This window comes from Agelaius phoeniceus, chromosome Z (genome assembly GCF_051311805.1).
Source record: "Agelaius phoeniceus isolate bAgePho1 chromosome Z, bAgePho1.hap1, whole genome shotgun sequence".
NCBI classification, from domain to species: domain Eukaryota; kingdom Metazoa; phylum Chordata; class Aves; order Passeriformes; family Icteridae; genus Agelaius; species Agelaius phoeniceus.
In genome coordinates, this window is record NC_135303.1 from 79,416,650 (window position 1) to 79,560,828 (window position 144,179).

Genomic DNA, 144,179 nt, shown 5'->3' on the forward strand with positions numbered 1-144,179 from the left:
CAAGTTTTAACTTATGTTAAAATACAAGATTGACCTGATAGACATGATAGTTACTCCTAGCTCTAGTATATATGAAAAAAAAACGAAACTTCAGCAATAAGGGATGTAAATTTGTTACTATGTTTTAAAGAAAGCCTACCATGTACAAAGCTACAGAGCTACAAGGCTGGTAGTGATTCAAAAAAAAGACATATTTGAGAAATAGAGAAGAAAAATCAATGGTTTATTTCTTAAAATTTTAAATTACATCAGTTAAACAAAAGAGAAAAGTAATAAATACACAGATGAGCAAGATTGTATTTTGTCAGATATTTTACAATTCCAAGTGGACACTATATGAGAAGAAAGAATGTGTTGTACAGATGAAGCAGCAGACTTAGATTCTGGAGGTTTTGCTCTTGTTTCTGTTACTGACCTTCCAAGTTGCCTCAGCAAGCACAGCTTGTAGTTTAATCTCATAAATTTAATAGATCACCTCTGAGAAGCATCACATTTAGTGATGTCTTGATAATCTGTCATAAATTGCAATTTTTATATCTTTTAATGTGATCTTACCCTTTTTAAAGACAAAATATAATTAGGGCAAATGGGAGACAAATAGACACAGGGCAAATTTATCCCCACAATGCTACCCTTGGGCAAATAATGTTAAACCAGGGTTATTTGTAGAATTCAAAATAGGATTTAAGGCAGATTTACATGTCTAATCAGTTGAAAACCTTGCTCAAAAATTGGTTAATGCTCCTAGGACCATCAGGCTTCAACAAAGGTGCAATTGGCACCTACAGCTCAACTTCTACCATGTTAAAATGTACCTGAGTACCTAAAACTGTCAAACCAAGGAACTCAGCACACTAGTACATACATGTCATACATACATATATGTCATGGTGTCAGCAGATGTCCTGCTGGAGCTCTGAAATTAAACCTCCTCATTTCCATGAGGGATTCAATCCATTGAGTGTCAACAATCAAACAAATTGATTGAAAATTAAGACAGACTTGATTATCAATGCCTGTTTGAACCGCCATTGATTCATTTTTCAGACAGTCAGACAGTCATAAAATGCCTAAACATACCATCAGCAATAACTGGGATCCAAATCTTCTAGAAGAGAGGTTTAGGCCACAGCTGGTGTTTTTCTGGACACAGGCACACAAAGTAGGAAAATTACATTAGAATTGATTAAGAAGATAAAGAGATTTCACCTAATGTGGCTTAAGCCCATTTTTTGTACTGTAGATAAGACCGAAATCTGCTTCAGGAAGAATTTGAAACGAGAGGTCTTATCACATTAGGAAGAACTGTGGGTGAAAAGCGATCACCACTTCTGCTTTCAGATCTGTTTCAAATTATTGGTTCCTACTTCATTTGAGCAAAGATTTACTTGAAATGCTTATAAATTCAAATGAGAAGAAGGGATCTTGTCCCTGTACGGAAGCAGCACCTCAGCTGGTGTTTAGGTAGCTAGGTAGAAGTCATCCTCTTAGCTATACAGACAGCAAAATAGATACATCAAGCTGTAGCTTCTTCTAGGGGAGCTGAGCATCATACTTAGGGACTGTGATGATGAACATCACAAGTGCTGAAACCCTTTATTGTGAACAGATTCTCATAGTACCTGTGTTGCACAGAAACAGAGCTCACTCTTGACATTAAGATGCCTCCAGATACCCAGTAATTTTTGGCAGTTTCTTGCAGTGTTTCAGCTCAGGTTCCACCATGGTAGTTCATACATTTTCTCATAAAAATGAATGTTTAGGTATCTTACATCATACAGTAAGAAATGACATTCTGACAGTCAAGTAATAACCCACAACAAATCTGAGACAAACATGGTATATGTTGGGTTCAGGTCCTTAGTATCTTAACCTGCTGTCGCATTTATTACAGCTAATTCCTAGAAAGTTGCAAAAAGCAACTGGTAGGAGGGATCAGGAGTGGGGGTGTGTGTATGCACAAACACTTCTGAAGAGCTTGATTTGGTATAAATTACAGCTTCCTGAGTTTTTATTATTGCATTATTTGTTTAAATGCTGTATATCTGACGACCCGATTCTTGGCGCAATTCCCTGTTTCTCGTATCCATTATCTTTATAGAAAATAGCACAAAATCTGGCTCAATACCATGAGCACAGTTAAATTTCTGACACAATTCAAAGCAGCAGAGGTTCTATGAGTAAACAGGCTTCAGGAGCTGGTCTTGGACGACTGACAGGCCCTGGATTGGTAACATAGCCTTAAGAAAGAGTGGCAAATAAACAGCATCATGGCAGAAGAAGCCTGCTCTGAGTAAGATACCATCTTATGACTAACTATCCCCTTTCTATGAAGGCTGATAATATCACCAGCAAGAGATTCCTCCCCTATCTCAGTACTAGAGGAGAAAAAGGAACTCAGAATGCCTGTTATTATCTGGTATCACCATTCCCAGCTAAATACCTTGGTGCATCACACACAGTTCCTACCTATGCTGTCATAGCAGACCCATGCCCAAGACAGCAGAACAAGGGTCTGGTGAGGTCCTCTTTTTCTCAGCTCTAAGGATGCATTCTTCAGACTAATTGGTTACAAATGTTCACTTAACAAGCAAAGTTATTCACATGATGCAGTAATGCAATAGTGAGTCTTGAAGACTTTAAATGTTGTTGACTTGTCTTTCTAAATCAAAATCAGACAGAAATTATTATGGAAAAAAATCAGTACTTAAAGAAAATGTCATTTTTAATCTAGGGGAAATTCATATCCCAGAATTTAATGGATTGTTAGCATTCTTTTTTTTTTTTTTAACCAAAGAACAAACCCTTACTTAGCTAGGAAAAAACCACCAAGAATTAGAAATGAAAGTAGGAGTCTTTTCTTGTTACAGTATTGATCTTTTTCAGTAAGATCTGATCAAACACTCATACTGTCTCACAGGTATTTAGTGCACTGTGTAGAACAAAATGCTAAATCAAATTCTTAATGGATGTGGACACAGGACAATTACAAACACTGGCAAAAATTTCAGGCCAATGGAAAAGAAATCAGCATACATTGAATGAGCAATAATTACTGTGTTCCTTAGTTAAAGCTGGGAATTTCCAGGGAATTTCTAGAATTGCCACACACTGATGCATCCTCTGCAGCTTGGTCAGTGCAGGAAAACCACACAGAATCTGTTGAAGTCATCCACCCAGAATCAACTGAAATTTGAGTCCTGTTTATTCTCCAAGTTTAGCAGAATTAGAGTTTTAGAGAGAATCCTTATAAAAAGAAATGGAAAATAAATTACTGTGAAATGATGAGAAAGCTTGTTCTGTTCTTGCTTGGGCTGTAGTTTTGCAGAAGCTGTCACTTAGTAATGCAAGTATTGTGTCAAGCTTTTAAAAATAATTTTCTAAGCTTACATTTTGGACAATTTTTGCTATTTTAAGTTTTTATCATCTCACTCCTGATACTATTCTATAAAAAGAATTCAACATCTGATAAACTTTTTACAGGTGAAAGTATGACTAGGAAATGGTGAATAAATCTGCCCTAAGAGAACTTAACTGCACCTGCAGCTTTGAACATAGGTGCTGTCATGTTGAAATTTATTGGTATATGCAGCTGCTTAAGCACAGGCATTAGAACCACAAAGAATTACAAAATTAGTAAGGCTGGAAGGGACCACAGTGAATCACCTGGTCCAACCTGCACCTAGAACATGCCACTCACAATTTTGTCCAGAGGGTCTTGAATATCTCCACTGATGGAGACTAGAGAACCTCTCCAGGCAACCTATTCCAGTGTGTGGTCACCTGCCCAGTAAAGATTTTTTTCTTCATGTTCAGGTGGAACTTCCTGTACATCAGTTCCTGACTGTTGTCCCTTGTGTCCTCAGACTCCACAAAGCAGAGCCTGGTCCCTCTTCTGACCCCTCCCTGCAGTGGAGGGGGTCTATGCAGACACTGATAGACATCGATGAGGTCCCTTCTCAGACACCTCAAGGCTTAACAGAACCAGCTCCCTCAGCCTTTCCATATAAGAGAGGTGTTACAGACTCTTAATTGTCTTTGCAGGTCTCCCCTGGACTCCCTCCTGGAGTTCCATATCTCTCTAGTCCTGAGCAGCCCAGAGCTGGACACAACAGTCCTGGCATGGCCTCACAAGGGCTGAGCAGAGGAGCAGGATCACCTTTTTTGAGCTGCTGGCACTGTTCCTCCTAATTCAGCCCAGGATACCATTGGCCTTCCTGGCCACAAGGGCACACTGCTGGCTCAGGTGCCGCTCGTTGTCCACCAGGACCCCCAAGCCCTTCTCTGAGGACCTTTGCAGCAGGCCAGCCCCTAGCCTGTACTGAGGCATGGGGTGCAGGACCCTGCATTTGCTGCTATTGAACTTCAGACAGTTCTCTGCCCCTGTCTTCAACTTGTTAAGGTCCCTCTGAAGGGCTGCACAGCTCTCCAGGGCAGCAGCCACTCCTCCCAGCTTTGTATTGTCTAAGAATTTTTCTAGAAGGCTGGCAAAGGGCTCAAAGTGCTGTAGAGTCATGCCCAGTTTTGCCTGAAGATTTCTAACAGATTAGAGGAACTTATTTATGGACAGTGTTTTCTATGTCATGATTTCATGAGTTGACTTGTATTTATTTCTCTGACATCAGTCTCAGTAGCGACCTCTCCATAGATACAACTTGTATATTTACTTCTCTTGTAGAGGATAATACATTTTCTATTAGATGATGTTGATTGGTTTGCTTTCATCAGGAGTCCAGTCTGGATGTGGTCATTTTTGGTAGCAGGCCTCTCCCTGCTCCCAGTTCTATTCAGTTGAGAAATGACATCTATATATGTGACTCATCAATCAAAATGCTGGGAGTCAACATCATAGCCTCCATTTCTCTGCCAACGTTTAATGTCAGGAATAGGATAGGCTGGTTTAAGGGTCCACAGTAGTTTCTGAACAAATTTTCAAGGACAGGTTTATATTTTGGAGGATGTATGGCTACTCCCTAGCTCCCATCTGATGATACTAAACAATCGCAAGACATTTTTTCTGAAGGCCACCAGGGAATAACCAGAGCTATTAACCAGAAAACAAGACCTGCAGCAGTATTGTTATAAGGTATTTTAGCAGTTATTGGCATGCAAAAGAAAAAAAAAAAGTGTTTCATTTTCAAAGTTCCTTGCTTTGAACTACAGATAGGATACATGAAATGCAACCTAAATTTTACCAAATCTGGCATTTAGGAGCTAATCATTATCATCAGTAACTGGCAACATGGTAAGGTCTGCAAAGGCTTGGATCTGTGTGGCCAGTTGTTAGCCATATGCCGTAAAGAAAAATAATCTCCTTAAGCCTTGCAGAATGGATGACTGCTCTTCAGAGGCCTGCTTAAATCTTTAACATGCTGCAAACATTTTAAATAATGCTGGAAAGAAGATACCGTATTGTTATCCTTTTTCTCTGTGTTTGATCTTAATAAAAAGTTAAACAATCTGCTAATAAATATAGAACTAATTAAGCTGCATTTTCAAAACCATAATCCGCAGCTGGAGAGTACCATATAACAGACAAAAATCATCTTTTAGAAGATCACAATTCAGCAATAAGCTGACTTTGGGGGACTCATTCTTTGATACAGAGACTAGAAAACAGCAGTTTGGTTATTTTTTGAAACCCAGGCCTAAACAATAAGAGTGTATCTAGCTGCACAATTATATCTGAGTCATCATGTTCTTACATATAGTATTAAGTGTATAAGTATGTTCTGAGCTGCAAAGCATTTAGGGAAAAAATACTCTGTGTTCAAGCTGACTCCACTTTTGGTTCTTGCCTTCATGGCATCTTTGGTGAGACACATTTGCCATATATAAGTGAAAAGGTACAGTCTTCAGAAGGGTGGTGTCCAACCCTGCACAGCAATTATATGGAAATGCAGGTGGAATGTCCCCTATGAGAGACACTCTGCTGCACATCCCCTGGGTGATGCCACACTGGAGAAGGCTGACACCTGCCCAGCCTGACTTATCAGCAGCTCCAGTCCTGTCTGCAGCAGGAGACATGGGGAGCTGTCCCTTCCTTCTCGGCCGTGCCTCAGGCTTCTCTGCCAGCCAAGGGCTCACTTCCATCGCCCTTCCTCACGCTGAGAGGTGCTTACTCACAGAAGTTATCCCAGTGACTGCTACAAATTAGCTGACAAAGAAGAGGCAATGTGTGAGCTCCCCCTGCAATGTGTGAGCTATTAACCAACTCAGAGGGAGCCCAGCTGGCTACCCTGGTCGCCTGTGGTGAGGCAAGCGTGTTCAGCTGCTGGGCTGATGTTCCTAGCTGTCAGCTCTGTTTCAAATAGCTCCACGAGCAAAGCCTGGAAGTGACTTATTCACTCCTTTTCAGTAGAACTCAAGAAGGATGGAGCTCTGGAGTTTTAGTATGGCTTTGCTGCCTTTCTGAAAGGGATTGTGATCGGATCCAGGTAGAGTACAGGATACTTAGCACCTTTTAGGATGTACACCCCTGTGTGTGAAAAAGCAGGTATAACTTTTAACTTTTTTATCTGTTACACCACCCCCCCAGCCAAAAAAAAACCCAAACAAAAACAAAACAAACAAAAACAAAAACAAAAACAAAAAACCAAACAAACAAACAAACAAACCCCCCCCCAAAAATAAATACCACAACCAACTTTTTCTATTAAACAGAAACCATTCAGAGACCCAAAGATGACATTTGGGTACCATATTATCTGTTTCTGGAAAGTTTCTTCCAGGGAATGGAAGCTCCAGTGTCACCAACGAGATGACACCTTGCTCCAGCTGAAGATGGAACCAGCTGTTTGGGTCCTGGACTAGTGAAAATATTTACAGTGAATCTTGAGAAAAAGTGGTATAAATAGATAAAACAGCAGCAGCGGAAGGGGAAGAGTGGAATAATTACTGTTGCCATTACACATTACATAGAATACTCACAGGTGTATATGCTCATATGGATTGTATGTCAGAATGCCCAAAATATTTCTTCAAAGCTTAGTAGGATTCTCCACGGAAAATACAGGCTTAGATGACATTGAGTGGGAGGAGAAAATAATTTGCAGAGATCTAATGGATCTATTGCCTCTTCTTGGCTATTTCTGGCTGGTTTGTTCTCAATTGCTCATATTTATAGGAGAATCTAAGTGGTCCTCATTTACAGTATGAAAAAAGAAAAACAAATCCTCTAAGATTAAAGTACCTCCTTGAAAATACTGCCTTTTTGATTGCATTTGTGCCACAGAGTAAGCAAAACTGGCTGCCAGCAGACCATTACTAAACATGGTCATTGTCCAACCCACACACGTAACTACTTATGGCACTACAGCTCAGTGTCTGTGGGTCTGTAATTTCCTCTTGCTGACCTTCACAGAATGAATTTTTTACTTATTTCTTATTCTTCTCTTAATAGCTGTATTTACCAAACAAAAGTTATCCACATATTTCAAAATGTCATACATCTCTTTGTAATTTTTTTTTTTGTCAGACACAACGTAACCATGAATGTATTTTGAGGGAATAATTGTTTGCTTGAAGCACAGCATTCAGACAGTTTTGCCAATGCATCCATAACAGAGACACTATTAATAGTAATTAATACTATTAATCTAAGTAATGCAGCAAAATCCTCCTGGACCCACAATTTACATGTCTATTCGCAAGATGATGACCTGTGCAGTTCTGAGGGCTTTTACCTTTTGTTTGTGTTTCTCAAAAGAAAAACATGGGACGGGGTATGTTCCAGTTCATCGTTACCCGTCACCTGTGGCAGTGCTAGCCCGGCCAACGCTGCTCTTCCACCAGATGTCAGAGAGTGAGTGGCATATCACTCATCTCTGGAGCACTCAGCCTGCCTCAGGAGCATTTGGCCTTTCTCACCACTGACTCTAGGCTGGTGGAACCAGCTCTGGCTGAGCTTCATTTTGGTTATCTCAGACGCATTTTCCATGTCTCTGTTATGTCTGATCTAGAAACACAAGGGGTTTTAAAATAAAAAAAGAAATGGTAAAACGTGCATTTTATTAACCTTTGCTAAACTCTGCTTGAGCTCTTCTCCATTTTTGGATAATTGATTGGAAAGGAGTTTACACAGAAGAGCAAGGAGTATGCTGTTACTACCAAGTCCCATTACAGGGAGCTAAAATAGTGTTCTGGCTTTATATGTCTTATTCCAGCTACAAACATACTGATGAGTTACACCACCTGTGGGCTTGATCTTTGACAACTTAAGAGTTTATATATCTAATTCTATATATAATATTGGAATTATATTAGTATTCTGACACTTTTTCTGTGTCACGGAGGTATATGAAATGGTAACAAATAGAGATTAAATTGTGATTTGGCAGATTTTTCAGAAGAAAAAAACCTGAAATACTATTTTTTCTCAAGCTTTAAGACGTATTTTATTAGATAAAATGCAATGTCCTTCAGTCCCTGTTGTTAGGGGACATGAACTACACAGTGTAAATATTTCAGCAAGCAGCACTGTGTCTCAAATCAAACAACCTGTCTCATTGATGTCTGTTGCTATGTGCCACTGCCTTTTCTTTGTAATTCAGAGATTCAGTGCCACAGGCTGGGACAGAGTGGAAAGTGTCCCAGCAGAAAACAACTTGGGTATGCTGGTGAGAGCAGCTGAACATGAGCCAGGCTGTGCCCAGGTGGCCAAGAAGGCCGATGGCATCCTGGCCTGGATCAGCAATGCTGTGGCCAGCAGGGCCAGGGCAGGGATTGTCCCCCTGTGCTGGGCACTGCTGAGGCCACACCTCCAGTGCTGGGTCCAGCTCTGGGCCCTCACTGCAGGAAAGGCACTGAGGGGCTGGAGAGAGTCCAGAGAAGGGCAATGGAGCTGGGGCAGGGGCTGGGGCACAAGTGCTGTGAGGAGCAGCTGAGGGAGCTGGGGGTGTTTATCCTGGAGAAAAGGAGGCTCAATCTCTACAGCTGCCTGAACAGGGGCTCTGGGCAGGGGGGTTGGTCTCTTCTCCCAGGAAACCAGTGACAGAAAGAGAAGACATGGCCTCAAGCTGCACCAGGGGAGATTTAGCTTGGATTTTAGGAAGAATTTATTCACAGAAAGGGTGATTAAACATTGGAATGGGCTGCCCAGGGATGTGACTCCTGTGAGTCACCAGGAGCTGTTTAAGGAAAGACTCATCGCACTCAGTGCCATGGTCTGGTTGACAAGGTGGTGTTCAATCACAGGTTGGACTTGATGATCTCAGAATTCACAAAATCGGCGATTCCATGATTCAGTGTTTTACAATAATACCAGTTCTGCAGTTTGGAATTGATGTACAGAGGGAGGCATCTGAGCCATTGATGTGTTTGGCACTCCACACCTTGTTTCTGGCAGAGCTGCCTCTCTGGCAGTGACAATCCTGGCTGAAATCCCTCTCAATGAAATCACTGGCAAATTTCCCAATACCTTGAGTAGGAACAGAATTGGGTGCCATGACCAGAAGATGCATGTGCATCTCTCATCATACTGCAAGCAGCAAATGTTCATGATGGCAATCTAGCAATCTAAACTGAGGGGCTAGTGACATCTGGAAGTAAGTTGATCATATTTATACCCAAAGACATAAACAGAACTTATTTACATCATCAGAAAAAATAAGATGTTGACTAAGCGAAATCATGCAAGGCAAAATTTATTCCAACTACATTAAATAATCTTTGTCTTATCCAAGTCACCTACTTAACCAGGAAAAAAAAAAAAAACAACAAAACCAACAACAAAACCCAACCCAAAAACCCACATATATGCCTCCTTGCTGATGAAAAGACAAAGACATGACATAAGCTATTGCTGTAAGTATTTAAAAAATAATTTTAGCCTTTTTATCATTAAAATTCACCTGTACAACTCATTTCCCTACATATACTTTGGAGAGAAAACATCTCAAAAAGAAAATTCTTAAAATATATTTTCTACTTTTTTACAAATTTTTTGGAAAGTGTTTTCTTTATTTCATTCTGGATGGGTCAATGTAATTAATCATTTCTAAAACTGCAGTGCGGGAGATATTTTGCAGAATTTTGCAGTGGTAAAAGGCAAAACAGAATTACTGGTTTTGAGCAGCAGGTACCATTTCTAGTCTAGGACTTGTACTGAAGGTAGCTGCTTTTCAAGCTTAGCAATGGAACAATTAATAAAGAAACCCATTAAGGTCTGATTGTTGCTGCTAAAAAGGAAGGTTGAATTTCAGGCCTTTGAAGTAACTTAGAATGATTCAGGCCTCATTACAGAGATATAATCTACATTCATACATTTATGTTAGTGATTCAAATCTATTGGGACAGATTGAATTCCGTTAAATAGTGGATCTTTCCTGTGGAACTTTTCTCAGGCTTTCTCAGGCTAACCTAAGAGGTGACCTGACAATACAAAGTAGTGGGGTATTTAGGGATTCAGCTGTGCTATAAAAGAAAGGCTATACAGAAGGTAGAAAAAAGAATGAGATATAATCTAAAAAGCTATGTCAGCTTTTCATTTGGACTCTGTTTTGTAAATGCCCTCCTTGTCATCACACAGGATAGAAAAGGACTCTATGCGTTGCAGTAGTTTAAAGTACTGCCCTGAATATTGCACCTGCCAGAAGCAGATCTTATGTGAAATTCTGTGCGTGTTGAATTTTCTGTTCTTAAGCACAAAATCTTGCAACCAATATATAGATAGTCATGAGCTAGAAATAGGTTTAAGCACAACTCTTCTTGAGTAAGTTCAAGACAGTACCTATTTTTTCAGGGTTAATTATGGCTGTTTAACCCCCAAATTATTTCTAACTCCCACCAGAGATCCTAAAATGCCAATTTGCTTTATTTTCCAACATTTGACAGGAAAAAGAGAAAAACAAAAAAGAAAGACATACTCAAATCTAAAAGTTTAAGATATTATGGAAATTGTTTATAATTTAAGCTGTTGGAATCCAAATTACTTCAATTTTAGAAATAATGTCTTGTATCTTTCATGACCCAGGCAGCGCTCAAACATTGACATAAGCTTTGTAGACACACATGTAAGCTGTCAGACATTCACAGAAAGGAGTGGTTTGCTTTACATTTTTTCTTGTTTCTCTGCTTTTTTAAAATTAATTACCAAAAGGAAAAGCCTTTGGCAAAAGGAAAGCCTAAATCAGATTTGCAAAAAGAAAGATTTCTGAAATGCTTTGCACTCAAAGCAAATACATGCAGAATAAATAATCTGAAGTACCATAAACAACATCGTAAAACATATTGATTCTAACATTAAATGGTTTCATTTTTAAGGCTGTTTAAATGTCACCCCCAGCAGCTGAACACATAAATTTAGGAACCAACTCTCTCCAGAATAAACACCACAATTGGAGAAAATAATTTCTAATTTCTGTTGTGAAGTTAACAATATATTTAACATCCTAATCTAATGAATCTGTCTAATTTTAGAACTGTTTGTTCTGCCTGCATTTTCTGTTGTTTAAACTAAGATTTACTCCAAATGCCAAATGGAATCAAATAGGAGGTTTTCCATTGCATTCCACTGATCTGCATTATTTGACTGCCTATATTTCAAAAAAGTTTTGGGTTTGCTTATTGAGTTACTCACTATTTCCCTGATATTCCATTCTGCTAGCAAATGTTCCATCCACTCGTGTTCCAAAACAGGTATTTAACATGGCTAAATACTGGCTAAAATATAATATCTTGCATGTCGCCCATACCCTGTCAGTTCCTGATGCTTTATTCTGGTGTTAAAAGATAGTACATCATATGGAAGATGCTTGTTGATTGCGGGGAAAGCTGACACTTCAGTGATGGGCTAGAAATATGAAACTGTCATATTACTCAGTAGGTCAAATGATAAATCCACTAGAAGAGATGGAATCATAGGAAAAACCAACAACATATGCTGCTCCAGGAAAATAATAGCTTGAAAAATCGCTTAAAATAGCCTTGAAAATGGAAAAATTGTTTCTTTCTGGCAAGGGAAACTGCATTAGTTTAAAAAAAATTAAAAAGACAGCAAAGTATTCAGACAGATTTTATGGGGAAACCTTTGCAATGCCAATAAAATCCCTTTTGCTTTGAAGTCAGACGCGTGATTCAGTAAACGACTCATGTTAGCAATTAGAAAATGGTCATTTAGGGCCCTGATTTCTTTTGAGACAAGGAGAGTGAGGGTGGGGAAAGGGACACAGTAAATCTTGAGAGGCTTAAAAGGAAGAGCAGGCTAAAGTGTGAACTTTTTATTTCAGCAACGGAAGCGAGAAATCAGTGATTCATTGAAGGAGGGAGAAAGACCTCCATGCAAGCTGGCAGAGAAGAAGGAAAAGGAGCTAATTATGTCTCTTCCCTTTTTACTCTCTCTGACCAGCATATAATCTGCTTTTCCAGGGTCTGCCTGTAGTATATACTCCTTTCCAACCCCTCCACCCAACCCCTCCTCCAGCGGGGGGGAGGGGGAGATCTAGCAGGCAACAAGCTCCAGGTGGCTTTCTCAATCACTTCACTGCCAAAAAAAATAAAATAAAGCCCTCCACTAGAAAACAAGTTGGGGTTTTGGGGGTTGGTTTTTGTTAGTTTGGGGAGGTTTTTTAGGGGAGGAGGTTGGTTGGTTGAGATTTTTTTTTTTTTTTGGGTGGGGGGAGAGAGAGAGAGAGAGAGAGTGGGGGAAGAGTGAAGGGGGAGGGAAGCCTCCCTGGAGGGGATTGGTTCAACTTGGAAGACAGGGAAATTAGTAAAGCATGAGTCTCTAAGCCATGCTGGTGGCCGGCGCTCCGAGGAGAAGGACGCTTTAGGAGCAATTAGCAGCGAGCCGAAGGCGGCGGCTGCCGCGGCTGCCGCAGCCCGGGAGGAAGCGAGGGCAGCTCCCGGGGCTGCCTCCGCAGCAGGCACTGCTCGCTCCAGCTGCAAAAAGGTTTCAGATGTCCCACCACTGCCTGACCCCCTGCAAATAAGGGCTGACCACCAGAGGCACATCCCACCTCTGACTTGTAATCGCTGACATTTAGGCTACAGCTTCCAACCTGTTTACAACCAAAGGGGGAGGGAAAGGAAAGGAAAGGAAGGGCGGGGGGACAAGTTGGGATTTCTCCTTCTCTCTTTCTCTCGGGGTTTTTTTTTTTTTTAATACTGTTCTGGAGAATTCAAAGCAAAACAAAGAAACTTCCTCCTCTGGGGTTGTCAGTGAGAAAAGGACGAGTTGTGCAACTGGTTTGGGATTTGCAAAAAGGCAAGAGGGTGGAGATCAGAAGAAGGTGCAAAGCCACAAAGTGTGAGTGCGCGTGTGTGTAAAGGTGTATGTGTGAAAAATCCATTCCGGCACCCCTTTCCGCTGGTTATTATTTATCTTACTCGTTGTTTTTGTTGTTGTCATTGACTTTGCTGTCATCTATTTTTCAGACCTTTCTGCATCTAAGATGGTGAAGAAAGGAGTGAGGAAGAGAACAAAATAACTACTGGAAAGTCTCAAACCAGGTTGGGGAGTGTGTGTGCATGTGGGGGAGTGGGGAAGGGAAAAAGAAAAGAGGATTAACCACACCAACCCCCCCACCCAAAAAAAAAAACCAAAAAACCAAACCAACAACCAACAGCTCTTTTTTCTGAGGGAGGACTCGAAGGATTAAAAGGCAGCAACTTCTGAGGCGATTTGTCCCCTGAGTTATGGATGTTGGTGCACTTACTTCAGGCCAGATCAGAGCTCAGAGGAATCTAACCAGAAGCAGCAACCACCGTCTCTCCACTTGCCTTTTACCAGGTTTTACCCTTCCAGTATGTTTCATTTGATAAGACATTTTCCAGCGCCCAGAGTTTCAGTACAATGTGCAAATGGATACTGACAAATGGTGCCTCAGCCTTTTCCCACCTGCCTTGTTGCTGCTTGCTGCTGCTCTTCTTGGTGTCTTCTGTGCCTGTCACCTGCCATGACCTCGGCCAGGACATGCTGTCCCCGGAGGCCACCAACTCCTCTTCTTCATCATCCTCCTCCTTCCCCTCGTCCTTCTCCTCTCCTTCCAGTGCGGGGAGACACGTGCGGAGCTACAATCACCTCCAAGGAGACGTGCGCAAGAGGAAGCTCTATTCTTACAACAAGTACTTTCTCAAGATCGAGAAGAACGGCAAGGTCAGCGGCACCAAGAAGGAGAACTGCCCGTTCAGTAAGTACGGCTCTGCCGCCGCGCTGCCGGGCAGGGGCCGCTGCTCCCCGGGCCGAGCGCCCGAGCCCGGGCGGGCAGGGAAGGGACGGGAAAGGGAGAGGTGGCGCCGCGGAGGGGAGGGGGCGCACGGCAGGGCTGGGTGGGCTCGGCTCGGCTCCTCAGGGACGCCGCTCCCGGCCAGCCCGTATCTGCGAATCTCTCCGGTTACATTTGTTTTGCAAATGGCCTCGCTGAGCACCGTTTGTTTCTTCGCCAGGCAGAAGAGCAAATTAGAAAGATTTGCAAGGAAGTGGCGGGGAGTGTGTGGGGGACATTGTCTCCTGAATCTGAAAATCATTATCCCCTGTCATTAGAGTGCCTTGACGAGAGCGCTGCATTGGAACAATTAATCGATTGCCCGCACGCTCCTCTCCCCGAGCCGCCCGCTCCGCGCTGCCTGCGGCCCGCTCCCGGAGCAGGGCTGCTCATCCCGGGGCCGGGCTCCTGCCGGGTGCGCTCTCTCCGCAGCGGGGGTGCCCGCGGAGCCGGAGCCGGTGCGCGCCCGCGCTGCCGCCCGCGGTGCGGCGGAGGCGGTGCCGCGCTGCGCCCCGCCGGTCCCGGGCTGCAGCGCCGCTATACCGCTACTCGCTCCATTGTAAACATCTGGGGCTGCCTTCCCACAGACCTCACACGCGTTTCATTGTCCTTTTCTTTCTTTCTTTTTTTTTTCCTTTCTTTTTTTTTTTTTAAGTAAATTATTTCGGAGCAAAAGTCATATGGCAGTCTCCATAGCTGAAGTTTCGAGCTTTTCTCTAGAACTAATTAGATGCTTAGTAATAGCGTGCTTCTGGTAATGTAATTTTTTGGCTGTTAGTGCTAGAAATGTACCCTTTACTTGGTTTTCCTGCCTATGCAGTCTCAAATTGAACTGTACTAAATCACAATGTATTGCTTTCTCTTACAAATCTTAACTGACTATGTCCCGCTATAGGAACATGCTGAGAAAGTAAGCTCTGTTAGGCAACTCGAGGAGACGCTAAGGCTTTCTTCAACTGGTAAAGAACCACATTTTGGCTCTTGTGTTGTTTTACATAAATCCAGATAAACCCGGGAATAAATCTGCTGTTAAATTAAAACAACTGAAAACGAATTAAGTAGATCCCTTGCTAGCTAATTTGTAAAATACGGCGTTCTTCAGCAGGTTGCCTTGCTATATGACAGACGCTGCTGTCAATTCAGCTGTATTTCTAGTAAATACCATAATATAACCTTAGAAACAGTGAGAAAAGGGTTGGAGTATCATGTGTTGCTGCTTCACTTGCTCCACCTTACAACTTCATGCTTTATCACACATTCTAATATTTGCTTTAGATGTCAAAGCAGCTGAATCTTACCACCTCCTTTTCTGTATTACATAGAAAGGCAAATTCTTTAAAAACAGAGCTGTGAGGGAGGCTTAACTTTGATGAATTTGTATGGATGAGGTCCTAAAACTGTGTTTCTTAGATTCCCTTTGGATTTGGAGGAGAACAGCACCCCTAAAATGGGATTTTGAAGGCTTTGCATGCATCTCTGAGAACATCAAACCATTCTGTATAGCACATTGCTGCCAAAAAGGGTTGTAAGGTGCCCAGTCTGTCAGCAGTGTACTTAGGGAAGTAGCTACACATCTGAGCAGTCCCACTTAGCCAGCAGAACTGCTCAGTGTGTAAACTTACCCACATGCTTGAACTTTTGCAAAATCCTGCCAAGAAGAGGTAGAATAGACTGAAATGTACAAATACATCTTCCTACCTTTTCAGGCTACATGCAAGAACATCCCCCCACAACTGTGGGAGGGGATGTGCACGGTGTGTCCTGGTTTCCAGTCAGTGCATCAGAAAGAGAATTGCCTTCTCAGTGATGTCATGGTTACTGCCACATCTGCACAGTATCTGCTGAAAGAGAGGAGAATGTAATTTTTTTCATACAAAAGCAAAGCAATGCCTTTATTATACATAACTGCATCCTATCACTGAAGATTACATTCAGTGAAGAAAGGACTGCAGTCATCTTAAAACTTGCAGCTCCCCCACTGTACTTCATCACAACGGCAGACCTAGTGCACATCCTTCAGCTCAAAACTATTACTATCCTGTTGACAGAAGTCGAGTTCTATGTTGCTGATTAATAGTCATTATAATATGCAGTGTGACATTGTCTTTTCTGTAAAAACATAGTCTGAGATCATTTAAAAATATATTTATTGTGCCTTCATTCAAGGCTGTTTGTGTAGCAAAATGTTGCAAGTGAATTCACTAAATCTATGTTTTTCACAGCATCATGTGTAGCAGTGCTATCATAATACTGCTATAATCCCCAGCTGGACTGATTCCATGCAAAGATATGGTATCTCTCACATGGTCTGAAATAAGTAATTACATGTGAATAGATTTCTGCCCTGCATAGAGCTAGCCAGAGAGGCCACCAAATTGTAGCCTGTTTAACATTACAAGCTATTTAATCTCTAAAATTAGTTTCTCCCTCCAAAACCATGTTTTCCTAAACAAATAAGAGTGACTATTGACACACAGAGTGAAATATTCTAATTTGGAGGCTACTTTTTTCATATGTTAATGTTTAAAATCCGTTTATGCTGCAGTAAAGCCTTATCAGTAGGTCTGTAAGATCGTGATATGTTGTGTAATTAGACAACAGCCTTCATGGCTCTCTGCCAATTAAGCACTGTCACGTAAGAAGAACAGTTGGAGAAATTCAGAATAAACATTCAGAAAGCAGAATTTAGTCTCCAGCCTTTAAACGGCTCAAGCAGCGTTCATGGATTAGCTCTATAAATATTGTGTAGAGTGCACTAAATTAAAGTTTATCTGGCAGCTGTATTCCGATATGATTGCTTGGAACTATTCCATCATCCTTTCTCTACCTGCGGAGTACCAGGTGGTTCCTGACTGTTCTGTCAAAAAACTGGCAGAACTTGCAGCACTTGGCATGGCTGGAAGTGTCTGTCACTAGATAGATGTAGGACACTTTATTTTTCCTTACATCTGGAAGTTGGTCCTCAGAATACAACTACTACCTTGTCCTGCAGCACCACAGCTGTGAAGTTCCTTGCCCCTGTTCTTGACAGAGCCCTTCACAAGCACACATAGAGAGAGCTGTAGTGTGTTCTGGAGGCTTACACACTAGATGAGGGACCAACAAATCCAACAATCCTCCAAAGAGCAATAACAAAAGCTTTCACTGTACCTTGAGCTCTGGGATCACCAAAAGAATCTTAAGACAAATATTAAAATTGAGAGGGAACTGCATGTGTGCAGATTCTGACTTGACTTCCACACTGACAGTTCTCTTGATTAAGACGGAGAAACTCTCTGGGATTAATGGTTGACATGCATTAAAGCTACATGATATATGATGAGCAGGTTCAAGAAAACTTGAATGTATGTCTCAGTGCTGTACAATTTTCAATTGTCTTCTAAGGTAACCATTCACAGTACTATAAGGCACACAAACTTCAAATTTGCAGGACAGACCTTATTAGTTGGAGAACAATAACAAAATACACAGTACTTCGTTAGCAGCAGCTGACCTGCAGTCTGTGGAGGGGGTTCTGCCTTAGCAAAGATGGCAGGACCAGGCTCTTACTTAGGTACACGTTCAGGGAGTTCAGTCTGCGTCACTGAGCCTGGAGAGGAGGAGTGGGAAGGATTGCTGGAGGGATCCCTGCGGGCTTTGGACCAAGCAGTGCTATGCAAAACCCACAGTAGATGGCGGCACAGCCACTGCCTGGTGTCACCTCCGCTCAAAGAGGTGGACAACGAGGGTCTGCATCCTCAACTGTGTAAGCTAATTTAGTCCAAGCAAAGCCGTTCCAAGCAAAGATATTCTACTAATTTGTCTTCTGACCAACCCAAGTGGACTATTTCAAGAAAAAGGCACCGTGCTGCAGAATGAAAATGTATGTCAGGGGAGCTAGCAAGAAATAATTAGCTACTTCCCACAAGCTAACCTATTCCCGGCTTTTCTTCTGAGTATTCAATTATCTTTTGTACTAAGCTTTAGGAACTCCTGAATTCCCTGATAGTCTTTGCTTTTGCTTTGGTTAGCGTGGGATAAGCTTAACAACATAGTGAGTGAAAGAAGAAAGTTTTGACCCTCATTCTTTAGCCCAAAAGATTGTAAAGAACCACTTAACTACTAGAAGTGCTGAACATTACTAATGAGGATTTTAATTGTGTGCATATATACATGACATATAAATAGGTATTTGTATTCTAGATTGGTTTATATGCCGAAAAATAGCATTAAGTGTGTTTTGATTAGGTATACTTCATTTGATACTCATTTTTTTCACCATACCTCTGGTGCAGGAAAAACAATAAAGTGCCATAGGTACCTTAACATCAGTTATGAAACTCCAAGCAGATTAGAATAATTGATAAAATAGACTCTTTTCCTACCAAACATTTTGTAAACTAACTGTTTGGGATTATTGACTCCTTATCATATGTGTTTGTAAATTAATGTGAGAACTTTCCACTGTTTTTCTAAAGACTGACTAGTGTTTTGCTCGTTTACTGTCCAAAGAGTTCTGTTTTATGACTTTACCAATCAAAATACTTAAAATAGGAAATAATAATGAGTGAAGTAACTTGAAAAGTTGGTTCCTTACAGTGAAATGTATATGTTCTTAAGGACATGATTTCTCATTTTTGGATAGATTTTTTGTTGTTGTTGTTGTTTTTGGTTTTGGGGTTTTTTTGGGTTTTTTTTGTTTGGTTTGGTTTTTGTTTTTTGTCTGTAGAACTCAGTTATATAATTTATAACCAGCAGTATAAAACCGTAGGCACTTAGGATTTATGAATGTGGAAAGAATTGTACTATTTAATGTCTACATGACACTCTCCTGTTACCCTTACTGCATTCCTGCCTTGTGGACCCTCCATGCTGATACTGTAGCCCTGTCATAAATCTTTTCAAAACACACAGTTGTAAGAAGTCTTTTTGTCTCCATAAATCTAACTTATAGCCACTTGGGAAAAAAAATCCCAAGAGTTAGGAGCAACTGAAAGTTTGTTCCCAAACCCCAGAAGAAAGAAAACAAGGGACATGGACGTATAGGTTTATAGATGCCATGTCTATTTTAATGGGAGGGTTCACAGGTAGTGACTCAGTCAAAACTTCCCTGAAGATGGCATTAGCTGAGTGAGCAGTATAGAATGTGCTTACACTTCTGAAACATCTTGGATGCATTCACTCATAGGATAAGATCCTCTGTTTTGAAATAAGGCATTTTAAGATGACTTTCAGATGTCTTTGAACTGTGTGTGTGAATAGGGGCCTTTTCACTTCAAATGAGAGTCAGATCAGATCCTGCAATAGGGGAGTTTTCATTTATTGCAGAGCCTTTCATGTAAAAAAAAAGAAAACTTTTCTATGCACATATCTTGTTAAACTGTGTCTTAAGTTAAAAATCACAGGTACCTGTATGAACATAGAGCAACAACTCATGTGAGGTGGATTGCTGTTTTTTCCTATGAGAAAGTAATCTAATTCCACAAGAAATATTCTACATAGAAAAAAAAAAGTATATGTAAATAACATTGTGCTTCTATTTCTAGGCTTAGTATTTGGGATGATAGTGTCAACAAAGCAGAGAAATTACTTGGTCGGTTTGGGATTTCTTATATACTCCCTTCTTGACATTGATATGCCATGACCAAACATTGTTTTCTATTTGGTGGAGAGCTTTTTGAATCAAGGTCTTGCAGTCTCTTTTTCCACACACTAGCACCAGGCTGAAATTTCAGCTTCCTCATTTAAACACTTGCTACTACTGCTTGCAGTTGTATACATCACTGAACTACTTTATCCTAATATTCTGGGGTATATCATCTAATGACCTCTTTGTCACTTGGAACATCACAAATATTTTGTTTATCAGCATTGCCAACCAGTGTCAGCTTGATGAGGCTGCATGAAAAAGTAACCCTTGCTCGTTTTGGGCTGTGTATACCAAACTACCAGGTAAGAAAAGGAGGACCAGTTTAGTTAATCTTAGCACATGTTAGTTTCTCAGTTGGTAAGTATGATCAAAGATTTGCCACTAGTGCCACTAGTTTAACTGTGTGTACCTGTCAAACAAGCTTTCCTTCTTTGACAATTTATTTGTATGTGATATTTTGCTATCTTGCATCCTTTCATTGCTCAGATGCTTTAACAGGGAAAAGTAGTTAATGGTGCTTCCAACATTAGTTCTGTTAACTAGAGGGATCCTTCCCTAGCTCCCCTAATTGCTTCTGGTTTTTGTGCCAATTTGTTGTAAAACATCTCTGTTGGTTACAACATAGTAAAAAGGAGACAGGAAACAGTGTTTCATGAAGTTTTGAAAAGTCAGCCTGGGAAAGCTCTCTGTGTTTATGAAAAGAATTAAAATCTTCAAGGGTAGGAGTCAGGAGGAAGTGGCTAAATCTTTGCTCATTGAATGAATATTAAAAATGAATTCATTAATTGGGCAGATTATTAAAATTGATTTTTGGTGCTTCATGAGTACAGTGCAACAAATAGAAGTTGCAGGGGAAAGAAATGGTTACAAGTAAGCCAAGTCTCATACTAAGTAGTGGCTTTAAAGGCACTGTTTTTAAATTAGGTCACTTGTGCTCTTTCTTTGAACATTCAGTTCTAATTGCAACAGTAAATCAAAGAATTCGCTCATAGTAGATTCCCATGTAAGGTGGACAACTGGACAGTGCCTTTTTACTGCTACTAACACGTGCATCCAATTACTGGGTTGATATACTCACAATGTCAGCTGTAAAGCATTCCCCTATTTTATAGTTAGCCTAAAGAATTATTAGCCTGTCCCTTTTCACATTTACCTCTAAATAATCTGTCAGAGTGTATATCTTCTACAGTTAAAGAGGAATTTTCACACACATTGAAGCTGACTTTCAAGAAAAAAGGAAATGTTGAAACTACACCAAACAGTTTTATTCCTTTTCTTTTTCCCTCTTCCATAATTTTTAGTGTTGTCAAAGAGAGGAAAAGGTTATGGATAGTAGGAATATGAATGATCATGAATGTTATATAAAAATAAAGAAGAAGATCAGATCTTTCATAAATCTTGATTTAGGAAAGCAATATACTGCCTACTCCTTTCATGGTGGAAAACATATGTGAAGGACATAGTTGTTTTTTGCCATTCCTGACTCGTCTTCCTATGTGGTGAGCAGAAGTGAAAATGAGGGGGTTGAGGGGGATGGGGGAATTGTGAGGAGTCTCTTTGCTCTTCTTTCTTCTGCCACTGATATTAGAGGTTCAAACATTTCATAGAAATAAATGAAATGTAAGTTTTCTTTTAGGTTCCTGACACACAGCTGTGCAGCTGTAGTCAGTATGTGTGGGAGTTGGGGATGGAATGCTGAAGTATTTTGGAATCATTCAGGATGTTATTTAATTGGAATTAAGGCACAGTGCTAAGTGGAGACTGGGTATAAATCAATGATATTGTGCCCGCACTAGAGGAAGTGGGTGGGATGTGTGACAAGTACCAGATCAGTACTAGAAAGGATGACAAGAAAGAAATGGGGGCAGCATGTGTCATGAGTGGGAGAGAAGTGGGGAGAGGGGGAGCATGTCTTACTCCTTTTGGCAGCTGTGAACTGCCAGTGATGTTGAGTTGTCCTGTCTGATCTCACTGTAACATCTGTTTGTCACAGACTGAAACTATGAAGACATTGAGGTGCCTTTTGAATTTGTATAAAAGTGTGTGCTTGGTGTTAGGATATGAACGTTCCACTCCCAATTTAATTGTGTCTTCTCTGACCCTGTTCTGTAGATATTAGGTACTATTTGCTGGCTGCTCTAGGGTTTTCTTCTTCATTTTATCCTCTTTGAGAAGATTAATAACCTGCTTTATTCCTAATATCAAATTCAGTATCAACTACTTGCAAGCAGAAGGGTAGGTGAATTGGCCCTTGAAAGTAATAAACCATTTGAAAGAGCTACACGCTCTGCATTAAAGAAAAAAATGTGGGGTTTTATTTGGTCAGTTTTTCTTAATTTTTTCAGTTTGCTAATACTATAAGCTATATTTGTTAAGAGAAACGCATACCTCAAGGACATTGAGGTACCCTAGAATTCCAAGTGGTTTGACTTTTGGAGCAAGGAGTAGGGTGGAGTAGAGTGTTTTGGCTGCTGGTGTGTTATCAATGATGTCATATTTTGCAAGCTTATCATTAAGATTTGAAGCAGATACACAGTTACAAGTTTGTTGCTGCAGTGAGCAAGGGAAAATTTGTGCTCTAGAATGGAATAGGAGATGGCTGCATTTAACACAATTAATATTTTATAAGACTGCTGTTTAGTGTCTTCTTTTCACAATTTTATTTTGACATTTTAGGAGATGCTAAAGCTTCCAGTGTTCTCTGAGGTGGTCTTTTAACTTCAACACAACAAATTTTTTTCTCATTTATTACCCAGATACTTATTTTTTCTCTGTTTTTTCCTGAATGTAAACAACAAAAATATAAACCATGTCATAAAGCTGTAGAGCTGTATAATATCCCAAGTCAGAAGTGTCTCACAATGGCTGTTGTGTCCAACTTCTGATCCTCCTTAGGGCAATCGGGAAGTTGATCTGGAAGTACCTCTCTTATCCTCATGAATTATCTTAGTACCTGTGGCACATTCCCTTGGAGACAAGCTAATGAAAACCTTCCCCTGAACTGTAACCTGGGCTCATGACTCTGCCCCTCTGCCCTGTCTCAGAGGAAGCAGAGTGGTGCATGTGGTTCACATTCTGATGACAGGACACCTTTCCCTTGTCAAAACACTAGTGCTAATAACTACAACACAGAAATTCTGTGCTCACTGAGGATCTGTAACTGCAAAACTAATGGCAACATGAAAAGACACAGAAGAAGAGTCTAGAGCTAACCTCATCAGCAAAGGTGGGGTTGCTTTCTGTTTGTCTGCTTCTCTGTCTAGGCCTGGTTACTCTGTCTCTTCAGATGCTGAAAATACAACCTCCCATTTAAGATTCATGTGTAGTTTTGGTGCTACTGTTTTAGTAGCTGGGTCAACAGTTCATACTTTGGCTGAAGAGCTGAGTTAAGGCACCACCATAGGTAAACTGGAGCAGAAAATTATTACAAACCTAGTTTCACTGGGCATTCTGACCTACAAACCATTGCAAGCTCTTTAAATTTTCACTTCATGTGGTTCTGACACAAACAGCTTAGAAAGTGAGTAGAATGTAAGAAATGGGATGAAAGTATGATTGTTTCAGCTTCCTAGAAGTGAAGATGCTGATGAAATCACATGTGCAAATCCAGTTATTATGAACATTTAAAGTCATGTATGATAGCTTTTATTCATAAAGCAGTATGACCTCTGCTTCCAAACAGCCATGAGCACACATAAGCAATGACTCACTTCTTGGTCCAAGGGGTTGTTTATACCAGTTAAGCAGCTAATAGAAAATTCAGTAAGACAAGTAATGGGAGGTACAGTTTATGCCCTTTCTGAGGCTTAAAGGTAGATAAGAAGTTTTGCTTTTTTTCTTGGATTTTGCTTTGTCAGGAACCCTACTCTTGGGGAAAGAATGATGGAAAGAGATGTTGAGATCATGCAGACTGGTAATTCCATCTACCCTGGGAATAATGATGTTTCCTATTGATGACATACTGTGGGAAATACTGCTGGACAGGGAAAGGGGAACAAGGCTAAAAATAAAATAGTGTTTCAGGTGCTATGAAGAGACCATTTCATTCACATCTTTCTGTGCCTGAATAACCTGAGGAGTGGCAATTGGAACCCAGCCTGTACCTGCCATGGCATTTAAACTATGTAGCAGCTCTATATTAGTTTTTCCTGGGTACTTCCTTTTCTCATATGACATAAACCAGTCAAGAACAGCGACTGCTGATTGTTTAAAAGCTGGTGATTACTGTCTATTAAGAAACTACAAGACTGAATGCACTGGCATACTAAAACCATTTTAAGAACTCTCTATGGACAGAAAGATTACTGTCAGTAAATGCAGGGTATAAAATACCTTGCTATAGGGCAGTGGATGAGAAAATACTTTTCATCTGAATGAAATACCTCACAGAGCAGCTATTCAGTTGTCTGAAAGGAAAGAAAAGGTCCAATACCAGCTTTCTTTCTAGAAGAGCTTGCAGGTTATTTGGACTTTAGAAAGATTCTTAATGACTACAGTGGATTTTTGTCTCAATACAAGACTGAAGCACATACAGACTGGAGTAATGATGTAGGATTGTGGGAATGATTGTCCTTCACCATATGCTGTGGAAATACTGAGGGGATAAAGGAAGATGAGGGAATCCTAATGGTCCTCCTCATGGGGATTGTCAAGTAGCACAGAGTAGGAATCTGCTGAAAGAGAGAGGGTAGAAGACTGGAAAATTTGGCATGAGTCTGCAGGAATTAAGATTTGAGTATAAGAAATTCCATAAAGTATTGGGGAATATTAGGTCTTATATGCTGGTTATCCATTGTACCTCAAAATTTCTGAGAATATTTGAGTCTAATTTCTCCTTGGCTCTTTGCTACTTAAAAAATGAAGTTAGCAATACTTCCTACACAAGCAAGGGTGTTATGAAAAGCAATTATCTGTGAAATACACCAGTAACACCATGACAAGTGCCAGGAAAAAAAACCAAAACCCAAAAACTGAGGATGATTACCAGAGGGTAATGTCATCTGATAGAGCAGGGAAGAATAGGCTACTTCTTAATTCTTTTAAGAATTAACAGAATTGTCTGTTAATTCTGTTAACTATCTGTGTACCTTAATTAAGGTATTTTTGTCTTTCAACAGAAAAAACTCTGAAGTTAAAAAAAAATTTACAATATTACCCCTCTTGCAAGCATTATGTCAAGATTACCCACAGATTTCTTGCACAGCATAAAACAAAAATCAATGTCAAAAAGATCCCCTAACCAAATAGCATGAGTGGAGGCACATATTGGATCTGTCCTATAAAACTGGATCTGGTTATGCTGGTTGTGGATCTGGTATGAACATTGCGATCACAAGCAATGTTAAAATTTCTTTTGCTTTGAAGATATGAACCCTAGGGTGTTTCAGCTCAAGGATCTGTATAATTTCCATGTTAAAATATAATTGTTATTTCACTCTCTTTACTGTCAGGCCTATCAGCAAATGAAATTTGAGCATGGCATCCTCCTAATATTTATTATATTAATGTATTATGTACTTTTGGAAGTGCCTTAATTTTCCTGAAATGCTGTCAATCTATTGGAGTTAAGCAACTGGAATTATTTGTTTGGGTTTTATTTATTTTATACTATTTTTTAAATTATTGATACTTCCCCTTTAGTGTCACAGACATTATTCTTCCAGTTTAATTTATTACAATTACTTCTACATGTCACAACTTTGCTTTGAAATGACAGCCATCCAAGTTAAAGTCTTTTCAACTTTAGTGAAAACACTTATAATGAGGCTGACACTTGGCTCATGTGGAATTAATCTGGTCTCTTGGTCATTTCTTCAGTTTCTCCTGCTGCAGTCAGCTCTCAAAAAGACATATCTGCAGCTGGGGAGTACATAAGATTAACTTCCGCCTCTCTGTGGCTTCTTGCCTCAGACCACACACCAAATAATTCCTCAAAGCATTATCCAGATTTGCTCAAAATTCACCATGCTTGCTTTATTCCTTTAGTTCTGCCACACATGCATTTGTGGACTCTGCTTCCAGCCGATTCTCCTTATGAAACAGGAAATATTTTGCAAAGATGAGTATTTGGAGACAAACATTCTTGTAAAATATCTATATTAATTTTTCTGTAGAACTCTTCCTTTCTCTGGTTTTGTTAATTTTATGCATGTACACAGTAGACCATAAAGATCAGCAATACAAAACCTTTTTGTTTCCAACTATACTAAGGACATAATAAAGACTGATGCAGCTTTTCAATACCAACTGAATTACAGTAACTCTTTCACCCAAAATGAATTTTTTTTAAAAAAGAAAAACACAATGCTTGTATTCATTAAGAACTTTAGTGCTGTCTGAACTATTAAGTTCAATAATGCTATAAAAAAGTTGCCACTGGGGGAAGTGGAGTCAGGTCTCTTATCCAGGGATCTCCAAACCTTAATCACAGTTCAAAATTTTTTAAGCAGGAGTCACATATGTGAGGTATGCGTACATGTATTCACACAGCAATGCAGACTCAAAAAGTATCCTTAGATAAGACAAAACACCAGTAGAGAAAAATATGAATTCTATTACCTTGTACTTTATACTAGAAGTTATAGATGAGATTTCATTAAACACATAATGGGGAAGGGAATATAATTTTGGTGTTTGAGTCAACTCAGTCTGGCATTTTCTAGTACTCTTAATGTTGGGTTTTCAACTAAATATTTTTTCATGAGGGTTTCAGAATGTTTCTGCTTTCCAAAGAGGCAGTATGTATATATAAGCTCTTCATTTATAGATGTGTTTTGTGTGCTGAACTACAGAAGTTCTAGGTGCAAAATTCCCTTTTCAGGTATACTGATAATGCAAGGGTAGATTGCAGGACAGTGCAGATAACATAGCACATAAGATGAAGCTTCCAAGGAATCTGTAGAGGCCTAACTGAAGAGCACACTTATACTTTGTCCCAGCTTGAGAAAAGTATTTAGCTCTTGGAATGAGTCCAGAGAAGAGCCTCTAAGCTGATCCCAGGCCCAAAACACCTCTTGAGAAGTAAAAATATGTGCCATTGTTGCAATATTTGAACACATGAATACCTTCAGAAGGACTGTAACATATTTTTTACCTAGAAAAGGATGACAAATGTTAGAGATTTCTAGACATCCAAAAGTAATTTCAGAGTTTAGTCAGTTAAAGAACTTATCTGTTCTTCAGCTCTCTTTTTCCACTGGTAATGAGTCCTAGTCAGCATGACCTTGTAGCAGAGTTTGTTGCTGTTGCCTTTTTTTTTTTTTTTTTGCATTCCTTATCCAAATGGTAGATTTGTTTTCTGATTCTGAAGGAGAGCTAATACTCACAAGTCATTTGTCACAAGCCACTAAAAGTGTCAAAGTCTTACAGCAGGTCCTTGGTGGCTTGTTAATCTCTCCTTTTTTACCCCCCTCCTTTTTTTTAAAGGAAACAGACTAATTCACTTAAGCATAATGAGAGCCATGCTTGCTATAGCTGACTATGTCCTACTAGCAAAAGTAAAATCTGTCTTGTTTCTTCACCTCCTTTTCTTGGCTCCAACAATTAAACACAAAGCTGAAAAGCACAGGCTTTTATGGCAGAGCTATTTCATATGTCAAATGAAAAATGGAGGCTGCCGTTTTCATAACAGAAAAATATACAAATGTGCTTTTCCTTTGGGCCCCCCTCCCTTCTAAATTATCATCAGCAACATGCAAAAGATAAACCTCTATGTTAAATAGGGAGACCAGATGTATGTTTAACCTCTCACCCTCATTTTTCTAACTGGCTTCCATTAGGAACAAAAAGTTAATATATTCTAAACAAAAATAACTGATATGGTAAGGTGAACTTTTCAACTGGGTAAGAGTTCTTTAGAAAGAGACAGTATTACAGAGTCCTGTGTTGGGCTTACAGACTGTTTTACTGAAGTGATATTCAGAACAATAACTCCATGGTTACTTTTGGTAAGTAGTAGCTGAAAGTTTGTTGAGTTGCAGCAAAAACAATTTTTACAAGCACTTAAACTCTCATGTGTTACAGAAAATCTAGTAATATGTTCTAGATCCACTATCCAATGTTAGAATTTTTCATCTGTACAGTCGTTCCCTAATCCAAACTTAAAATACGGCTCTGATATTTCCGTCTTCTTTGGAGACAAGGACTGATGCAGAGAGTTTAAAAATCAGGATTTTCACTCTTTTGTCTTTACTCAAGCTTATTCCACTGTAAAGCCATAAACTGATGATTCTACTCTGTTCATTATTCTGTGTTCACAATACAAGGGTGATGTTCTCATTCTTAATAGATGGGGGAATGGGAGGATAAAGAGTAATACTGTTCAATTTTTATAGCAGAATGTCTCTCCTACATAGATGTGTATGTATGACAGTCTAGATGACAAATTTAAAGATAGTTTATCTTATTAAAGATATAGAAAACAGAGGAAAAGTCTACAAAAGTGATTAACAAGAGACAATAGACAATTCTGTCAAAATACGGTAGTTTTGGAAGGTGTTGTCTCTTGGTAAAAGTGCCCATCAGACAGTGGAGTAAAGAAAGTTGTCAATGTTTGATAATATGTTTGATAATGAGGTGTTCTTAATGAGTAAAGTTTGGAGCTGCATGTAACCCATAAGGCATCCCTTGGAAGAGTTTGGGAGCTGAGTTTGTTTTATCAGGAAAGATAAATGTTTAAAGTGCTGTTAATGTATTCACTACAGATACCATCTGTAGAGAGTCTGTCTTTTTGAAATTACACAGTCCGAAAACCAGAAGATTTTGCATACAGAATCTAGGTTCATAGTTTTAATTGCCTCATTTTCATACTGTTAAGCTTGTATGGATAAGTTAATGTTTAGGAGAAATTTCATAGAAGTAAAGATATTCACCCAGGAATCAAGGAGAACTGATTACAGAAAGGCAGGAGAAACAAGTCTGAAAAGAAACTATTGCAATCAGGGAATCGTTACCAGAAGTGAGTAGAGGAGAAGCCCTCTAGCAACTTGTTCTGACTCCTCAGCTGGAGGTTACTAAATCTCACCAGCTCATGTTAGCATTTCAAATCTTCCCCCAAGCAAAATCACACATCTTAGCTTTACTGGCATAAATACAAGATTTCAGCCATTCTGAATTTTGTTCCATAAAGCAAGAATATATTGGAGAGTTTGGAGAGCAGCTAAGCTCCATCTGGGGAAATAGCATAAGAGTGGCTGGTATAGTTTTTTTTTCCTTTAGGCATTCAAAATGGGATGTGAGATGTTTTAAAAGGGGAAAAAAAAAGTAAAGGGAGTGTTAAAAATTGAGTGACATTTGAAATAAAATTACCAAAATCATTTACTCTCTGGAGAGAGAGGATGGTGTTTTGACTCAGTCCAGAGTCTCAGGATTTCAGTTATGTATTTCTAGTATATCTCTGAAATTGGCAATGTAAAGTAGTCAATTTATTCCCACTGTGATTTCAATTTCTATCAAGAGTATCCTTTCAACACCTTAAAATACCACCTTAGAACCTAGTCCAGGAGTAAATACTAGTTGATTTCATGAGCTGTGCCAGTCCTGGAAGAGGTTGCAGATGTCAGCTTTGCAGAAGGCTGAAATAGCCAAAGGAAAAGGTCAGTTGTAGGATAAAAAGGAAAAGGAAATTAAAAAATAATTTATTGTGCTGCAAGATGCAATGAGGAGGTAGGAGCACTCTGAATTCCTACAATAAACTCCTCATTTTTTTGTTCCTTCCAACTACTGTAGAAACTCTGTCTTCTCATTATCTCCGTAAGTTTCAAAGGCAAAACCATATTGGAACCATTCTTACAGGATAGTTCCAGCAGGCAGGTTCTGTGGAACAACAGCCTATGCCTGGCAGCAATGATATCTTTACCATATTTCCAGAACGTGTCACCCACAAACTGGGCACTCCCAGATGGCCTCTCCCACTGACAAACATGTGCCTGTGGCAGTCTGGGAGCTGTGAGTAGGTGGGAAGTGGTTTGTGGCTCTTGGTCTGGAATAGGGAAGTTCTGTAAAGCCATGTAATAGGTAGCCAGTGAACTTACCATATGAAAAACCACTGTCTGCTTATCTTTCCCTGACTTCTTGTAACATCAGCCTTTGGTGGATCACCCCAAAGTAGCCAGGCTGGCCTTGTGTCCCAGGATCAGGAAGGAAACAGCATTGCTCTGTGATTTATGATGATTGCGGAGCTCTGTTCCAGGAACAGCCTTGGCACAGGCATTTGTTATACTTAATAAGTGTGTGTCTGTTAATTAAAAATCTGTCAAATTACAGAAAAGGAGGACCAAAGAAAACCTCCTGGAAATCTTAACAACAGCTCCTGTTATCACCAGTGTTCATTATGTAAGTCTGTTCAGAACTTTAACAAATTCAGTCAACTCCAAATAGGTTTGCTCACCATATTCTTTGGCTGTTCCACAGTAGAAGGGCTACAAATAGTTCTGACTTTCAACCAAAATACTGTTAACAGGACAAGAGGAAATGGCCTCAACCTACACTGGGGGGGAGTTCAGGTAGGATATCAGGAAGAATTTCTTTGAAATATTGGTTAAACATTAGAATGGGCTGCCCAAGGAGGAGGTGGATTCACCATTCCTGGGAGTGTTCAAGAAAGGATTGGACATAGCACTTAGTGCTACAGTTTAGTTGACAAGGTGTTCAGTCAAATGTTGGACTCAGTGACCTTGGAGATCTTTCCCAATCTTAATGATTCTATGATATCACTGCTCTTTAAGCTATTTCAGCCAAGTAATATCCTTAACTGACCCGAGAATTTTATTTTGTACAGTTTACTACGCAATGTACATGTAGGAGGCAGTTGTATTCTCTCCTTTTTCTTTTCTTCTGCTAAATTTAATGTGCTAAGTTCATTGAGAAGAGAACAGCCCTAAGACACAGCCCACTATCTTGCCCCTGAGAGTAACTATGTGGGTCAGAGCATGGTGCTAATAACACTAAGTTTGGGTTCAATTCCTGTATAGGTCGTTCACTTAACAGTTAGACTTGATGATCCCTGTGGGTCCCTTCCAGCTCAGAATATTCTGTTATTCTGTGATCTTCCATTAGCTCTGAATGCAAAGCAAGGTAGCTACATTCACATAGGTTAATGAGATATGTGTCTTGTTGGGGATTTTAATTACTATATCACACCCTAAAAACATAGATTTCTTGTTTTCCAGTCCCAGGCTTAATGCCTTTTCTGGGGGGCAGTTTAATTTGAAGTATTTCTTGATGATCTTCTGCTTGGATCTGTTTGGACATGTTCTTTTCTTGTGAAGTAATGCTTTCATTTCCTGTCTTTCAAGAACTGCTTCTAGGCGCCTGGCCTTGAACTAGATTTGTGCACCATGTCCAAGACCCAAAAGAAGAATACCCAGGTTACCAAAACTAGTAAGCCTTGAAACAGACCTCATTTCTGGGACTTGGCAATGGCTGCTTTCTCTCCCATTAGTAAACAAAGTGTGGCCAAGGCCTGGTTCAGAGTGTATTTGACAGTGCAAAGTGTTGAAAAGGTTGAAGTACCCTGTCAAGAGTGATGGTTAGAATGCAGTGATGCAGACAAATGAGTGATGTAGACAAAAGTGAATTTAAGATATTGATTGTGTAATGTCAGAAATGTAAATCTCATTGATTTGCATGTAAGGCCACATGAAATTTGAAAGGATAACGTTAGTTAATGTGTGTTTTGGGGGAAAAACTGTTTTTCCCTACTTTCTTAAATATGTTGAAATGCCAAAGCTTTTTCCAAATAGAGTGAATAAGAAATATTGAGAAAGATTTTCTTACAAAATCAAAGTACAAAATAATGTCAGCTTAGATGAAGCATGACATTTTCTGGGAATTAGTTAGAAATATATCATGAAAACTGTCCAATTTAATTTTCTTTTTCACTATCATAAGTTTGACAAAATGTTTCTCTGTTTCTTTTACAAGTATAAAAAACTGATTTTATCATAATATTTAGAAAGTTGAACTGCAAATTTGTTTGAAGCCCATTACTTCTATGGGGAAATGAAATTAATTTAGTGATATTTTCAAATGAAATAATGTTTGGTTATAAAAATTCCATGTACAGCTTACTAATTCAAAAAAGGAAAAGAATTGAAGAAAAAAATAAATGCTCAGAAGACAGTTGTAGTATTCTTTGCCAAAATAATCAGGCTCTTTGCTGACATGATGCTAAAGGCAGAGAATGACTATGTTGTGTTTTGCACAGGCCTGTGTCCAAGTTCTTGGTTCAGGCAAGAAGTTTCACAGTTTATGAAGTGTCTAAGTCAGTACTTGAGGCTCAAGGCACTGATGCCTCTATGGCTGAAGTCAGAGACATTTCCAGCCAGTGCTTGGTAGCTTCTGTCACTGGGGCCTGTTGAATTAGAAATACTAAAGAATTCCAGCACATACCCATTATGGCTTAACACTGCACACAGAACTGCTGATTTTCTTGCAGAAATCTCCCCATGGGTCATTCCTTCTCTGTCCCACATGTGGAAGGGAACAGGCAGAGCTCCACCTTTACTTCATTCCTCCTGCTAAGTGAGTGGATTTAGTATAAACATTAGGAAATACGCTTGTTTTCTCCTCCCCAAGCAAAGCATTGCTTTCCCTGACATTTTTTCAGGAGAAGCAAGACAACTACATTTTGTTCTGGATTTAAGTGCGAGCTGATCTGCCAGGATAATTTTTCCTGAATTTGTATACTTTTTATGGTAAAAACACATTTGTATTTATGAAAGTGTGCTTTGTGGGGTTGTGTGTTTGCATATGACATAATACAGGTCTCTTGCTTCTGTGTTGATGAGGGGACAGAAGAAAACCTTGACAATTGTGATTTTTTCCATATTGTGGAAAAAATAAGACAAAAAGCTGTATTTCCTGAAGCCTTTGGGTATAATTTCACCTGTTCCTGTCATTCTAAGATGGATATATCAGCCAAAGCTATTCTTAGTCCTCCCCTGATGCATCAGGATGTCACAGAAGAAGTGTGGACTGTTGCAGCTGATAAATGGAGATAATGGGCACCACATGACTTTCTTTTTTTTTTCCCTCTTTTTTTTTACTTCTTTTTCTTTTTTTTTTTTCTGTTTTCCTTTTCTTTCGCTGTCTGTATGTCTGGCTTTAATCAGTCACTTCTCTGTGAAATGTTTCAATTGGGCCTGAACAAACTCTTTGCTCTTCTCTGATATGGACCTGTGGATTATAGGTGAAACTACATTAAGAGGCTGCAGAGGTTAATTATGCCTGAAAGTTTCCAGTACTCTCCACATCAGTTGACACTCTCAGCACACTACATAAACAACCTGGGAGAAGCTATCATTAGCAAAGCAAGAGTGCTGCACTTGCCCAGCCTCTGCACTTGCATTTTGAAGCTTTCATACATGCTTGTGCATCTTGCATGACCCATTTATGCATAGAAATAAATTTGTAAGTCAGCTGCATAGCCTCTGTGTGATATTTCTTTCATATATATAAGCAAAAAGATTCCTACCTGTCCTACAAACATTTAACAGCCAAACAGTCCTTTTCCAATCCTTCATTTTTATTTTAAAGTACTTAATCTTTCTTTTTTAAATAAAACCTTGTAGTAAATTTGGTAGAAGACCTGCGTATATTGTACTTGTCAAGAACTTTTGAGGTTCTGTAGGCATATTTTTCAAGTTTAAGAATTTTTTTTTCTCTCTTGAGCTGAATGCTAAGTTTTTGGGGAAAATACTAAAACTGTTTAAACAGAGGTGTTGTCAAGAGTGCAGTGCAAACATCCTGATAAATTATTCCTCTCTTTTTAGTGGAATCCATGTAGGTGTTAGGTTAAAAACCAGAAAGCATAAGGTTTTCAAACAAATGCAGTCCTCAGGACAATCATGTCTCATTTAAGATTATTTCAGACCAAACTCCAGTTAAATCAGTTATCTCCTATGCAAAACAAAGAAATGAAAGAGCAAGTAGCTGCTTCCCTTTATCTCTTGGTATAATGTTTTCTTACATTCCAACACCATTTTCTTTACTGTTTTTGAAGAGAGAGGAGGCAGTTTTATGCTTTGGAGTGTGCAGGAACAAGTTGAGGAAGGGTTGGAAGGTCAGCCAGTGAGCTCAAAGTGTGGCAATTCACTTCTGTCTCACCTCATTCCTGCTTCTTCAGAGCAGCAGCACAATAATCTTTTAAATCTGTTTGATATGGCTCGTATGCTTGAAGCAACTTGGACACTGCTTACATAGGAGCTGTCTTGAATTTGCCTATATGAGATCACAGAAAAAAAAATCCTAGGACACTCAAGGAATTCTCCAGGTTGCTAGATTTAATTACCAGAATTTCTAAGGAATTCTTTTGTACCAAAAATAATTGGATCATCATTTTTCTAAGTGGATTAGATACAAAAATATAATGTAAAACAGCCATTATGGTGAGGTATGATGTGGGACATTTTTAGCTGTCAAAATGTGCTTAGAAATGTATAACAAATGCCAACATGATACTGTGAATTGTGAAAAGAAAAAGACGTGAGTTCGGCTGTTTGCTGTTGCCAGTAAATGTCTACTTTTGTTTGGACACTATTACTACAAAAGCCAAGATAAGACTGTGATTTGCCAATTGTAGCATTGTTCTGTCCAACTCTGGTTTTGAACTAAAATACACATATGCCAAAAATTATGTTTATATAATTTAGTATGTTGTGTAATGAAAGAGTGTTAGGTAGTCCAGTTAATGAAATTATTAAATTTTGGCAGAGTGCTGTAAAATTTTTATATTTAATTTTTTTAGGACATTGGGTGGAAGGAAAGTTGAATTCTATTTCATATTAATTGAAACCAACTAGGTTGTTGATATAATAATGCCTGTAAATAGCAATTAACTGCATTGTGACAGAAGTTTTTTCTAAGAGGACAACTCAGAAAGTGCTTGCTTTGAAATAAAACAGTCTAAAGTGGAGCTTTTATTCTGCATAAGAGTGTGTGTAGATAACATCTATTTTGGACATGTTAGATGTTGCTAGTTCCACAACCACATACTGGAGGAAACATCTTGTAACTCATAATGCAAGCCAAAAAAAGGAGAATTAAATATTCAGTTCTAGAAGATGGGCCATGGGATATTGCACACCTTCTTATCTTATGTCAGATGAGGTCTTGATTCTCAAAGTGAGTACAGAATTTTCCATTTTTTTGAGTACATGTACAATTTTAAGGGTCTCATTCTTTATCTCAAAACCCTGTTGCTGTCAGTTGGATAATTTTCTTGAGTTTGAATATCACGTGGATGAGGGAGTTTGCAGGATCAGCCTTGTTTTCTTTGTGAGCTGCCCAAGCACTTTCAGTTGAACAAAATCTGCACACCCCAACTTTTTTGAGTTGTTTGTTGTTTATTTTTCCATTATCAAGATGACCAGTTATATGTTTCATAAGTAGGCTTAAGAGTGTGGCAAACAGGCTCCGGTCGTCCCTTGTTTGGTTTGACACACTTCATGGACGCTAACACCTAATTAGTCATTGTCTGATCCAAAGAATTTGAGTAGCTTGTTGGTTTTGTTTGTTTATTCCATTCCATTCCATCAGCAAGTAGAGAAGTGTAAAACATATCTGGAAACAGAAAATTATGTGAAATGTCCATGTTGAAAAATTTCTCATCATAGGTAACAGAAGTTTGACCATTGCACCATTCTTAAATTCATGTTCATTGTGCAGTGAGAGACGACACTCTTGTAAAATACACATCAGGAAAAACTAGGAAAAGATTGAAATTGTAGTTAACAATATAACAGAAAACTGAAAGTGAATTTAGACACTTTCTGAGGCAAAAAGAAAGTCAGTCAAAATTTGAAAATGTAATCTACTTAAGCTAGATTGAAATAAAGTTGTCTGGAAATCAACATTGGCACTTTCAAAGGGTTTGTGCTGTCAGTCAAGACATATACTACTCCTTCTTCTGGGCATTTGTTTTCTAGTTTGGGATTTACTGAATAAAAATGTTAAAAAGATTTCCATGCAGACAAAAATTCCAGCCCTGTTCCTTTTTGAATGACTTATATAAACACTTGCAACAACTCAGTCCCAGAATGTTCATTAAAGTCAACGTCTGCTAAGCCTCAAAATTTCTGGCTTTACTGTGAATATTTCCAGTTGTTGTGAACCAGGTAATTAGGTTTTTCCCCCTTAACACAGCATATTTTGCTACAACAATAAGCAAAGGGGTTGGTAAAGAAGTTTTAAAATATCATTTTTTGGTCAATCCCAGCCAAACCTTGACAGTTTATATTTGTATGAAACCTTTTCCTTCATATTTATTTTAAATTGAAAGAAGTTTAAAATCTTTGATGCTAGAAACTAACCCTTAGGGTATCTACTGATAATGTCATGTCCAACTGACATGACATTATCAGAGTCAGTGTCAATTATCAGTGACATTGTCATTATCAGTGTTAATGTGCATACCCTAATACCTTAAACAAAAATATCATCGCTGCCATATAGATCATGAACTTCTGCTTAGCAGAAGTATTCATAAAGATGACCAGGTCTTACTGCCCAGCTGTAGGAGGGCATTAGGTGCCTTGTAGTGTTACCAGTATACAGAAACCAAGAGAATTGAGAAGGGTAGAGGGGGGTGTAAGATACTTTACACAAGGTGGTTTACTGCAAAACAAGGGGTTTTTCTTATTTTTCTGGGTTGGGTGAGGGTTTTTTTTGGTTGGTTTGATTTTCATTTCAGTTTGGTTTTGTTTTGATTTGGTTTCCTTTTTATGTAATTTGTGTTATCTAGCTGCCTGGTTTTGTTCTCCTGGCTGCAGTTGTTTTGCCCAGATACACATATGCAGGAACATATATTGCAGGGAATTTGGAGGAAGGATTTACAGTAATTTACAGAAGTTAGCCACATGAAATAAAAGCAGGGACATTTCTGTTAGAAACCTGGCTTCAGCTAGTGTCTGCATAACCACTGTTGAGTCTAATGAATAGCAATGGAGCCTGGTATTACAAAGTGCAGGGAATCATCAAAGGTAATAAAACTGAGATCAGACCAAAGCAGCATCTGGGAGTGAAGTTTTAAGTAGCAGACAGGAATGTGTACTAATTATTGCATTGTTAATATGTTGCATGTGTTGGTTGGATAGAGATGGTGTGAGTAAGGGCAGTCAGTAGCACAGCCAGTAGCCCTGGATTTTATCCATCACAGATTCTGTATTAAATCTCCAGCTGCTTTATAACTTTCCTAATGCGACATATTCCCATGCAAAACCAGTCTGTCCAACTGAGCACACCACTTCTTTCAGATGTCACCAAATTTATGTAGCAGCCTAGGACCACTTGGCTTCCTGCTAAACTGGATTGAAAGCTTAGAAGAGACAGCTGGACAATGTTTCACTGCTACTAAAATATTTGCATTGTATGCAACAGACACTCAAGTTCATCAAAGTGCTTTGATAGCTCTTTTTCCTATACATATATAGGAGGAAGATTTAGTTGAGATGATACTGCAGCACTGGATTCAAACACAGTTTTCCAAAATGTCTTTTATCCTTAGAGAAGACTGTTCTTTCTCTATATAAATCATGAGGCTTTGGAAAAAGTATTGTTTTTCTCCTGGTATAAGGTGTGCCAAAAAAGTACAAAACAGGCACGCTACACCAGTCAAAAACCCTTTTTATCCTGAATTTTACATGTCTATTACTTGAAATATCAAAACTGTGAAATTAAATTTAATACTCATTAACCTGTTGAAGAGAGTAATATATAGTAATTGTACTTCAAATTTGCAAAGCCAGAGCAGTGTAAGCTCATTAATGTTCTGGAAGCACAGGAAGCAATAAAAATCCTGCAGTGCTTTGATTATGATGCAGCAGGATAACGTAATCAGCTTTCTCATGTCTGCATGAGAAATAGTCTTGAATACTAGCTGCAGTAATAGTGGTAAGTGTGGTCATCATTTACCACCATTTAGCCTTCCAAATTTCATCCTTTTACCATCTTTACTGTTTAAAATGCAGAAAATTCACCTGTTTATAGGTAATATGAAATGGAGTTTGTTTATCCTTTGTAAAATGAGGTATTGAATACTCCACTGGCAGTCTACTGATGTAGTTGGTAATCTATGATGAAAACTTTTGGTTAGTGAAAAGTAGAGAGGCACTGGAGGAGCTCACATCACCATTCATTTGACCTGGGAATGGAATTTCTTCTGTGATTTGATCAAGAGCATCCATCAGAACAGTTAGTTTTTCTTGGGGCTCTAGTCACAGAGTCATCAGGAAAGAAGGCAGCAGGGCATAGGCCACCAGCTAGAATTATGGTGGTCTGGATTTGTTCAGTAATGTTCAGTCTCAAACAATCCAATGACCAGATCCTAAAAACCATAAAGAACTTGTATTTGAAAAGAGAAAGGGGAAAAAGGGGAAGTGTGCTATAGTTCTTCTGGCTTTGTTCATCCTCCTGTATGCTATTTTTGCCAGTCAGTCAGGACTGCAATAAGATGTTCCCTATTCAAGTTTTGCTCTCTGACTCTAGGGATCAGAAAGTTTGATATTTAATTGTTTTCTCCACAACTCTCTAGATTTTGAAACCTATCTTTTTACTATGTATTTTGCTCTGTGATGTATTTTACTTTGGACACAAATGCCCACCTATTTCAGTGCTAGCAGTAGCTTGGTGAGCCACCATGGTGCAGAATGGGAACGTTTTTGAAATCTGGAAATGTTTCCTGGGCTAGAGAAATGGTTTCCCACCCAGCTCTAACTAGCAGTCACATATTTATCCATGGAATCCCCATATGGCTTTGTGGGTGGTAATGTGTAGAGGGCAGATTTCCCACCACAGCAGTTTCCCTCAATACAGATTTATTTCTTTTTAGCTCTGCAGAGTTTTCAGTCCTAATCACTGCTAAACTTAGGTCTGGTGTTTGTATTAACTGTATGATGAAATAGTCTATATTGAACCTTACAGCTCTTTGGATACCCATTTGTTACTTTTGTCTTTAAAATTGGATAATTACTTTGAAAGTTTCCTCATCCTGACTAGAGGCAGAATAGAATGTACAAAATCCTGGCACCAAGACTTTAATTACAAGCTCCAGCCTGGAGGCAAATTGGTGATTCTGAGGGTTGAAAACCTCAGCCATGCAGAAAGCAAAGAACCAACAAAAACAGTCCTCTGGCTGACTCCTGCAGATGAGAGCCCTGCACTGCTCTGTGTACGTAGTGGGGGGCAGAGAGCAGTCAGCTTTTGGCATCTTTGTCAGCTCTGAAGTCAGCACTCCTCAGAAATTCATGGCAAGGAAATATTAGCAAAGGGGTCATCCTGAAATTGATAAATACCAGTTTGAAAATGTCTCACGTTGTACAATGATTGGCCAGAGCCAGCCTGAGTGGGACATATTGTGCGGTGTTAACTTGTGAGCTGAATCCAGGAATTTTAGACATGTACCTGACTTTTGCTATTAATGTGCTGCAAGGGGCTGAGAAGTTTTTTTGGCTCCAGTCCAGTACAAACAGATCTTAGCTCAGTTAGATGATAACTTTCTGGCAAATGTTTCTCATTCTCTTATTTTGAGGAAATACTTTTTTAAATCATGGTAGAAAAGCAAAAGAATAAGGAAGGCATGGTTCAGTTGAGACCTGGGATGCAAGAGGCCTTTTTAATACACACTGTGGCTTTTCACTGTGGCTTGGTCCAAAGGCAGATGCCCTGGCTGGAGATAGCAGGCGACCATCTCCTCTTCCCTTGCAGGGTGCATGCCCTACTATTATTCCACTCCTACCACACTCATGGGGCCCAATTCTAAGTGTTGCTTTGCTAAGAGTTTTTCTTCATTTCATGGAGTTTGTTGGAGGTTTCATACCCAAAATGTTTCTTAAACCAGTTGCTTTTAAAAATATTGTATGAGGATTTAATATAAAAACTGTTAGAGTCTGGTGTCCATGCAGAAACCTCATAATGGTATACACCAATGCTGATCATCTGGCTCAAGTCAGATGACTTGAGCCAGACTTTTAAGACTGCTTTCAAAGAATTCTTCTCTTCTAAATGCTTAAAATTGCATGGACATCATCATCACCTCAGTGTGTTTTATTCATTCACAAGTGCTACTGCAAAGCAAAAATCTTGTTGAGTGCCTCATCCATTCGTAGCAGTTTTCAGCACTGTTCACCAGAGGGGGTTACACCTTCTTTCACCTCCCTTTTGTGAGTCACATACCTGTAGAAGCCCTGCTACTCCTTGCATCTCTTGCTGGGTTCAGTTCCAGCCTGTCCTTGGCTTTTCTCACACCATCCCTCTGTAATCAAACTTTGTGTCCATATTCTCCCTAGCATTTCACCTGTCTATGCATTTGCTTCTTTCTCTAGTCTGACCACCAGTTCCCTACTCAGCCACGTCAATCTCCTGCCTTCCTTGCCTGATTCCTTGCCCCTGGGGCTGTTAATTCTTATGCTCTATAGGAGGTCCTTTCACCTGCGACATGGCAGGAGACCAACCCTCCTCTGGCCACAACCACTTTTCAGGCCCTTGTAGAGAGAGATGAGGTCCCCTCAGAGCCTCTTACTTCTCCAAACTAAACTGCCTCAATTCCATCAGCTGCTCCTCACAGGACGTTTTCTAAACTCTTCACCAAGTCTATTGCCCTCTTTGGACATTCTGCAGCACTTGAGTGCCCTTCACTCTAATGAAGACCCCAAAACTGGATTCAAGGTGTGGCCTCAGCCGTGCCCAGCACAGGGGGACAATCCCTGCCCTGGCCCTGCTGGCCACAGCATTGCTGATCCAGGCCAGGATGCCATTGGCCTTCTTGGCCACCTGGGTTCACCCCCAAGTCCCTTTCTGCTGGGTAAGTGGACTCAGCCACTCTGTCCCAGCCTGTGGCACTCCCCAGGGCTGTTGTGACCCAAGGACAGGACTCAGCACCTCCCCTTGTTGAACCTCACACCACTGTCCTTTGTCCATCGAAGCAGCCTGTCCAGATCCCCTGCAGAGCCTTCCTGTCCTCCCACCTAATATGTAATTAAACACCTAGGCATGCAACTTCCTCTGCCTAAGAAAAATAACTTATAAAAGAATCTGATTTTGTGCTTCTGCAATTAATTGAATTTTGTGTGGTTTGTCATTTAAAGACATGAGGTATGTTCTGCTTTATAGTAGCATTGCCCTGATTCAGTCTCCTATTAAAATAAATACTGAATATTTTTTAAAGTATACTGACCTTTAAAAGAGGTCAGGCTGCTTTTTCATGGTTTTCAGTTGCTTAGTGATTTGAGGCAATTTCCTTTGTCTGAAGAAGCTGGATTATGGGACCACAGGGGTTGGTTTTTGAGGTGCTGTACCAGCACTAAGAAAGTTAATTGTACTAATTTTCAGTACAAGTGAAGTCTTTCACCTGTGTCTTTAGAAACAGCAATGACAACAAAAGCCAGAACAGGACATGTCATGAGCTCTTATCAGACTGGGGATTTCAGGATTTCTTGTCATAATTGTTAGGACCTTAACCTTACAAAATGAAGCATTTGCTTCTGCTTTAGGAACAAAAGGTTTCCTTCCCTAGTTGCACGTTTAGTGTAAGAGAAGATTAAGTAGAACAACTGCAACATGCTCTGGAGTAAGCTGAGCCCCAAACACATTTACTAAATTTGTTGAAAGGTGAACCAGAGGAGGCTGGAATACTCAGAGAATTAGATTGAACAAAGGGAGCTGTGCACTGAAAAGCCATAAAAAGGGTGGGCCCTTGACCCTGTGCTTGCTTGAGTAACTTAGTGGCAGTGTATTAAATATTGCAACTGACTGCAAGGGAAGCAGAAAGTTCAACAGTTCATTCATTATAGTGCCTTTTATTTGGAAAAAAAATTTAAGAATAAACCTTAAAAGAGGAAGCAATAAACGTAATTCTGAGTGTTTCTTTGGTGGAAAGCACTAGAGAACTCTTTCTTAAACCCAAGACAAATGTTTTCTTTGTAATGTAAATCATAGGTATCTTTCCCTGACACATTGATGCAATGTCTTATCTTTGATAGAGTAACAAAATATTCTCTTTTCATTTTCTTTCCTAAGTTGGCAGAAGTTAGTTTTTTGACAGAGATAAAGACACTATCATGTCCTCAGTGAATTTTATGCATCTGTTTGCTGTATTACACCACAGTAAGAAAGTAGCAGCTGGAATTGCAGGACCTGATAATGTTCTCTTTAAAAGAAGTTGTCCTTTTTCCATTGACTTCATTGGGATAGAGGCCAGTTAACACTTCACTAGTGTAAACCACTGATTTCTGAAGAAGAATGGCACTTCTAAAGCAACACTTGAACTACTTTTCACAACCTTCAAGTCTTAAGAGTGTCACGCAGATTTTATCTCATACAAAATAATCAATTGAGAAGATAGTGCTCTTGGTAGTCACTGACAGTGGCATTCCGAGGGTGGTCTTTGTGCATAGCAGATCTCAGTAGAGATTACTTTGTAAGCAGCAAGGAAAACCTTCACTTTTTCTTCTTACAGTGACATTTTATTTTAAGCAGCTACTGCAATAATGTAGCAATGTGCAAACTGACAAATATGAGACTGGTTATGCATGTGTTGGTTTCTGGCTTATTTATCTCTGTTGAAATTGCTGAGGCCATTTGGGTGTGTGTGTTTTTAACTAGCCTCTAAATATGGTGTCACAGAAATAAACAAGAAAAACATTTTCTGGACATTAGTTCTTGGTGGATTACTAGCAATATTCAAAAAGTGACAGAAGCTCTGATCATCCCCGTTTGAAAGTCACTAAATCACTGAAATTCTAGAAATCAAATATTTCATTAGGCTGTTACATCCACCAATGCATTTACACATCATCACGTCACAAAGTCCAAACAACTTCATATTCAATAAACCTTTTACACTACCTGTAGAACATTAATAAATGGTGAAGTACCTCATAGTGATATAAAAGAGGATGTCCACTGATTCCAAGGGAGCAGCTTTGATATCAAGTAAATGAGGGTTTGGTGCCTTTCTTTTACTGAGTTACCTCAGTTTTTGCTTGTCTTTGTGAGTGGCAAGTATTTTGGTGTTTTGTTTTTGGTATTCAAATATTTCCCTTCTAGAGGTCAAATAGGAAATGTCCCCTCATATATGTTTGCTAAGAGCAGTTGATAGAGTGATGATAATTTTTTTCTTTGAAGAAAAATATGTCCTTCACTGTAGATTGACTAAAAACAACTGTTGGTTGTATTTGGCACAGACATAGTTGATCATCAACATACATTAATACATAATTTTGCTATGTTTTATCTTACAGACATTTTCTGTTGTGTGTATATTTCAGATTGTGATAAAGTAATATATATCTAATAGAAAGTTGAGTTTGAGTTGCAAGGAAATGGACTTCACTGAGATATGTGCCACTAAAGGATGCAGACTGAAGTTCATGGAAACTTTTCCACTGGCCCCCATGAACTTTAAATCTGATTCCTAATGAATTTCTAATTAAAGTTGCCTTCTTTTCTTAGATTATTCAGAAATACTGCCCTGTAGTTTTGGTTCACAATTGGACAAGAACAACATTTAGCTTAAACTCTTGAATTCCAATTCTCCTGTGTAAAACAATATTTTATATGAGAGCAGTTTGTTCCTACATTGATAATGTGATATTAGAAAGCAGGTACTTCTTTGTGAGGTGAGGAGATGGAAACATATTTCATACAGCTGACTTCCATTTTGTTTGATATTAGAGCCTTTTGTCTGCAAGAGCAACTCTTTACTTTAACTTTTAAATGGGATCTTTAAAATTCTGTTTAAATGCAGCTCCAGAAAAATCAACTTCTAGCATGGTTGTCTTGGCAAAATACCTGTTTTAAGTGCAGTTTCTTAGAGCACACCAGATGTGTAAATGTGTATCCTCTTTAAATGATTGAATTACATTCCACCTCTCCACTCACCAGTCTCATAAAATCCTTCTTATATACTACAACTGCTTTATATGTCTGAGACTTTGCAATGTCTCACGAGCAATTTAATTTGCCTTGCTGTCCAAGTTACCAGTGAAAACACAGAAAATGTATCAATTTTCCTGAAGTCCAGCCAGATAGATCACATCCCACTTTTCTTCCTTCTCCCCAGCCCCCCAACCAACCAAGCTATCAGATTACCTTGGCATCATACTCTTTTGGAAAAAGCATGTTAAATTGTTATGCCATTTTCCATTTATTTCCATGCATTTTAACGAATGCAGAAGAGAAAAAACTTTTTACTATGATTTCTATATTATTTCAGAACTACTAAGAGTAGTCTTCTTTCTCCTGAATCAGAAGTAAAACCCAGCATTGCTGGGGTGGTTTTTTTCTTGATAATATCCAGTGGTAAGGCATTCCTCTTTTTTTTTTTTATTCCACTCTAAAGAATATGTAATGGACAGGTGTGGCCAGCTACCACAGGACAGAAGTCTCAGGATGCCACTTTTTACTAAAACCTGCCTCTAAAGCCCTGTGTCCTTGGAGCACTTCACCATGTGAAGCTTTTCTGAAAAAAAAATGCTCAAATTCATCTTGAGGGGAAAAAATGTCCCACACAAGCACATGGGCACTGTAAAGGGTCACAGTCTGTCCATGTTTATCAGCAGATGGAAGTCAAATTACAACCTTGCTGTCTTCATGCAATCCAAAGGGTGAATGTAAATGCATGAGTAGGAGATGAATATATAAACAGAAAAAAAAAGAGACAAAATTATTCCTCTTATCTTGTAATTATGCGTCATCTGAACCTAATACACACAAGGATTTCTGCAATTCCTCCAGATGTCAGAGACCAAAATCTTTGAGGACAGCCATTTGTCCAGCAGGACCCTTTGAGATAAAACTGTGTTCAGATTAAGATGCTGGCAAGGAAGAGTTCAAAGTCATGTCGAAATTGCTATCTAAGATCATTTTTCAGGAGGATCCATGCATGTCTCCCAGGCAAAGCAAGAAATTTGATGCTTTGTCATCTATCCCGAGCATACAATAATTTTTATGGTTCATTATAACTTGGAAACATAGAATGGCTTCACACAACAAGTAACTTAACTCAGCTTTACTGCCATTAGTTCTTTATACTAATATGATTTAAAGCATCCAACAGGAACATGTAATTTAAAAATAATAATTTTGCTTTTGTTGGCTTTAGTCATTTTGTTGATTCTCAGTGTTTGGTACTGTTTAACACTCTTTTTACAAACCACAAAGTATCTGCAAATTTTTATATGCATAGTTACATGACTTCATGAACAGCTACTCAGATTCATAATTTTTCATTTCTGGTTTTGCTAGAAAATGGTGGATGATAAGTTAGTTATTTGCAAGATAATGATTTACATATGGCTTTTGTCAAGCCACATTTGGAAAGAAATCAGCATGTAGCTAAAAAATTCAATCCCAACAATTTAACATTGTTTTGTTAGTTAAATTACATTAAATGACGTTATGTTGGAGGCACAAGAAGTACATTCTGTTGGAAGCATAAAAATTTGTCAAAATTGCTTTTCATTTAACTTTAACTGATTATTAAGCAAAAGACAAGTAAGCAGTTAGTTGCCAAACTAGCTGATTCTGGTTACTGTTCCTATTTTTTTTTCTTAATTAGAAGAACTCATCTTCTGACACCTTTTTTCTTATTGTTAGTCATTGATTTCTTTCCTGTAACAAATTCCAATATTTTTCAAAATCCAAATCACTTCTTAAATTTGAATGGATAGTGACACGAATAAGTTGAATAAATCATAATGAAGTTATTTTCTCTGCTAAAACTCTGACACAAGGTTTCATGCACGTCCTCTACTACTTAAGTATTTGACACCTAACTTTATTAGCAAATGCACTACTCTATTTAATATTGTAATTTTAGTTTCACTCCCAATATGTTGTCATAAAACTAAACCTATTAAATAATAGAATCATAGGACCACTTGAGCAACTTCCATTAATTACTTCATAGAATTACTTAAGCAACTTTGGTGATTCAAAAGATGAACACAGCTGGTCAATCTCTCCCTCCTCCAGTGAGACTGGGGAGAAAATCAGAAGGGTAAAACCAACTCACTTATGCCCAGCCAGTCCCTGAGCAATGGCAGGCCTGGCCAAACAACCTCCCCAGGGCAGTTTTATTGTTGTGCCTGACACTGTATGGAGTGGAATATCCCTGTCATCCATTGGAGTCTGCTGTCCCAGCTGTGTCACCTTCAAATTTCCTGTGCTTCCCCTGTTTCCTCACTGGCAGGGCAGTGAGGGCCAGAAAAGGCCTTGGATTTGTAAGCCCTGGTCAGCAGTAGTTAAAACATCTCTGTGTTATCAGCACTGTTTTCACTGCTTACCCAAAACACAGCACCATTTGAGCTGCTATGAAGAAATTTAACTCTGTGTCAGCCAAAAAAACAGTACAAAAAAGGCCAGTGTTGCATTTAGACTTGCACACCCTACTACAATCATAGTATCTGTTGATGGACCTGTGAAATAAATGCTCAATCACTAGATACCCTGGAGGCAAAATATTCTAAAGAGATAGAGGGATGCAGGGTTGAAATGAATACCACTGTGATTTTAGTGGAGAATACTTATCAATGAATGAACTTTTTAGTTTTAGGCCAGTCTTGAAATTCATTGTGCATTTATCTTATATGCCCACCCTAGTGGCACAAATAAAATATTCCTGCAAAAGACAAGGCAAAATAATGTTGCCTTGGAAATTGTACAATGAACTGGTTTTTTGTGTACTATGTTATGTAATAATTCTGCAATATTCACTGAACTTTTAATTATCATTGATGTTTTCAGGGGCCTCAGGCTTTTTTCAAGTGGATTTTTTCCAGGGTTAACAAGACTTCCAGGCAAATGAAAATATCTTATGTGGAGAAGTCAAAGAACAAGAGATTTGACTATAGCTGACACATATCTACCAAAACTGCTGTCACCTGTATTTGTCAGCTGTGTTGGTGGCTCACAGGAAGAAAATCAATAAATCCAGTCATTTTGTGCTCCTCTTGTCAGATACTGCACTTCATAATTACATGTAACAATTCCCTTATAGCCAAGCCAAAGGTTTTTTTGTCATCTCTTTATTAACTAAGAGTCCCATGTCCAGACATTTATTTGATGGTTCTTTTTTGATGTAGTTGCAGTTAGTCTGTGAGCATCCTGTGTGAATACACTTCAGCCCTGTGCTGCAGTGCACACTGGAATACAGTCCATCACTTTCAGTTTTCATCATGTATTTGCTTTGATGCCACTTAATGATGTTTCTGCTTATTTATAATATACAGAAAAATCATGCAATGGGACATTTGGCAGACAATTTCTGTGGTACGGAAAAAGATGCAAACACCTACATTAATGAGCTTAATATTCATAAGCATTATCAGACATATCCCTAAGATATTATTATCTGAGGGATATGTCTGTGTATTCACATGTATTATCTGATGTCCTGAAAATAAAGTCATGGTCATCATAGATGCTTGGTAAAAGTTAACTAAACACAACTAAGCTGAAAAGATGCCCATAATTAGTGAAAAGCTTGGAATACTTTCTGAAATATATCATTCTCTCATTCTAGCTGTTATTACTTTTGTTTGGCCTGCTTCCAGACAGGAAATAGCTTAGACAAGATCTATCCATTAGACAACATTGACATCTGTCTTGTGGGTAGAAATATGAGAAGGGATGATAAATGATGTCTCATGCCTGTGCTGAAATATATCAAATTTTAAGGGAAACAAATTCACCCTGTGCCCTAGGATTACATGTAATATTTGCAGTATGTCACTATCATTTTGCCTTCATGTAGAATCCCTTAACTTCTTTTTCTACATAATTTTCGTATCAAAAATATTAATATCACTGGCTAGTTCATTTTATAAATGTTCAACCCAATTTGAGAGCATGAACAATTTGACAGCTATGTAGCAGTTTGGCCTCTGATGGGAAATATAACACGGATTTTGCATCCAGGTAAATGTACTTCAGAGCTAAGGAGTATCTTTAAATTAAATGTGAAATGCTCAATATGTGTGTGTAAATATATGTGTGTATATATGTGCCTTCATAAATAGTATGTCAGTAGATAGCATTCATACTGTTGATCTATGTTTTAACATCAGCAACATAATAAAGCACATCTATGTACAATATTTAGTATGCTTAGTACATAAGCGAAAACACACATATGAAAATAATCCCTTTTCCTGCATGCAGCTTAATGCTGTGACAAGTGAATTTAGACACTTGCAGGTGCACAGCTGAAGATATTACCTCTGTCAGTTCATTTTTATTGTTGAACTTAATTTTTTTTTTCTGGTGTCTTTTAAGTAAAGAGTAATGTAAAACCTTTTGTGGCAACTTAGCCTTTGCAGCCAGATGCCAGCCTAAAATGGTACCACTTAAGACATGGTAAGATGGGAACAGAAGTGGAATCATCATTGCTCAATTGGACCAATGGCCCAGAAGCACAGAGAATCAGAATTACTGAGACAGAAAGGGTGAGCCTTAGTCTAGAGAAGAGACAATTTATTCACTACAGTATTACAAAGCTTTTAAAATTAGCTTTAAGCAAGCTAGCCTGAGAATTAACAGCAATCAAGTCACTGGGCGGAATCCCTCTGCAGAGCTAGCACAGTGGCATGGTGAGCACTTAGAAATAATTGAATGGACAGGGTTGGAAGGGACCTTAAAGATCATCTAGGTTCCAATGCCCCATGCTGCTAACCCCTTCATGCTAAACAGTACAAGTACGAAATAGGAAACTGTTCCTCTGATAAAAATGTGCTGCATATATACAAAATAGACATAAATTTACGTAATAAATTCGTTTGACATAGGAAAAAAGCATGCACATATTTATAAAACATATAAATTTAAACACATTATTTGCTTCTTTGTGGGAAGGGGTATTTATCAGATAGAGGCATTATGTTCAAGTTGAACTATTTAAATTAAGTAGTGCAAGCTCCTAGCCTGCATGGGAGTTTGTCACACAAGTAGGTTTGCTCTCTCAGACACTGAGATGTCTTAACAAGCAGAAAGAATATATTTTCTTTTAAAATATTCTCTTTACTGCCTCAACTGTTGCAAAATCTTTGTAGTTCTAATTGTTCTGGTAAGTGATGTTACCCAAGTTTCTCTAGTCACAACCACTGATGAATTCCGAGGGTTTCAGAAGATCTGTACTCAGTTTGCACTGTGGTATTTTAATTTCTCTCTTAAGGCAAACTCCTGCCTCAAATTTTTGTATATATTTCTACCCTTTCTAGAGAGCTACCTATGTTTAGTAGTTCCCTCATGTATGTGCTTTGTGCACCACTGTCATGAGAGGCAATGATATTCAAATTTGGTTACAGATAAAACAGATATTTTTATCTTGAAAAAAAATTGCATACTTAGGGTTTTCTGCTTTCTTCTGCCTGAAGTTTTTTATTACATTTGTTTTCTAGAACTGGATTTTCACAATGAATCCTATGGCCAGCATACAGCTTGTATATTCCTGGTGTCTCCAAGCATCTATAGTTTCTTTCCACCACAGTGTGGAAAATAACACCAATTAATTAAACAACTGTTTAATAAACTTATCTCATATATTATGGCATTTCTGATAATTGCTAATCTGTATGTGGCAGTTGAAAGCTGCTAGAAAGCTTTTGTTACAATTTAGCTTTTTTGTTATATGTTTTCTTTGAACTTGCACTGCAATGGGGAAGCTGAGGAAAAGGCTTTACTGATATTTGAAACACATCAAAGACTGAGGAAACTAAACATGCAAGACAGATGCTTTTGTTAATGTCTGCTGTATCTCATTTCACAATCTTTAGCAGCACATACAGCTTCATGATTTCACACGACCACTGTTTTCCTGCTCATTAATGTGAAAATTTGATGAGTAAAAAACACTTGTTTCAGCATAAAATTCTGATTTTTTTACAAGAATTATAGTTTTAACATGTAAAGTTGGAAAAAAATTTTAAAAAGCAATAAATAGACAAAAAATTGCTAGCATAAACCAAATCTTAGGGTTCTTTATTGTATGGAAAGATAAATAGCATCTAGTCTGACATTTCATGTATTGCAACCAATTGCATTTAACACTATAAAAGAGAATAGTAACTTCCACATTTAGCATCTGTGCACATGATTATGGCTAATCATATAAGAAGATAAGCATAATCTGGGATTAGACATAAATTTTTAGAAAAACTTAATTTTTTATTTGCTAGATGGTAAATCCCATTCCAAATTTTTCACTTAAGTGATTTCTCTCTTAATGAGTTACCCTGACTTCAGCTTCTGCAATTTGATCTCTGCTGAGCCTCAAAGTATTTTACATTAGGCAGACATCTTTTTTTTTTGTTCTTTTTTTTTTTAGTTAGCAGAAACCTCAGCACAGAAATAATCCTAGAAGAAAGCAGAGTTAACCACTATGGTTGTTAGAGCCAATCCTGCCTAACATAGACCCAACTCTAGACTCCAGTTCTGTAGTTTGAATTGGAGACTGTAGAGGAAAGGGAGTTTGAGACTCCCCGTTCCTCCATGTGGAAGAATGCCCCAGGTATGCTTCCCCTGGTACTCCCATATTGTTAGCTGCTGATTGCTGATATCTTTTCTTGAAATATAGTGATAGTTATGGTCAGCATATTCTAATAAATCGACTAATTAATATGAAACAAATCAGCTAATGAATGCTGCAACAATGCTAAGGATGTGCATAGGTCCTGTTCACAATTATAAGTTCAAGTGGTAGAGAGGCCTCTTACAGCAGAAAGAGCTGGGTACTATCCTCACTTCTGCTTTGTAACCACAAATTTGTTACAGTACTTCACACATACTTCTTTCCATTTGTAGACCTCATTGAAAATACTCATCTGTAAATATTCCCAGCTTTCCTTCTTGCTCAGAATATGATATACCACTGGGATTTCCTTATCTTGTTTAAATTGAAAATGGGCATGGACTAAGACTGTCAGTTTTGGTTTATTCCATTATAGTTAAAGTAGCAGTCTTTAATCATTACCAGCAATATTAGTGCCACAACAGTGTTTACATCTCAAATATGCTTCTAATTTTCCCAGTCAAAGGCAAATTGTTGGTGATATCTTAATGTTTTTTTTAGGTAGCTAATGCCAAAATGCAAGGTTATGATCTTGATCTGAATATTTCCCAGATGTGTGGTAAGGTGAAAGGTGGAGCAGCTAACAGAACTTGACTTCCTATCTGTGTTAGTCTAAGTTAAGTGAATTCTAAGTCAGGCATAATTAGAGAATGAGACCCCTAGAAACCTTCACCTTCACAACTGCTTGAGATGAAAGCTTAGTGCTTGGGTGAGTGTAACATAATCCACATGTTGGAAGAGAAATCAGAATCAGCTGTCACTGTCTTCTGCATATGTTTTACAGTGCCCCATTAGCCACCTTCTTGTCAAAAGTCAGTGATCTTCTCTGAGCTTAATGCTTCTAATTCATTTACAGTGGAATCAGGACCAGATTCTAAATCTGATGCCAGTTTGAACACAGTGCTGTCCACTGAGGTTTCAGTTTGCATATGACAGATCCAGTTTGGAAAGGTGTAGTTGATAGAGATGGATTCAAGTGATCCTCAGTTACAGGAGTCACTTAACTCCTTTTCAAGACAGCCATATCAGATATAACATAGATAATAAAAACCAAGGAATAGAACAACATATGAAAATTTTGGATTTGGGCCCTGAGGTTTTGACCAGCAGACCTTCAAAGGCTTTTGCAACCTGGAGCATTGTCTGACTTGAAAAAGCTTTTAGAAATCTCTGCTATGTCCAACACTGAAATTGTTAAGCTGGGACTCAGACGCTGATATTCAAATCATTTGAGATAATAAGGAAAATTTGTTTTTTTAATTATTGTAGTGGTACTAGATAAAACACTGACAATAGATCTCAGATAGCAGAGTCCTCTTTCAAGTTTTGCTATTATTGTGCAAGGTCACTGCAGCAAATCAATCAGTCCTCAGAATCAACTGTTTGCTGGCTTCCCAAACTGATCTTACTGGCTCTGGTTGCTAATGCTCCTGCAATGAGGGTCACACGCTTTCCAGGTCTGGTAATCTGTATGCTAATATGTAAAATTAAATGGAATGGCATTCAGGGGCATGTCTGTTAACACTTACAGAGGTAATGGCCTGTTTTTAATGTACATGATAAAAATCTTTTTATGAGAGTAGAGTGGGAAGACATTTTAGAGTGGTCCCATAACAAATCCATCAGTGATTTGCCTTTGCCCCTTGTTACTGAGACATATGCCGGGTTTCTTGAAGAAGTGAAGTTTAAGTATTAGTAGGCTTCTCCTAATTACTTTCACTTATGTTCATTCACTTTTGTTAATGAATAACTCAGAGTTTTCATGTAAATGAGGATGTAGCTCCAATTAGAAACTAGGCAAGAAATGTGAGAAGTTACAAATTTTTAGTTCTGCACTAAGAAAAATGGTAGATTTTAATCTACCACAGGCTACAAATTTGCAAGAATGTATTTTGTGTAGTTTTCCAAGCTATGTATGTTTCATTAGAAGTAGCACAGAAATCAGGAATTGCTGAAGCATCAACTGCAAATTATATTGCAGTACAACTTGTGATAGTACTGATTGCTGCTTATTTGTGTTACACCTTTAAGAAGAGAGAAGGCTTCTCTGAAGTCTCTCTAAAACAGAGCATACTTCTCATTAAAATCAGTTTCTGAGCAGTGGACTTAAAATGTTTTTGAGCAAACAATGGTGAAATAACTGAGAATAGTGACTGCCTGGTCACTTACCCATTTGTCTGACATGTCCTGCTGAAATGGAATTTGAGGAGAAGGGTAAATCTGGCATAAACTTACACCACCCTTTGGAAATTCACCATCTTCTTGATTGTGAAGATGGTGAATTTCTAGCTTGCCTTTCTTTGGGAATGTGGCCACACTTCTCCCTTTAATGTGCCCCATTAGCACTGGAATCGTTGCTTTTGACATCAGAGATTGATATATAAAGTCATCAGATCAATTAGAAGGGATTTATGAGGTCAGTGGGCACTGGATCTTGTCAGCTGATATTTTAGCAATGGCACTGGAAGCTTTGAGATACTTAAAGCAACGTGCTAGATCCCTTTGAGCCAGAACTGTTCCATTTTGACACCAGAGAGCTGAAGAGGATTTCATCATCTCTGTCCTGTTAAAGATTTTACAGAGTCTCTGCTGTTGCTTACTACGTAAGTGAAATATATGAGACCTGGAAATCAAAAATCACTACAAATAGTTTCAAATTATGTTATTCTATTGTTATAAGAAAATATTTGGAATATAATTTTTACCCTGATACAAAAATTTCTTCTATCTTTCCTTCCAGATTTTTATCTTTTGCTCTCTCTGAAGGCTTTTGTGTTTTCATGGGCAGCTGAGGATATAACTGGTGGGAATGAGTGGAGTAGTGGAGTCAGGCAGTTGAACTGCTCTGTAATTGCATGGAAGTGAATTATGATTGAGCACATGCATGACAAAAGATTCAGCAGTATTGTAATTTTTGTTAATTGTGCTAGTTTAAAACCAGCAAGGAGCTCCCAAGCGTGGTCTTGGCAAAAAATTTTTAAAACAGCAAAATATGTAAAGTAAATAAAGAGACTGAGAGATTAAAGGAAGCCACTGTGGTCCTTAGTCACATGTTTCAAGTTATTCTTTTTCTATCGAGTTCTTTTTTTAGTGTCCACAAGGAAAGGGGAGGGGATTACAGTGTAGGCTTGACAATAAAAAGAGGTATTGGAAAGTAAAGAATAGAAAAAATAAGTAATTCTGTAGAGGTGGGTAGAAAAAAATGGCCATTAAGAATCAAATTTTCATAGGTGGTATCTTCATGCTTTGCCTTGTAGGATACTTGCTGTCTGTGAGCCTGATTTGTGAAAGGAGACCCACAAATTAATAATTCTTGTAGGAACTATAATGGGGAGTCTAGTTTTCATGTACTGAATCACAGGTTCTCTAGGATTTACTAGTATTCAAACACATTTTTTATTTTGTTTTTAAGTAGAAGTCCCTTCACATTTCAGTCTAACAGGACTAGTACAGTTGTCCATTATTACTTATTTACAAAAATCAATGCCTCTTGTATAAACAGCACTGACTGCAGTGTTTGAGTCTGCAATTTGCTTTAGTTTTCTAATAAAGCAAAAAAGGAAATACGGTTAATGTTGGATTTGATCACATCATAAGCACAAAATAAGCAAATTAAGAACATGGGGATGAGGGACATAAATCTCACAATTTAGAGGCAAGTATCCAAAGTATAGGTAATCTATAAAGACAATGCAATGTGAAAATCTATGGTCTTGAATTTTTTGTGACCGTAATGTGAATGATCACACCCCTGCTATTGCCTAGGACTACCACTATATCTGAACCATCTTCTGCTGCTGCCTAGATGTTTTAGAGTTTCTTTGCACTCCTGGAATTCCAGTGAACTAACCAGAAATATCATACAGTGGTTACAGCTGGTTCCTTTGTAGTGAAATATCATCAGCACACCATGCACACTGTGAGTACCTTGAAGTGCAAATACTGTAAAAAATACTGCTCTTTAGCGTAGTAAGCCCAGCCCAGGATATTCAGAAATAATTGATTGGCTTCCTGTGTGTGAAAACAGAGTTTTATGGGCTTGGAAGCATTCTCGAGAGATCATGTGGTACATCCCCTTGTCCCACAGCATATCTATCATTAACTCAGCTGGACACTTTTATCACCTGCTCTTAAAGTCTGCACACACTCCAAAGTATCTTTAATGAATAAAGAGAGTTTTTATCACCCTTATTAAAATCTTATTATTCTTAACATCCTCTCTTACTCTTCTGTGTAGCTGAGCCCATTATTTCTGTTGTCCTTTTCATGGAATATTCCTCCTCTTCCCAGAAATTTTGAAGTACTTGAAAGTTACCGTTACACTTTTTCTTTCCAACTCTCCTCTTCCTAAGGTAAACTTTAACTTACAATTAATTACAAGTCTTGTTTTTCTACGCCTATCACTGTGCTGGTTGCCCTCCTTAGGCTGCCTTGAAACAAGCAAAGAGCTCAGATGAATCTTTCCAAATGCTGGATTATGTAGAAAGATTTTCTTTTGTATTTTCAACATGTTTAGATGTGTCAGGAAGCGACTCACTTTTCATGTTCCTCCCTCAAGGCCACATTGTACACCAGTAACCACACAGAAACTTCTGCAAAATCGTTATCTTGTTCTTCTTCCTGCATTTGTGTTTCCTCAACACTTCATTCTATTTTTGCAGTTAATCCTGGCAATAATTGCCTAAATACAGGTTTGTAGCCTGTTTTTCATCCTACTTAAAATAAATTTATATTAATCTAGGGTATTTATGATAATGTAATGTGGTTGTGTCAAAAGCTTAACTACATAGCCCTTTTCATGGCGTGACCTGTTATAAAATCAGATTAGATTTAATGAAATTTGCTCTTGACTGGTCTTTGCTGGCTGCTTCTCTGCTTTCTTTCATTTCTCTGTATGGGGGAATGTATATGTAAGAATTAAAGGGTGACTCCACTGCTTCAGACTAAAGGTCAGTCTGGTTTCCTGTCTCTGACAGTAGCAGCAGGAGAAGCCCCAAGAGGAGAAGAACAAGCAGACAGTGCTAACTGCCTGCTGTACTTCCCTAGCGTGCATCGGTATGCAACTCAGAGACTAATGATGGTATTGATTTACTTGTCTTAGAACATAATTTTGGGATTAATTGCTCTGATTTCTTTTCAATTCAGGTAAACTGATATCCTAACAATGACTGCTGTAATCTGACAAGTGCAAAAAAAATCACTTCTTTAGTTTTAAACATTAAAGTGTTGTTTTCTGGCCAGTAACTTCATTTAAGATTCAGTGCATAGTACATACTCCTTTTTTCATTTTCTCAGTTACCTACATTTTTACAGATTTTTGCTACTGAAGTAATTTCTGTTCCACCCTGCAAAGCCCAGTGGTTTAGGTATTCCTCAAATATTAGTTAACCATTATTTCTGATCATGAATGTTGCTCTTTCCTGTAGCTTTTCCAGTTCTGTTCTATCTTTTATGAAACAAAAGACAACTGTAGCATTTGTGTTTAAAATGAAGTCATGGATGGATTTAAATTTTGAGGCTGTATTTTTCATTTCCTAAACATCCTACTCTTCTTCAGTAAATTTCAAAAATTTTTAGTACCTATTATAAGACTAAGAGCTAGCAGCTGGGGCATAAGCCATTCTGTAACACATTCAATGTTTATAAACCTAATGTTATTCTTCCTGTGTGTATCACTTTTTACAACATTCACCTACACTGAATTTTTTCTGGAATTTTATTGCCTTATCAGGTTGGGTTCTGAGAGTCTTTTGCAATTATTATTCCCAATTCCTTCAGATTTAGTACCCTGAATAATTTAGTATAATCAGCAGGGTTTTTCATGGCATTACTGTAAATCATTAATGAATACACTGAGGACAGAAAATACCAGGACTTTGTTGTTTACTTTCCCAAGAAAAATTACTTTTCCCCCCTATTTTTAACCCATAACTTGTTTTTTATTGTCTTCTATACACCAGCTACACAACACGTAGAAAAATAGAAAAATGGATGGAACCTGGAATACAGTTATTGAGTTAGTCAAGCACAAGCAGTTGTAGATGGTTTTATGTTTAATGTCTGTGTTGTACAAGGAGCATGTTCACCATTGATCTGACATTCTCAGGTGTTTCTGCATTCACATGCAAAATCCCATTACATGGCAGCTCTGTTCTTCAGCTGCTCATCTCCAAAGCTGTCTGCAGGTCTACACTGTAAAATAACTTATTTCCCAAGGTGGCTGTTGGATCCAGCACTCCTGTTTTACACTGCACATGTTAGTTCACACCTAGCTTTATTTGGCATGAACTTTTTTCCACTGGGATCAACTTCCATAAGATTTTCAATATAATTCAATGCAGGGACCACATAAGCAAGACCAAGCCAGTCCTATTCCTTTGGCTTTTAACAGTTTGATGCCAGACCTTGCAGAGCAGTGCCTACATGACCTTGCCATCAGACTACACAGAGACCAAACTGGTGGGCTGCCACATAGCCTTCACAATATGTCAGACACTCAGAACAGAAAATCCGCAGGTGTGTCTGACATACAGGTGAAGTCTCTAGTGGTAATATTCGGAGGAAGATTGAACCAAGCCCTCTCAGGGACACACCAGACCAGCTTGATAAGGTGTGACTATGATTTTTGGACAGTTTTCTTCAAATTCCCTAGGGACAGTTTCTCTTTGCAGTGTTAGGCAGTGGTGTAAGCAAAAGTATCTCTGAACCTGACACAGAAATAAGCAGAGAGGATGGGACATTCTTTGCCTGCTCTCTACACATTTCCTGACACAGCTTCTGCTGGTATGGCAGCACAAATCACACTCACTGTCAGCTGAGTGGTTAATTGTGGTTGGTTGAGCGTACTTTGTGCTGCTAAATTACAGAATGTTGAGCAGAAAAACCGGAAATAATGTATCAAACCTTGTGGATTGCCTTCTAAGTGTCCTAAACATAGTTTAGTGAGCATTTGTGCACACACACAGTTTGAGAAGAAGAAGCCCCCAAAAATTTCAGCAATCCAGGCTGGGGAGCCATACTTTTTATAAAAGGACAAGATGTGAGTTGCAAGCACGTGCAGTTAGATCACATAATCCTGTGTGCAAAACATGCTTGTTAGCTGTTATCTGAAGATGTCAGCAGGGAAGATGGAAACAATATAGAAGGAGACTTGAAGATAATAAAAGCAGAAGGGTGTGAAGTGATTGTGCTCTCCAGATCAGCCTTTTAAGTTTCTGTGCAAGATTGACGATTTTGTAATCCTGCTTTTTATGAGGTGTTGAATGAATGCTTAAGAAGACAGCACTTATCAGTGCTCATCAAAGTTTAAAAAGAACTGTTTGTACTAGCAGTCTGAAGATACCAGGTCTAACCAGGTTAGAGACAGTCAAGTATTAAAGATGAAAACACTGTGAAAGACATGTATCAGGTTGCACTGCAGCAGGCCATAGTTTACATGTGTGTGCTAGAGTACAGACCTTGTTACATGCTATTACTGAATGACTTTGATGAAGAAGGAAATGTACATAATGGGTAAGACAAAGAAAAAAAATCTAGCATTAAATATTGAGAAGTGGGTCACCTAGCATTGTAACAAGAATAATACAGTTATTGAATGGTGTCTTTTTGAGTGGTTGTCATTTAGGATGCATTAAGTACACAAAATTATTTATGTCAGAGAAAAAAAAGAAAAATTAATGGATAAAACAGTAAACTGGTGATCAGAGGTCATCATATTTTTTTCAGCTGCTAAACTGCTGGCCTTAATATCTTCTTATATAGTAACAACATGCAATTAATTTATCTTTCTTTACTCCAGGACTGTTGAACAAAGAGTTCTATAACAATTGCGTCTTTCAATAAATACTTTGTTTGAAAAAGTTTAGAGAGCAGTTTGCTTGCAAAGTACCAACTAGGTTATAAGTTACTCAAAATCACCCATCAAATAATATACAACATTGTCCCAAACTATATAAATATAAGTATTAAGGTCAGAGGCCTGCCTTTTATTTGATCATATCCAGACTAGCTAAGAAAAAAAATTCTGGAGGAAAAAAAAAGCCAGGAGGGACAAAAAACAGATGTGAATTTTAAGGAATTTTTAGATACAGTGAAATACTGTTTGCATTGATTTTCTAAATACTGATTACCCATACCATACAGCTGCCCTAGTGTACACTTCTCAGATATTCATTCTGTTCCCAGAGTCCTTATAAATTTTTCTTGCAAAAGTGATTATTATGGTCAAGTAACATTAGGAATATTTGTGGCATTGCAGAAGAAAACTGCTGAAAGTGTTGATGAATAACTACCACCAAATATAATTATGTGAAAAATAATGATCATTATAGCTGTCCAGGGGTAATCTTTCATTATAGACACGTGGATCCCATATTTTAAAATACCATGGATTCCTTTTTCCCGTGTGAGGCAAAGACAGACATAAACCATTAGAACCAACAGCTAATTGATGTTGTGGATTAGTGTGTTTGGCAGCTTTCTGATTTGCAGGGAAAACAGTAAAACATCATTTTTTTTCCCAGAGAAACATAGCAGTAGCAGAATACTGCTAACAACTGCTCTTAGTCATGGTATTTTAAAGAGGAGCCTGTAGAATTTTGCGATTTTTTTTCTATTTCCCCCCATTACTAAGTTATTATGCCCATAGAGGATCTTCTCCATCTTCAGGAGAAGATCCTACCTGCCACAGGCAGTGCTAAGCTTTGTGATTGCTATGCAGGTAGTTGTGCTTCTGTCTCCTACCTTCCACAATAAGGTAAGTTTTTGAGATGAGGAAATAACAGACCATATTTTTCCAGTCCTGTTTGCTTGCACAGAGGGGAGTCAAGATCCAGCATAAAGACAAACAAGGTCAAAAATGAAACAAAACTGAAAGAGAACTATTGTCTCTTTTAGCTGTTGTTCTAGCAGCCTTAGCTAGAGCAACTGCCACAGTATGTGTCAGACAGTCTTAGCAGCAGACAACAAACTTTTCATTTGGATAAAGATTGTTGGTAGAAAAATTGCAGAGGACATCTGCAGCACACTGGGTTTCCTTTCCCATAACGCCTATACAATGCCTCATAAGAGTTTTTTCATCTGTTTGTACATACTCTGACTGCTTTAGCACCCTGGCTCGCTTCCATCTGGTCATATTTGTCAGTGTCTAAGTACTGTTTGGCTCCATTTCATTGTCATTTGCACCCCATTTGCAAATACAGGTATTGTATCTGCTAGCTGATTTCAGCCCATTAGTTCTCTTGCCAATACATTCCACCCAGCTAGGAGATCCTCCCTTCCCCAGGAGGGAAAGGACAGATTGCAGGTGATGTACAGATACTTCTGTCATCTACCATGCATTTGGACTGTTTCTTCTGCAAAGTGGCTGTCTGTTAACCCTCCCTAGTCTGTTGGAATGGACATTAAATGGAATAGCCTTACCTCTATCCAGTTTCTTCCAGTTAAAGTTATTCACTTTGAATCTTATACAAGTGGTAAAATGCAGGGGGTGAATAAAGTAATCATCAATGTCAGAGACAACTTGGAGTTTCACCCAGGCAGATCCATACTGCCCTCAGAAAATGTACTGATCTGTACAAGTCACTTATAAGCTTTCCATTCTCCTGCATGTTTCTGTGGAGACATGGAAATTTAAGATTTGGCAGAAATCCTGAGTGCCTGGTCCTGTCTACAAAATGGAAACATACATGGACTGCCAAGTTTCGATTAGGATTTGGATTAGGATCCAAGTTTCCTTATAAACACATGAAGTAGTCATTCTGCTCAAGTCAGTACCCATCAGGCCTTAGTTAGAACATTGGTCCAGTCTTGGGCACCTCAGTTCAAAAAAATTAGTCATCTGGAAAGAGACCAAAAAGAGAGCACTAGAAGGTCCAGAAAATATATACTACTAAAACTGACTGCAAAAACTTGGATTGTTTAGTCCTTAGGGTTTAAGGCTGATTTGTTTTCTATTGGGAGGTTTTTTCCCAAGCCAGATCATTCCAATGATTTTGTTTATAGTGCTGCTCCACAAACTGTTACATTTGAAGGGTTGGTGAACTTCAGCACAGAGGCAAGAAAAAGAAGCCAGGGAGGGCTGAAACTCCTAAAGGCATCTTTGTCAAGAGATCTAATCAGATAACTGCAACCCTGCATCTAATCATATGTACTATACTGTTGTGGTGTTTTGTTTTCCATTTTCTCTCTTGGCATATGAATCACTGCTCTTCCTTGGTTAGTATGAGTTGTCACTTACAGCTTCTCTGTCCCAAAACCAGATCAGATAATGTATTCCTACACTGTCTGTGTCTAATCTAAAAGTTACCAAATCTTGGAGTGTTGGGGTCAAGCAGGCTGAGATGCTCAGAAATCAACATTTTCTGTCAACATTCATGCAGCTGTTTATATGTCTTCCCATGTTAGCTCAAAACACAGAGCCCAAGAAATCTGAGCTCTGGTTAAGAGAACCAGGTACTGTTGGCTCTATGTGTAGCCTTTCCGTCTCAAGAGCGTGAATTAAATCCATCTGAAGGAAGTAAACATGTTTATATTCCATAGCACTTTAGCTAAATTGATTACATGCTTGTGTGTTAGTGATGAAAGTGACAGACATGGTGTCCTTGAGGGAACATCTGAACTCATCATAACTGACAAGACAGATGTGTCCTGAAAGTCACTTCCAGCATTTCCTTTGCTTCAGTTTAACCCATCTAGCTTTGGAAACTTAATAGAGGGAGTGGTGGTGTTTAGAACTGTCCTTTGAAGTTGGCTGTCTTCACTGACCTGAGGGAAAAATGTAAGGTAACTGTGATCCTGAATTAATTGTTTCTGTTACATGCCAGGATGTATACTAGCTAAACTGATTCCTTCCAATTTTGTAGCTAAACCTAAACTCCTCCTTTGCTAACCATCAGCTCTCATTATTGATCACTGAGAGGTTCTCTTATCCCAGGTGCCACCCTTCGATTTGCTTGGTCTACAGAGAACCATTGATTGTGTTATCCGTGCTCTGCTCTGAAATTAAAGCCATAAAAGCAGTAAAAGATGAAAAGGAAGTTGGTACAGACTGTGTGGATCTGAGAACGGGCTCTAATAATTAGTCTTTAATGTGATTTTTATGCACTGTGGACATGTCACATCTTATGCTGATACTATGGTGATGTAGAAAGGCTCAGAGGCTTTGTTACCATAATCTTCCATAAGTTTAGATACATATCTCAGGCTTATCCAAAAGTATTAGATGTGGGCATTGGATAGAAAAGTTCATGGAACATTAGTATGTTGGTTATAGTTGATCTAAATATGACATATGAGCAGATTGCTTTGTGGTCTTTCAGTACATTAATTTCTGATTTAGAGTAGGAATGATAGCAGTCTCAAAAAAGTCAAATATTAATAAAATCCAGAATCAAGTCTTAAAAACACAACTGGTTTAACTTCAAATAAAATTCAATTTTTAAGTGAAAGCTTAGGTTTGGTTATTATTCAGGTTGGTTATTATTTGAGGTTTCTGCCCATAGCTGTGGCACTGTGGGTTGTGTGATTTCTATCTTAAGCTCCCTTACAAATTCAAGCACAAAGTCTGTAAGGTTGCCTTTCAGTGGAACTACTTTTGTTAATTGAAAAAGTTTTCAAAGGCAAGACTTGCTTGCCATCTTCAGTTTCCTATTTTTTTTTTTATTTATTAACCCATCATATTCCTTTTTCTGTTATCACAAAATACAGGTAAATATAGGAATATTAGTATAATTTGTCATTTGGGGATATTTTCAGCTTGCAGGTGTACTTGGTGAAACAGAGTGGAAACAGAGGCAGTTTCCTCATATACCTTAGTACTTGACTCTTCCATGACTCCATACAACAAATCTATTTGTTTCAAACCCCTTTTTTTCAAGCTACCTACTAAGAACAGTTTTTTGAACTACCATGTAGTTCAACATGATGCCTGAACACCAACTTGTTTTGACTTAAGCCAGTGGCAGACAAAGGCACCCTTTCAGAGATACTCCCAGCTGGGGCACAAAAGCCAAAGTTCTGAAAAGTCAGTTTAGTGTCACCTGCAGTCACACCAAGCCCTGTCTTCTCCAGCTCCACCAAGAGCTGCAGGGTCCTTCATGGGCCCAACAGCTTCTTGTCACCATTTGGGAAAACAAAAGGTTTCACAAGCTCTCAGTCATCATCCCATTCTATCCAGCTGACCTCACTCTTCATCTACAATATTTTTGCAGACAGAAGAAGACTCAAAGGGGGGAGGAGAGATTGTGGATTGTTGCATATACAGGATAGTCTTTGAAAGGTGTTGGAAGATGCGTGGTGGTTCCGTTCTTCTGCATAGATAGGACTGCAACTAGTGATGGAGATGTTCTAAATGTGTTTATAAGAACTCCTTACACAAATGATACAACTACAGGAAAATGACCACTGTCTCACGCTGCAAAGTTGAATTTGGTCCCAGGATCAAGTATTTCTCATAGCAGATCTCGTCTACACCCACTGTGCTTCTGCCATGAAAACAGATCTGATATTCTGTCAAATGCCTTTCCTAAGAATTGATTGACATAATTTCATTCCATTTCTAGGATGCTTTGGGTTTTTTTTTGCTTCATATTATCAGCATTTTATAAAATATAGGACATTTGAAATTAACATATAACCAAGGAAGTGCAATTTTCTCTTGTAGTTTTTACAGACCCTCTGTGCAAAGCAAGAAGACAAACAGGTTTCTGTTGCCTAGTAATATGTATAATGATCACTTTTATAAAGTATAAAAATACAGTTTATTTAAGGTAAATACATTTGGGTTCTATTGGGAATATGTTTAAAGCCTTTGGGACCTGTAAAGAGAGTGCATGCACAGCTACAGGGCACATCTCATCTTGATATTTGAAATCTTTCTAATTATAATTGGAAATGATTTGGGCATTGAAAGCTATGCTTTTACAGTGAATGTGGTCAATGGGGATTAGTCGTAATTGTTGGGTTTTACAAAGTTATGGCTGTGAAATAACAGTGTGCTATCTGGTTCAAAGCAATAATAGAGGCCAGAACATTTTGATTTATTTTTAATTAATTCATTTTCATTTCCAAGTTCCTAAGAAGCATGAAATCAGAATAAGTAACTCCTAAGACTTTTACCCCAATAACATTAATTTTTTTTGTACTGCTTATTATCAAGAATAATTATAAGTCACATTAAATCATGGAAATTATTTACCTTAGAGATCTTCTTGGACCTAAGTCTTAAGGTATGGAAATACCTAAGCCCAAGCAATGCTATAATATCAGATACAAGAAGCATGCAAGGAAGCATATTGAAATGCCTCTTTTGTTTCAGTTTTAGAGAAGAGAAAAAAGAGTTCCAATGAAAGGTAACATTGTTGGGAATAGAATAAGAAAATAAAAAAAAATTTTAAAAAAGGGATGAGGAAAGGGGAAAACACTGTAGTTTTAAGCTTCGTACTGTATATCTCAATTTCCTTTTAAAATATTTTCCTGCTGAATTTAATAACACTTCAAGAATAATCAAATGCATATTTTCACCCTTACATCAAGTGCATTTTACTTCTTTTTATTCAAATTAAATTATTTCAAAGTTCTAGAAAGTTCTTAGGCTTTCTTGCAGTTTCATGTCAGATGAGTAGGTGATTTGTCTACAGCAGATTTGTCTACATCACTGAAACCAATAAAAGATTCCTACTGCCTTCAAAAGATTTCTATCAAATTAGAGAATCTTCTCTTGGGAAGATCTGTAAGTATAGTGAATAGTTTGCAATCTAGACAAAATCTAGTTTGTAACAGTGCTTGTAACTAGCTGGTAACTCTTGGGGGACTACAGAGAGTAGCAAAGTATCAAAGTATCAAATTAAGTCCCTGTTGTCCAAGGTTTAACAGATCAAGATTAAATCGATCTGAAAGAAAAACATCCATTAAATATCTACTTCTCCCGAATGAAATACTGCAAAATGCAAAATTGTCAACAAAACTTATACCTTTTTAAGCTTTCAGGTACACAGAACACACTCATTGAGAATAAATCCAGGATCACTAGTGATGACATTATCAACCTGACAATAATTTGGAACAATTCTTCTATGTTTGGCTACAACTAAATAGCTTAACCAGCAAAAAGCAAGCTAGTTATTGTGGATGTAATAAATGTAGTAACATTTCTCCTCATGGACCTCCTTACAGTTGCTCCACCAGGAACATAATGTAGTATGAAATTGCAAACAAACTTTACCAGGAAAAGCAGACTATATTTTCATTAATTATACTTGTGTTATTTCTATTTAAGTATTTTATTGGAAAGCAGTGATGTCCGTCATTCAAGTGCAAGACACTTAAAATGGATTAATTCTGTACAAGTTTCTTATTTAGGCACTGTTTTCCTTCAGCTCTTGGTGAAATAGTTAATGAAATAGCCTAATATGATGTTATTGTTACAAGGATAGTATGGCAAAATCCAAACCAGTTTAATCCCTTTCAACATAAAAATTTATAATGGCACATGTTATACCAGTATTTTTCTTGCTTCTTTGTTTGTGTTTTGGTTTGGTTTGGTTTTTTGTCTTGTTACTGGTGATAGAAATGGACCCAGACACAGCTCAGAATACAATTCTGTAGAAAGAATTGACTAAATTCTTCTCATCAGTTTTGGCATGGAAAATACACCAAAAAAAAAGGCATCACTCATGGTGTTGTAGCAGTGTTTGCATCAGATTCTTGCCCTCTATTAGTTTGCTATCCACAAGTTAGTCCATTTTACTCTGATTTTGAGCACAATTACTTTAGCAGATGTCCTGTGGGAGAGCTGCTCAGTCCTCTGTAGCAGTGCTCTCTCAGAAGATCAAGAAAGCAACTTTGACTTTTCTTTGCTGTGAAAATGAACAACATTTTAAGAATAATACAGATTAGAGCCCTGCAAACATGGACTCGCTGACCTGCCTCTATCAATGGCCCTGGTAAATGTAAGCTACCACAACCTAATCAAGGAGGACAGTTTTGGCCCTCCTGTAATTTCTCTACTGGTACACCCTAAGTGTGCCACACTGAGTTAGCCAGGATATTGATCTGACTATTGCTGCATAGATGTCAGGAGAACAGGAGAAATTTTGGAGCCAGGCATGCAGTCTCCTACTCCCAAATCAGTATGTTCCTGGGCAGAAAACAGAGATGAAAAGGTGTATCTCCCATTACAGGTCCCTTGAACCATCCAATGTCCCAGAAAGAAATTGTTTTAAAGCCAGGGTGTGGGGAAAGAATAATATTTTTTACAAACAGAGCAAAATGTTTCTGATATCTGGAAGACAAAGATTGTGTGGCCATTAGTGTTGGTTTTATTATTTCCCATACTGTCAACACACTTGCCAAAAGTGAATTTATCAGCTCAGTGCAACCAAGAGATTTAGTTTATCTAAATGTTCTACAAGGAAAAAATTGTTTACCAAGGGTTTTAAAGATTGGGGAAAATCCAATATTCTATTGACATATGCTATATATTTAATTTGATGCTGTGGTTTCAATGTCTCTTCTGATAAATTACATATATATATATAAATCTGAAGATTTATCAGATAATTTACTATAATTTTCATCTTTGCTAGGAAGAATGAAGTTGTTTCAGTATCTATGGATAAAATGCGGAGTTAGGAAGCATTTTAATTCAAAAAACGTTTGTGTATATTCTTGCAGTGACTTAAAAAATACTTCTGCTGAATTTTTTGGTCAGTTGGTCCTAAATATTGCAAGTTTTGTATTTTTCAGGTTTATTGTCTTTTCTACAGAAAGATAATCCTGTAACAAAGTGATTAAATAGCTCAATTTATATTTTTTAGGCATATTGGAGATAACATCTGTAGAAATTGGAGTTGTGGCAGTTAAGTCTATTAAGAGCAACTACTATTTAGCCATGAACAAAAAAGGAAAAGTCTACGGCTCTGTAAGTACCTTTTCACATTCCAAATGGATTTCAGGAGTCAGCACAGTTCCCTGTCTTGCCTATTGAAACACTGCTTGTCCGTGTATTGCTACTAATTAGAGCTGAAATGAGCTGTTTATCAAAATTTCATCCTCTGATAAACGAGGATCACTCCTCTCCACAAGCTTCCTGTTGTTTGCTAAGCTCATGTCATACCAACATAATTGCTGGGATTTATCTTGCTTACTGCCTCAGTCATGCTGCTTATTAAGGAGTGTTCAGTTTACAGGGTCTCACAAAATGTAATCTTTAAGGCTTGTTTTCCCTGTTTTTTTCTACAGTGCAATCACACTTAGCAGAAATTTGAGGGTAGGGGAGAGAGGAATAAAGGTGCCTGAAATAATTGAGCTGATGGAGTGAACAAACCAAATCATTAAATTAAAACTTTGAAGAAGATTCCTAGAGTAGCAGGCTTTAAATTGACTATATTGACTAATGAGTAAGATTATGGACAGTACAGCGAGACATGAACTGAAATATCAGCAGCTCAGATTTATCTGAGCAGAATTCAGGTAACACTTGAAAGTTGTCCATATATACTTAATTTGTATTTGTGTAAGTTTGGAATTACAGAAACTTTCAGGGGAAAAAATATTAAAACACCAAACCCCAAAAGTAATCAACCAAACAAAAACAAACCAACTCAAGGAAACTCAGAAACTATCCAATTTTTTATATAAAGTGATATGATCTGTAAGTCTAACAATTAAACTAAAATATATCCTCACACATCCCCATGAATACACAAACACCAGATTGTTCTGGTGTAACATCTGGTTTGGTTTGCAGTTTTGCAATGTTGTTCCAGTTCCTGGAAAGGTTATGAGCCATTCTGCAGGTTGCTTAATGTTCAGATTATCCATATGCTTTATAGAAAGGATGTCACATATAGGGACTGAGTTTATGGTTGAGCAATGTAGCTAGGCCACCTATTTCTGCTGAAAACAATGAAGTAATGGGAATCTCAAGTGAGACTCAAGGGACCTCTAGTCATTTGGACCTCTTTCTTAAGAAAGAGAGTGTGTTTAGTTCATACAAACTATATACACTGTCCTCCCTCACCTGCACTGTGGCTAGTCACTCCTGGCTCAATAACATACTTCTGGTTTTCTAAATTCTGTGACAGTTCCAAAGAATCACATTAAGGAGAGACAAGAACAAGACATTTTTCTTGTATTCCTGTAAATGTAGATTTAATTTCTAGATTTATACTGGTCAGAAATGCAGGATGATCAGTGCTTATTGAGAGGGAAAACTGTGTACTGAGTTATCAGTACAGTCATTGATCATGGGTATGCTTCTGATGTAGGTGAAGGTTTTAGCATAAATCACCACCTTCAGTTCATGCATCTCAGTTGTGCACTTCAGTCATTTGTGATGGTTCATCCCAAAGCCCAAGACAGACTCTCTAACCCCAGTTGTCAGCCTTGCCTGGTGTGGTGAGAGTCTGTTTAGAGTCTGTCCCAACACTATATATGTACAAAAGACATTGAAGCAGCTTTCATGTACCATAGATGGAAATTGCTGCCATAAGATTCGGTAATTCATAGTGTATTAGAAATAGTGTTGACAGGAAGATACGAATGTGGGAAGCCTTTTTTTTTAATTCCAGCTGAGATAATTTTTCAATATTCACATCATAAAATCACAACATAATGATTTATCAAATCCTATTCCATAATACTTTAGCAATTTCAAGAATGCTTCTGTTATTATTTTTCCAGTAATCCCAGGACTTGCAGTTAACCTCATATTACTGCAGTGTGGCAGCTTGCAGATGGATACGAATACCAAAACCAGAACCAGTAAAAATTCTAAAAACACCCTTGAGCACATGCACAATAGACATTGGTGCAGACTTATGCTGAAATTTGTTTTTAAATGAGTAAAGCAGTCCTGTGTAGCACTGAGACCCCTGCCAGTAAGACTTCAGAAGCACATCAAAACATCATATTTTCTGTTATCTAAGAATAGAAGTACAAGTTGAATTTGAGTACAATTCTGCATTCTAGGAAAACAAGCAAAGCTCTTTCTATGTTAATCAAATACTTTTCCATTTGACCGATTTTGGTTAAAATGAGGGGGAAAAGACTCACTCTTAGATTTCTTTAACAAATTTAGCTTCTTTAAGTTTCTTTAACAAATTGGCAGATAGGAGAAGTTACTGTGGTTTAGAACTGTGATTGATGAGCACCTCCCTTTTTAATACCTTGATGCCAGAGGTGACGTATTACAGAAAATAACTGGTAAATTATCTATATGGTGGCTTTGTGGTGAAGGCAGTGCCAATAGTGGTCTTGTAAAGAGTCTTGCCTTGATAGTGTCTTCCTCACTGATCATTGTTCAAATAACTACTAATCCTGAAATTAAAGAACACTTTGGGAGCCAAATTTAATTTGAATGTATGCAATTCCATCAAGCAAGCCTTCAATGGTTGTAGAAGCAACCAAGGGAAACAAACTGTTCACACAAAATTCTCACTGGATCAAAGCCCTTATCATTAACTAGTAAAAAAATTCTAATTTAAATTAATATGTATGGGAAATATATTTAACTTGATTTCATTGACATGAAACTTGATTTATTATTCAGACTTATTTCTTGTCTTGTTCATGATCACATTAAAAATAGTGCATGTAGTTAGTATATCATACTCTGAGATTCTGACCTGCTTCTCCCTAAGCTGTGCAATGACATCTTATTTTCTGAAATGCAGGAACAACAAAATGCTGATTTTTCATTTTAATTTAATTATGTTTCAAACACCCCACTTTTAAAAGCCTTCTAAATGCAATATAAGTAGTTTGTTAAAATTGGATGGCTTTATATATAGGAATTACTTGTTTATGAAAAGAACTATTCTTGACGTCTATATAGAGCAGCACATCTACATAAAATTACATTTAACAGTATAAAAAATAAGTAGACTCCCCTACATTCTTCCACAGGCTTGTATTTTTGATTCGTTTTAACAGCCTGACAACTGATTCTCCTTTAAAAATAGAAAATCTTAATCCCTGGTCCCATACATAAAATTACTTCCAACCTTGTTTAGTCAATAAGATATGGGGTCATACAATTCCTTTTTAGGCTAAGTTTCTTTTCAGGTCAGCCAAGTGAATAGGCCTCACATCAATTGTGATAGCAGCATAACAGTGATTTACACCCATCCAAAAAAAGCCTTTTTTCATTACCAGAGTGGTCCAAAGATTCTTACTTTAAATAAGAAATAGTCCTATTCCATCAATATTTGTTTAATGTATGGTATCAATAATCTCATTCAAGATATTTAAGAGTTATATTTGTTAGAAATGAAATGTGATTTATGATTCCAAGATTGCTTCTTTATGCTTTTGAGTTTATGAATGAGAACTTGGTTTAATATTCTTGCCATATTCCAACACAGAGAAGCTGATTTTGAGTTCCTAATTAATTAAATCATTTAACTATGCATTGAATTATTAATTATATCTTTTTTTAATTTCACTTTTTGCAGTCTAACTGATGATGCTTTATATGCTGTGAAACTTTTATTTGAATACACTGTGGAATCCTAAAAGAGTGTCACATACAAAAGACTACAATCTTTTGAAACATTTTTAAAAAGTATTTTCTTTCAGTATGCTGAAATATTATGTTTGTTCTGAATCTGTGGGTTTTTTCTTCTTTTAACAGAAGGAGTTTAATAGCGATTGCAAATTGAAGGAAAGAATAGAAGAAAATGGATATAACACATACGCGTCCTTAAATTGGAAGCACAATGGAAGGCAAATGTTTGTGGCCCTGAATGGGAGGGGAACCACAAAGAGAGGACAGAAAACAAGAAGGAAAAACACTTCAGCTCACTTTCTTCCTATGGTAGTCATGTCGTAGATGAACAAACTTTTTTTGATGCAGTTGAACCAAAGGCTGTTATGTTAAGAATATTTGGTAATTCTCTTAAAAGGTAGATGCGGAGAAGTAGCACAGATATCTGCATGTTTGAAATGAGAGCAGGGGAAGCCTTTGAAGGTTTTGTACTTATTGCTGGCACATGAAATACCTTTATTTAGTTTGTTGTAATATCTTATAATCAAAATGAAGCTGGATCAAAGGGGATGGAATTTATTGCCAGTGTGAACTTTTTTTTTTTTTTAATCACTGCAACAGATCTTGATGGACATAAGACAATCTGTTGCGTGATCTTCATGGGGAATGCTATTTATGGAATACTAACTCTTATCAAAGTCCTTAATTGCTCATTCAAGCCTAATGATTCAATGAACAGTTAGACACACAAGCATTTACTGGAAGCACTTGGGTCATATGCACAAATAATGACATTTCTGGAGAAGCCTTGTGGACGAATGGATAGGATAAGCAAAGTAGTGTATAACTGTTCTAACAAAATGAATAGTATGGTTTGCTTGTATGTCCTAAATTCATTTCTCTTTATTTCTCTCTAAGTTATTTATTTAATAGGATGTTAAATATCTTTTTTTATTTGAAATGTTTCCTCATTTGCTTCTTTCTTATTTTCCCTTTTTCTTAGTACTTCACAGAGATGTTGATAGATTAAAATGTCAGAACCGCAGAAGTACTCAGAGAATTAGACAAGGCTTTAAAGGCAGAATTTAGAGTGTATACTCCATTTTTTCATAAACTGTCTTGCACTTAAGCATAAGACCAAACAAGCAGTGCTTGGATTTATGGTATTGAGTGTCTTTATATTGGAGAAATTTTTGTACTTATCAGCACTCAAGAAAAACCTTCAAGAAATACTTTGTTCAATGGGTCCTTCTACTATTTTGAAATTGAGAGAAGGAGCCACATCTGTACTTGGGGGTCAATGCATCTGTGTGTATATTCACCTGACTTGGATTTCAGTTTGAAGCTAGGATCTAACACACTGCTATCAGTGTGATATTCTGCAGCACACATTGGGCTGGAACCCTGATGTGGTCAGCCCTGTTAAAATCACTGAGACTGCGAGCATTGAAATAAAACAGTAGTGTGTAATTCCTAAGCGTAACATTTGGCCACTGAAAGGCAAGCAAGAAGGCAACACAGTCCTGCACACCTTACTCAATTGATACTCTCATTCAACCCATTTGCCTTTGGTACCAACTTGAAGAACCACAGGCATATAGTGGGAGTGATATCTAGCTAAAGGCTGCAAAATCACCCTCGTGCGATCCAAATCATGCTCATGCGTTTTTCGGAGATTATTACTCACGTGTATATTATATATGAGAGCCAAGCCAACTGAAAAGCTGTGCTGGTTTCCAGCTTTAGCATGCCTTTCACAACCATCACAGTAACTGAAGGCTCAGAATACATAATATCCAGCACATTTTTATGAAGTGTTACTCATCCCGTGGCTTAACTTGAGCAACTGCAGTATAATAAAGTTAAGCATAATATGAAGCCTGTTCAATTAAAGGTACATAAGGTTTGTTTTATATTTTGCTTTACTCAGTAATTTTAGAGAGCTCTGGATAGCTCACCAGTGTAACCATATTGAGATTCATTTTGTTAGAGCAGATCGATAGAAAACAGTACATCAAACAATTTGTACCACTGTCTTCACATTGTATTCCACTAAATAAATAAATAAGCCTTTGCAGTGTCTTTAGTAAGAAACAAAAGTAGTATAATATTATTTTGTTTTAAATACTTTACTGATAACTATAAGATTATATTGATGCTGCAGTTTATCTTCAATATTTCTCGTTGTGAAAAAGTTGGTTTTATTTTTATTGTTTGGAGACTGTATTTTGGTACAAAGGAGAGCCTTGCTTAATGTGTCTTTTTGAGAATGTTTAACCTCTATAAAGGCTGGTGTTGTTGGAATCTTCTATAACTTATTTAAGTCAATGTTTAACCAGCACTTCAATCTTAATCTGTTATTTAAATATTAGCTGTTTTAAAAAAAAAAAGCAAAAAAAAAAGCTTTCCCATAAAATACAAAATGGTCAGATTATATTTCCTGTCCTTAAATAAAATCAGCTGTTTTAAAACTAGGAATTCATTGAGAGACAACATATTTTTAGTTGATAGCTGATGTTGCATTTCATGGTACTTTATCTCCAGTTTTCTTCTTCACAAATGACATTTTTCTAGAAATAAAAATAAGAATTTTAGATTTTAAATGTAATTGCAACTCACAGCAAAATTTAACTACCATGATAAAAGCAAGTCTCTGTTTAAATTTGTAATCAGTAATTAAAACTGACAAGACATAATGGACCACCCATACTGAACCTTCAGTGTGAGTTGGATGAATGCAGTATTGAATGACAACTTAAACATTTAGGGTACAAAAGAAATTCTCTTCTTACAGACTTACCTAGATGAGTTGGTCAGGGGAGGATTATGCATAAATATTATCATAGTACTCAAAACACCATGCTGCTCAAATGACAAGATCAGGAAATATCACTTTCCCAAAGTGAGCCAGGAGCCATTTGTGACATGAAGAGTGGTTTCTGAAAATTAACCAAAATAAAAAACCCTTGAAGGAATCAATGATTCCTGTGTGTTTGGTATACTGTAACGCCCACTATAGTGGGAGCAAACTGCAGATATTAGAGTATCCCAGGTCCTCAACCATAAGCTCTGTTTTCTGTCACCCTGAGCATAACAGTCTCCTGAGTAAAAGGAAAACAGGGGAAGGGGTTTAGAAAATAAAAGGGATACCAAAATCACTGAGCAACAATGTATAGGATGTTATATTTAAATAAAAATAATGAAATGTGGGGATTAGAGAATAAAAGTATTGCCTTTGTTTGTTTTATTAACCTAAAATTGTACTGCACAATAAAAATAAAGACGAAAAAGATCTGTTGTATTACGGGCTCTGATTTCGCGCTGCGTACCCCCCAAACAAAAATAATTTTAATATTTCTAAGTATTTTTAATATTTTGTATGTGTGAGGCCTCTATCTCCACACTAATAACAACCAAATGTTCCAGATTCTTCCTCTATTTGAATCCACCTAGTTTTATACAGTGGAAAAAACCAATGAATTTAGAGGAAGCCTGATTGATGAAAGAAAGAAGGGCTTAGGAAGAAGAACATGTACTAAATATAACTTAAGCTATAAGATTCCAGCTTTCGAAGAAGAGATATGGCTCAGTTTATCATGTTAAATGAGTACTGTATCCTTTGCCTGACAGAAACAGATAAGATTTCATCCATTTATTTATTTAACTGATTGCTTCTTAAATGTTATTAAGTGAACGATATAGTGTGAGAGAAGAGTCTTGCTGATAGTCATAATTATTACATTTATATGGTAATTTGGAGATACAGTAGGAAGGTGCAGTGTCAGAACTGTTAAAGTGCTTTAATACAAAATCCTGCAGCAAGGTTCAGCATATGTTCACACTGAAAGCCACCATCAAGTAGAAGATGAATGCCTGGGCCTCAAGATTGAGGAACTCATTTATACAGAAGTTCTGGTTGGCCCTTTACTCCCCTAACTGGTGTAGTGCCTCAACCATTCTTCACAACAAAGTCAAAACAGTCAACAAAGTCAAACCTGAATGTGATTACATGTACAGGTGTAGAATGTGAAGCCAATTCGATTGACAGTCAGAAAGTGACAGTGTCTGAGTTTAAGTCACCTGCAGCAATCTTTTTTTTCTTCCCCTCCACTCTGTAACATTTAAGATTTTCCTTGGACTTTTGTCAGAGGCCTGTCACAGTTTTTCCTCACTGCAGATGAAATGCAATGCAGCATGAGGTTTCTAACAACATGTCCTACCTATACCAACTAAAAATGAAAATTCATTTGTGAAGAAAATCCAATTAAAACCCTCAGGTGGAACGTTGCAAACACAGCCATTGCTGAAACCTGCCTGTGACACACAGGACTGGATATAACAGCAGACTAGTCCTCAGCACTCATGTGATGGGCATTATGCTTAGTTTTAAGACTTACTTGTATTAGATTTTCCTCAAACTTGTCATCAATTTTGTTATAAAGAATGTCAGTGAGATTCAGACAATCATATGAGCTTGTCCACTGGGGGTGTTTAATACTAGACACATGGTTTTGGCCCAAGAAGTACTTGAGTTTCTTAGTGTTTTGGAAGTGTACTTTAAGGAAATATTATAAAATTTCTCCATTCTTCTGCTAATCCCTCTGGCTACAATTCTGTGCTCACTGTTGGAGACAAAACATTTTAGAAGAAAATTTTTTTTTGTCTGTAAACTGATGAGACATGGACTTGGGAGATGGCCTCCTCAGCAGAAAAAAAAATTGTGGCATGGTTGCACTGTTAAGGTTGTGGAGAGAAGTTGTCCATATCAGGACCAACACATTTTAACACCTTTGTCAGGGACGTGGACAGTGGGATCAAGGGCAGTCTCAGCACTGCCTCGATCCCACTGTCAGCACTCAGCACTCAGTTTGCTGCTGACACTGAGCTGGGTGGGGCTGTCCACACAGGGAGGGAAGGGATGGCATCCACAGGGACCTGGACAGGCTTGAGAGGTAGGACCATGCAAACCTCAGGGAGCTCAGCAAGGCCAAGTGCAAGGTTCTTTGTATGGGCCAGGGCAATTTCAAGCAAAAGTACAGACAGGGCAGAGAATGTATCAAGACTCGTCCAGGAGAAAAATACTTGGGCATGTTTGTGGTCAAAAAGCTCAACATGACAGGACAACACCTGCTTGCAACCCAGAAAGCCAGCCACATCTTGGGTTTCATCAAGAAGCCTGACCAGCAGGTCAAAGGAAGTGATTCTCCCCATTTACATTGCTCTCATGAGACCCCACCTGGAGTACTCTGTCCAGATCTGGAGTCTACAACACAAGAAATATGTGGTCGTGTTGGAACAAATCCAGAGGACAGCTGTTAAACTGATCACAAAGATGAAAGACCCCTTCTGTGGTGACAAGATGAGAGAGCTGGCGTTGTTCAGCCTGGGGAAAAGAAAGTTCCAGGGGGATCTCACTGCTGCCTTCTAGTACCTGAAGGGGGCTTGCAAAAAGGCTGGAGAGAAATTTTTCACAAGGGGGGATTGTGAAAAGTTGAATTAGCTGAAGGAAGATAGGTTTAGATAAGATATTAGAAAGAAATTCATAATCCTGAATAAGATAATCTCAAAACCCACAAATCTTATCACATATGAGTGCATTTCCATATCACCATGCACATATAGCGTCATCTGATTTTGAAGTGCAACCTCAAAATTACTGAAGAAACATTAGATTAAATTGCTTCTCCAAATATATAGAGAGCAGTCATAACTGGTTGCATTGATTTTTGATACAAGTTGAGCTGGTAGTTTTGGTAGTTTGATAAGTAAAATATCTCTATTTTAATCCGAGGTAATTTAAGAATAAAATTATCAAACTGAATTAAGGGAAATTCAAGTTAAGTTATTTGGAAAAACCTCATTAATACTAAGAGCTCCAAAGTAAGCTGATTTAGACAATTGTACAACTTACTGAGTTTTAGGCATGTAAGAGCTATCAGGAATGGTTTACATTTCTGATTCGGCCGCAGACACGAGCATGAGGCAGATCTCTTCCAAAGTAACTTATAGCAATATTTTGTATGATCCAACTAACCATCTACTGAATCTATATAGACAATTATCTGCAGGCATAACTTTCAGTTGCTACCAACAAGCTCAAACTCAAGCCAGTAATATGTAGAGATCCTCTTAAAATTATCCAGAGCCATACAGTTACCCAATTATGTGCAAGTGTGTTGCAACAGGAGAGAATCATTAGTATTTAAAATCTTTCTGAGTAGAAGAAATCAGAGTGACTAAAAGCAGCCAAGGAACAAGTTTTTCTACAGAGCATACACTTACAGGAAATGTCAGCAAGCTTTTTGGTCCCATCTTACCAACCTTTGTAGAGAGATGCAATCTGGGTCTGACTCAAGCTTCTATTGCACACTGATTGCAGGAGGAAATATTGACACCAGCAGTTACAAAATGAAAAGATTAGTACCCATCTCCTTTCAGCACTCAGTAACTTGCATGAAAAGCAAAAGATGATTTTCATAGATAATTACTATATTTTTCAGTGGTTCTTGCAAGAAGGACCTCAAAATTAATAAAATCCTTCATTTTCCCACTCCTCAAAAAGCATGTCCTCCAAGTCTGAGTTGACTTATGGATAGTGTTCAAGAAAATTGACTTATTTCAGCTTTTACTAACAGCACTATAAATAAACCTGTAAATAGAATCATAAAATGGTTTGGGTTGGAAGGTTTCTTAAAGATCAGCTAGTTCCCACCCTCCCCATAATGAGAAGTGAAAATGAACACCTCCCACTAGACCAGGTTGCTCAATGCCCTGTTCAACTTGGCCTCATCACTTCCAGAGATGGGTCATCCACAACTTCTCTGGGTGACCTGTTCCAGTGCCTTACCACATTCATAATGAAGAATTTCTTCCACAAATTTTTCATATTTAATGTAATTTTTTTATCTGATGGCAGCTTAATAATTTGTAGTGTTTATTTCATGTTTTTTTTCTTCTGTTAATTTTAAACAAATATCAGACTGACCCTTCATTACATAGAAACCTCTATTCATACTGGGGACAGCTCAGCCACTTACAGTTTCTTCTTTTGACAGTCTGTACCATAATTTTAATATACACAGTGAAAAAGGGAAAATACCCAACATTCATGACTATTGCGTTACTGCTTGGACTCTGCAAACATGGCAAAGATTCACCATTACTGAAATACAGAGAGAAGAGGGACACATTATTCTTCCAGTTAATTGTAGCACCAACAGATATGGATATATCATGAAATATAAAGTATGCTGCACATTGTGTCATATTCTTAAATTAATTCTATGTTTATGTATATAACATAATAAAACTTACATCCAACAGTTATAAATAACACACACAAGCACAGAGGCTTGCACCATTGGTAGTTTCCTGCTAATCTCATTCTATTGTTTTCATTTCTTCAGCTCTGGAGGAGCACCCATGTTATTCCCTGCTGTAACTTCTACAACTCAGGTAGGAAGTTTGCTCAATCAGCAGCCTTCAAAGATAATATCCATCTCTAAACTCCACAACCCTTACAACTCCATCTGACAAAGTCTTGGACCTCAAAATCATTAAGGCATGTCTTATCATTTCTCTGTATATTTGGCAGCTATCGGTTTGCTGTTCATAGCAAAAGTACAGATGTTAGCTACAGCTACTCCTGTTTTCAAAACTCCAATGTTTTAGATGACAAAACCCAAAAGTTAATACGCATTAATGATCCAGTATGATTACTTATCTCTGTTTTAATATGGTGGTATATGACAGAGAACAATAAATCAATGATTGTCATCATTGAAGTATTATTATGCATACTCCTAAGATGTATCTTAAGGAGGTTAGGCTTTTTTACTGAAGAGATAGAATTCAAGGAGTGATTTATTTAAAAATAAAGATTATACAGGTTTCCATTTGGAGGATTTTATTTTCTTCAGTCCAAACGAAGGAAAACGAGCAAAACCCCTGCAGACATAATGAAGGCAGAAGCAACAATCACAGATAATATCTCAAGGCCTGTAAGTCATGTAAGACCTACCAGGAAAACTCTCAGTGGAATCCTCTTCTTTATGGGTGAGTGAAGATAGAAAGACAATTATTGAGTGCCAAGCCCTGTAACAGAAGAAAGATTTGAGCAGCTGTGTTCTTAATACTCATAATAAAGGGACTCAGTGCAGCTGGCATCTGAGCCAAATAGCAACAGGGCATAATCCCTGATGTCACCATGATGGTATTTCAAAACACTGCACTTTTTACTCAAAAGGTTAAGGAAGGAATTAGAAGAAAATTGATATTAACCCATTTGGAATACAGTATCCAAACAAGACTTCATTATTTTAATTTAGTAAACAAAGTTAGCGAGAAAAACATAATAATTGCCTATTGTGCTTTGGAAGGAAATACTACATGTATTCTAGAGAAGAATAACATGAACATTGGCAATGCACTGTTATGACTAACATAAATGCTCACTGTTGTTGAGAAGTGGCAGGATCACCTCTGTCAAAAAAGAGCTGCAGAAAGGGGGAAGTGGATACATCTAGAGACACAAAACTTTGACTGAAAATATTTTACCTCAAGTTACTTCTTATTTAGGCAAATTTTTATGTCAGAAACTATAATACATGAGACTAAAAGGGATTGTAGCAACATGGTAGAGCGGTGTTTCTTAACTTAGAAGGTATGCCCTGAGTGCAGCAAGATGATATATGGAGTTTTATGAATAGGAGATCACTGCAAAAAAAGTTAGTCCAGGACAGGCATCATATCAGGAAAGCAACATAAATATTTAAATGTGACTAGATGAGGAACACAACAGGAAGACAGAAGTATTGGGAAGAATGAGTTAAATTAACATGCAGAATCTCACATCAAAGTTTCAATTTAAGTTTTGGGCAGTGTCTGAGCCTTAGGGAGAAGTTGAAATTTTCTTCAAAATCAACCCTAGAAGTAAGCTGCTATAGGCTTCTAAATATTACATCAAATGTGATTTTGTTTGTTTCAAGCCCTCACAGATTGTCCACATTGTAAACATTTTCCTGGTAACATTATTGTGTTTTATGTAAATATGGAGAATTTTCTTAACTTGAGCCAGATTACATTTTAAACAAGCACCATGTAACAAGAATGGCCCTAATTAAACAGAGGACTGCTGGGAGTACTATTGCAATACATAGAAATCTTGTGCCATTTCCTGTCTTTTTTTTATTGAGCATGAAATCCACAACAGATTTCCTGCCACCGAGGTAGAACTGAACAAGACACACTCTCACTCTTACTCTGCCCTGCAAATGCATAAGCCAGCACTGTACAGAGCCACAGCACTGGGTCTCTGCAGCAATCTGTGCTTACCTGGGTACATGACAGAGCCTGTCACCATGAGACAGTTTAGCATGCAGCATGAACAAGAGATCTGCCACTGAACGTGGTTAGAAAATCACTTTCTGAGGGAAGGGGTACTTCACTCTGGCAGCTCTCACCATACAAGATCAGACTTCACCTTTTGGAAAAGTGGCAACTTTAACCAATAGTGGAACTAGTTAATGAGGTGCAAACAGACCAAATAGATCTGATGAAGTCAGTGTTTTGTATGACATGTTCAGGTAAGGCCCTCGCTCTGTAGTATAAAAATCAGAAACAAGTAGTGAGGTCAAGACAAAAGAGAAGAGTTGAAGCAGAAAATACAAGAAGCTGGCTGCACAGTGGGCTGGCAGACGTGGTCTTGTGCAATTATCTGTACTTTAACTTATTGTCTGCAGTGATCATCACTCCCTGGACACACCTCACGCTGCTTCCGTTGCTTGAATGAACCACTGCTTCCACACTACCACAACTGCTGTGCCTTCGATTGTGAGTACTTGAACAACAGTTTTTTATACATATTCAGTTATAGAACTTTTCATTAATTACACTTGCAAACAAGACAATTATCTCCTTATCTTTCTTCACACATCCAAAAACCATGAAACTAGAATGGAATATCACTTTGTCTTCACAAATTTCTCTATCATGGCTGTATTTTCTCAACCAGATTGTAAGAGACTATGGCCTAATTTGTGCTTGACTGAAGTATATCCACTTGAAAATGATCTTATCTTGACAAAAGTATTTAAAGAGAGACAAAGTCCAGTTTTGTCCCAGTCACATGCTTTATTGCAATTGTGTTTTTCTGGTTTATTGAAAATCTTGGCTTCAGCTTTCCTTTTTTTCACTGTAGCTAAAAGGCAGAGATAGTTGATTTTGGTCCCTCACAGTGTTTTACTCTGTGAAGGACCAAAATCAACCCACTCCTTATGTTTCTAAATAGTAAAAATTCTTTCAGCTCATAAGGCATGTGGTTCCTCCTCTGATAAAGTTTAATTCTCTTAATTCTCTCTCTTTCTCTTTTTTTCTCTTCTTACAGTATCTCCAGTGTCTACAGTATCCTACCAGAAAGATAAAAATAAAAAATTTTGGTTTTTTCACCCTTACTTATAATTAGAGCATGACATTAGTTCACCTTTTTCCACAGAATGTTTTTCATGATGTTAGTTCATACAGATAAGTAAGAAATTGATATTTGTGTCCGGGGCAGTGATTAAAACCCTGAATAACATCAGGCCTAATATGGAACTCCTGTATGTTCAGTTGAGTTTTTTTCTGAATACTAGTTTTTGCCAATGTGTTTTACTGCTACTTCATAATTTGGAATTTTTTTAACTGAATTAAGATACAATGACTAATGGAAAGTTTATGAATTGTGGTATATCTACACATTACTTTTATCTGTCAAACTTGTTATCTTATTAAAGAAAATCTAATTTACTTCATAAGGTCTAAATTTCCTTTGAGGTCTATTAGCTATTACAATACTTTCATTCTCTGCTTCACAAATCTTGTTGCAGAAATTGCATAATACTGGCTGGTTTATATACCATGGAGTTGTCCCACATGTCTGTCAGATGATAATTGCAATTTTGTATGCTTTTTATTAGGAATATTATTTAATTCAATAATTTTGAATATACTCTTTGTAGATAGTTCCCAAAGAGTCCAAAGGAATGAGAAAAACAAACCTAACATCAACATGCCTAATTTACTAAATATTAGTTCACATTCTCATTTCTATTTAATCTGCAAATGAATTTAAAACTGTTCATCTAATCATTAAGACAATAGTTTGTTGCAGGAACATAGCAAATAAGAAAATTTATGCTACTTTTGTTTCTCATGAATCCCTTACTAATGAGTCACACATGAAATTAGGCAATATCCAGTAAAACAAACAAGCAATTAATTACTGAATCTCTTTGGAAATTTACAGATAATCTTCTATAAGCCCAATACTTATTACTACCACTATTATTTTATCAGCAAGCTGGAAGTAAAAACCTGATAATTTTCTATTCCAGAAATTTTGTCCAAGGTATAATCTATACCTAATGTCTGACAGAAGTTCATCCAACAGTTTAACATATCTACTTATGGGTATTCTGCTGCTTTTTCAAGTAGCTTGCTTGTGTTTTGAACTGGCCTTTTGATGTGAAAGTTTTTCTTAAAATCCAATATAAATGGTCCTTTCCAACAATCAATCTAACTAGTTCACATTCTGTCTATTACAGAGATGAAAACAGTTGATCACCATCCTCTTTGCAATAACCTTTTATGCATTTGAAGCCTGTTATCATAGCCCGTCTTCATTTTTCTCTTTGCCAGACTAAACAAATGAAATTCTTTCATACCTGCTTTGGAAGTCATGTTTTCTAAACTGCTTATCATCTGTATTATTTATGACAAGTTATCTCCATTTTCTGTGTCTTTCAGCAAAAGTGTCCTCTCCCCTAAAAGTGCTCATGGTATAAGGTAGCACAAAATAAACATAACTGTAATGACAGTCATGCTTTTAATAACTTTCTGAAATGGCATTTGCCTCTTTTGTAAATGACATTCAGTTGCATATGTGTCCCCAGCTTCTTTCCTGCATTTTTCAAGCCAGTCCTTGCACACTTCCTATTCATGTAGTCAGTGAACGATAGTTCAGAGAATTTTCAACCATCAGTGACCTCACTTATTTTCACTGACAGCCATAAGTCCTTAACTTGCTTGACCATGGATCAGAGGACTTCATGGAAAGCATATAACCAGTACAGATAAATATTAACCCAGACACAGAGCCAAAAATTGTATGAACTAAGAATTTCCTCTCTCTGCCCTCCAACATTACTCACTACAGGCTTGTAGCTATGTTCTATCCTTTTCCTGCTCTAAAAATTTAGTTAATACATTTGTTTCTTGAGAGCCAGCAAGTAAGTCAAGCTAAATTGGCTCACTTTTCATATAAACCTCATAGAGACAACTGTTTAATTTAGTTAGTTTACTCTAACATGTAACACATGTAACATGTTTATGTTACTGTAACACTTGCCAAGCCTCAGCATCTAACAGACAGCTAACTGTGTCTATAATAATCTAGAGCTATCTTACATATCCCAGATATTGTTTTCAATATCTAAATAAGTAGCTAGCCTGTCTGCTGTAACAGGCCATTTTCTGAACACTACCCCTAATATTATATAATAAAAAACCCAGGAATATTGTTTATCTTTATGAGCAGATAGTTAATTCTGTTCAGCTTTAGAGAGCCTTTAAGGTTTTTGTTTCTCTGCCTTATGACAGGAGTGATGGAATACAAATACACCCCTGAAATGCTCCCTATTCAATTAGATAATAGGGACAAATTCTTCATTGAAAGGGTTTTCAAAATTGGAACAGGATGTGCAGAGAACTGGTTGAGTCCCGACCTTGCACAGGGTTGAAAGATGTGTAGCTGTGGCACTAAGGGACATGGTTTAGTGATAGATATGGTAGTGTTGGGTTTATGGTTCAACTAGATGACCTAAAAGGTACTTCCAAGCTAAATGATTATATGAGTCTGGAATATTTTAAGGAAAATCAGTGTCACATTTTAGGATACTTATCTTGAACTCAGCAAAGGAGAAAAATGGAAAGAATTTTTCATAATTGTATGCCACCAGAAGTTTTCTGGTAATTTTTCAAATTGCAGATTAAATTTACTGGACTTAGTAAACAAAAAAGCCAATTCAGAAGTAAAAATAATATTGTTGAAACAACAATCATTAAAAACATGCTATTGTTAAAAGACATGATAGCAGCTTACTCTGAACAACACTAGAGTCAATATGCTTTGAAAAGGGAGTTGAAGGTTGACACGAAGTTTGAATTTCATTCTTTTATTCTCCTTATGATGTCCAACTTCAGACGTATAAAGCGATTCTTTCCCACATCAAACTTCTTTTTAAGGTAGAGAATGTCCTGAATCCAGTGCACAGAGCCTAGAACTCTGTCCCTGACTACAACCCCATCACATTGATGTGCAGACCATCAAGAATACCAGCACACTTCAATTCTTCCCTTTAATTTTGAGGGAACTCATATTCTTTAATCAGGTTTTAACTGTACTTGCAAGACTAAGTACCAAGAAATTGCTTTAATTACCTGTCACTTTACTTAACTGTCACTCTGCATTTAGTGGGTAGGTTTTATAAATGATGTTTTATTTGGCTTTCTTTTCTTAAAATCACACACGATGCACTTCTACACCTACAACCTGCAGTGTTAATTTTCTTCTTCACTTGCTATGTTTAATGATAGACTACTCTTTTTTTACTCTTAAAAAATACTCAGGAAATTCCATTAACCTATTAAAAAAAAAGCAACAAGTCTTCAGCTGCAAGGTCTACAAAATTTATAGCTAAAAAGAAGTCACCCTCCAATTTTGCAACACAGGTTTCAGAAAACATTGTAAATACACCTGTTAACACTTCTGCTACATGCAGTCAGGGATGTTCTCTATGCCACTGTTCCAGTGAAACAAAAGGTAAAAATACTCATCACGCAGGTCAGAAGGGAATGGAAGTGGGAAAGATCTATAAAACACATTGGGTTGTGTTTGGGTGATAAATGAGCAGTATGAGGGTTAGCTTATCTTTAGACCAAAAATCTGCAGAGGCACTGCTGTTATGGTACGTGCTGAGAGCAAGCTGCTGAATATAAACAGTGTCTTACTGAAACCTGCTGGATGCTGAAACTAAGAGGCCAAGACTGGTGCCCTGATGTGATTTAAATCTATGCCTTTAATTACAAAATTACCTGTTTTGAATTTAGAGCCTCAAAAAAGATTGCTTTTCAAACTGCATTTCAGCATTGTCTCAGAGTGGCATGAGTGCTGAAATACTGAAGAACCTCAAATGATGAAAGCAGGTCAAAAAATACAAAAGTGCTGTTTTATTTGGCTTTTACAGAATGAACCTTTCTAGCTGAAGCTAGGTAGAATGGGGAAATCCCATGTTAAATGCATTATAGCAGCCTTACACTCCACTTCTGAAGGGCAACTGTGAGTGATAGATACTCTGTCACCCCGAACCAAAAACTATCCCTCTTTGAAATGTTTACTGTAGAAGACAGGAAATCTGTTTGCAATCTTGAACACAGACCAAACTTTTCAAAGGATGTCTCTAGTGTGTAAGCATAAAGGTAATCTTGTGGGTAAGGCACTGGACTGAAATTCTGACCTCAAATCTCAGCTGCCAGAGTGGCTGTATAGAACCTTGGCAAGACAAGAGAGAGAAAAAAATAAATAAAAATTCCTGTGAAAAAGATTCAAAACTGTGTCTTTGGCAGATATGGTGATTGCATTGAAAATCGTAATTTTATTTACCTGTCCTTGAGAAACACTATGTGGTTAGTAGGTAGGTTTTATAAGAAATGTATTACTCAGCCTTCTTGTCTTTAAGGTCACACATCACACTCTTCCACACTTTTAATCTGCCAACTTTATTTGATTACTGCTTAATTCCATAGGTACTTCCTTCTTTTTGGTCAGTATTCCCAACACTCGATGTGTTGTACACCTTACTGTGATCCACCATCTAAGCTTCAAGCTATCTCCTAAGGTTGCTTTTCTTCTGTGTGATGTGCTCATGGGAGCTGAGGACTTGGAAAGCCAATCTTACCTCAGCAAAAACAAATGAACAAAATATATATGGCAACTGTGATGTGACACAGAGTGGAAATTTCTCCTACAGAGGTGGATGAATCCCTGAAAAGTTCATGCTTGCCAGAGTTTTGAGAACACACTTCTGAGGGATAGATAAGAAAAACAATTCTGCCAGTCATTATGTTGTGGAAGACAGCACACATAATTGAGGCTACAAATGACAGTAAGGTGTGGTCATTAAAAATTAGTACTTCTCTAAGTTAATGCATCATTTTAAGCAATCAATTTTAACATCAAAAAGCAATAACTGATATTTTATAGTCTTTACCCTCTACAGAAAGAAAGCAGTTGCTCATTTGTTATTTCTTTGGTAGAACTGGACTCACTGGTATGGATTAAGATCTCAGACCAAGATGAGATTAATCTCTCTATAGGCAGTTAAGCATATTTCATCAATCTCCTACTGAAGCTCTAAAGTGCAGCTCCTCCATTCTGACACCAAGGAGGTCTGTATGGGGTTTATAAGTGCTTGTGTTTTACAAGCCCATCTTTAAATGCTCTCTTTGATGCTGTTGTTCAATGCTTAGGATCAGAACATTGTTCCTGGATGTTCATCCCAAATCAAAATACCACGGCATTAAACATTTTCAGCCAAATAGAACATCTAGAGAATGTTCCACATGTTTGGCCAACAGAGAACAGCTTATAACACTATTGCAATTACATCCTCTACAGATGGCACATGCTGTATGGATTACAATGTTGCTTGTTCTGTTGCTCTGGACTCAGTTTGATTTGTCTCTGAAACATTTGAACCATAAATCAATTCTTCTCCCTCTCAAATTAAAATAAAAAAGTATTTCAAAGGGAATTTTGTGCAAAATGGCAAGAGTGAGGGGTCTAGGGTAACCTTTCACTTTGTATCAAGGACAAGGGGCCTGCTGAATGAAACAAAGAGGAAGCAGCCTCTTTTATTTAACCTTTTTTTTTTTTCTCCTGACCTCATACATCAGAAAGAAAATCTTCATTGGAACAAACTATAATGGGAGGCAGACCATGTTCAACCATGTCTTGTATAGATCTCCAGGGCTGGCAATTGTTCTCATGAGCAACTTTTCCATCAGTGGAAAGCTGAGCCAAACTCCTAGTCTTAAAGCCAAAGTGTTCATGGATGGAAGAATTGTAAAACATTATGATAAAATGGTTTTCAAACTGAGTGTTGAGCCAGATGACAAGGTAATGTCATGGCTTGATCAAGCCCTATAAAGCTGTTTATATATGTGGCACCATTAACTATCAGTTGCTCTCACTCACATTTACCTTTATCCATGGACTGATAATCAGAATTACTGTATTTAGAGAAACCCTTTAGATAAAAATATCAAGTGATTTTTGAAAAATTTTATCTTTTGATCTTGATCTTGTGTTGCAATTACTCCCAGACGTTATTGTGGTTTGCTGCACAGAATTATATCCTTAAGCATACCAGTTCAGCATTTAATACAGATACAGGACAATAAAAAGTCAGCAGCAGGAGACAATATGTTTTATATGTGCAGTTAACTTTACACAGCACTGGAAAATATTGGCAAGTGGCACTTAATTATGTTACCCCTGGATTCTTAAAACATATCACAAAGAGCACAAAGGCACAAAGCACTTATTAACTGTACTCGGGTTTAGAAACATTTTACAGAGAGTCTTTACATATTAGAATACAATTTCAATACAGTCTAATTTTGCTAATACAATTAAACTTTCTTGTTTTGTTCTTTGTTTACTCTTAAATAATTTCCAATTAATAATTCTATAAAATTGGTTCATTTGAGGCACCTGAGAAATTATTCCAGACATTTAATCCTAATATTTTTACCATGTTGGATCTGGGTCTGGGAGGTAAAGGAGCACAGAGGATTTTCTGCTCCATTGCACAATACCTAGATCTGAAAATAGTATCAGTGATAGAAATAAGCATATAAAATGAAAGGCAGTCTACTGATAAATCACCAGCAAAACATTTTAGTTTGTGGCCTACTAAGACAACATCCTAACATGAAAATGCTGGAAATGCTGAGTTGAGAGGTTGACAGTGAAAAAATAATTGAAGAAATGATCTGATGGTCAGACCTTCATATTTTCTACCTAGGGATATGTTCAGACTCCAATGATTTACTCCAGCTAGGTAATATTGACCAAACTTGTATGCAGACACCATACCTCATTTATTTTATGTCTTGATAAAATGTTCTAAGAAATGAAGCTGGCTTAGCACAGTAATATTCCTAACTTAATTCAACAACAGCAAAACTTGCCACCTGACAATAACTGTTTTAGTAGCTTGTGCAAGAATAATTTTATATGTTAATATAAAGATATACCTGAATATATATATTCAGATATACTTGAAAAATACTCAGGACAATAAACACCATCTGAAAAATATAACTACTACGTACACTGTACAGTCCCTCCCTGAAAAAAAACTACTTCAGAATCTGATTCAAGGCATTCTGAAGAAAATTCTGAAAATATTTGATCAGAAATTTTCAGTTTAAGGTCTAAATGGTAAAAAGGGATATTTGGGATATAATCATTAAAAATGCCTACAAAAAATCTCCACAGGTATTTATTTTTTAATAGATTGTGGATTGGCATTTACTTAGTTTTTGATTGCATTTTATTAGGAAAGTAAATCTGTAATATGTTAATTCCACGTGAACTCCACAGAACTTGGCAATGCAATACTTTCAATACAGTGAATGATCTTAGGAAATTCTGCTTTTACTTTCACTTAGTGCAGCATACAGCATAACCTTCTCCATTAAAAAAAAGAAAATTTTTGCTACTCTGGCAGAAGAGTTACTGAGTTATTATTGGATTCAATACTGTTAACTTTTGAGTCACACATTTTTTCTTACCATGTTTTGACTTTATCAACAACATTCTAGTTTTGCCAGCTTGATTTTAAAATAATGACAATTGGCTCATTGAAAAATCTTCAGAAAAACAGCTATTCCTGCCATACTTTTTTACATTTTCTTATTGCTACCAGGACTGCACATAGCCACAAAATTGCTGTCAGCAATTTGTAAGCACATGTAGAGATGTGGAGTGTGCATGACACAAGACCATGTCCAAGGATCTACAGTTCTCTTAAATCCTCCTGTTGAATCTACTCTGACTAGCAAAATAAAATTCTGGGATTATTGTTGCATTTGGATTTTTAAAAACATTTACTTTTGGTCTCAGTTCTAGAGGAAACCACAGAGAAGCCTTTCACTAGACCCCCATCTGACATGAGACTGTTACACTCACCTCTGTGGCATCTCTGCTGCCTTATACCTGTTTAGGATCTGTTTCAGTCTCTGTTAACTCCAAGGTAGAACCCAAATCTGTGTTGATCTCTCCAAAATGAAAGCTGCAAAATGAGCTAAACAAAAAAGACATTGCAATGTGGGAAATTGGTATGTGTTTTCCCTCCAAGCATTACTCAAGGAAAAATGGCTGCTGTCTCTGAAACCTGAAGGTGTTTTCAAAGTTCAAAATGTACTTCACAGAAAAGGAAGACAGCACAGATTTAAAGGCACATAAACCAAACAACTTTTATAACATTTATATTTGTCATCCAGAAAAAGTACTGAGAAATCCTGTCTGACAAGCTTGCAAAATTGGAAAAAAATAAAGGAATTCTGCCCTGCATCAGCCTGCTTGAAACCTCTCAGTGTGTTACCTGTACTCAGAGATCTCTGTGGCTCAAAGAAAATTCACCTTTTTGTATTTTCAGTCTCCCTCATATTAAAAAAAAAAATTTATACCAGTGGGCAATCCCAGAACTCATTAAGTAAATGGTATACACAGTTACAGGTATTTTACAAAGAACTTGCAGTTAGGTGACAGCCCAGAAGGTGAATCCCTGCTTTCCATTTATTAATTTACTAGATTATGACACATCAAAATGAATTATTTTGTTTATACCTTCTTAAAAATTAATTACAGTTTGAGAACACAAACATACATTTTTTTCAGCCAGTTAGGAGTATTGTTGCAATGCAACAAATTAGTGTAATTTCACACCACTGGAAAAGCAGGATGCAAATGTTGATCCTTACCATATAAATTGATATTAGACTGACTAAGATTCGCTCATGACATCTGGAAGAATGTTATCATTCTTAGTATGAATGATACTGCAGTCCTGTGGGTTTATCTTACTTTTATTGCAATGGACAGTCTGTCAAACCACAAAGATGTAAATAATTAAACTTGACTTTGATCCTTTAACATCATTCTCTCTCATTAAGCAGATACACTTGCAGTTTCCACTGTCTTTTTAGAGATAATATATCTCTATTTTCCATATATTTCACTTAAACAAAAAATGTGCTAGGTAGGAAACTCCTTCCTGAAGTACATTTTTGAACTTGCTGGTTCAGATGTTACAGGTAGTGTTATAAATGTATGTTTATCTGATTTGTATCCAGCCACCTAAATGGCAACAGGGATTATTCTTTATTCAGTGTATAAAGTGACATTTTAGGATGGTATAAGTCATCTCCAAAGGTACAACTTGCTGTCATTGATCATCTGTCATCTGGCACTCTGGCTAAGACAATAGGCAAGAAAAATCTCACCCTTATTTTTGAATGGAATGAAATACATACTTTCAGATGTACCAAAAAGCATTCTTTGAACACATGACACTTTGTAGCCATGAAAAAAAAAAGCCAAAACGGACTTAAGACACTAAAATCAGGTGATGTGTAATACTACTACTCTGCAGTTTCTTGGGAAGCATTTTGCAGGAACAATATACACATCCACAAAATTTATGGGTTTTTTGACTGAGCATAAACAGTATGGATAAGGGAGATTACAAAATACCTTTGATATGATTACACTATGGCTATCTCTGTGGAAGTAATTTCTAAGCATGTATCTATTCTGAAAACTAAAATCTTGCTCATAAATCTTCTTACATAGTGTATCAAGAACTGGAGATCTTGAGAGGAGGTCTAATCTGTCCATAAAAAGGCACACAGCATTTGAACTAACCGCATATTTTCAATGAGTTAAATAGACTGAAACATTTGAAACCCCTTACAAGATTTTTCAGTTAAGCAATTTTAAATCTCTATCATCTACCGACATGAAATATCAAGCCCATAATAGGATGGAGCATTAACAGGTAATTAAATTTACATAACCAAGAGCTAAAGCAGGTCTCTTCAATATTCCATACTAGTTGCTGCTTTTTAAAATTTTCTTTTTATAATAGCTGTTACATCTTAAACTACTTAAACCACTATAATAAAACCTATCTATATTTATACATTATATATTATATACATTTTCAATTATTCTTTTCCTGATCTTTATTGTTCAAAGCAAAAAGATATAACGTGTGAAACTCCAAAGAGTACAATAAAATACGTTAACTTGCAAACTACATGTAAGACATGTTAGTAATGACATACAGGAATGTTCTAATGTGATTGTACCTGGAATAATTTTCTCCAAAGTAGCTAGTACAGGGCTGTGTTTTGTATTTGTGCTGAGAAGAATGTTGACTATACAGGCATGTTTTAGTCACACGGGATCAAGGTCTTTTTTGCTTCTCACCCCAACCTACCAGTGAGGAGGCTGGGGGTGCACAAGAAGATGGGAGGAGACACATCCAGGACAGCTGACCCCAGCTGACCACAGGGATATTTCCATCGCACAGGGCATCATGATCAACATGTAAAGCTGGTGGAAGAAGGACGAAGGAGGGAGTGATGGCATTTGTCTTCTCAAGTCACTGTTATTTGTGAGGAATGCTGCTTTCCAGGGGATGGCTGAACACCTGCCCACCCATGGGAAGTGGTGAATGAATTCTCTGTTTTATTTTGCTTGTGTGCAGTTTTTGCTTTCCCTATTAAATTGTCTCTGTCTCAACCCACAGCTTTTCTCACTTTCACTCATCCAGTGCTCTGCCTGTTCCCCTGTGGGGGCAGTGAGTGGCTGTGTGGGGCTAAGTTGCCAGTGGGAGTTAAATCATGAAGGCTATTAACCCACTTCTGAAGACACTGAAGTCTCTCAGATGTTGGTCTCCAGACTAACATCACATCCAAGAGGTATACCTCTTATCAGCAATCTGATAATGTGCACCCCTGTTGTGGCATGTTATTATATGTCTCAGTGCAACTTCCACATGCTCCAGTTTTAAAACTGCCAGACATTTTTCATTGAATATGTTGTGGCTGAACATGTGCAGGAGTAGTTTTTTCAAAATTATGCATTTAGTTATTTCAAAATGTTTATTTCTCTGAGTAGCCAAAAGTACCAATCCACAACCACTACAGAGTGGATGGGAAGGGCTTCCAAAATTACAGTTAAAAAAACAATGCAATGCTTGAGTTAAGAGAAGTGTGGAAGAACATCTGAAAGCAGTAACTCCCTTTTTCTTTCTTTTTAGTTTTATTCCTATTTATTCATTTGCACTACTGTAATTTGAAAAATAACCAAACAGGTTTTTCAAATATTATGAAAACAAATATGCTGCTGGATTGAATACCTAAGTGTCAGTCTGGGAAAACATTTTTATAACTACATTATAATTCTCTGAAAGATATCAAATGTCTTATGTCTTATTACTGAGTAGGCACTTACTCAGGTTTTCAAGCAGTTCTATTCTGCTTTGCATTGTTGAATTCATGCCTAGAGCTTCTGCACTTTGAGTGTGCAAGGGGGCAAATATATTAAAATGTCCTCATTGCTTGGAGAACTCCTGTGATCTGAATCGAAAAGAGTAATTCACATTTGGACAATTTTCTTTAGTACTTCTCTCATATTTTAAGGCAGTTTTGTTCAGCATTTTGAGAATGGAATGTTCAGGTTTTTTGTTTGTCATATTTTTCTTTTGTCATGTTCTGTTTGTCATATTCATCTTTTCTTTTCATACCTTTTCCATCTTTAATTTAGTCCGCTCCTATTGGAAGGTTCTCCTTCTGTTAGGGATCAAGTAGAACTAACTGACTGACAATAATAACCACTACAAAACCCCTCACTTCAATCCTTATTCTCCTTCTACCTTACTGCTGCTTCATTTCAGGAAGTTTAATTATCATTCTTATTATTCAACGTTTCTTTACTTACATATAAAAAGACCAAACCAAAACAAACAAAACAAAACAAAAAAAAAAAAACCACCACAAAAACCAACAAAAACAAAACAACCAAAAAAAACCCAAAAAAACAAGAACCATAAAAAAATAAAACCCACAAACATTTCCTTCCTTTTGACCTTACTGTCAGTCCTTACCGTAATCATGTTAAGTCTGGACTGCTTGCCTCCTCACCTACTCCCCTTTAGAGAATCTGTACACAGCAGTGACTACACTGTCAGGTGCAAGGGCCTCACAGCCGCCCCAGTGAAGCTCCAATCTTATCAGCTGAGAACTTTCCTGAACTGTTGTGGATCAAGACTGCACCACACCATTAGGGCAATCGCTTGCCACAAAAAAAGAAAGCATGTGTACGGAGACAACCCATTACCAGCCTATTCCTCACTTTAAAAATCAAGCTTCTTTTTTCCTCCTACTATCTAGACATGGTCTGTGCATCACCTCCGATCAGAGCTGATCCAAAAGAGATGTACATGAATGAAGATTGGAATCCATCTATTTCTGGCTATTCCTCATTCCATTGCGCCACTCAATTCAGTGTATGTTGGATGTTCTGCAGGATTTGACCTGTCCACACAGGAATGGAAACAAAAAAAAAAATCAAACATAGTTGATTTTTGTGCAATAAAAAAGCATTGTAGCATTAAATTTCTGAGGAAATTATTTGAAGTTGCACTTAATTTGCCTGAAAATTGAAGAAAAAAACATAGGAATAGAAAAGCCTCTTACTTGTAGAATTAAAAACTTTTCGTTCATTGTTTTAAATAAGGCACGAAAATACTTCAATATAATTCAGATCTATTAGAATTACAAAATTTGCCTGTTGTCTTAAAAATTAAGGCAATACTAAAAGGCAGGCATGATTCTGCCACTGAACATTGTTCAAACCAGACCAAGTGTAACCCTAAATCAGATTACAACATACACTGAAAAACATCCTAATAAATCCTGAAACGGCACAGCTTAAAAGAGAAAAATATTCAGAAAATAGTAGGCAATAAGCAGTGTTTACATCTGTGTATGAAATTATATTTCCATGAAGTATTTTTGATTTGAGGGCACAACTGGGGCACAACTGGGGCACAACTCCCAGCTTTGTTATAGAAGCCTTCAGATACAGTCTGAAAGTCCTGGTGGAGACTTCTAGTCCACACCACTGCTGAACTCAGTTTTTTCCTCTTTCATTTCTGAATGATGCCTTTGGATACAATTTTTAAGGCGTTCAGTAATGGAAATCCCAGGATAATCTCAAAAAAAAAAAAAATCTGCTCTAGAATTTATCCATCTTTATAGACTGCAGCATTTCTTTTTCTTGTTCACATTAAATTTCCCATGCTGTTGCATAAACACATCAATTTAAGAAAAGAGATTTTATTTTTTAATTTCAATATCCTTCACATTTGTAGAGAGCAAATTATTTTATTTCTGCATTCTCTTCTAAGAAGACCAATTAACAGTGACTATTCAATCCTTTCTTATGGAGCATCCCCAGCCTTGGGTGAACATATATACTGTGATCCACTACCTAAAGCTAACCAGCCATACCACTGAATAACGTGGAACAACTCAATAATAGTGAATACTATTCCATTTTATACTGAGCTCAGCAGCTCTTACCAAGGCTTCCATCTAGTCCTATCACAGTTTACAATATACTTGAGGTACTCTGCACAGGATCATTAAAACTTAAAGCATAATATTTTTAATAAAAAATCAGTATATCTTTTAATTTTCACAACATGCTAAACTGTGAAAACATATTTAACAGAATGTATGTAGATACGTACTGTAACTCATCACATTAAAATTCTTACATATTTTCTTTTTGACTTGCTTCCCCATCTTGTAACATTTCCAAATTCATTTACCATGCATCTCCAGAGACTACATACTAAATTGTGAGGAGAAAAACTTTATTGTCTGCTATGGTGTTGTTCCACCAAAAACTGCATGGGAGATGGTCTAAAAATGTCTACATGCGACTAAAGCTGCAGAAGCAAAGCACAGTGTTATTGGTTTTGGAATGGCAAGGCAGATTTTAGCCTAAATTAAATTGCTGGATAACCCACTGCTGGTCTTACATCACATGGAATAATTTAATCCCTCAGGTTTGGCTAAATTAAAAACTAACTATCATTAAGGGAGTTTGATGGGTCTTCACTTGCATAGAACTTTTATATTAAAGGAATAAATCTATTTCAGTTTCCTACAAATGAACACACAATATTTAATGGTTTAGATAATAAGAAATTACTAACTTTATTGTAGTAATTTCATAATTTTATATGAAAGGATAAGCTTATGATTTCCATGAGTCTTTGTCTTCTACTGAAAACATCATTAGCTTCAACGTCTGATTAAGTAATTTTTTTCTCTCACTCTGTTTTCCACCTCCCACTGTAGAAGGAATAAAAAAGCCAGACCAAGAATGAAAAAAAATATTATTTGCAGAAGATTTAAAAGCCAAAATAATGGAGCCTGGATGGCAATGGAAAAGGTTATGATGCAAAAAATTAGGTTGCTAACCATTATTGTATTTGAAGACAGGCAGTGTTCAGTACTCCTGGCAAGTTTGAATGTTTCAAATATCATAACCAAGAGCAGTTAGTCCAGCACTCTTTTGTGAAAGGATGGAAGGATTCTTTATTTAAATGTCAAACATTGTGGTTGTCATGTTTGTTTCCTTTCTAGGGGAATGAGAGAGGGAGACAATCCTGAATGAAAGTGAATTTAAAATGACACAGAGAAAATTACACACAGAACAAGAAAACAAATATAAAAAAGATGCAAAGCAAAGAAAGAACAAATAAAATTCAGATGGAAAACCAACAGGTGGAAAAAAAAACAACTAGTAACAACAATCTGCTTATGCTATCCCTGGAATGTCACTCAAACCTTAAAACAAGCCCAAGATTATTTTTACATTAGCTAAAAACATCACACAGTTTTAACAGTAAATTTTTCATGCCCTTTCTAATGTGCAGATGTTTTCATTGTTTACTGCCTCAACTGGCTTAAGATACAAACAATACAAGTGTAGCACTTCCTTTCATTTATATATTTAAACTGTGGGTCTATACAACTGAAGTAATTTTGCAGTTTGATTTGAAAACCTTTTCTTTGTTTTGGCATGTGATCAAGAAGCTGAATTTACATGCTGGTGTAAGGTTCTGCCTGAGCCACCTGCTTCCTGCTGTCATAATCTAAACTGACAAATACCAGAAAAGTCTGTTTACAACTAGCAGTGCTGAATGTGAGCATCTTTTACACATGCCTGAGTCTGAGATGTTCTGACTTCTAGTCCAGTGCCATAATATAATCATGACTGTAACTTACTCTCAGGGAGTAGGTATATATACATATACATATATATATATATATATATATATATATGTGTGTGTGTGTGTGTGTGTGTGTCCCAGTATATAACATCTCAAAAGCCATTCATATTCAACTTGTAGCTTACTTCTCAGACACTTTCAAAATTAACATTTCAGAAAAAACTTAATGGGATTTACATAAGGATCAAATCCAATATTCAACCTACACCACCATGGTGACACCACTAAGCCATGTCCAAAAGTGCCATAAACATATTTTTTAACACTTCCAGGGATGATAACTCTACCACTTCTCTGGCAAGCCTGTTCCAAAGTTTGACCTTGTCCAAAAAATTTCCTATTATCCATAAAAAAATTTCCTATTATCTAATATAATCCTCTCCTGGAGCGACTTGAGGCCTTTTTTCTTGTCCTGTCACTAGTTGCCTGGGAGAAGAGACTAAGCCCCATCTCAGTACAGCCTCCTTTCAGGGAGTTTTCTCTCCCGAGCCTCCTTTTCTTAGGCTAAACAGCCCTAAGTCCCTCATCATAAGTCTTCCTTCTCCTACAGACCCTGTCCCAGCTCCATTGCCCTTCTCTGGACTCTCTCCAGCCCCTCAGTGCCTTTCCTGCAGTGAGGGCCCAGAGCTGGACACAGCACTGGAGGTGTGGCCTCAGCAGTGCCCAGCACAGGGGGACAATCCCTGCCCTGGCCCTGCTGGCCACAGCACTGCTGATCCAGGCCAGGATGCCATTGGCCTTCTTGGCCACCTGGGCACAGCCTGCCTCATGTTCAGCTGCTCTCACCAGCACCCCCAGGTCCTTTTCTGCTGGGCAATATTCCATCCACTCTGTCCCAGATTGTGGCATTGCCTGGGGTTCTTGTGACCCAAGTACAGGATGCAGGACTTTGTTTGGATGAACCTCATATCATTGGCCCATTGATCTATCCTATCCTGATCCCTCTGCAGTGCTTTCCTATTTCATAGGAACATATTTCATCTATGAACCTTACAGAAATTTCTACTTTAAGAAATCTTTCTACTGTAAGAAAAAGCAATAAAGAGTCATTATACTTATGTGTATATGATCTAGATTTTAGATTTAAAAAGAATAAATATACTGTCAGTACAGTTAAGTCTGCAAACAGGGGCAGCTCTGATAGCCCCAAATGTCATGCCATGTGTCTGAGAGCATTGTCCAAAAGCTTAGACTCTGGTAAGCTTATTGACGTGACCACTGCCCTATGGACCCTGTTCTAGTGTCCAACTACCCTCTGGCTGAAAAACCTTTCCTTCACATCTGACCGAAACCTCCTCTGATGCAGCTTCACACTGTTCCCTCTAGTCCTGTTGCGGGTCAGAGAGATCAGTGCCTGCCGCTCCACCCTCTCCTCTTGAGGAAATGCGGTGAAGTCTCCCCTCAGTCTCCTCTAGGCTGAATGGATCAAGCGACCTCAGCCACTCCTCATACAACTTCCATTCCAGGCCCTTCAAAATCTCAGTTGTCCTCCTTTGAATGGTCTCTAATAGTTTAGTATATTTCTTGTATTTTGGCACCCAAAACTGCCCCCAGCACTTGAGGTGAGGCTGCCCCAGTGCAGAGCAGAGCAGGACAATCCCCTCCCTTGCCTGGCTGGTGATGCTGTCCCTGATGCCCCCAGGACAGGGTTGGCCCTCCTGGCTGCCAGGGCACTGCTGGCTCATGTTCAACTTGCCATGGACCCCAGGGCCCTTTCCATGCCACTGATGTACAGCATTCCCCAATCGGTCCATACATCCACAGTTGGTGCATCCTAGGTGCAGAATCCAGCATTTTCCCTTGTTAAACTTCATATAGTTGGTTGTTAGTCAGTCCTTTATTATTTATTGAGGTCTCCCTTTCCTTGTCATAAAAGGATTTCAGGTTTGCTAAGCAGGATGTGCCTTGCATACAGTTGTGCTGGCTGTGATCAGTGACTGAACTGTCTTTCAGTTGTTTTTCAAAACCTGCTAGAATAATCTTCTCCATACTTCACAAGGTACTGAAGAGAGATTGACAGGCCTGGAGTTCCAAGGTCATTGTTCTTGCCTTTCTTGAAAACTGGGACAACATTCACGAGCTTCCAGTCCAGTGGGACCTCTCCAGACTCCCAAGACCATTCAAAGTCATTGAGAGAGCTTGGAGACAACATCAGCCAGATCTAGGAATTCTTGAATTAATCTCATCAGGCCCCATAGATTTATAGGGATCCTGCTCAAGCAGCTTGCAGTAAATGACAAAACTGGAAAGAATAAAAATAAAAACAACAGGAAAGTAGATTTCCGTGCATAATGGCACTTTCCACTTGTGATCTGAACACAATTTCTAATTTAGACTTGCTAGGTAACCAGAGGGAATTATCTTGCAATACTTTTTGCCTCAGTTTTCAAAAAAAAAAATTAAGCAATACCTCTAAATTTAATAAAAACTTTTGAGGAGGAAATTCATTCTCATGGAATATTCTAATCTAACAAAATGGACAGCTGTGTACCTTGCTTGTCATTACAGTGGAAGGATGAAAAGGCAATTTTTTTGCAACAGGCTGAAACAGTGATTATCAATAGTAACATGGTATGTCACAATGACACATCATGTTCTCTTTATCACTCTTCTAAAAAAGAAGTGACTAAAATGAGTGTCTCTAAAGTCATTCCTATGACTTCTGTCCTAAAAAATTTTTGTAAAATATCCATCACCAGAAGGATTTGTTGAGCACAGCAGAGATTCTTAAGAGCTCGAATCCTCTCTGAGTCTGCAAATTAGGTCATCTTACTTGGGTACTCCAGTAAGAAAGATCTGGTCTTACTGAAAAGCTCAGAGAAGGATCATAATACTTTTTTTTTTTTTAATGCTTTGCATAATTTTGTCTAGAACACCTTGACTAAGTGACTTTATGAATAAAGTATTGTCTTTCTAACTTGCTAGGCAAGTGCTGAAATGTACAACCTGTTCTAAGTCAAAATGAAATAGGTAAAATCTACACGGGGTTAGAGCTACTCACTATTTGGTTGTTTAGGTCACTTCCTCTCCCCAGTTCTTATTCTGTACCAAAAGATAAAATGAGCTTTGCAAACTTCAAGACTGCTCCATGTGTCAGAGACTCTACAAAACCAGCAGGAATCTACCCTGTGTCTGTGTCAGCAGCCATGGGATTGGAAAGACAAATGTTGTCATAACCTCCACCCACTGGAATCTGGTTGTTGGTTTAGTTAACACATCCTCTGGCTATTTGAACTGGTCACCCAAGAAGTCAACAGTAAGTCAAGTTGTCATGCATTCCTTATTAGTCATTTCCTCCCACAGCTGGATCTTCTGCATTCATGTTTACAAATCAGCTGAAATCTTGTTTGTGCTTCGAGGATGAACTGAAGACATTAGAAGAATATCTGCAACTCTGCAAACTAAAATTTAGGTTCTGCCATACAAGCAAACTCCACCAACTTTCTGTTTTCCAGCTGTCTTGCTGCTCCTGAATTGCATGGGTTTTACAGTATCTGGGAATTTTTTTATTTTTTGGGGGGGAGTGGTGGGTTTGTTTGTTTGTTTGTTTGGGGGTTTTTTGGAAGGGGAAGGGGCACAGAGAAGGACACAGACATCACATCCTCTGAACCCTTCTATGTAAGTACCCAGGGAGGAATTTCAGCTATTTTCAATGAAGGAAATGCTTGCATTTTTTCACTTAATGTGGTAGCACTAAGCAGTTGTGTTTGTACACATAAAGATGCACATATAATTACTTTTTAAAAATTTAATTAAATAGCTGTTTCTGAACAATTTTTCCAGCTATCTGGCAACATTGAGACCTTGAGTTGACGTAACTGCTTATTCTTGCTTATTGTTACCGAACAGAATAAAAATTTTACTAATTTAGGAATTTCTTCACTTTACTGAATGCAGAACAGGCAGGGTACAAGAGATGGGAAAAATGGGCATGATACAAAGGAGAAATCTAGAAAAGTTCTAGCAAATCCGGCTCATTGTGAATGACATTTCTCTTGACTTACTGTATTTCCTGGCAAAATTATTATTTCTCTTCCCTCTAAAGTGTTACCTACCCTCACCCTGCCTCATCTGACTTGTGTGTCAGGCTTTCTTAAAACAAAGACTTAATCTTTCCTTTTTTTTTCCCTCAAGTATTCTCACTGGAATATTTAAATAAAAAAATTAGCTGCATTAAGAATTGTCTGGAGAGAGCATAGAATTAGCTGGAGAGAAGCAGATTAGATTTGCAATAAAACAAAAGCAGAAATAAATAAATATGTCCAACAGGTGAATTTTGTTATTCTACCCTGAAAGGCACCCTGCTTATACTCAAGTCAGAATAATTTTACAATATGTCCTTTACATATTGTACATTACATTTAAAATCATTCTCTCGAATTAACCAATATCTAATTACCATCTTTTTGGAGAAGTGCTTGTAGTCTATGTTTATGTTTTATGACATATCATTTGTGACAAATTAATAAATAGAATATGTGAGCTGTGAAGGTCAAACATGTCTACTGTCTACTGAGATGGAATAATCAAATCTGAGAGTCACAGCCTTTTCTCTACAGCCCCCCACCCCAACCCCATCATTCAGATTTACCATTAACAGGTTCTATAAGCAAAGTGATGCTAAAAGCAAAGAGATGCGCACAAGCTCCTACCACTGCCCAGTCTCCAAGGCCAGGACCCAACCACCAGCAAATTGAAGATAAGGTTTCTCTAACTATCATTGGGAAATTTCATGGATTTAGCAGAAAAGTGACATTCCAAGATATTACTTTATGCTAAAGCTCCAGAAGAGTCTTCCACAAGACTCTAACTCAGTTTTAATTTTATGAGAGCCAATTGATTTTTATGGTCCACAGAGATTAAAAGTCATTCTGACAAATTTTCTAAAATGGTGAAAATTCTTATATAATATTTAATGGTTTTACTATCAGGGCTCTTAAGTATTTTTTAATTAATAAGAAGTTAATGCAAAATGATCCCATTGCTTTTATTAACAGAATCGTAGCAAAATAGATGCTAGTGTCATTTATGCATAATATGAAATAAGAACATTTTGCAAAAATGTCCCTTTGCTTTTTCAGGATGAGAAATATTTTTTCAGAAGTCATCTCACAGCAGCCATTTTTTAAGCCAGATGAAACTTGTCTTGAACCAATCAAATATATATTATACAGCTATTACACCACTAATATGAAGACAAATTAACTGCTCGACACTGAATGCTTTCTCGTGCGCTTGTTGTCAGCAATTAAATATCACAGCAGAAAAATGTGTCTATTAGCACTAAAAAATTTTCACCTTGACAATAGAGGGTTGCATTCACACACAGGACTTTGTAAAAATTCGTATTTGTACCAATGTTTTACAACCCCTGCTGCTGCTTCTGCTGATGTCCTCAAGCAGATACCTTTCTTGTGGTCCACTGTACCATTGGGCTTATTTCCAAGAATTGATACAAACTAAATCGTGGGATCATCTACTTAACCAGCAGATGAAAACAAGCAGAAGGAGGAGGGATATATGGATTCCAATCTCTGTTTATGAGAACATCCTTCCTGTCATCAATATCCGCATTCCATTAACGTATGGTTTCAATTCTGCCTTTGCGATGTGGTTCAAGCACAATAGTCAAAGCATATATGTTCCAGTCAAGCACATTTCACTTTATATTAAATCAAGTAAGAAGGGATACCATAGCAGTTTCTGTGAAAGCTCTAGCTGTTTAGTAACCTGCTGCTCCTAATCATTTTCAATGGTACTGCAAAGCTTTTCCATTACGTAAGAGCAAATGCAACCTCTGATAAAATATTATGGATAATATCCATGAAAAATAAGATGTACTCCAAAATGCTTATGGTTTTCATTATTTATCTAGTTGTTTAAAATTTACATTATTTAAAATATTACTCTGTCAAAAACTTGTTTGAAAGAGCACAAAAAGAGAGAAAAGAAAACTGAAAGAGAACAATTAATCATTAATAAATCAAAATCTCTATATAATTTCCTTTATTTTCATAGCATGTGCACTGTATCCAGGTTCATGGCCTGCGAATAGCCTTAGGAAAATGTTTGGAATGTGAACTGATACTGCAAAGGAACTGAGGAATCTATTAAAAAGGTATTTGAAGGTATATAAGCTATACTGTGGCTTGAACTGCTGGGGTCATCTCTAGGGTATGCACTAGAGCCCCAGTGTCTGTGATACAAGTGTGAGTACAGTGTACATGGAGACACCTATATATAACCACATAAATCTAGGTGTCTCAATCTGAAAGATGAATTCCACATTAAAGGTCTTACAAGGCAGCTTTAATTAACCTGGAGATGCATCAGATAGATGTCTTTATTTATGTCAGCAAACTGCTGACAATATATAATCCTAGAAACATTTACATAGCCTGCCAGGAATACTGGAAGGTGAGTTTACTGCTTATATTAATTTTCCAACATCAAGAAGTCAGATATTTTTGCAGAGCATCGCATCACCACACGCATATATAACTGTCACCAAGTATGAGCTGAATCATAGCCAGGGACTAGATCTGCTTGATTTTTTTCCATGTCCTATGTTTATGACATTCACACAACCCATGGACGAGGAAATAAAATCACCTTGATCTGCAGCTCTAGTATCTTTTCTAACTTGACTTGACTAAAGTGTAAAATTTCAGTAGAAATTTGATCAGAATCAGTATTATAACTGAATGAGTGATTCCTGAACTTTGCACTGAATTTGTAACTATGTGTGAATGCATTAGACTACCACACACCAGCCTCTACTTTCAGACAACATAAATTCCACTGTGAAGAAAGGATTTATATGGTTTGAATAACAGATAATTTCTCTTATGATGATGAGAATTACTGAAGACAAGATAATGTTAGGAAAGAACAGTAGCATGCCACCTGTACTAGTGATCCATATCTAATCTCTGTTAACTTTTCTGAAGCTTCCCATGACTTCTGGAAAATTTGTTTCTTGCCTTGCTAGAGGGATATAAAAGAGGATCAGACTATTGGTATTGCAGAAACAATATTTATAGGATTGCACCTGGATGCCAAAGTGGCATTTTTCTTGCTTACAGCAGGTGCTGTATCTAACTTAAATCTGCCTGGACAAATCATATAGTCATAGAATATTTTACAGGTTTATTAAAATGCTTTCATTGTGTATGTTAGATCTATTTCTCCTTCTTCAGAAATGAACAGGACCAAGATAAAATCCTTGGGTTTAGTAGAATTACTCCCGATTCACAAAGCTTAATGGCTCCTTAGCTCAGAAGTTAAACTATGTTATTATGGGTGTTGTCCAAATGCCTCTTAACACTGACAGGCAAGGGCACTGGCCATGTCACTAAGAAGCCTGTTCCAAAGTTTGATTACCCTCTCAGTAAAGAAATACTTTGAAATGTCCAGTCCAAACCTCCTCCAGCACAGCTTTGAATCATTCCCACACATCCTGTCACTGCATACCAGGGAGAGGAGTTCAGCACCTCCCTGGGCCCCTGCCCTCCTCAGGAAGCTGCACAGTGGTGAGGTCACCCCTCAGCCTCCTTTTCTCTGAACCAGACAAGCCAAACCCCTCCATTACTGTCCAGGACATGTTCTCCAGCCCTCCCACCAGCTGTTTCCCTCCTCAGGAAGCACTGAAGGACCTTCCCATCCTTCTCCACCTGCAGGGCCCAGCAGGCCCCAGGCGAGGCCGCCCCCAGGCTGAGCCCAGCAGGCCCATCCCCTCCCTGGGCCAGTGTGCCCTGCTCGGTGCTCTGGGATGGGCTTTGGCTGTGCCCTGCTCCGTGCTCTGGGATGGGCTTTGGCTGTGCCCTGCTCCGTGCTCTGGGATGGGCTTTGGCTGTGCCCTGCTCGGTGCTCTGGGATGGGCTTTGGCTGTGCCCTGCTCCGTGCTCTGGGATGGGCTTTGGCTGTGCCCTGCTGGGTGCTCTGGGATGGGCTTTGGCTGTGCCCTGCTCCGTGCTCTGGGATGGGCTTTGGCTGTGCCCTGCTGGGTGCTCTGGGATGGGCTTTGGCTGTGCCCTGCTCCGTGCTCTGGGATGGGCTTTGTCCTCAGGGCTGCCCAGGCACTGCTGACCCACCCTGAGCCACCCCTCTCCTACTTCACCCCTGTGCCCGGTGTCACTCCTTCCCAGGTGCACAATCCACCATTTGGACTTGACAAATTTCACCCCATTTAAGATTGCTCAGTGCTCCAATCTATCTAGATCCCTCTGCAAGGCCTCTTGTACCTCAAAATTATCCACAGCACCTCCCAGTCTGGATCATCAGCAAAACCTGCTACTGGTGCACTCACCTCCAGCACTGATACAGAACTGGCCCTGGAATGGAGCCCTGAGGAACACCACTGGTGTGACCAGTCACCAACCAGATGTTGCCCCATCACTACAACACTTTGGGCTGAGTCCCTCTGCCTGTTTTTCACCCACCACTCCATGAACCTGCTCATCACACAGCTAGAAAAATTGTCCAGAAGGATGTTGTAAGGGACACTATTGTTAAGGAATAGATTCAGTGCTGATAAGCCCGGGTACAGCTGCAGTGGAGCTGCAGGCTGAGCTCCGGGTCACATGAACCCCAGGCAGGAGGCCCCACATTACTAACCTTTCTTTGACAAAGGGCATAGGGACCTGCAGCCAGGGGACCAAAATTCTGAGACAAAACAGGAACTAAGGGTCCCAGACTCTTTCAAGCTTATACTTGTGATGATATAAAAGTCCGGGGTTTCCTTTGTTTGAGGTACTTTCTTAGGAGGCACCCAGCATGAGCTGTGATTTTGCTACTTAGTTATTTCACCAAGATAAAATTATTTTAAGGATCAAGATGTCTGAGATTCTACTATGGAAAACATAGTGTTAAGTCAGTGAGGAAGTATTGTCTGACAGTGTGAGTGTGGTGTGTGTAGGGAGTTAGCAGGGCATTTAGCAGCTCTGGAGCTGCCCACTGAAATGGCTTTCTGTCCCAGCTCAGGTGGTGCAAGTGTGACTGCCAAGACAGGAAAGTTTCCTCAACAGTATCTAAAGCCTAAAAAAAACAAGGGAAACTACATCCTCTGCCTTCCCTTTCTCTACTAGATGGACCTTATCATAGAAGAATAGCAAATTGATTAAATGAGATTTTCCCTTTGTAAACCCATGCTGACTGCATGTGATGCGTTGTTTGTTACACATTTTTTAATAGTACCTAGTGTACTATTAGTGTAATCTTCTACATAATTTTTCTAGGAACTCAAATTAGTTCTGTACTGGTTCCAGCCAGGACACAGTTAATTTTCTCAGTAGTCTTGAGGAGGCATGCCTAAAATGCAGAGATTATTCTATACCAGCTCATTGCCAAAAACAGGGGGAAAGGAGTCACTTTCCAGAAGGAAGGGCTCTTTCCTGCTTGAGGTGACATGGGTGCAATGAGGTGGCAGGCTCCACAATGCACATTTTGGCACATTAATCACTCTTTCTTTTGTATGCTTTTGTTATTAATTTTGTTGCTGTTACTGATTCTTTTATTTCATTGCTATTTTCAGTAAATTGTTCTTACCTTAGCCTGTGAGCTTCACTTTTTGTGTCTTCAATTCTCCACTCTACCCCACCACAGCTGAAACGGGGAGGGAAAGCAGAGAAGTGAGAGAGTGTCCCACAATTTAGAAAGCCTTGATGGGTCTCAGTGAAGTTGGGAGTACCATTCCTAAACCATGACAAGTTCCCTGGCCCTTCCCTCACACCTTTTTTGTAAATTGGAATACCACTGTCTCGTTTCCAACCAGCAGAAACCTCCAAGATCTTTAATAGATGCTGAAGAGCTGAACAAAATCCCACCAAGTCTCATGGACTTGAGAACAGTCAGCTGATACAGCTGGTCCCCTACAACTTCAGTGTCCAAAAATGGAAATTCACAGTTCCTGCACTGGTGGGTCTACAGACTCAAGGCATTGGTAAGCCCCAGGTCTCTCATTAAACATTCAGGCAACAGCCACATTAAATGCCTTCACTTTTTTTTCTTCATCCCTAGTAGTCAGCTATCTTCAACAAGTAATGGTCCAATGTTTTCTTTAGATGCCCTCTTGTTATTAACATACTTAAAAAGCCTTTCTTGTTGTCTGGCAGATCACTGGCCAGTCTCAATTCTAACTGAACTCTGACCTGTTGTGTCTCCCCCCCTGCATATATGAACCACAGCTTTGTAACTCTCCTGCAAAGCTTGACCTTACTTTCACAGGTCATACAGTTTTCTTTTCCTCTTGAGCTCCATGAGGAGTTCCCTGCTCAGCCAAGGGGGATTTTGCTCCTCTTGCTTCACTTACACTGCAATGGGATTGCCTGTTCCTGGACATCTTAAAGACAGACCTGCCCCCATGGACTTGTAAGCCCTCAAAAGCAAATTCTCAGGACAGTCCACTAAATGGTTTTCTTTTTTCTCCTTACACTAAACACATTGAAGCAAGTAATTTCATGATTGCTATGGCCCAGACACCCACCTACCATCACAGCCTCCATGAGTTCTTCTCCATTCACAAACAGCATGTCTAGGATTGCAGTCTTCCTAGTCTGCTCACTTACTATCTCTGACAAGAAGCCATCTGCTAGAACCTTCAAGACTTTGAATAAACAGACATAAAAAGAGGAGGGGGAAATTATGTTTTCATTTGCTAAGTTAATTTGTTGAAGAGAATCAAGCATTCTGGAATATAAACAAAACTGTTTTAAATAAGCATGTAATCTGAAAGTTTCTTGTGGGCAAAATAGCTATCATTTCCTGGAGTGGAGCCTAACTTTACTGTAATAAAAGTGACTCCAATACTATGAGAAAGAGCTGGAGACTGGAAATTTAGAAAAGAAAACAAAAAACATTTGACCACATTTCAATATTGTGATGCAGGAAGTGATGGGGAGACATAAAATTACCTGAAATTCTGCCAAAGCTTGCAGAGGAGTTGCAGTTAGTTCCTAAAGAACAGGGTGTGCCCCAAAACCATTGTGTGGTTCTTGTAGTAACCAAATGATGAAATTCATTTTTATGAACTAGGTATTCAGGGGCAGGGGGTGCTATTTCCACCATTCAGCGTCTTGGGATTGTAGCAATTGACCCCTAAAGAAAATGTTCCTGCAACATGTGTCACAACTAAGAGTTTTTAAGTGGTACTATATTTGAGGATGTGCCATTTTTCTGTTAATTCTTAGGCTTCCCTACACAGCTAGAAACACATATTTTCTTTCAGGAATTCAGATGTTGTGATTCAAATAGCAAAGACAACACAAAGATACCACATTCCCAAGCCATTTCAATTACTTTGAGTATTGATTATGTTCCTAGTAGTAGCAGCAGTTACAGTGCCTCAAAATAGGTCTTTGTTTATATTAATAAGTAAAAAAAAAAAGTGAGTTTCAACAAACTCATATTACTTTTACTGGATCAAATCTTGCTTTTGACACTGTGAAATTTCCCTGACAGTGCTTGAGTTGATGTAAGTTCGTTTCGTGGGAGCAGAGTGTTATGGGCACCAGGATACAGATGTCAGGACACAGAAATTAGGAGTGCATGGACCTGAGTTTGTGGAGAACTGGGCAGTGAGTCACAGGGTTATGAATAATACTGATCATTAAAACCAGGGCAGAAAAAACAGCTGTTGGAACTTCTACAGCTTCAGGGTTTCTTTTCACAGAGCTTATTAGTTGGAAAGAATTAATTTGAGATAATAAAGTACAACTGGCCTCTGAGGGATTTTGTAGGTTTGTAAATTATTGAAGTTTCATATCCATAACTAAAGCCCTTATTGCCTGTAATACAGCAAGCTAGCTAAGAAAATGATACCGTAAGCAAAGCAAATTAAAGTGGACGTAACCTTTGCTCCATTTCTTGCACTACAAGAAAAATAGGGAATAAAAGGCTGAACCTGAACAAACACTTAATCCCACAAAACTCCTTCCTATTTTTCTGGAATTGTAAGTCACAAAGAAAAGATAAATGTTGAAAGGCACTGGTATAAGGAATATGGAAAAAATACTACTAAGAGAAAAATGCAACCATTCTCAAGAAACCCTCAGATAGCCACTTGAAACCCTAGTTGTTAAATGGAGTATGTTGCTCTAGCACTCACAAGAGCTAGCCCAAAGAATCCACAGTTGGATGTGTGGATAGGAATTCAACTAACAACCCTATTAATATTTCTAGAACTGATAGTGGAAGTACCAAAGAGGGACACTAATAAGTTATTCCTCAGTAATTCATTCAGTCCTCCTACTGAAAAAAGCCTAATACTGCTCAAACAATGCAGTTAACACAATAGCTCCAGCCAGAGATTTATAAACAAGTACATCATGGAGTAAAATGTTGAACATTAATGTTCAAAGAGAGATTCAACCCAAAATCTAGGAGAATAATGCAATATCTGTTTTCCACAACTAAGTGATTAACATCTCATCACTAATAGTAAGCAATGAACTGAACAGAATTACTGTCAGTCTTCACTCAAAATTTCTTTCATTTGCAGAGGCAGATACAATTATAGTCAGATAGGCCTTTTGACATTGATCTGTGAACTGCTGATTTTCACAAACAGCTTTGCTAGCAGTGATGTTCTTCTCTGCCATAACTTGGAGATCCCTAACTTGGAGATGGTTCTTACTCCTCTCACCATCTTCTCTTCTTCCTTGGGCAATATATTGATGGGTGGAGTATCTTAGAAAGAGATTCGGTGGTGTACCCTGGAGGCTGGTCACACACGAAGTCATCCTCCATCACTTATGAAAAAACCCAGCAACATTAGCAGCTGGAAAAATGGCTTGATCCAGTGGGTACTGAACTAATAACCTGAAATTTTTAATAGAATTCACAAATCAGTATGGGAATTAAGAGAGATTAATTAATTGTATACTGTGGTTTACATCCTAAACAAAAATTAATAGAAAATAGGTGCTTATTCCTGCAAGTAGCAACTGTAAAGTCACAATTTGGAACTCTTATTATGCCAATGTTTTATGGAGTCCTCAGCAGGTACCTTATTTCAATTTTGCTTATTTTTCAAAAAATATTACCTAAGTGGTATATATTTATAAGAGCAATCTAAAAATTAAATAATTGTATGACAGTCAAGACTCTTTATATCCTCAAAGGCTTTGAAGAACTTCCTTTCAATCAATTTCCATGAGAATTTTACTTACAACAGGAAAAACCCTTAGACACGCAGAAACTTATTCAGAAAAGTAACTAAACTACACAGATGAACTAATATGCTCATTGGTTTTACCTTGTCAGATATAGCAAATAGGGCAGTGCGCAGTGATATTATGTTTATGGTTATTCCATTATACAGGTCATTTATAAGAAGTATCTCTAAAGAATATATTGTTTCTAATTTCCTGGGAAAGGAATGCAAAAGGATCACTTCATCTGACACCCACAGCTGCAACTAAAAGCTCTTAGAAAAGAAAAAATCAGCTCTATGAAAACCTTTTATAATCTCACAAAGAACAATACTATTGAAAATTATTCATCTTTTTTTCTAGGATCTGTAGATATATAATATTTAGAGAAGTAGATTTCCAGGCTCCTATGACATCTATTAACTACATTAGGCATCTACCTATCCCTAATTATTGACTTCTAAGTCATAGAGAACAAACATTTAAATTCTTTCTCCTGTCAGTGAAGAATAATAAAGGATTCATAGAGATGAGCGTTAACAGATACATGAGCATGAGTTGCCTCAATTACTTGAGTGCAATTCGTATCCTTCTGAGAGTCTTAATTATCATCTTCTCTGGGCAAAGCCATTGTACCTTGCTAATACCTTGCCAATCCTGAAGGAAGTGTTAGTATGTCTGTCTGTTAGAGACCATTAAATTGGACACATTAATCCATCCCTAAATTCCAGGAGTACTTCAAAGCCCATTAGATATTTATAAGGTCTTTTATGCTCAATTTTATTTAAACTTTGACTTTTAAAGCCTAGATTTCACACTAGTTGCTTCCTTCATTCAACAAGTACTTCCTTCAACAAGTACAAGATTCTCCCTGTGCAGTCTTCAGCAATCCTAAATCTAGTCCCTAAAGTTCTGAGGGAAAACTGGGTTCCTCTGAGAAAAGGTGATTAACCTCATTTATTTAATTTTGGACTTGTTTTTTCCTTTAACAGATGGTGACCTTCTCTAACTGCCAGGAATCCTCATGCACGTGCTGACCTGTAACTAGTCATTTATTCCAGGGAAAGTGTGCAATAGTTTGACTCTCCACTTTATCCTGGCTGACCTACAAGGTTTTTCCTAATGTTCCTACTCACTACAAACTGGACTTTTCAACATATGACAGTGACCTCAGAAGCCAACCACATACTCTGTTAGATAAACAATATGTTTTCAAGATAAACATAATGGTGGATCAAAGCATGAGTTTTTCCAAAAAGGGGCATGTTAGCTTTATTATTTGTTTTGCAATCATCCTCAGTTTGTTGCATTGCTGATTTTCTTTCCTTGTGTATTAGTTTTCATCTGTATTTTACATATCCATTAAAAAACACCATATACTCACTCCAGCAGAGATTAAATGTCTAAAAGATGGATTTAAGTTCACGAACTCTCCTATTTCTATGTAATTACATTGCCTTCCATGTTGCAGTACAGGTCTCAAAATAACTCCTCAATTCCCCGCAATCAAAACTTTCAAGCTAGTTCAAGTTCCAGGAATTCAGTCTACAGAGAGCTCAAACTAAACAGACTCTGTCCCAATGAAAATCAGGCACTTTTCCAAAAGGTGATAATGGATAGACACCAGATGGCCGATAGCGAGGAAAACAAATCTCCTGGTATGTGCCAAAAAAAAAAAAAGACAGGGAGAAAGAGAAAACAACAATAAAAAAGCAAAATGAAAAGTGGATTAAAAGATTGGCATCAAAGGAAAATAGTAAAATGCAGCAAAATGTAAGGCTAGGGTGCTTCCTGGCAGATGGAACAAGCTGGAAACAGAGATGAAGGACAACAGGATGCAGGACTTCTGGAGGACAGGGTCAGGTTTCAGTGGCAGCCCAAGACACAGCTGAGAAGGGAGGCAGCAAATGTCCTGGTGGCCCTGCCCTGACAGCAGAGGCTGCAGCCCGTGGAATGCTGCAGAGGGTGCAGCCATGTTAGAGCTGGGCAGGCCAGCCTTCCCCCCGGGCACACTGTGGGCTGTCTGGGGAGGAGCAGGAGCAGGTGTAAAGCCAGCCCTGAGCAGAGAAAAGCCTTTCCCGGGGTCAGAGGGCAGGCTGCAGCACTGCAGGGGTCTGGACAGGGAACCAGACCGGACCAAGCCATCCTTCCCCCTTGCCCCGGAGGCAGACATAGCAGCACCTGTGGGAAACCATTGCCCCACCTGCATTATCCACTCCTGGCATGGCTGTGATTTTTAAAAGTTTGCTGTTCTGCCCTTTTATTTAATCGTGTTGACTTTAAAACATAGCTTTGGAGTTTAAAAGGCTCCATTGGTTTTTGTTTGCTTTCAGAGAAATGTAGCATGGGCTGCCTCAGAGCTTGACAGGGAATTCTTCAGGGAAGAGAGGTGGCATCTCTTGGGGACCACACAATAACTCTATTGCCATAAACAAGATTGTTGGAAATATTATCTAAAATAATATTATCTAAAATAATTAATTCCAAAATAATTCACTCTAAAATACTTGGTCAATATCATTGAGGAAAAATAATAAGATACATGGGCTGAGCTGGCTCCCTGTGCAATTACAGGTAAATTTGTTGGATTCAGTTGCATATTTGCAAAGGCAAATAATGTCCATTCCCAACTAAAATGTTCAAGAAAGTAAATAGAGTATCTGCAGAGTTGAGATAAATCATTATCCCAAAAAATAACTGACTTTACCATGCTTAGAAACTCTGAAGTAGGGATACAGTTCCAGATAACTGCGCTGATTTGAAAATGAATTCTGCAAAATAAAAAGAAGACCAAGAAAGGCCACAGATAGCACAAGCCATTGCATATTTCAGAGGATCTTCCTACTTTCATTAAGATTAAATAATTTTATTAGAGTTAGTGGATTTTTAAAACAAAAGGCAAATTTGTCCAATATGTCTTCTGCTATTAGTATTTCTAAAATATTGAGCTTAGAAGCTGTACATTCCACGTACCTTAGCTACCACCTTTAGCAAAGAAGATTGTAAGTCTTCATATTTCAAACTACCCTAAAAACACATAAGTATAAAGGCCTGCTCATTTAAATCAGTCAGTTTCAAATCTAAATATGGTTAGACTTCAGAACTGAAAGGTGCCAAAGTACGAAATTTCCACAGCTGTAAACAGTAAATACCTGAAGTGGGGAGAGTAAGAATGCATGAAACTTTCAGTTGAATGTGTTTTGCATTAATGTACACAAATCAAATGTTTTGTGAATGATTTAAGTAAGTGGATGAAACATCAGGAATGAAGCAATATAATCCAGTAAAGTAAAGCATGCATACCCTGAGGCAGAAGTGGTTTTAGTTTCCTTGTCATAGCACAGCATTTTGTTGTGTGTTTGTAATGAGGTAGGGGACACTAGAAACAAGGAGCTGAGCAAAATTCTAGAAAGTCTTTGTAGATATTTCTGCTGCTAAAAACCAGGTCCCTTTTTAGAGTCAAAATCCATTCACTTTGAAAAAGTTGTACTTTTCTTCACATAGGTTTTCACTTTTCTCTCTGTTCTAACCAGCAAAGTATTTCCCTGCCTTTTCCTGTATGCAAATATAATGCAGATTGCAGACAATGTATACTTGCAGCACTGCTTGTTTTACTGTTACACTCAAGAATCCATTTTCATTTGAAACCACATTTTTCTTCATTCTTTTTTTCCTTAGCTCTGAGTTGAAGAATTTAAAAATTAGGCTGCGGTGTTCCCAGGACTGGGAGTTATCCACAGATCCAGTCTTGTCCTTCCCAAACAAGGAGTCCAGGGAGAATCCAAACACCCAATATTTTTTTTAACCCATTGCAAGATCATGCTTCATACTTAAACAGAGACAAAAACGTCTCTGTAGACAACCTGCCACCCATTGACAGTGCTTTGCAGAGTTGAGACATGTGCTATAAAGTGTTATCTTCAGCAGAACTCCTTTTAATTAAATGTCCAGTTCCTATCTTTGCCCTCTGGGTTATATGTCCATGTATTCACTCTTCTGACACATCATCTCTGTGTTTCATTTCAGGTTCATATGTTGTTGATTACCTAATTACAGTAGTAAAATAAGCAGCTTGAACTATGTCTTTTTGAGGGAATTTTTGAGGGAATTTGAAGTCTTTAGAAGTAGGGTAAGACTGGACCTTTCCAAAAACTGGCCTGGGATGATCACCTCTGTACTAAAAACTTGAACTTCAGCTGTTGTGCCTTACTGCAGTGTTTAATTAGAGAAGCAAAAACCAGTGGTTTCTGTCAGATTTCCTGTAACTTCTTTTTTCAGTTGTTCTGAGAATATAAAACAGGAGCTAGACGTTGGATAAATAATCAAGCCTTCCAATATATTTCTGCATACCTTTTTTTCACTAAATTAAACATGAAGTGTTCTTCATTAGCAGCCCACTGGGAGAAGAGGTAAATCACAAGAACCTCTGTTTATGCAGTGATATTTTTTTTTAAGGAAAAGGATTATTCCCCCTATGTTTTACCTTTCCCAAATCACACAATTTAATCATGACATTTTCACACCTGTCACCTTACTGTGTCCTCCTGTCTTACAGGCTGACACGAGATTGTGGGCCTGGAAACAATTTTTCCATATTTTGCAGAGAGCTGGGCAGGACCTTGTGTGAATCTTCTTGCAGAATTTTACTTTGAGCTGCACTACCCAGCATTGGGCTGCCCAGAGGGTAACCCAGTTGTCATGACATGTGCTTTGCTGGTCAGTATATAGAACTTTCCATCCCATCTTGGTGTTTTTCACACTTCAGGGTGACTCTGCTGAAAGCTTATTGTCTTTGATCTCTCAGAGCTCTGCCTTTCAATGATGTGTATTTTTAGATGCAGTGGAAGTAAGCCATTGACTTTTCTTCTCCTTTTTTTGAAGAGGGCTTCTCACATGTTGTTTACACTCTCTGTGAGCCTTAGTGGAGTGTTTCTTCTCCACTGAGAGGAACATACTGTTCACGTGCACTCTTTCTCCTGCTCATGTTTGTGTTGCCTGGAAAAGACCAATTTTCCCTAACTGCATCATGCCATGCACTATAAATCACATTTGTGTCCCATTTAAAGTATAAACCACAACAGACACAGAAGAACAAAAGGAACCACACGCCCAGTTTTTTTTGACAAAACTCCCACACATTGATAATTAGAAGCACATAAAACCATACACAAGCTAGGAGAGCTTGAGCGGTTGTCATGCCTCATGCTGTCTGTCTCAGCCTCCTCCACTTTCAATTCTGCCACAAAATTGCCTGGAACAGTAAAAAGGGCAGGAGAAGATTAACATAAACAATCTGTGAAACAATGGAGATTAAAATAATAGTAAAGATTGCCTGACAAGTGTGCTTTCATAAGACTCTGGGAAATCTTTGCTTTAATTAATTATCTGCACTTGTCCAAGGGATATCTGAAGCACTTAAACACTAAAAGAAGAACAATGTGTTTTAAAAGCCATCTGTAACACAAATAATTGTTGAAAATGTTTTAAGTAACTTGGTGCATAGGCAATGTGGATAGAGGATTCTGGCTGCATATTTATTTTATATTTTGCAATCGGCTTTATTGGCCCTACAGACTTGAACCATAATCCTGTGAGCTCACATGTGTAAGTATTCCCACTAGACTGAACAGAACTCTTTGAGGGACTGGATTGTGTGGTTTGTTATAAATATCACCAAATGTAATTAATAGCATTCACTACATATTTTTGCTGCTGTTGCAAGGCTCTGTACATTGTGCTTAGGCTGTGTAAGGCATGGTGAATCCAGATGCTTCATACATCCCACTGCCCTTTTAGCTTCTGAAGCCCCTAAGAAGAAGCCAAGCATGTTAGATAAGTGTTGAAAGAGAAATAGTGGTTTGTAGGGCTAAAGGATTTTAGCCACGGATGTTACATATAAAAGACAAAGTTTAGTAGAAAATTAGAACTCTTCATTCAGTATCTCATAATCGTCACTATTTCACTAGGATTTTACAAAATGTGTGTATCACAGCAAGTGAGGCACATGGCAAAGAGGTGAAGAAGAAACTCACCAATCTCAGTAATGTAATTATGAGTATTTTATTAGTCTAAAAAATACCAGCACTGAGCAATCTCATTTATCAACTTAGATAATTTTGGCACCATTTTTTTCACAGTGAAATATATTTATTTTCCATTAGTTTCACCCTCTAAGTCAGGTGAATAATGATTGATAGGACATAACCATCCTTAAAATAAAAGGTGTCATTCTGTAAAGTGCAATTTTTTATGTTTTTTTCATTTATTTTTAGATTTGCTGTTAACAAATCTAAAAATAGGTACTTGCTACTACTTGTCTGTGTCAGTATGTTATAGGCGTTTCACCCAAAGTAGTGGAGATGCACTTGAGGAACTTACACCAAACCACATGAACTGCACACCTCCAGATCATCCTACCACATATTCTATCACATCTGCTCACTTTGACCAGTGCTATCTTTCAGGAGACCATAATTTCCCCATAATTATCAAGACCTACTGAATGTAAATGAATGATCCTGTTAATGACTCTTACTTTTAAGAGTCATTAACACAAATTTACTTCTCTTATTGCTTCTCTTATAATCAGAAGCAATCAACAAGAACAATTATTTAGTTTAAGACCCTAAATTAGTGCCTAGATTCCCGTGGGTTGCTGGTAAGACAGACTGACAGCAAGCTGAAAGCTAATTAGCTATATTTGCTAATTTTTCAAATGCTAGTGAAAAAGGCTCTCTCATCCTGAGGTAATTAATTGCCTTTTGGCCATTGAAGCTGTTCATGATTGGAAGCCTAAAAGGGCTTGCTATGTCCCAAGAAAACAATGGCCACATAAAACCTGGAACATCCTATCACTAAGCCATAAGAAGATCCAAAGAGCTCTTTGTTCATAATTCAAAGAAACAGATGAGAACATCAGAAGAAAACAGCAAAAATGAACCTTTTAAACATGGAATTCTAGGAAAGAAGTCCTTGACTTCAATTATCATGTAAATAGGAAGAACAAATTATTTTTCTCTTCAGTTGTCTAAAAGCCAAATAATGACTTATATTTTATCTGCAGTAAAACTGAAGTCATCACGAGTTCTGCTACTTCTTTCAATAAAACATTTTCTTTTCCAACTATTACTTTCTTTTCCTCCTGCCTTTACTTCCATATCTTAGCAGTTAAAGTTTATGAAGAGATTTATATAAAGTGTTACTCAATATTTGAAATATTTAAAAGCATAAATAAAGTATTTGTTGTATCTGAATTTGTTCATGTGCCTTCCAACAAGAAATTACATTTTAAATTTTCCAGATGATAGTTATCTTAAAAAATTAATCTAGAAATTGATTGCAATACAGTAATGCTCTATTAACATCAGTCCATGAATTCCAATTAAACTTACACAGAACTGAGATAGTTCTATTTTTTTTTTTTCTAAGAAATCTTTTTGAAATAGAAAGAATTATCTAAAAAGAAAAGATAATTATTCTGTTTTCTGTCTGGAATAAGCACAAAATCTGTAACCCAACATTTTCAGCTTTTCATAGTGGTCTATTGAATTGCAACTTTTGAGTATAATATCAAGAGCTATTTTCAAACAATTTTCTTTCTTTTTTTTAAAGAAACAATGAACAAAAACAGACACATTTATGTGTATACCCCGATTTTGCATAGCTTTTAATAATGAGTTTTCATGTTGCTTTTGCTACCTGTTTTATTTCAACTTTTCCATAAACAGCATTTTTAAATGGATTTAACTGTACCCTAATCTTTCTCCAATTTATTGTTATATTATAAAATAATTAGTACTATACTGAATTAGTCGAGTAAGGAAACATTGTATGTGTTATCTACTTTCACTCCTCCCAGTGCTTCATATTTTCTAGCACATTTCAGGGTGGTACCTAAGAGAATCTTCACAAATCAACACTGCTTCATATAAGCAATATTCCAAGCTCAGCAGTGTTTGCATATTTTATTCTATATTTTCCTTTAAAATTCTCTGTAGTTAAGTAGATACTGATTAAGGTAGCTGACTCGAAATTCACTGCAAATGAAATAAATCTTTTCAGTTTCTTGAAAAAATCATTTCAGTTGCAACTGATAAAACCATCAGATTCCAAACATTGCAATTCCTTCATATTCTCAGCTGAGGAAATCATTAATGGTTTTTCTGGAGGAGCTTAGTCAGAGCTCTCAGAGCTCACATTTTGGTCTTCCCATATGCCAAAAAGGAAAGTTAAAGCAGCCTTTCACTAATTCTCCATCTTTCAGTAATTCCTGTTTGTGAAACTTTATTTGAATCAATTATTTAATTGAATTTTTTCCCTTCATGGCAACTCAGCTGGCCGTTTCCATGTTTTTCTTAACACAAAATGAGGCACAGAGTCCTGACCCAAGAAGGTTCCTCATTATATGATCAGTCATTCATTTATGGAAATAAAATGGAAAGAATATCTTAATTACCTATATGGTAGACACTTTCACCCACTGAAACTGTTCACTGAGGACACATGTGTGCACATTATATTCTACAATTTGCTGTATTCAACCTACATGTTCAATCTTGCATGAAAATAATGATGTCATGTTGATTGTTTATAACTTTCATTTTAAATTTAATATGAATCTATGCTATGCTACTTGGGACTCTTATTTTTATTGTTTTTCTGTGACAAAAGGGAGAGGAAGATTTTTGTTCTTTCTATTTAGAAGTGTTGGGAAAGTGGGAAAGGAGGGAATTAGAAAGCCAAAGTACCAGATGTTATATACAATTAAAAACCAAATAATTCATATAGTTTAGGTGGTATCCAGGAAGAAAAATCTAGTGAGACATCTTGAAGACTTTAAAATAATAATTTTAACTCTTCTTATATTACCCATTCTTAAAAAATAATAATAAAAAGGAGTACAAATCCTTTTCCTCCATTCTGTTTTTCAGATCACATTAACATGTATTGTACACATTGTTAGTATTATTTTTAGGTCCGATACTGTACTCTAGGTGCTTTCTGTATGGGTCACAGAGGGTTCAGGAATACACTGCTACTCTGCTGCATGGGTAGAAAGTGTCTTTCCTAAGGCCTTTTATTCACAGAAACAACATTTGAACTTTATAAGACATTTTTAAGATTTGTTGGTTTGTTTTCAGATACTGGGTTTTTTTTAAATTTGTAACACACTGCTCATGAAAGTTTTTGTTTGCCTTTTTTTGTAAGCCAAGAAGCCATGTTGGCTAGGAATTAATTAGCAAAACTTCCCAGCTCAAGAGTAATTGACCTTGGAAACAAAGTTAAAAATGCTGGTCCAGCAGAGAACCCATAAATAAGGACTGTTTCAGTTTAAGTGTTTCTCACCCTTCACAAGCACACGGACCACATGAGACGATGGAAACCCTCTGCACATGTTTCATAAACTTGCCAAATTATTCAACTGAAAACTTGGTAATTACATGTAGCTATTTCTGGCCACTTAAGCAGAGGCCTCACACAAACAGATTTCATAGGTCTTCAGTCTAGATGATTGCCAGTGACACATACTCTGTCAGAATTTGCCTTCTTCTCTGTCTATTATACTGTTCTTCTGTCTATTATCCTCTTGGCAAGATAAAGTATCCTTCTCAAAATCTCACTTGATCAGAGCTTCTGTAAGCACTATAGAAAAATCAGCATGATTACCTGGCATGACTGCTTTCCCTTCTGCCCAAATACTCATCTTGGAGCTGAATTCTGCTGCCAACCTAAGCTTTCTGTAAGCTTTGCTCATCAATTTAGAACCAGATTAATTAGAACCTCTCAGCTGATGGATGGATTAGGAAAAGCTTTAACAACTGCTCATTTCAAGTGTCATGTTTTTTGAAAGCAGCTCATTCACTCCATCTAGCCAGGATTAAAAGCCAATCACAAGTAAGCCAAGCAAATGGTAGCCAAAGCATAAATCATCATTACATGCTGGCAGCTGGCTGCAACTACATGACAACTATTCACAAACAGGATGCTTGGTGCCCTTTTATGTGGATCTTGTGTTCTTTGCACATGTTTGTTCCACATGAATTGTTCCCTTGGAAATACAGGGAGAGAACTAAGGTGATGAGAGAACAATAAAATAGCTCATTTTCTCCTGCTGCCTTTTACTCTTGGACAAAGGATCCTTTTATTCATGGATAAATTAAGATTTGCCAAACTGATACAGAGATAAGAAAAACCTGCACTATGTCCTTCAGATGTGATCCACAAAGCATATATGTTCTTGAGTCTTTGCCACTAACATAAACGAACTTACAAAAGTGAGGGAACTGAAGCCCATTCACCAAGATTTCCACCCACCCACAGCATTAGTACCTCTCCACAATTATCTGGTGTTCTCTAGCTATGTGGTATTTCTGCCCTACATTTTGGTATTTTTAGTTAGGGAAAATTAAAAATAATAGCAAAGAGTTTCCTTCTTGGAGTCCCAGCAGTATTATTATGTGAGTGAAGAATCATCTCTCCTTCAGGAAAATGTTTAAATAGTGTGCTTATATTGCTTCATTTTTAAAAGTCACAGTTTGGAATTAAATATGATTTATTGACTTGAGTGAATGCTTTTTTTTGCTTTTTTTTACTGTCTTTTCACTACTTCTAATTGCCTTTCATAAAGAAGTCAAGGATATAGGTATTTCAGTGACATGCTACATAAATTTGTGCAGTTACACCTTGAAGAAAAAGCATAAGGAAAACCTGTTAACTTACATAATATATTTTTTCCACTTATAATTAAAACAAAATTTTGTGATATGATTCCATGATAAATATTATTCTTTATGGTATTATGTCATTAGTAGAATACAAAGACCCAATATCTGTAATGAATACCCCTTATAAAAAGTGTTAGAACAATCTCAACAATTGAAAGATTGGCCACGTAGCACACTCTTTTCTCTAGCTGTATGTTCAAATATATTCACACCTCCTAGCACAGAAAATATTTTAGGAAAACATTATAAAACATCTCAAAGTACTGCCAACATCTGCCATTCTGTTGTTCTGCCACTACAGTTCAATACCTTATCCATGATGGTTGTAAATACCAGATGCAAATACCAAAGAAAGGTGTAAGAATTTTAGCATAGGCATGTGTTGGATAATCATCTGTCGTGTTAGCTTTCATCTTGAATCCTAATCTTTGGCAATAGCTTATGCACCAAAATATTTCACTGAGTCTTTTCAAAATGTGTTAGCTTTACCAGGTGTAAGTCTGAAATGCCCAAATGTAAATGTAAATGTAAATGTAAATGTAAATGTCCTGGAATTTTTTCAGACCTTGCTGAGTGTTCCATCTCATTGTCTAGAATACTGCTGCATGGATGTTTCATGGAATCATGGAAAGGCTTCCAAGATCACCAGGTCCAACTGTCAACAACCAGTGTGTTCACCACAAATTCATGTTTTCAGGTGCCATATCCACATATTTTTAAACACTTTCAGTAATGATGACTCCACCATTGCCCTGGACAGACTGTTCCAATGCATGACAACTCTTTCCATGAAGAAATTTTTCCTAATATCCAATCCAAACCTCCCCTGGTGTGACTTGAGGCCGCTTCCTCTTGTCTTCTTGTTTCCTACCCCGGAGAAGAAACTGACATGCCCTTGGGGTCAATTTTCTTTCAGGTAATTGTAGAGGCCAACAAGGTCTCTCATAACTCTGCTTCTCCCCAGGCTAAACCCCAGTTCCCTCAGCCATTCCTTATAAGACTTGTGTTCCAGACTATTCACCAGCTTTGTAAACATTCTTTGGACGTGCTCCAGCACCATTTTCAGCTCTCTTCCAGTTCAGTAGACCTCTTTGTTACTGCTGAAATCTGGGAGGGCTTACTATGTAAAATGTATTACTGTGCTTCTGTTTTGTATATAATCCTCATTTAGTTAGACCAAGAAATATTTGCAGATAGCCCAGATTTTTAATTTCACAAATCTTGCAGTTAGAAGAGATACATTGATCTCACTGAATAAATTTATATCTACAAGGAAAATCAGAACCCCAGTAAAGTCCATTTATAAACAGTGCTATGAAAAGAGCTTGACATGTTATGAAATCTCTTCCAAAAGTTAATGTGACTTTTCTGACAAAGACATATCCTATGTGACTTTGTGAAACAGTGATTGCTTCTATGTGCAGGATTACTGCCTGAAAATAACAAATTCCTTCCAAATAGCCTTAGTTATTAAATGTGGCACTGGAATGTTTAATCTATATTGATGCATTAAAGGCACATTAATCAGCTGGTGTCTTCCTTCCCAATATTTCATTTTATCCTAATATCTAACTGTACAAATTTAAGTACCTGAATGCTTGATTACTCATATACATTGTAATTGCCAGTAGCTTCATACTCTGATAACAGATTAAGTACTTTGAAAGTTGTTAATTCTTCTAGAGCTGGAACCTATTAAAAGTACCCAAAAGCTGAACCAGAGAACAGTGCTTTCTATTAAATTCCCAGCAGGAGTGACAAGTCTATGAATCTAATTCAATTACCTCATAATTTGTTTGAAACCAAGGCCTTGTTGGTCTACATGCACATTTTGTCCTGAGACAGCTTTTTGTATTAATAGGATTTTTTTAAGCAAAAGATGTGTTGATAATCAGCTAATAATGATCCTTTTATTTCAGTAAGCCTGTTTGTTATCCTAAAGTGGGTAAATCAAAAGTACCACTTTTATATTTACATACTTCAAAACACAGTAGTAACTTTTATGTCACTGCAGAAGTATCAGTAAGACAAAGAAATGTATGTGTCTGTGAAATGCTGGCAGAGGATCATATAAGCTTCATAAAATTCTTCAGGGAAAGATGATGTCTACTGGCTTAGACCTTAGCCCACAGGACCTTATGAACGTGTCTAAAAGCCACTGAAGTCAAAAGGTTTTAAAACACATGCTAACTGTTAAAATACACATTAGTACAGTTTCTGAATAAAAAAAGTTTTCCTGAACAAGGGCCACAGACAGGCTCAGAGCTTCTCTCTGTGACCTGGTATTCCATGTGGGCTGCTTCTAAGTGTTGCCCTGAGGAACTTGAACTGGATTTACCACACGATGATTCAACAATCAACATTTTTCCAATTTGTGCTGGTCCTTTATATTTCCAAGAATGGGTGGTCCCAGTTGGCATTGCCCCAGTGTTAAATAAGGTAAAGGTGTGTCAAAGAGCAAGTCTCAGGAAGATATTACTATTATTCTTAGTTGTGTGGCTTGTAAAAGTAGTTTTTTTGCCAGCAGCAACAACAGTAGCAAGTGACTGGAATTGTTTCATTTCAGAGACTAATGGCAAATAAAAATAAAGACTTCTCTGCTTGGAAAACAACAGCCCTGTAAGTTAACACAAAACAGAATAACTGGTAGCTCACCCTCTAAGTAGCAAATCCAGTTTAAAAACAACCCACGTGTATGTCTCAGAGGAATCTTTCTGCTAAATATTTCTCCCTAGCTCAGTTACTGTCTACAGGGATGCTACCTTAGGTTTGCTATTTAGAGCTGTTCCAGCAGCTTAGAGTAAAAAATATATATTACAGAGAAGAACTAAGTTAGCAAGTCTACTGAATCTAAACTTAATTGTTTCCTTCAGTTGTAACTGCGTTGCTTTATAACATGACCAGCTTTAATCACAGCCCTTCCTGCACCCCAGAATAAGCAATAAGGCTTAGCTCCTGATAAACTTTTTCTGCGGCTGATAAACAGGCCAAGAAGCTATTGCAAAATAGGATTTAAAGTAAGATTTGAATCCTCCTTCAAGCTAAAATTCTCCTTTTGGTGCACCACTTTTTAATGTCTACCCTCCTTCCTACTGGCAAAAGCTTTTGTGATGCTTTCACTCTAGAGTAAAATTAATTTATCTTCTTCAAGATTCCTGTCATAAGACTGTAGTAAGCAAACATCTCCATCTGTTTTGGGAGACATGATTAAAGATTTGCCAACAATGGAAGTGAGTATGGATACAAGACAACCCGACTCAGTCCCCAGACTTAAAACCCATAATCAGAGAAGCAAAACACAGAAAAGAGAACAGAACACAAAGCAAAAGCTTGGATATAAATGACCCAGAACCAAAGAACAGATGAGCTAAAATATCATTCCAAACTTAGTGACTTGATCTCATCCCAATGTGGACTGAGACTGGGTCCATGACTACATTGCCTTGCTAAGTGGGAACAGAGCTGTGCCACAGCCCTGTGTCTGCTTTAAGAATAAGAGAATTCATTGTTGCAGCCTCGATAACTTAAATATTAAATGCAGATTGAGCTAGTAAATTCAGACTCTCTCAGTTTTGAGCAATATGGGAGGTATATGAATCCAACACTGAGTCAGGCCTCAGGCTCTCTTGCTGTTAAGCCAAAGCTGTACGTCTGCCTAGCATGCATTTCCAAATTCTGTACATAATGGTTCTCTCTCTCCATATATTGCTAGTTCTGAAAAACCTTCTCCCCACCAGCTTCTTATTCTTTCCATCTTCCTCCTATTCCTTTGATTGATTTTATTTTTCTTTTGTTGTTTTGGATTTTTTTTCCTGCACTTTGATTTGCACTTTTTCTGCATGGCCCCGTATTGCTCATTCTTTTTTATTCTCTTTATTATTTTACTCTTCCTTTACACAGATTGGCTGCCATAACAGTGTGGGAAATGACTGTAAATATCCAGCAATCTAGTAAATGGAATAAAATTACTGAGTCCTTTTTAGCTAAAACATGAAGAGTCCCTGCAATTCCTTTTATATCCAGTGCAAAAGATATGTTCACCATCTTTAGGAAGCAGCCAGAAGTTTCTCCTTTCTGTATCCTGAACTCCATTGAGCTCACAACGTGCACTAGTAATGATAGCAAGAATGGAAAAGGTAAATAAAAAACAGTTCTGGGTGAAACTTACAGCAAAAAAGCAGGCTCCAAATCTTAGGCAGTGGTACAGGCATTTATGGATTGAAGGGACACCTGTGAAAGTCATTAGAAATAAGGAATGTGATGCTCTGAATATCTCTTGCACAGATGCAGATCTAAAGATGGAAAGAGAAAAACATTTTTATTAATTTTTAGGAGTATATTCCAACTGGCAATGACCTTATTCTCTTAATCCAGAAGTTATTTTCCATCAATTTCTATGCTATGTTACAGGGGAAAAAAAATCCAAACATTTCATCTGAAGTCTTAAATTCTTAATACAATACCAGGGTGTGGTTCTATTTTGAAAAGGAAACCCATATGGCATTCCATTTTTGCATGCTGATTTTTGCATAAATTATCACTTTACAAGTACAATGAATCAGGTATTTGAAGCATCCTGAGCCATCTATGAGATTTTTTTTATTCCAAACTGCCTCTTGGAGACAATGAGGCTAACAGCATCTCATTATTTCTTCTTCTCATTATCTATGAAAGTGTTCTATGATGTCTTATTTTATACAGCATCTACTTAAACATTTTCTTCCTTAATTAGACTTTCAGTAGACTTTACATATTAGCTTTTGGATTTTTAATGCATTTTCTGAGTCAGGTAAACTGAGTTGTATTCTCAAGAGGTATAGATGAGTATGTGTCATATGCATGTACATTGCATTCTAGACAGATCACAGGCTGGAATGGATGGAACTGATGGAAGGATCAATTTGATGGCGATAGATCACTGAGATATTACTTTTTCACTTAGATCTCAAGACAATTCTATCAGGCACATAAATTTCCTTGTCAACCTCAGGACCTCCCAGATTCTCCAGTGCTGCAAAGCACAGTCACACCACAGCAGGTTCCTGGGTCTAAACTCCACACTAGCATTCTTCTCAGAAGAGGACCTGCAAGACCATCCTCAAAGACATCTTTCTAGTAGATTACCACAGTGTTTGTATGATGAGAAATTAGTGTCTCAAGGGCACCTTTAAAGGAGCTGGATCACCAGCGAAATCCTGAGCCATAGCTTGCTACAGAATTTCTAAAACATTAAATCATACCGGCAATTTTTCCACCCAAAGCTTTGAATTAGGCTGTTTCCAATGCTTATCTGAAAAACTCCAAGCTTGCATCTTCCCACTGACTTGCCACTGTATACACTAACCCCTTTTTCCTTTCATTTTTCTAAAGAATACATAAGCAGTACTGTGCTTTTCATACAGTGATTGCTAAAGTCACTGAAAGTGGTATGTCATCTGCATCTACCAACTGAAGCTCTAGTGAGCTTAAAATGCCAAAGTGGGAGACAGCTTGGCTGCTAACCTAGACAGTATGAAAGGGCTCTGAGAATGCCCATTCTGGATGTTTCACTGGAAAACTGTAAAAAGCGCATTCCGTACAGCTTCCAAAAAATCCCACAGTCACTACCAATGGGAAAATTGGGAGGCTTTTAGAAATCAACCTCAAAATTCTTCCATCGTCTGTCTCCCTGGACATTGTATTCCAAGATTAGCTCTAGAAATTGCAAAAAACAAACTTTAAATAGCTTGACACAAATAAAATTAACATATAAATTACTACCATTCAACAAGATTTTTTAAATCATATTTTTAATAGATTTATGAAAAACACAGTGTGTTAGTGCATGTGCTTTCATATCAGATAAAAGTTTTTGTAGCTAGGAATGGTGAAATTGCGCACTTGCAAATTAGACCTTCAGAAAGGCCAAGACACCATAGCTGTAGGAAGGTCTCAAGGACAGAGTGTTTTTACAGAGAAGCAGGTTTCCCAGACTGGTCCTTTCTTTTTCAAGATGGTCAGTAGCCTAATCTAAGAATAGATTATATTGGAAAGGCATTTTCAGTAGTAGAAGAGTGAAGCTATGTCTAGACTACATGAACATGCTGTGATTCCTTCTGTAATTCCTTCTGTCATCGATTCCTTCTGTGTTTTCTGTGTGTCTGGGTTGTTATCCTGTGCAATACAGTACAGAAGAGAAAAAAGTCTGCTTGGGCCTCAGGATGAGGGCAAGCTACCTACCTCCAAACAGTATGGATGCAAGATGTTAGTCTCTGGGACATTCTGAAATCCAAGGTGCTGCTGAGAATACCCAAGCAATTATCCATCCCTTTCTGAGCATTTTATTCTTCTTGGTTGTTATTGTCTAAACTTTTACTGCTAACTTTGATTTTTGTGTGTCTTGTATGTATGTATATATTTACTATATTATCTAGAATATAAAGAGGGAGAAAGGGAATTATTATTTGTCCTGCATCATGAACAATGTGCTTAATTCTAGTTATTGTTCATTATAATTGTGTGTACACAGTACTGCACCACAAAGGAAACATAATTCTTCTTCACTGATGAAAAATAGTGTTGGTATACCACCCAATATGGTTTGCTAATACTGGAAATCTTATAGCTATGGTATCTCCAATAGGCACAAAGAAAACATTCACTGAACAGCCATCTGCACTTCAGCGCAAATTCATAGATACTGAATTTTTCTCAAGTTCTGCCATACTGATCGCAGTATTGAGCAGTAGAAGATTTAACCAAATAGCTAAAACATGGCAACCTGACATGTACTGCAGTGTATCCATGCACCTATGCTTAGGAAAACATAAAAAGATCAAAATCAAACCACATTCATCCAGAAGAGAACATATTCCAGACACAAACACTAACAGAGCCACAAAATCTTCTAATTCAAATAAACTAGCACCTTTTGTAATGTATAAATCACTGGTATGAACACGTGTTAAAACTAAATACAGATGAACACACTACAATAATTTTTTCCAAGTGTAACTCTTGGAATTATATAAGTCACTGTGGTTTCCAAGAAGACAAATGGTCTGGAAAATCAAAAATAAATTAGTTCTGTGACTAATTGAAGTCAGAGATTGAAGGTCAGACTTGGTTCTGCAGCTGACACTGGTGACCAGTAAAAGTCCAGCTTGGCTCATGGTACAACTTTCTGTATTAAAGGGTTGTTTACAGTAGAGAAACACTGAAAGTGTACATTAGAAAACTTCCTCTTACAAATCTAAAACACATGCCAGTTCATAGGCAAGTAATAAACTTATAAAGGGCCATGTTGACAATTTCAAAGTCTTTGGTAGGACCCTGAGAATTAAAATTGGAAACATTCTAATAAACATATCTTCTTTTAAATTTTGCTGCTTGTCCTAAGTTAACTGGAAAAAAAGTATAAGCTTCCTAAAGAGTTTAACGTCCCCAACTCTTTCCCATCACACAATGAAAAGTATCATTCAACTTTTAGCATATTTTGCTCATTTATGAATCTCATCTGATTCTCTTAAGGCCAAGAGAGTTAAACTAGTGAAAGACTGAAGTTACTTCAGAATCCTGCCTCTTCTTTTTCACACAATATGATATTAATTTAGTGTATTGGCTTGGACTCATAATGGTTGATAGTTTTATTGCAGTGCCTAAAGTATTTTGCTCCCTTCAAAAGTGTTAGAATTGTTTGTTTATAAAATGCATCTGCTTCCTTGCACCATATAATCAATGATGATAAACTCTGTTTATGAAGCATCACACATATAACATGTTATACAGTTTCTCAAAGCTCTGACAAGCCTGAGACTCCTCAATTCAAGAAAAGCCTAACTCTTCATTATTATTATTATTATACTTGAATACACTTGTAGCCATAAAAGAAGAAAGCATTCCCCAGTGGAAAAAATTAATTGAGATCAATCTTCCATTACCAAAAGCCCCAAGTAAACAGTTCCGATGACAGATGGAGAAATGGACTTGAAGACAGCAATCTGACTCAAGATCTGGGGTAGGAGCAGGTGCATCTCTGACTATATGGCAGGGAGAGAGGAATCTCCATGATCATCAAGCTTGCATCACCTAGTAAGTGTCAGGATAGAGCCATGCTTGTCTTGACCAGCTGTACTTGCAATTTTAGGTTTCTTCCTACTTTTCTGATCTCATCTGGCCTATTCCATTTACTCACTCTACACCTTATCCAAACTTCCTCCACATTCCTGGTGCTCCCATGCTACATGCAAAGCAGCAGAGTACTGCCTGTTTTCTTAGCCTGCAGAAAGGAAGACAACCACAGTAGCTTCCAAGTAGCAGCATATTTCAGAAAATGCTGGAAGTGTTCTTTGCAACTGATCTATGACAGTTTGAATGCATTTGCCGGTCCTGCCTCCAGATAATTCTCAAAGTACTGTGGATTCCATTTTAAAGTCAATCATATCACAAAAATAGCCTTCCAGAAACTGTCTCCTCAAGAGCTGGAAGCTGTGATTTTTCCATGACTAATAAATTCCGTGTCTGTTTAATCTATTTTAATTACAGTGATGCATCCATTTTTCCCTTTCCATTGTTAAGCATGCCACTAGAGTGCTTAAATGAGTTACTTCTGTCCTTGTTTGCCTCTGGTTTGGGAATGTCAAGGGTACAGACCCTTTACTTTCACTGTTTGCTCACAGAGTAAAGTATTCTCTGACCTCCAGTGTCTTATCCAGTGAGCAATCCAGAAGTCATTAAACAATGAAATATTTTCAGCATAAAATATAATTATTTCTTGGACACCACTGTAAGTAGATGACTCCTCTTTAAATTAGTGTCAGTAGATCAACTGATAATGGGTAAATAAAAATTCCGTATACTGCGTAAGTTAGGAAACTAATTTATCTAAACAAATACTCAGGCATCCCGATCTTTTGATTTTTTTAAAGGCAGTGATGTGGAAGATGCAGAGAAGCTTGCAAAATAGATACAAACTAAGTACCTATGGATCAGAGATAACCCAGTCCTTTCAACTCAGATAAGATTATTTCAAGTCATCCAAGTTTCCAAACAAAACCCAGGCTCTACTTATTTGAGAAGTCTGTGAGGAACCTACCAAAGCCTAGTACTCAGGTAGCCCAACAAATATGAAATTCAAAGGGATATTTGCCCACCATTGTAAGAAATAATACAAATTAACTCTCAATACAAATTTATTCTCATGTGTTGGCCATGTAGAAAGTATTTTCCACTTTCATAGAAGTGAGACAAAAGGACCTGCCAAATGTTAGACTGTATGTCACAGATGAGACAGGCAGGAAGTGAGAAGGTACTGAAATGATGTCTGCCAATGTTTTGAACCAGCTTTACAATCCTTATTCCATTCCAGGAGATGGAGAGAACATAGAATAAAACTGATGCTGATCTCCAGTGTGGTGGATGAGACTCATGTGCTATGGTAGCTCTGTGAATTTCCAGCTTGACTGATCACAGCACATGACCTGATGGCTTCAAAATACTATCAAAATCCCAAAGCCCCTGCCAGTTCTCAGCCCTTTGCACTGTCCTGCTCTTGTCTGTGAATCTCCATCCTCCTTACAAAGTAGAGGAGATGCACATCCCTGACAAGAATTGAACGTGCAATTCCCCCACCAACCACGCCTGCTGTTCACTCACCCCAGGAAGAACACGGCACCAAGCCAGCTGTTCTCTTGTTCTTGTGAAGGAAAACCAAAATGCTTACAGGATATTCAATAAATGGTTCAGCATTTAGTAGGTCCCTGAAGAAAAATATCTAATAAAAAAGAAAAACTTTTTTCATTTTCCTAGATCCTATTTGAATCTCTATTACAAGACTTAATTCTCCCCAGAGATGTTACCACCTCACTGTTGAAAAATGCTGACTTAGAGTAGGTCCCTCAGCTAGGTCAGATAAATTCTACTCCTGAAGATTAATAGCTCTCTCAGGAAATTTAAAAAACATACTACTTTGGATTAAATTAAGCCAGAATCTTACTTTAATAATAAGAAGGAATAGGAAAAGTAGAGTTTGGCATAGAAAAGAAAAATGCGTAAGGTATCTTATTGTACCCACCTTAGGTGATAATATTAAAATGCTAAGTTTAGTTTATGGTTTAAGAAAATTATGTTTCTGTCATCAGATATTCTCCACTTACATTTTATTAATGTTATAAACTACTATTTGACTGGCAGTCAATGAGATGTGAAAGGAAAATCCCCTACAAAATATGCCACATAAAAAGAGTTCAGCTTACACACTGTTATTTTTCCTAGTTATTAAAACTAAAATTTCCATATAATAAATATCCCCAGAGCATGGGTTTCCAATATCGATTAATTGTTAATAAAAACATGTAATTAAACTACTTTGCCAGTAAATTGTGCAATGTTAATACAAGCATGGAAATTTACAGCAACTATGAGAAATAATATAATAAAAGGGAAATGGGTAAGACTATGGGTTTTCTCCTTTGTACTGTGAACTCATCAGAGGTCATAAACTAAATCCTGGACTTTGGCCAAATGAAAATTTAGATAGGAGAGCCTGGGAGTTACAGGAAGGTGTATTTTCCCCTTTTATTAATGTCAACCTATTGCCAGAACGGGAAATACTGGACCCACTGTATTTCAACTGTCATATAATGCATACATGATGGTTATTCATGTCATGAAAAATGCTATGCCACCATTTGAGCTTAGAATATACATTAGTCCTGCTGTGTTGGTCAGCCTCTCTGCAGAGAGAAACACATTTTGCCTTGATGAAAGATCTCCCTGTACGTCACCAACCAGAATCTTCTTATTTGTTTGAATTTAATTTTGTTATCTTTGATTACAATTATCTGTATAACAACTTAAGAAAGTATATGTGCTTCCATGAAATTAGAAGCAAGTGGCCCTTAAAACATCCCTTAATGTGTGATTCTTTAACCTGAACTAGAAACAAATATTCTTAAGTGTGCTACATAATCAAAAATGTGTTTGGTGGTCAATAAACCCATGTTCCCATTCCCACAGGGGTGGATATTACCCTTGACAAAAGCAGAGTCAAGAGTCAATATTATTAAAAGTCAGGAACTCCATTCTAGTTATGGCTTCCTGTGTTATCTGAGCCACTCTCATAAATTCTCCAGACTTTGCTTTCCAGCTCAGTATGTGCTGGTCATGTGGGAAGCTGAAATTTTTAATATGTGTTTGTGAGTCACTCAGTACCACAGAGGAGTCCTTAGAACAACAGGTACATGCTAAAGGCTTGCAGACAGCAAAGAATTTAAGCTTGCAATTAAATTTAAGCCTTCCAACTTGAATTATCCTATGATCCTGTGCTGAAACCCCATGGAAGCTGGATAAAAGACTTTTCAGCTATCAGTTAAAACCATTGATATTTCACTGTACTCACTGCCAGAGAAAGTTTTCAGTCACAAGTTTCATAAAGAAAAGAATTGGATGAATGGGCAGGAGTTGCTGAGAGCTCTGTTGTGCTTATCACTGGAGCATCTTAAAAATTTAACTTCTGTGAAAGGCACTTCAAGACCTGTCAGTGACAATCAGTTGTCAGGTTGGCTCTAGAATTTTCATCACAGCATCAGCCACTTAAAATAGGGAATGGTGAAAATCAACCACAACATTGAAAATCCTGGACTGAACTGGAAGGTAACAAATGCAAAAGAAGTCTATTCTAGCCTTCATCTTCCTCACAAGGTTACACATTTAACTCGGAACCTGACTACATGTTCTTAGGAATGATTTTTTTCCTGGTGTTAGGCAGTTTCAATCAGATACTTTAAAAAGGAGATAATTCTCCACTTAGACACAATAGCATCAGAGATGCTGAAACATCTGCTCCAAACTATTCTGCTGTTTCATTTGGAAAGGTATTTCAGTGTTGACTCTTTGCATCACTACTGTATACAGTCATCATCACACTTCTTCTGGCCCAAATAATTTTTATGCAATACCAGAGAAGTAAAACATCTTCACCATGAGAGTTTAACATATTTTTCAATCCTCAGACACAGAGTATGTCTTAAAATATGGCAGTCCAGGTTCAAATCTATCTTCCAAGCCAAAGAAAGGACTTTAATTATTATCAACAATATCAAGGATGAGTGGGACAGACCAGTCTCACAAACTACTGCGGCAGTGACAGCAGGAACAGAACCTTCAATTTCTGTAGCAATGTATATTCCAATATACTACACACTGCTCACTATTTGAAATTTTATTTTTGCTGAAATGAAAACACTTTAGGGATTTACAGGAACTGTCAAACTGAAAAACAAGTTTAAAATTAATTAAAAAGGAAAAAAAATTCTTCTTGAATTATGTACCCTTGTAATAGTTTGGTTACTATTTAGTGGGGTGTTTTTTTATGTTTTTGTTTGTGGGGTTGTGGTGTTTGCTTGTTTGATTTTTAATTAGAATTGATACTATATCTCATAAATCTAGCAAATTACTGAATTATACAGTAAAATGTTTAACTCCTTACATTTTTACTATACATAATATGACTTATTATAACTAAAACCATGGATGTATAATTCTCTAAGAGCACATTTAATCCTACTGTCACCAATACTGTGCTCCCAAATGCATTTCCAGGAGCCAGTTATTTAAAATCATGGACTTTTTCTACAGCTTCATATAGCATCTAAAACCCAGTGAAGAAGGTTTTTAATAGATCAGAAATGACACTTGTCTGCCCACACATCACTCAGACAATTTAGACTGCCAGACAGTTCTAGGTTAATATTTACTGGTGCCTAAGTCCTGTTGCTGAGCATCCATCAGTTTGGCATTTAGTGTCCCATGTGGTTGCATAAGCTCTGCATTTGGAGAGAAACATCTTGCTGTTTCCCTCATGTTGGATGGACGTTGTTCAAATTCTTAGTGTTCTTTTCATGGGAAAATGCCTACTTTGTTTATACTGTGAAAATACCTTCAATATGGAAACTATTAGTCCATTAGAATTTGGAATTTAAAAATTGAAAAAAAATAAGTCATAAATTGAACAGACTGTTGGACAATGAGATTAATATTTATACTGTGAGTACACTTACTTGTGAAAACATTTCTTGGAAGCTCTTATGGCTGTTCACTTGTTTAGTCTCATTCTCCTGATATTGACAAATAGACTTTTTCAAATTACAGCTAGTAACCAAGGAGTTAAAAATCTGAATTTCTATTAAAAGATTGATACTATCCAGGTGTTCAGCTATCTTGGAAAAAGGCATTTGAGATATACCCTGTCTGCTGTAAATATCATTAGGAGACAGATTAGGCAGTGTTACAAAACTTCAGTAAAACACAGGGATAATGAAAAAAACATTGTTCAAGTTCAGTGAAATAAATTGTCAAACACATGATGTGCAGAGTGTCACAAGGTCCAGGGTGGCAGCAGAAGGCTTGTAATGTCTCATGCAGAGACAAAGGCAATATTGGATTCTTCTGTCACAGGTACACTTGAAACAGATTAACTGCTACTCCAACGCTATAAAATATTTTGTGTTAGTCATATAAAAACTGCACTTCACTTCCTTCAGGAGGGTACAGAGTCCTTACCTGTAGTTTGGTAATTTTATTCAAGTTACAGGACCAATGTGTTCACCCTGACTTGCTACAGGACATAATTCTGATGCAGATTACAGTAGTGATTAGAGTCTCTGGTGGGAACCTCTAAAGTCTTGACCCTTGGGATCAAGCTCCCTAGCATCCTGTTTGGTTTGTGTAATATAACTACTAAGCTGCTTAAAAAAAAAACAGAACAAAAATGCCTCTTTGGGTGAACTGTTAGGAAAAAAAGTAACCTAAGTGTTAAAGGCTGCAATCATTCACAGGTGGAATTGTTTGGGAAAGTGGCATTTTAACAGGGGAATTTACATACAGCCAAAAAGAAGCCACCACAAAACAATTTGGGCGGGAGAAGGGAAGTTCTTAGCAAAGCAGTAAAATAGCTGTGTCTGTTTGTAGTTATTGGGCTGTTATGTTTTTTGCTTAATAGGTCAACACAGTGTTGTCTTATTAATTTGTATCGGGGCCTATCACGCAAAGACTGTTTTCTTCACAGACGGTTTCGATCAGAGCAGTCAAACCAGCAAAATAGGATATCCTGGTCAGAATTATTTTCTCAACCCCATTTTGAACTGTTGCTTTTTCAATCAGTCTTGGCAGATTTCATTATAAGGTGTTTTTTATTGTTTGCACATTTCACATGACATAACAGTTTTTACATAAGAAAATATGTCTTCAATCACAGTGAAAACCAGGATACAAAATACTCCTAGTTGAAAAAATAACCTTAATCAAGTTACACATCATAAGACTAAAATAGCTGCTATACTACCACTGCTATAGTCTTTTCCTATTGCATTTCTTGTAATGATATTCTATACTAGCTACAATATCCATTCCTGACTTCTCAGAAACTGAACTGCATGAAAAGCTGACTTTTCACTTCCCTGGTCAAACCAGATGAAGTAATTCAAAGTCAATCTAAAGGAGCTCAAAATAGAAAATAAGTTTTCATCTCCTTAAAGTAAACTGAGAAAGAAAGAAAGAGAAGAACTTCTATTCTGTGTTTTTACCTTTAAAATTTAATGAACATATTTCAAAGTATCCCCATAAAGAAAGACATTTCATTTGAAGTTTGAAATGAAACATTTTGCTTTTACAGAAAAATAATAAAAAAGTAACAAACTTTCAACCAAAATGTGGCATAAATTCTCAAGTACTTTTGACTGAAACTACATCTGTAGTTTTCAGTCAAGAAATATCCATCAATTTTTTTCCCCAGGTCCTTCTTTCAATTTTATGTGCTTTTTCTCTGGCTATTCCAGGCAGACTTTTCTCATCTCAGCAACCATTAATAGAGATGAATCTTCCCTAGATTTCAGCATTTTATGTAACTAATTTTTTAGAATTAGTAAAAATCATTCCTGCAAAAAGAATTCAATTTCTTTCAACTAAATAATGATTATTACTTAATGATTAATGTCATTAACAAACAGCTTTTAAATCTTTAAGAAGGCAAATCTGTGTATGTCTACTCCAGCCTGAAAAAGAAATGGTAGCACCAAGATTGTTGGACATCAACAAATATGTTTTCTAATTCTATGTTATTTTCAGTTGTTAACTAAGTAACTCAGTATTGAATCTTAAGGTCTTAGAAGGACAAAATGATGAGATATGTTTTGACCTTGCTTGTGACTTTGCATCTCACAAAATTCCACCTTGATGTAGTTCTGTTTCATATCATAACATATGTATTTTCTACTGTAGAAACATATAGTAGAAACATACTGAGAACAAGTCACTAAATGAGTGAATTATTCTTTGTACCTAGGGATCACGGAACATATCGACTGCATTACATTTATTTTTAATGGAAGAAATTATGCTTTCTGAATATAAGGGGGGGGGGGGTCCACAACTTTCTCTTAAATACACGGATTTTAACTTTAGGCACTGAAGCTCACAATGTATTCCTATACAGGAGCAGTCCTGTATTGTACTCCAGGCCACACATGCTGTAGGCATCATTCCTTGATGGCTGATGAGGGACATGGGATGACAGCTATACTGTCAATACAGGTAACAAGCTATTTAAGAAATTCCAGATCTGTTTGATTATCTTGTAGTTCATGCCAACAGGCAGTCAAAAGGCACTAGCATGACTGAAACAGAGGCTGTGTTGCATCATCTCAGCTTTTAGCTACTGTGGTTACGTTTAATGATGTTGCCTTGGCTGCTACTGTTGAGCTGTTCTCAGTTTAATACAAGTAGATACTCCTTCTGCTGCACGTTTTCTTTGCTGAGCTATAGGTTGGATCCTGCTGTTCTCTAAATCTTGAGGTTTCTTCTCACTTCTCACTGCAAAGGTTTTCATTTGGAGTTTCTGGTATTTAACCTCACATAAATGCATCAGTTCATTAATGGTGGACTAACTTGAATATATGTCTAATAAGGGATAGATCATATTTAGCCATTTCAAAGGTACATACAGGAGTTAAACATTTCTTACATTTCTTTTTTTTTATTGTTTTTTTATTGCGGGAACGAGCACAGTCTAGCTCCTGGCTTCTCTAAAATCAAAGTTCTACTATAACCAACCATTCTTCTATAACCTATTTAGCACAAAACTTCCTGAATATCTAGCTCTCTAAACTGGAGTTTTCATACAAATTTAAGATTTCACAGTTTTTGAATGCTCTTCAGTGAGGCTGCCAAATACTCAATGTCTACATCACGGTGAAGCACGGAACCAAGAGACAGTTTGAAACAGACATGTCTAAGACCTGAGTTACAAGGTGTAACTCACTGGTTACTAACTCAGACCATTTTCCTTTGTATGGACTTTAAGAGCACAAGGATGGCCAGATCAGAGGTAATCACAGAGAAATGCTTTTCAAAAGCAGAACTTTCTGACAGAGTGACAGTCACTCAATTTCATAGTTTCCCCATTTACTAAATATTTTCGCAATTTAGTAGCTGATTTCATGTTAGAAACTTATACCTTATAAAATAGAATGCATCTGTGCTTCATTAGACTGTAAATTTTGGGGAGGGCTAAGAGGACGAGAAAAAATCTGGTGTTTCGCCAAACTTCTCTGGATTCTCCCAATGGGACAAGCAAATGCAGAAGGCAAAAGACAGAAATGAAAGATCAACAAAGAATACCTCAAAGAAGAACAAATGGAAAAAATGAAGTGTGAGATCTGACATGAGTGCTGGGTGAATTTCCAGCTAGCCCTTTCTCAGACTGCACTGAGATCGGCCACCCTGACCTGTATCCCTTCAGGTGGCAGTAGAGCAGGGCTGCTCAATGCCACAGCAACGAGGCTGCTCTCCACAGCACCAACTGTATCCACGCCTAGGACCAGGGTAAACAACAGGGAAGGACCTTTCATATGGCTTCCCAAGGAAGCTTTTGCCAAAAAGCGTCAGGAATGAAAAAGGATTGAACACAGCCTTACATCAACTTATATATGGGGAGGGTGCAAGGGGAGGACACAATGCTTAATCAATTGCCAGGAACCTCAGGAGAAGTGCACGGCTGGGAATACAATGTCCAGACCAATAGGGAGTAACAGGGGAGGAGAACAGTTTGAGCAACCAATGGGAATTCAAAGGATACATAAATGACAGAGAAGGTGCTGGAAACAATGGCAGGTTTATCCCGATTGACAGGGGAGGAGGGCAGGGTTACAGTGATGGACATGGAAAGAACTTGAACAGAAGGCAGTTCTTTGGGAAGATTGACAGGGGAGGTGGGAGCATGGAACTCAGGGACAAGCCATCTGCATAGGGGCAACGGAAAAAATCATTACAAACCTGTTAAAAAAAAACATGCCACCACAGAGATCTACTACAGAACACCACTACAGTTCAGCATTACTCATAAATGTTTGCTTTAGAAAACATACGCTTGTTTCATTTAAAGAATGGAAACTTCTACTAAATGTATGAGTGAGGTTTGAAAACACACACAAACACACAAAAGAATAAAGACAAAATAAAATAATTAAGACAAAATAAGGACAAAAAATGAGGACCAGTGATCAATAACACTACAGCTCCTTTTACATCAGGGCTATACTACCATAAGCGCACCTTTTTTTTCCTATCACTGTCCTGCACAACAGCTTTTTCTCCAAACTGGAGAGACATGGATTGATGGATCACCCTTGGTGGACAAAGAGCTGGCTGGATGGCCACACTCAGAGCTGTGGTCGATAGTTCCCTGTCCACATGGAGACCAGTGAGGAGTGGTGTCCCTCAGGGGTGGGTCCTGGGGCTGGTACTGTCCCACACCTTTGTCAGGGACGTGGACAGTGGGGTCCAGGGCAGTCTCAGCAAGTTTGCTGCTGACACTGAGCTGGGTGGGGCTGTCCACACAGGGAGGGAAGGGATGGCATCCACAGGGACCTGGACAGGCTTGAGAGGTTGGGACCATGCAAACCTCAGGGAGCTCAGCAAGGCCAAGGGCAAGGTCCTGCACCTGCATTGGGGCAATCCCAGACACACCCACAGGCTGGGCAGAGAAGTGATTGAGAGCAGCCCCGAGGGGAGGGACTTGGGGGTGGTGGCTGATGAAAAACTCACCATGAGCCAGCAGTGAGTGCTCCCAGCCCAGAAAGCCACAGGAATCCTGGGCTGCATCCAAAGGAGAGTGGCCAGCAGGTCAAGGGAGGGGCTTCTGCCTCTCTATTTTCCTCCTATGAAACCCCACCTGGAGCATTGTGTCCAGTCCTGGTGTCCCCAGTTTAAGAGGGACATAGAACTGCTGAAGCGAGTCCAGAGGAAGCCACAAAGCTGATAAGAGGGCTGGAGCTCCTCCCCTAAAAACACAGGCTAAGAAAGTTGGGGCTGTTCAGCCTGGAGAAGAGAAGGTTGTGTGGAGACCCCCATGGCAACCTGCCAGTATCTGAAGGAGCCTACAGAGACTCTTCATCAGGAACTTTAGTGACAGGACAGGCAATAATGGCCACAAATTCAAAGAGGGGAAATTTAGTTTAGATATTAGAAAGAAATTTTTTATCTTGAGATTGTTAGGCACCAGAACAAGTTGCTCAGGGATGCCACAGTACTGGAAGTGTTCAGTGCCAGGCTGGATAAAGTCTTGATCAACCTGGTCTAAGGAGAGGTGTCCCTGCTCCCAGCAAGGAGGGCTGGGACTAGATTATCTTTAAGGTCCATTTCAACCCATTGATATTCTATGTTTCTATGATTTTTAATATTTTATGTTTCTTTGATTCTAAGTATTTATTCTCTTCTTCCTAGTTCAATCCTCCATCATAAGATTTCTTTTCAGTGACGCACCATTTTCCCCTTCAATTTCTTTCTTTCTGTTCTGTCACATACCTTTCTACTCGTTTGACCAGATTCTGACAACTGCTTCATGACCCAAGTCCTTCCACCAGGATTCATATTTGGTAGCTGTCCCATTTTTTTTTTCTCCCTGTAACTTCTTGGCATACTTTTCTCAGTGGTTACAGTGGCAGCTAACACTGTGTCCTCTTCCTTACTATGCACTTTCTTTTTCACCCTGATGCTTCTCAGTTTTTAAACTCAATATGGGGTTTACAAAACCACCAACACCACATGTCTTAGCACTTTCTTAGTGTTTTCTGCTGAGAACTAGAGTCATAGTTTGTTTTTACAAAACGTAACAATGATTATTATACTTAAAATTGACCAATTGCCTTCTTTTAACAATTGTTTCTAAATGCCTGTGTCACTTACTCTCCAACTGCAAAAGAAGAGAAAAGGACATCAGCTCTAGCATACATGTCAACCTTCATCTACAATTTTAGATAAATTCACAAGTTTATTTGTAACTTCTAGTTATTTGAGAAACTTACTGCAATAAGCAAGGACTGTCTGTCCTCTGCATCTGTTAGCATAAATGCTTGTTACAAAGCTTTTACTCTTCACTCTTTTGGAACAGCAGGCAAAAAGCAGTGCATTCTGACTGCTATCAGCAGTGTCTCTGCCCCATAAATTTGCTGTTCATTTGCCTCTCACAGAAAGAATAGATCCTATTTTTTTGTATAATTACTCCTAGTTTGTCAAGTGCCTAGTTTTATTCAACAGGCAGAAGAAGGATTCCCAATGTTCATGATCCAGTACAGCACTGTTTGACAACTCACTGGAATGAAATCCCTTCTTGTGCCTATAAGATTAGAAGATCAGAATAAAGTATGCAGAAGTCAATCTGATTACAATGTACAAATGAAAATTAATCTGAACAGAAAACAGGAGTGGAAGATACAGTCAGATTATAGTGTAAGAATTTCATTCTCAAAAGAAAAATGTCATTTTGGCTTTTCCAGTTCAGCCATGAAACCCAGCAGGCAACTCTTCCATTAAAGGGCCTAAACTCTCCCCATGAATTAATGGCCTTCTCCAGTCAAAGATCATAATTCAGTCAGGGATTTATCATCCATCTTGAATATTTGCTCATTCAGATGCAATACCCTGTAAACAGTGGCCCCAGAGAAAGAGTATAATTCAAAAGGTGCTCACCAGCTGCAGTCTTCAAGGTGCATTCTGTTACCCTCTGTAACTTTAGCTCTAGTAAGGCAAAATTATGAGGCTGATTTTTCCTACCCAACCCACAAATGAAACGAAGCAGGAAAAAAAGAGGTACAAACACCCAAAACTGGAGTAATGTTAACACACTGCTGCCAGAGTTTCTTAGATTATCAAAAAATCAGATCTCAGTCATAGAATCAAAGAATCACCTACATTGAAAAAGACCCTTAACATTTTTCAGTATACCTAACACTTCCCTCGTCCCTAAATGACACATTTTGGAGGTATGCCAATACTTTCAGGGTTGGTGATTCAACCACATCCTTGTGCAGGCTGTTTCAATGCTTGACAAACCTTTCCATTAAGAAATTGTTTCTCACACGCAATCTAAACATCTCTGGATGCAACTTGCCCAGTGATATTGCCTAAAATTAATGAGCAAGTACCTAAAACCAAAGGTAGTCATCTATGCCAAAGTCCTCCTTTAAAACTCTGGTTTGACTCTTTAACCACTCAACAGAACTCTGACCATGTGCTTCTGCACACAAGTAATGGCAAAGGCCTCTCCGAGCATCAGTCAGGGAAATGGCTGGTTCAGAATCACAACAGTAAACTGAGTAAAGAGAAAAGCCACATGCAGCCAAGGTAACTCCATCCAGAAGCAGGAGAAAACCCACCAGAGTCCATGGGGTTACTGAGGTGCTAAAGGCAGCTCTGCAGATGGCTCTTAAACTCTGCTGCCCTATGAAGCTCTCACAAAGCCTAAACTTGAGTCCAAGCTTCACTTAAGAGCTTCATAGGAGTTTTGGTCTGATCCACTGCACCAATTCTGGTATTGTAGCACAAGCAAGAAGAAAAATCTGGTTCAATGAGGCCACAGCTTTTGGCCTTCTGACTTTAAACAGGAGTACAGAGCAAAAATATTGTTTTCATTAACTCCAGCAATAAGCTGGCCTTCTGGGTCCAATCTAAAGCTGCTATGAAAAGAATTAATTATTTTACCGAGCTCTCAGTTTTGAGGAATGAAGATTACATAATTCCAGCCTGGCCCCCTTAATTAATTTAATACGGGAATGTTACTTGCCCACAGTCTGTCTTCCATTGTCCAGTAATGTTACACAAACTAAAAAATAATCATAAAAAATAAAAGCTTATGTTTATTATTTAATTACCAAGAAAAACAGTGAAGTTTGGACTTTTCCTATGTTAAGCTATATTGGCCCTCAAAAGTAAATCTAGATATTTATTTAGTCTAGTGAATTTGGTACTTCCCTTTGCCGGTGCCAGAAGATGGGAGGGCACTGTTCTCCCCTTGTGCAGAACCTGCCAGCTGCTGTCCTCCAGGCTGGCAGAGGGACTCACAGGAAGCTCACAGGGAAGCCTCCTGCTGGTGTGACACGAGGACACTGGCGTGGCTTGGTGGGCAGGACAGCCACTGTGCCAAGCTGAACAGCAGACAAATGGGCAGGCACACCCAGCCGCATATACATGGATATGCATATATGTGTATGGACGCTGCTTGAATGGACACTGGCCTCCCCAGCTGCCCCAAGACGTCCGTGTAATGCCTGCTGAGGTAGGATCCTTCCCACCACAGCAGGATTGAGACCAGGCCCCTCCGTCCAGACTTGAGACATGGCCTTTTGCAAACAGGAGGCTCCTTTTGCAATCCTTTAGCAGGATTAAATTTAGGCATTGAGCTAAGCAAACACTGTGGTGTGGGTCTGATCCTGCACCTAGGAGACACCTCTTTCCTGCTGCCTGTGTGTTTGTCTCTGTCACAATCTGCTCAAGAGCTGCTTGAAGGAATGTTCCAGCACCACCAACCCACCCACCAGGCAGAAACAACACTGCAGCCTCGAGCAAACATTCTTTCCTCCAAACAAGGTTATCGTGAAAATACAGACATTTCTGAGAAGCTTATTTTCTTGATTTGCAGATTTTTCAATAAGAAAACATTTCTGATCCTACACAATACACATTCCAAAATATTTGAGGAAGGGAAAAGAAGTATGGAAATAATGGCATAAAAACTTTTATGTTACTAAGCCTCCAAGCAAATTTAAAACACATGTATTTTTTTCAAGTATTTTTTTCCTACAAATTGGACCATATTCAAGTCATTGCTTAATTTTTGCCAAACCAGCCAAACACAGAGCTTTGATGAATGTGCAGGTGATGTCATTTCAAAAAGTCCAGGGACATTTAAAGGGGGAAAACAGTTTATGATTTCACCTCTGAATAAGAACAGTCTGCTGTTTACTCAGACTCAGTGCTTGAAAACAATACTACTCTGGCCTACAGAAAATGAGATAATTTTATTTATTTCAACAAAAGAACTGTTTATACCTAAACAAAGCTGTAACTGTTCTTCCTTTCCTATTGAATATAAAATATGAAAATATCCTTGTGGTAACACCCCAAAATAAACCTTCTTGAGCCATTGCAAGATTGAGCTCTTTGCTGGCTTTTCAGATCACTCTTCTGTACATGACCTCCATATCTACAGGGATGTTCCCATCCACATACAGAGAGCAGAATCTCAAAACAGAAATAGGATCAGCAGATCAAAGAGCAGAGTTGTGTCCTCAGGAAAATGAGAATGATATGAACAAGACAAGAACGTGCCTTTTTTTCTGTTGCCTAAGTGATCATCCAATCCAACTTTCCTCCTTTTAGTCAATATAAGGAAGAGCATGTGAAAAATAAGCTAAGTCTTCTCTGTGTTCCTAAAAGCCCATTACTTTTATGAGCAGTGACATGACTCTGCCACTATTTTCTGCACAGAGTAGGCAGAACCTGCTGTGGCTATGAGGAAGGATCCATGCTTAGCCACCAGGCATGACATCTTCCAGGTGAGCAGTACAAGGGTAGTTTGCTCTGCCACATCCTTCTGAAGTGTTCTCTTCATCAACCACCATCTATTTTTTGAAGGAGAAGTCTAATGCTATGAGGTAGTTGGTATCGTTTCACAAAAACAGTGTGGCCAGAAATTGACTGCTGATCATTTCTCCAAAACTGAGCAATGTTACCTGCCCACATGTACAAGCACAATGTATTTCCTCTCACTGAACTCATAGAACTCTAGATTTAATGATCTCTATATTTTCATATTTAATATTGAAACAGACTCCTTCTGTTTCACCACAAGGTGTTGGAACTTGTCCTTTTCCCATCATTTAATGTGCCTCCACTCTTGTCCCCACAGAAGTTCCACTTTTGTGGATGATCTGCCAGGCTCCCCTCAGGCAAGGCAATGGTAAATGCAACCTGTCTGCTGCTCCCAAGACTATTCTAGAAAGTGCATGATACCCTGGGGAGCATGCACTATTCTTTGCACATTTTTTATACTCTTAACTACTTCTGTTTATACAAAACTAAGTTCAGGTATATCCCCCCCCAGGTTACTCTGTACAAGGAATATATATGTTTACTTCTTTCTGCCTATAACGTCACATTTGGCTCTTTGCCACTTATCTGAGAATAACGCCACAAAGACATCCCAGGTCATCAGATCTTGGTCTGTGAGATTACTTTCAACATATTTATATCTTTATATTTCTGAATTTAATTGTTTAAGAGGGTAAGGAAAAAAACTTAAGAATACCTTACTCCAGCCTGAGCTGAGAAAATATTGTAATCTCAGAGAAGGGCAATTTAACAGTTTTCAATGTACTCAAGAACATACCAGATACCTGAGAAAAGAGACACCAAGGGAGTACTTTAAGAATATTCTCCTGCCAGCTTTTCACAGATGATTTCTTTGAACAGCAAACCATAATCCTAGATGGCATGACTGAAAAAGAGGTCATTCAGTCTATTGCTATAGGAGCTTCAGCTATACCTAAGTTGTACTTAAACCAAGAAGGATGTGGAGGATTCTGCAAGCTAGTAGAAAACTTAAGATCTGATCTATTTCTGTCTGAGGCTTCCACCCAAGATCTCAACAGCTGATGAGCCCAAAGTGTGTGTATCTGTGCTTTAGGAGCCCAGAGCTGGCTTGGTCTAACACTGCTTGACTACACTGATCTCCTGTATCTGTAGTTTGCATATCAATTCACCCAGGCATTCCCTGACAAAAGGTCTAAAGAGTATAAGTATTTCATCTTCATTTTGAGTGGAAGGAGGAGGCTGAGGAAGCTGGTGTTGAGGAGACGGAAGGAGATTTGGTTTTGTGCTACAGGGAGCTAACACCTGCATAGCTCTGTGTTTGCAATTATGCATCTAGCTGTTTAGAAGAAATTTAATTTTTATAGCACCCAGCCCCAGAGCAGCTGGGATCTTGTTTAGAAAATAAACCACCCTAAAAGATGACATCAGGCAGCTGTTCTTGCCTCAAGAAACACTTGCTACCATCTTGTCATTTTGTCAGACAAAATGACTAAGTAAAATAAATAAAGAAAATAACCAACCTTGAACTAAACAAACAGTCTAGCATTGCACCCCAGCAGACTGTCAAGAATAAAAACATATACAAGCAGAGCCACTTGGCTAAGAAAGTGGTGTAGACAGATTTGAAGCTTTGGTCTCAAAAAACTTACACTGTCCATTTGGTGGGGTGAGGTAGCAAAGGGAAACTTCAGAAAACGAGGCTGAAGAGACTGGGTAACAGTATAAATATTGATTAAGTGCTACTGTAAGTTTTAACTAAAATTTAAGACTGGTGTTACAGCAACTCACCTCACTTTTAAGCAAAAAAGTCTTTGCCTCATGCATGAGAAACAGGAGCTGGTAACAACACAGATCATAGCAAATAAAAGGCTGAGATATCTGCAGTGAAATTGAAATTAAAAACCCCATAATTTAGCACATAGTGGCACTGAAAATAAGTGGCTGCAGTGCAGTCTGAGTCTTGAAGTTACACTGTCTAGAATTCAGTGGGCTTGATTGTGTAATTTATATAATTTTACCATTATAGTTCATTTCATTGCATGATGT

The 144,179-nt window shown here is 37.8% G+C and overlaps 1 protein-coding gene across 2 annotated transcripts; it reads left to right on the plus strand.

The window, feature by feature from the left end:
- The first annotated feature begins 12,673 nt into the window (after positions 1 to 12,673).
- FGF10 (fibroblast growth factor 10) lies at positions 12,674 to 73,179 on the plus strand. 2 transcript variants are annotated; one of them, XM_077171660.1, is made up of 4 exons: positions 12,674 to 12,889; positions 13,375 to 14,129; positions 66,208 to 66,311; positions 70,026 to 73,179. In XM_077171660.1, exons 2-4 carry the CDS (start codon positions 13,793 to 13,795, stop codon positions 70,221 to 70,223), a joined length of 639 nt encoding a protein of 212 aa, XP_077027775.1. In that variant the 5' UTR covers positions 12,674 to 12,889; positions 13,375 to 13,792; the 3' UTR covers positions 70,224 to 73,179. The 2 variants fall into 2 exon arrangements, with proteins under 2 accessions (XP_077027775.1, XP_077027774.1); XM_077171659.1 differs by lacking the exon at positions 12,674 to 12,889 and adding an exon at positions 13,031 to 13,246.
- Positions 73,180 to 144,179: the final 71,000 nt, after the last annotated feature.

What these genes read in the sequence shown, in the direction of transcription:
- FGF10 (XM_077171660.1), top strand. Translation starts at nt 13,793, where the DNA reads ATGTGCAAATGGATACTGACAAATGGTGCCTCAGCCTTTTCCCACCTG. An exon ending in GAAGGAGAACTGCCCGTTCA is followed by an intron (nt 14,130 to 66,207) that starts GTAAGTACGGCT and finishes TATATTTTTTAG; the next exon opens with GCATATTGGAGATAACATCT. An exon ending in AAGGAAAAGTCTACGGCTCT is followed by an intron (nt 66,312 to 70,025) that starts GTAAGTACCTTT and finishes TTCTTTTAACAG; the next exon opens with AAGGAGTTTAATAGCGATTG.